A 144179-nucleotide genomic window follows, 5' to 3' on the forward strand; every position below is an offset into this window, starting at 1 on the left:
GTCTACCTCTCCACGAGTTTATAATTTGGATGGATTTCGTTCGGAGTGAGCCAAATCCGCAATGATAATTAAAAGAATCAATCATCAAACACGATGCATGGATACTGTTCCACGTACGTAAACTTAGGCTGGCTTAGCTGCCGGGGTTTTCTTGCCCAAACTTCCATTTCTGATCCTGTCTGTCTCCAGCAGCATCAGAGAATTGAATCATCACATAGAAAAGAAATTAGATAAAATCATGCTTTGAAATGGAACCACTTATTTATTTCTAAATTATCGTTTAACCACTAGTGGAGAAAGTGTTTTTCCTCCCAGTTGGTAACCCCCCTATACTCCCGGTTTTGCAACCGGGAGTAGCAATCCGGGACTAAAGATACTCATCTTTAGTCCCGGGTGAAATAACCGGGACTAAAAATCTATCTTTACTCCCGGTTGGTGATAACAACCGGGATTAAAGATAGTGATGCCAGCGCTAGTACCGGCCACTGTTTTTTTTATTATTTTCTTCCAAATCGAGTTGGAACTGCACAAATCTCTTCCAAATCAACCAAATCAAGTTGCTCCCTGTATCCCCAAATCAAAATCAAAGTATCATCACAAACATAGATTCACATCACAAATTCTCAAGAAACAATACATCAAGAAATACATCACAGATTATACATCACATATCCAATGAATCACAACTTCTAAAAATTCTCAGATCCATCACAAATTCTTAAGAAAAAAAAATTGAGTTGCCGCCGGCCGGCTGCCGCGCGCCACGCCGCTGCCCTCCCATCCGCGCGGCCCGCCGGCTCCAGCCGCCCTCCCATTCGCCGCCGCCCATCCTCCCTCCGCGCGGCCCGGCGCGCCAGCCGCCGCCGCCGCCCGGACTCAGCCACCGGCTGCCCGCCAGCGCGGCTACGCCGCCGCCCTCCCATCCACGCAGCCCGCCAGCTCCAGCCGCCCTCCCATCCGCCGCCGCCTGCCCGCCCTCCGCGCGGCCCGGCGCGCCAGCCGCCGCCGCCGCTCGGACTTGGCCGCCGCCCGCCCGCCCTCCGCGCGGCCCGGCGCGCCAACCGCCGCCGCCGCTCGGACTCGGCCGCCGCCCGCCCGCCCGCCCTCCGCGCGGCCGGCCCCGCCAGCCGCCGCCGCTCGGACTTGGTCACCTAGAGAGGATGAGGCGGGGAGGGGGAGGAGAGGTGAAGGGGGAGGAAGAAGGGGATAGGAGAGGGGAGACTTCTGAGACGATGGAGATATCTAGGCTGGCTGTTAATTTAATGCAAAGAGGGGGAGAGGAAGGGGCAGGGGGATAAGATTGATGACGACGACTGTGGACTGACAGGCGCGCGGCTTGGGGTAAAGTTTAGTCCCGGTTGGTATAAACAACCGGGACTAAAAATCTATTTTTAGTCCCGGTTGTTTATACCAACCGGGACTAAAGATAATTGGGGCCCTGACTCGTCCGGACAATTTTTTGAACCGGGACTAAAAATGATCTTTAGTCCTGGTTGGTGTTACCAACCGGGACTACAGATCAAAAAGTTTTTAACCGGGACTAAAAATGATCTTTAGTCCCGGTTTAAATAGGAACCGGGACTATTGTGGATTTTAGACGACCGACCAAAGATGGTTTCTCTAGTAGTGAACGTACAGGTGTAGCCGTCACTGGTGGAGAAACCATCTTTCGTCGGTCGGCCGAATTCCACAATAGTCCCGGATGCAATAAAAACCGGGGCTAAAGATGATCTTTAGTCCCGGTTAAAAAGGGTAACGGGCATATTTGATCTTTAGTCCCGGTTGGTAACAACAACCGGGACTAAAGTCTTTAGTCCCGGTTCAAATGCTGTCAGGGCCTGTCAGGCCCCCCGGGATCTTTAGTCCCGGTTGGTACCCCTATATATATGTCTTCTTCCTCCTCCAGCTGCCCGAGCAAGCTTCAAAATTTCTTCAAAAAAGAGGGGAGGTCATGCTAAAATTTGTAGTGAATTTATTTTGGTGATTACATACAAATCGGAGGTGCCTAAAAGGTTTGCAACTTCATCCTCCAATGTTTTTTTGTCATATTACATTTGCAGCTATGTTTTGCACACTTTTTTGTCTCCAAAATTTAGTTGTAAGTTGATGAGGGAGAAAACTTGTGTGGGGAAGAAAGAATATATAGAAATTTAGTTGATTTGCTAAAGAAGGTTTTATAAAATAGTTGAGAAGGAAAATTACAGTGAGAGTTAATCTTGAATACTAGAAAACAAACTAAAATGAAAATTAAAAGAAGTAAAACACATTAAAATTAGTTTAAAACTTTAGAAATAGTAAATAAGAATTATTTGGTGTAGTATTTTATGATTTTTGTATGAATAAAGATATGTCATTATTGTATGACTGTTGAAACAGTTTGTAATTATCTTATAATTATTGTATGACTGTCATTATTGTAAGAATAATTATTTTTGTACGATTTTTTCTCGACTCATGTAGATGGATCGGCAATGGATGTACGCTGACCGGTGGTCCAAAGAGTTTATTGACGGCGTGCACTATTTTTTGAGAGTGGCCGAAGCTAACAGACAAAGGGGTTTTATTTGTTGTCCATGCAATAAGTGTAAGAATCAGAAGGAGTATTCTGCATCCAGGACTATTCATTTCTACTTGTTTGAGTCGGGGTTCATGCCAAGCTATATTTGTTGGACATCCCACGGAAAGCAAGGTGTTGAAATGGAAGAAGATGAAGTGGAAGACGACAATATTCCGGATTTTGCTCAGTACGTTGGATTTGAAGGAAATCAAACGGGCGAGGAGGAAAGGGATGCTGATGGTAACGACGTTGCGGATGATCTTGGTCAAATGTTGCAGGACGCCAAGGAGGACTGCGAAAGTGAAAAGGGAGCCCATAAATAGGACAAGATGTTAGAGGACCACAGAACTTCGTTGTACCCAGGTTACAAGCAGGGACACAAAAAGTTGGATACCACTCTGGAGTTCTTGCAATGGAAGGCAAAAAATGGGGTTAGTGACAAGGCATTTGGCGATTTATTGAAACTCGTCAAGAACATTCTTCCGGAGGGAAACAAATTGCCCGAGACAACGTACAAGGCTAAGAAGATAGTCTGCCCGCTAGGACTGGAAGTTCAGAAGATTCACGCATGTCTGAATGATTGTATCCTATATCGCGGTGAGGAGTATGAGAACCTAGAAGCATGCCCTGTTTGCAAAGTACTACGATACAAGATTAGACGAGACGATCCAAGAGAAGTTGACGGGCAGCTAACAAAGAAGAGAATTCCTGCTAAGATGATGTGGTATTTCCCTATAATACCACGGATAAGGCGTCTGTTCAGGAACAAGGGGAATGCTAGGATGATGCAATGGCACGCTGAAGAGCGTCAACAGGACGGGATGCTGAGACACCCCGCCGATGGTTCGCAGTGGCGAAACATAGACAGAAAATTTAAAGAATTTGGAAAGGACGCACGAAACATACGGTTTGGTTTGAGTACGAATGGCATGAATTCTTTTGGAGAGATGAGCAGCGGCCATAGCACTTGGCCCGTTACGATGTGTATCTACAACCTCCCCCCCTAGCTATGCATGAAGAGGAAGTACATAATGATGCCGATTATTATTCAAGGCCCCAAGCAACCTGGTAACGACATCGATGTGTACCTAAGACCACTGGTCAAAGATCTTAAGCTGTTGTGGAAGAAGGAAGGTGTCCCCGTATGGGACGAGGACAAACAGGAGGAGTTTAACATACGAGCGCTGCTGTTCGTAACCATCAACGATTGGCCTGCACTTAGCAACCTATCCGGACAGTCCAACAAGGGGTACAAGGCTTGCACTCACTGTATGGATGAAACAGAAAGTACGTATCTTATGCACTGTAGGAAGGTTGTATACATGGGTCATCGTCGATTCCTTGCAGCAAACCACCCGGTACGGAAGAAAGGCAAGCACTTCGAACATAAGGCTGACCACCGTACGAAGTCTAAACATCGCAACGGGAAAACAGTGTTTGCTATGGTTAAAGATCTAAAAGTAGTGTTCGGAAAGGGGCCTGGAAGCCAGCCTATAGAGAGCGAAGATGGTCACGCGGCGATGTGGAAAAAGAACTCTATATTTTGGGAGTTACCCTATTGGGAATTCTTGGACGTACGCCACGCAATCGACGTGATGCACCTCACTAAGAACCTTTGCGTAAACCTTCTTGGCTTCCTAGGTGTATACGGAAAGTCGAAAGATACACTGTAAGCATGTAATGATCTGAAGCATATGGAACAACGCGGCGACCTTCACCCGGAACCAAAGGAGAAAGGAAGCCATTACTTGAGTCCAGCCAGCTACACTCTTAGCAAGGCAGAGAAGGAAAGTATGTTTGAATGCTTGGAGAGCATAAAGGTACCGTCTGGATACTCCACGAATATCAAGCGAATAATAAGCACGAAGGAGAAGAAGTTCACAAACCTAAAGTCTCATGACTGTCACGTGTTGATGACACAACTGCTACCAGTTGTAATAAGGGGTATCCTTCCAGACAATGTCCGGGCAACAATAACAAAGCTATGTGCATTCATGAACGCAATTTCGCAGAAGGTCATCGATCCGGATAGATTAGAAGCCCTTCAGAATGATGTGGTGCAATGTCTCGTCAGTTTTGAGTTGATATTTCCACCTTCATTTTTCAATATAATGACGCATCTGCTTTGTCACCTTGTGAAAGAGATCAGTATTCTCGGGCCTGTGTACCTACACAACATGTTTCCTTTCGAGAGGTACATAGGCGTTCTGAAGAAGTATGTTCGTAACCGTGCTCGTCCAGAGGCAAGCATCGCCAAGGGTTATGGAACAGAGGAGGTCATCGAATTTTGCGTAGAATTTATTGAAGACCTTCGCCCAATCGGGGTACCTGAATCATGCCATGAAGGGAGACTACGGGGAAAGGGAACTCTCGGAAGGAAAGCAATAATGACGGTAGACAACAATTTATTCCATAAAGCCCATTTCACGGTTCTGCAACAATCTTCATTGGTAGCTCCTTACATCGAGGAGCACTTGGCTCTAGTTCGCGCCAGGAACATCGGTAAGTCCGATGCATGGATTACACGGCATCACATTGATACTTTCCCCGCGTGGCTACGACAACATCTCATGGGTAACGAGTCGATCAACCAACAACTTGCCTTCCTGGCGAGGGGACCGTCTGGGTCGATCGCGACATTCCAGGGATATGAGATCAATGGGTACACATTCTACACGAGAGCCCAAGACATGAAGAGCACGAACCAAAACAACGTTGTTTGTGTCGATGCCATGGGACACGATGGAACAACTGGCACGTATTACGGTGCCATCGAGGCCATATGGGAACTTGACTGTGGTCCTCTCAAGGTCCCTCTGTTCCGGTGCCAATGGGTTAGGTTGACTGGTGGAGGCGTAATGATTGATGACAGTGGGATGACAACGGTTGACCTTAACAAGGTTGGATACTCGGACGAACCTTTTGTCCTTGCCAATGATGTAACGCAAGTCTTTTACGTGAAGGACATGTCTAGCAAAGGAAAGAAGGGCAGAGGGCCAGACGAGCCTAAGCGTCACGTGGTTCTCCCAAGCAAAAGAAAAATCGTCGGAGTTGAGGACAAGACTGACGAGGATTACGATCAGTTGGATGGGCAACCCCCTTTCACGGTGACGATTGACCCTAGCATCCTCCTATCAAATAAAGACACCCCTTACTCACGTAGCGATCACAAGGAGGGAACAATAGTGAGGAGAAAGTACGTGCGGTCAACCATCCCCGCTGATGTATTGCCGTAATTATTGTGTACACGATGTAAACTATTTTGGATGTATTGATTATCCATATAAATCAATTGATGTATGGCATATGTTAATTACGCACGATTATTTGAGGTTTTAACAAGTTTAAATCATGTATATGCTAGTTATATGCGATAATTACAATTTTTAAAATTTTTAAATCATGCATGTGGCATTTACATATGTTAATTAGAGTTTTTAACAATTAGTTCAATATCATTCATATGCTAATTATATATGACTATTCGAATTTTTAAAATTTTCAAATCATGCATGTGGCATTCACATATGTTAATTAGAGTTCTTAACAATTAATTTAATATCCTAATTATATATGATTATTAAATTTTTTATTAATTTTAAATCATGTCGTATGTATATACATATGTTAATTAGAGTTTTTAACAATTTAATATCATTCATATGCTAAGTATATATGATTATTAGAATTTTTATTAATTTTAAAACGTAATATTTGCTTATTACGTTTTATCCACTTAATTTATTACAGACAGTACTAATTTTCCGTAGTAATTGTCATTAATTTTTGTACTTTAAATAAATTTAATGCATTATTTTCTATTTTAGAAACACATATGTAATGGAAAATAATACTCAGTGCACTTATCAGTAGCCCCGGTTCTTGACCCTAACCGGGTTTTAAAAAATTTTGGAAATAGCGGGAAAAGATCTTTATTCCCGGTTGATGAGAACAACCGGGAGTAAAGATAACTTTCCTCCCGATTGGTGAGAAAAACCGGGAGTAAATTTACTCCCGGTTGTTCTCATCAATCGGGAATAAAGATCTAGGGGTATATATATTCCCGATGCGCGCCCTCGTCTTCTCCACCAACACTTAGAAGTTTTTGCCCGATCGATCTCTCTCGGCTTCTCCTTCGCCGCCACTGCCTAGGGCATCCCCGCGCCAACGCCGCCGCCGTATCTCGCCGTCGTCTCGCGCTCGTCGTCGTCGCTGCCGCCTCCGCCTCCTCCTCCGCCGCCGCATCTCTGGGGTGAGAGCCGACGCCGCCTCCCTCTCATCAGCTCTCTCTCTCTCCGATCTCGATCTCTCTCTCTCTCCCTCTCGGTTGCCGCCGGCCGCCTCGACGCCGACGCCAACGTCGTCACGACATGACGCGGCGGCACGACACGACGAGACGCCACGACGCCGCCGCGGCACGGCACTGGCGCCGCGCCGCGCCAAGCCGCCACGCCGCCGCTGCGCAACGCCGGCGCCGTGCCGCGCGTTCGCCGCCGCCGCCGCGCAACGTCGCCACCGGGCCGCGCGCCACACCGCCGTCCAGCTGCCGCCACGGCATCGAACGAATTAACGTGAACTAACGTGAACGAGCGAACGAATGTGAACGAGAACGAGCGAACGAACGTGAACGAAGGAGTGTGAATGAACGTCAACGAACATGAACGTGAACTAACGAATGTGAACGTGAATGAACGTGAACGTGAAATGCAATATAGGCAGGTGAATGAACGTGAACGAATGAACGTACGTGAATGAAACGTGACCTTAACGAGAACGCGAACGTGAACGATCGTGAACGAAACGTGAACATCAAATTCAATATATGTTACTTCGCGTTTATCCTAATACATCTTTTTGTATCTTGCAAAAAAGACGTTGTCGGAGTCGTCCCTCAAGCCAGAGTGGTAGCTATCCCTCGAAGGAATTCGTGCAGGCTAGTGACGTAATTATATATATGATTGTTATATTTGTAATGCAATTAAGACTATTAGATTTAATATACGACACTTAGACTTAGTTTTAATATAAGATTATTATAGTTTGTAATTAGACTTTAGTATATAATTTATTGACTAGCTAGGGTCCTATAATATACGTCACCTAAACTTAGCATATATCACTATTTGAGTTTTAGTATAAGATTATTAGATTTGTAATTAGACTTAGCATATAAGATTGTGTAGGGTTCTAATATACGACAGTTACACTTAGCATACATGACTATTTGAGTTTTAGTATAAGATTATTTACGTTTTAATATAAGATTATTATAGTTTGTAATTAGACTTTAGTATATAATTTATTGACTAGCTAGGGTCCTATAATATACGTCACCTAGACTTAGCATATATCACTATGTGAGTTTTAGTATAAGATTATTAGATTTGTAAATAGACTTAGCATATAAGGTTGTGTAGGGTTCTAATATACGACAGTTACACTTAGCATATATGACTATTTGAGTTTTAGTATAAGATTATTTGAGTTTTAATATAAGATTATTATATTTGTAATTAGACTTAATATATAACTATTGACTAGCTAGGGTCCTATAATATACGTCACCTAGACTTAACATTTATCACTATTTGAGTTTTAGTATAAGATTATTTAAGTTTTAATATAAGATTATTAGATTTGTAATTAGACTTACTATATAATTTATTGACTAGCTAGGGTCCTGTAATATACGTCACCTAGACTTAGCATTTATCACTATTTGAGTTTTAGTATAAGATTATTTAAGTTTTAATATAAGATTATTAGATTTGTAATTAGACTTACTATATAATTTATTGACTAGCTAGGGTCCTGTAATATACGTCACCTAGACTTAGCATATGATTGTTAGCATATAAGATTGTTAAAACATAAATGTCTCATGACTTAGCAGCTATTTCATGTATGAACAGATGGCTGATCGCGATGAGGAACAGATATTGTACGATACAATCGCGGAGGGAAGTAGCCAGTACTGGAACGAAGAAGAGGGGAACGAGGATCCAAACCAATATTTGAACGAGGAAGGGAACGTGCAGAGGGATGCGGAGGGGAACCAGGAGGGGCACGTTGAAAGGGATGTGGAGGGGAACCAGGAGGAGGGGGATAGTGCAAGTCAACCCTCCGCTGGACAGAAGAGGGCACGCGGGCAACGAGGTGCCGCGAAGAAGCTTGAGGGTCGGCACATCATAACGGAAGTGGACGAAGACAGCCGACCTAGTGCCCCGGCAGAAGCCGCCAAGAACTATGTATGTCATAGCGGTTGGGTTGTGCGGGATAACGTGCCTGTCAGTACGGTGTACTGGCGCAGAACAAGGGCACGCGGAGATCATGAGAGCTTTGTCCCAGATTCGGAGAAAGAGATGCTGTGGACCACAATGCTCGAGACATTCACCCTTCCCGCGGGTACAGAGGACAAAGTGAAAAGGTGGACTCTGAAGAAAATGGCAGAACAGTTTCAGAGCTTCAAGGGAGAGTTGTACAAGAAATATATCCTGAAGGGGCAGACACCGAACTTCGACACATTCCCAAAGCTAAGGGATCACGGGGACGAGTTCGTTGCATATAAGACAGGTGAACAAGGGCAGGCGATGATGGAAAGAACAAAGAAAATGCCGCCAAGAAGAAGTACCATCACCACTTGGGGTCAGGCGGCTATAGCGTCGCGATGCTGAAGTGGGAGGAGATGGAGGCTAGGTTGCTTGAGAGGGGTATCGAACCGGCCACCGCTAATTGGCCGGAACGATCGAAGTTCTGGTACTATGCTCACGGTGGAACGCTCAACCCAGCTGATGGCTCACTGGTCTTCGGCGATCAGATACGAGAGGCTGCGCGTCGACTAACAGACGCAGTGGAAGCCTCTTCTCAGGGCACGTTCCGACCGGATAGAGAGAGGGACGAGCTGTCACTCGCCCTGCAGACTCCAGAGCATCCAGGACGAACACGAGGGAAAGGGGTGATTCCTTGGAAGATTGGGTTCAAGGAGGACATCCACACGTATGGGAGTCGGATGAGGAGCAAGAGAGATACCGAGGCGAAGATTGCAGATCTTGAGTTCAGGGTATCGAGCTACGAGCTCAGCATGCAAGAGGAGGTGGCAAGGAAGGTTGATGAACGCATAGCCGCACATCGGTCCAATGATCCCCAGCCGACCATTCCTCCTGCAATGGTGAGCCCGTCAGAAAACTGTAGCAGCTGCGCCTCAACAGGGCAGGTAGGATCACAGAGCATGGACGCCATGCAAACCCAAGACGAATCCACCTGCCCCGTTGATGACATCACTCAGCGGACACCATGTGAGCTGCATATTCCTTTCAAGAACTTATTAATAAAGGTAAGCTCGTAGTTTATATATTTTAGATTTGCCCATTCCGCTAGTTGCTGCTTATATATGTTGATTACTAATAAATCACCTCTCACCACATGAAGGTGGCGTCGGGCATGGCCATCCCAATGGACCCTTCAGGTACTTACCACTGCAGGCCGATTCCAGCAGGATACTCCAAGGTCGAAGTTGAGTTGGTCGAAGGTGCGTACGAGGACCTCGAGCTGGATTACCCTGGAGGAGACGGTGAGACGCATCTACGAGACACAAGCCATGCAATTATTCTATGGCGCAGGCGGTACATCATCCTCCCTAGGCGACAAGCGGCGTCTCGTGCACCATCTCCTCCGGCTCCACCATCTCCTCCTCAGGATCCTGCACCGTTTCCTCCTCATGCTCCAGCACCGTCTCCACCTCAGGCTCCTGCATCGACTCCTCCTCAGGCTCCTGCATCGACTCCTCCTCGGTCTCCTACACCGACTCCTCCGCAAGCTCCTCTTCCGGCACCTTCAAAGTCAAGGGCCCCCCAAGCTCCACCGCATGCCCACAGAAGGGCAACGAAGAAGGCGAAAATTGACGCCGCCAAGAACAAGGACCCGGGGTACGATTGCACGCAAGAGGAGCTTGACGCTTACGTGGCATCAGAAGTCAAGAGACAATTCAAGCCTCGAAGTCCAGAAAAGAAGATTCCTATAGACCCGAGTGTCATGAACTTCTTCAGGGGTATGTCTGCACCTGCCAAGGAGGCCATTAAGCTATCGGACTATGAGCGAACGCTAAAGAAAGCATCTTCTGGAAAGTCCAAACTAGTCCCTCAGCTTGGAGAGCAACCAAACCAGGAGATCGAGCCGTTGGTGACCGGTAAAGAAATGACGATAGAAGAATTTATTACTGACACCGGTCTAACTACGGATCAATTGCTAGGAGTCGCACCAATCGAAAAGGCGGAAGTGAAATACATGTACGAACTCGGTAAACCGCTTGTCAAGCCTGAGCTGCTGCAGTCCCTACCCACACAAATGTACAAGTTCCATCAGCTGTACATGGAGATGAGCGCCACCGGTAGAGAGATGATCGGAGCGAGGATCAGAGACACGGACTTCTTGCAAGGAGATGACATTCTCTGGATCAATTTCAATGGAATCTACGAACTATACCAGCTGGACGCCCTCGACGTCTCTATTATGAGTTGCTGGATTTTGTAAGTATATCGTTCAGTTAGATTTCTTACTACGTCTCCTTTAATTAATTAGGTCCTTGTATATAAGTAGACTATAGAAAATAATATACTCCCTTTTATCGTTGTAGAATGGAGATTCAAAGGGCCCGACGGCGGGGGGTTTTCGATACTGGATTCATCGACCCTCGGAAAGTAAACGTCGCAATGCTCGACCAATATCCGCAAGCCACACAGGACAATCTCGTCCATCTCCTGAAGGCGCAGCATTACAAGACGTTCATACTGTTGCCGTACAACACATAGTTAGTTTAATTTTACTGTCTTCCTATATCAAATTTCATTCCCGTACGAACTTGCTAAGTGTTTTATATGTAATGCATCCCATGCACATTGCAGATTCCACTGGGTGCTTTTACTCTTCGACCTGTCGGCCTGCACCGTCAACGTATATGACTCAATGGATAAAAAAGAGTCTACGTTTGGCAAGGTTTTCGAACTTATAGATAGGTACCGTCATAAGTTCCTCTGTTAATTAAGAAAATCTTGTTATGTTAATTGCTACTACGAATCATAGCTTTAAACTCCATGTAGGGCTTGGTATCGGTTCCGTCATTTGGTCCGCGGCAAATGGAGAGAAAGACTTAGGCGGAAGTTCAAATTTCTTGTGAGTACACATGCTCTACATTTATATTTCTCTGATTCAAATACATACAAGTGTATATTAATTAGATTTCTCGTTGTTTGTCATTTATTTGTAGTGCGCAAAGCAAAAGAAGGGAACTAACTTGTGCGGCTATTACGTGTGCGAGTATTGCCACTGCCTTGCAGACCAAATCATCACCACAAGAGAGCTCAATGTACGTACAAATAAATTCAAAATTTCATTCGTATCGATTTCTTGTTTAATTACTAATCAATTTCATACATTCATATAGTTTATTCGCATGAGGGATAACCTGACCACGCACAAGGAATTTATCGCGGCGGTTTAAGAACAACTCATGGGATTCATCAACGAACAAATCCTTGATCCCAAGGGTGAATTCTACTACGACGGAAACACAATTCATAGGTCCTTAGCTTCTGAGCTAGTGACTACTATTACGTCGAAATCGTAGCTAGCTAGGACATATAATATATTGTAATTAATACATGACTACATATGTTTCTATATGCATGTGTACACATTTTCTATAATGTAAATATATTTTGGTCATATATATATATATATATATATATATATATATATATATATATATATATATATATATATATATATATATATATATATATATATATATATATATATATATATATATATATATATATATATATATATATGCATATGCATTTGCATAACATATATATATGTATAAATACATATATATTATGCACATGTACATATGTATTGAAACATATATAAATATAATATAATATATATATATATATATATGCATATATTATATATGCATATATGTACTGAAACATGGTTTATATATATATAAACCATGCAGCAACAGGGCCATGCAAAAAAAAAAGGTCAGCTCGATCTTTAGTCCCGGTTGGTAACACCAACCGGGACGGATGAGCCATCTTTAGTCCCGGTTGGGATTACCAACCGGGACTAAAGATCGATCTTTAGTCCCGGTTATTTCACCCGGGACTAAAGATAGCGATCTTTAGTCTCGGATTGGTCCAAACCGGGACTAAAGGGGGGTTACGAACCGGGACTACAAAGGATTTCTCCACCAGTGCGTACTTTGTGCCACGGATACCTGTGAGCATGATGAGACGCATTGAATTGAATCCATAGTAGGTGAAAGGGGCACCAGATTTGCTGCTACTGTTTCAGCCAATAAGATAATAAGACTGCATGGGTTTAGATATACTATATCGATCAGAGCTTGCTAAATCAGCTAATGAATAATAACAATAATAATTAATAATAATAATTTGCATGCATGGATTATTCGATCCATGAGGTATATTAGCTAGCTAGTAGGAGTACTAGTTTGCTGGGATATGGAAAATTAAAGGACACATGTTTGTTGGAGGAAGAGTGGAGGAGATACGCTAGCTAGCTTGCTTCAATCCCCATGAAATGAAATATGAATTTGTATATCAATAGCAAGCTAGCTATATACGTGTGCATCAATCCGGTGACTAGAAGATAGCTAGGTGTGTGTGCCCATCAAATGGGACAATATACACACGAGCTATATATCAGCGCTCGATGTTCTCAAAAAAAAAAAAGAAGAAAGAGCTATATATCAGCAAGAGCAGTGTATTACTACCAATCACTACCTCTGACCTCAGCATTGTGTATTTGTGTGAGTAATTAGACTATTGTTGCAATCCTTTAATATCATTAGTTAATGAAAGTTTAGCTCTAATTTATTGATTCAGCTAATTATATCAAGATGATACATGCATCTTAATACAAAGAATAACTATGTGTGAGTCTTTTGTACATTCTCAAAAGATATATAGGATGATACAACTGTACTGAACAATTTTCAGCTTAGCTAAAATTATACTGCAAGGCAAGCTTACACCCACAAGAAAAGAAAATGAAAAGAGTACAGATAACAGCAGTGCCGGGCCAGTGTAACCGATGAAATACACATTACATCATACTGTTTAATTTGTTGACTTGTTGTACATGCGCGTGTTCCATGAGCTATATATATACACTTAACAGAGTTTGTTCGTAAGCATGGCGAGGTAATAATTAATTAATTAATTAGTGAGCAGCTAGCTAGCTAGCTATAGCAATGAGAGACGCGTGGAGGAGTGCCAGCATACCAGCTGCCATTAAGCATGTGTGTGGTGGCACTACCTGAGGCTATAGGCTACATGCATCAGTCCTCCTGTGCCCATGCATCCATTCCATCACAGTAGATGACATGATGACAAAGGAAAAAAAATTCCATCTTGATTAAACATGTGGATCATCATATTGTCATCATGGAAAGAATCCATTTGGCCTCCCTCAACAATGCAGGTCTGAAGATAAATTCAGTAGAGAGAAGTGGATTAGACTAAGGGTATATATGGTTGAGACAGGTGGTCTATTGATTACAATGACATGAGTATTTAAATCTCCGTATGAGCAAATTTCAGATTAATCAAGAATTCAAATCTCCATGTGAGCGAATTTCAGATTTGGTTGTTTAAGGGGCTTAAGTTCCCAATTTTAAAAGATTGTATATATCCGGCCTAGTAAAAAAATACTATTCTAAAAAAAAGTAACGAGGGGCAGGTGAATGGACTTTTTGCTGATGACAATATGATGATCCGCATGCTAATGCACTGTACTACTGTACTTTAATGGGCTATATGTGCTGTGCAGTGAAAGGCCATGATGGCCAGTACAACTGGGGCCTGTGTGTTTGACGAACTGGGCCTGAAGCCATCTTTACGGGCTTCCGGTGAAAAAACGCGGCCTATCACGAAGCCCAAAGAAAACGGTCAAGAGCGGCCCATTTGAAAGCCCGAATAAACGTCAACTTTGGCCCAATTAAACCATCAACTGAGGCCATTCTAAAGCCCAAAGAGAACGTCATGTCGGCCCAAAGAAACCATAAATTGCGGCCCATTTGAAAGCCCAAAGGAAACTTCAATGTCGGCCCAAAGAAACCATCAATAGCGGCCCACCAATTTGCCTTGAATAACAGAAGGCGTGCCCAAAAATGGAACAGATGGACAAGCTTCAATTTGGGATTTCGAATGGCTTCCAAAGGCGATACGTCGCGTATTTTGGAGCGGTGAAAACCCTTATTTTTTAAAAAAAAAACTTCTATCTAGGGGTGAAAATATATTCTTTGAAACAAAGAGCAAGATACAAAATGTTGCCATCAAACTTTAATTCCTCCTTACTCTTACTACTATTACTTTTTAAGTCTTTGACCGGCGATACGTATCGATTAGGATTCGACAAATGCTACGAGCGCCATTCTGAACGAGATTCCTCCTGGCGACGTCGAAACGATAAGGATCATCAAATCGCCAAAACATAAAATTTCGAAATTTCTCCCTAGTAGTCACCACGAGAAGATGAAAACTCATAAAACCAGTGAAATTTACAGGTTTTTGAAAGGGAGAAAAAGAAAAGGGCAGCAACACCTTGAGTCCTTGACTGACTGGGGAAAATAAATAAATAAAGAAAGAAAGAATTGTAGAAAGAAGAGGACATAAAGGAAACAGATTACGAACAAAATAAATAATAATTCTAAATTTTTTTAGTAAGATGAATAATCAAATATTACCAAAAAAAATCGAAACGGGACGGAGGTAGTATGAATTTGAATTCTGATTTTAGGAAGTTACTTTACGTCCGGGTCCAACGAAAAGGAGAATATATTCAGAGCTGTTTGGAATTCATATCTGCGTCAAATTTTTTTTGAAAATTCTCGCTGATCGCTCTGTATCGAGCCGGACGGTGATGGTCGACGACGGAGACCGGACGCGAGGGGAGCACTGTAAAATCTTCGACAAGACGCCAAAGGTGATAAGGCCGCTGATACATACAGCCACAATAATATTCGCTCTTTGCCATGCCGTGCTAGCTAGTAGCTAGTAGCTTGTCGACTGATGAGAGATGGAAGATGATATTGATCGATATATGGATGCAAAAATTATTGTGGCAGTTTGCGACGGGGGTGTTTCGACCAAACACAGGCTCTGGTAGTTCCTTGTAAGCTGAAGCAACTCGCAGATGCTCTCTCCATTTCGTGTTAGGTCACTTTAAGTTTCTTTTTTTAATCATTTTTTTTGAAAGTTTAATCAAGTTTATAAAAAAAAATATAACAACACTTATAGCCTTAAATTAGTTTCATTACGTCTTACATTGAACATATTTTGATATTTTCTGTTAAAAATATCGTCTATAAATTAATTTAGTCAAACCTCAAAACGACTTTATAATATGAAATAGACATAGTAAATAGGAAAACGTGAGTTGCTGAAAAAATATGTAATGGAAAATGATAAAAAGTTGATGTTAGAGAAAATGTTTTACTTATGTTGACATGAATAAATCCTAAGATGTCTATTTTTTTTCCACAATAGTTGGTTTTCGCTGCATATGTGATTTAACTGTGTATTCTTCCTGAGTTGCTAGCTGCTACTTTTTTTTTAAACTCTAAAAACATCTTGGCTACGACTAGCTAAGTAGCTAGTATAAAAAAAAACCCAGTAAACTATAGTATCCTCTTATATTTAACTGTGAGGCTTTTCTCCGTTTCTCGTGAAAACGAGCTACTCCCTCTATCTCCCATAAAGAATGCATTTTTCAGTTCTTATATAACGTTTGACTCTCCAACTTATTTAAAAAATAATTATAATTAATATTTTTACTGTTATTAGATGATAAAATATGAATAATAATTATATGCGACTATTTTTAAATTTATTTTATAAATTTTTTAAGTAATGGCTTGTTTGGTAGAGTTTCAACTCCTAAATTTAGCTTCAGGAAGTTAGATCTGGAGTGGAGTTGTGAAGCTGTTTAAACTCAGGTCCACCTCTCTAGCTTATTTTATGAGAGAGTTCTACACAACTCTGCTCGTATTTTTAGCCGAGCTTTAGCTTAAGAAGAGGTGGAGCCGATATTCTCCGTGAAGTTTACCCCCAACAAATATTCGGAAAGTTGACGCATTCCAGACGGGACCTAAAGCTTGGCATTATCCGGTGTGGGGGAGCTAGAGATTCGTTTCGTGAGGCGGATGGCGCCTTTGGAGCGCGTGCCTCTCGATCGAGGCGTGTGTCCTCCTCCATCCAGCTGCTACGTCTCCAGAAGATGATATGATTCTTCTTCTTCCTTTGGTTAATTGTCGTCTTCTTCTCTCTCTCTGCATCCAGCCGATATATATACCACCAGCCGAAGCAGCCATTGCTCCTCACCACCAGAGCACAAGAAAGCATAAGCAACACAAGGGATTAACTCATCACTCACTTAGCTAATTAAATCTTCGACCATGTCGGACAAGTGCGGCAACTGCGACTGTGCTGACAAGAGCCAGTGCGTGTAAGTACTTAATTACTAGCTGCCTCCTCGATCTAGATCAGTCAATAATTATTTTGTTTCGATCTTAACATGTTGATTTCTTTGAATTTTGCGAAACACTGATCGGTTTGATTCGATTGACGTGGTGATTAATTTGCAGGAAGAAAGGTACCAGCTATGGCGTCGTCATAGTTGAAGCCGAGAAGAGGTAACTAACTAACTCAATATCGATCAACCAAAGCATATTTCTCGTCTGAATTTTACAGTTTTAATTTCTTCGTCTTTGCTCTCAAACACACACACGATACTATCGATCCTGACGTTCGCATACGAGACACGTACGGCCTAATGTATTCGTTCATGCTTATATTTATCAGACAAAATTTAAATTTTCAATCTTAAATTTAAAACTGATTTTAAGTTTTTTATTAAAATTTATTTTTCACCCTCTACTTTTAGTTGCTAAAAATATATATATGAATTTTATTTATAAATTATTTTCGTTTGCAATTATATCGTTTGACTTATTCCACGAATAAGCTAAATGATGGGGTCTGTAGCATATACTACAACCACCATAAAAAAACTTCATCAAAAATATTTTAAAATTAACAGAAAAATAGTAAGAACTTTACATACGAGATTAGATAGTTCTCAACAATTTTTACCTGACGCCTTAATTATTTGCTTGCTTTGTGCGTGCGTGCAGCCACTTCGAGGAGGTCGCCGCCGGCGAGGAGAACGGCGGCTGCAAGTGCGGCACCAGCTGCTCCTGCACCGACTGCAAGTGCGGCAAGTGAAGTCACGAAGCAACCGAACACTCGCCGCCGGCGAGTCACCTACCTTAATTAGTCCACAATAAAAACCACCCATATGAGTGTGGTTTGTGTGTGTGCTGATTATTGCTGAATTAAACCCGTGTGTTATCGATTAATTAAGCAGCTGGTCGCTTCGGCGACTATGCGTGTATCAACGTATGAATTTGTGTGATGTGATGTACCCGTGCTATTCTCAGTGAAATTAATCAATCGTGTATTCGTGTGGTTTGCCTAGTAAAAAGGTCTATCATACTCAATCGAACTTCAACAATTTCTTGGTCTATTTTACGTCTTTAATGGTTCATCTTACTCCCTAACGATATTTTACAATAAAATTTGGTGGGATTGATATATGCATTATAACATATCTCTCAATATTTTTTAAAACTTTTTAATCGTTGTTTATATAGCACTGAGACTAATTCAAACATATATGTCTTAAATTTCAAGCAAATAGTCATGACAATTTTTAAAACTTTAATAATGGTGTCATCTATATCTCTATAAAATTTATGCTTAAAATACGACTTGTATAAAGGAAAAATAAAGAGAAATATAATTAACCAGTAAAGTGAACCACTTTGGTTATGGTCTGATGGAATAGTTTGCTTGGTTAAATTAGACTTTCGTCCTGCGGAAAAACAGGACGGTTTTGCCAGCGAAAGGTGGAGCCCTATATGTTGTTGGGCCTGAAACTGAGTCGCCACCAACATGCGGCCCATGTAGGTTGGGCCAGAATATAAGATGAGAAGTCCATCAACTCCTCGACCAATCTCCAATTTGAGCAAATGATTAAAGAAGAGGAAATTTGTAATTTAGGGTCTGTTTACTTTGATGCCAACAAAAAAAAGTTGGTCATAGCAGGAATAGCAAAGCTGAATTTATTTCATCATGTTAATTTAAATATGTGATTTCGAAGCTCAATGTTTCTGAGGTACATTTATTACTGGGTTCCAATGATCCAACAATCGATATTGACATGTTTTCAAAACATCCGTATATTTTTTATTTTTTGTTTCGATTTTGTTTCTATTTCTGAATATATCGTTTTCCATTCCGTTTCATCAAAAAAATAGTATGAAAATGAGTTTGGCATTTTTCTGACCGTTTACATCCATATTGGTACTGTTGCTAGAGGTCCGAAATAATGCAGGTAGGCCCCTGAACTAGACGGCTTCGATTGCTAGTGGTCCGAAATTATGCAAAAGGGCCTTGTTTTGGATCTCTACTAAATTACCAATGGTAGGCGATACTATTAATGTATTTTTCATCCTAGGTAATAATATTTGCAACTTAGCCTTACTTCCTCTATCGCATAAAAAACCAACCTAGTACCGGATGTGACACATCGTAGCACTACGAATCTAAACATATGTAGTACTAGTATATGTCACATCCGGTCGTAGATTCGTTTTTATGGAACGGATGGAGTACGTGAGAGGATTGAATTGCCATTTAATTTGGCACCACAACACCAGTGTCCTTGCTTGCTTTATAGATGGCCAAAAGGCCTGCCCGGCACGGCTCGGCCCAGGCACGGCCCACCAGCCATCGGGCCGGCATGGCCCGATCGGCACTTTGGCCCATGGGCTGCGCCTCCCGCTCAGGCACGGCCCACCAGCTGTCGGGTCGTGCCGGGCCGGCCCGAAGGCACGGGTGGCCCATCGTGCCTTTTTTAAATAAGTCTACTTTTCATCCCTCCTCTTTGCGCTGTGACATATTATAGCGAAAATAAGTCTATTTTCCATCCCTCCACTTTGGGCTGTGACATATATATAGTGAAAATAAGTCTATTTTTCGTCCCTCCTCTTTGGGCTGACATATATATAGGTAAATAAGTCTATTTTACGTCCCTATTCTTTTAACCGTGACATATAATATGTTTATTTTTACTCCCTATTGTTTATGTGTCGGGCCTGGCATGCGGCCCATCGTGCCGTGCTGGCCCAACGTGCCGGCGGAGAGGCCCAGGCACGGCCCGATGGTCGGGCCGGGCCGGCACGGGCCCGACCCTTGACGGGTCGTGCCGTGCTTGGGCCGGGCCAAAACACCGTGCCGTGGGCCGGGCCATCGGGCCTCTGGCCTTTTGGCCATCTATAGCTTGCTTGCTGGCTGGCTATTGCAGGCTTGCAGCTGCGTGCTCAGGATCAAAGAAGAGCAGGCTGGGAAACGATGATCCTCAGCACGTACTCACTTCGTCCTAAAACATAAAAAGTTTTAAAGTTGGACACGGTTTTAAAAAAGTAGGTAGAAGTGAGTGGTGTATGGTTGTGATTAGATGAGTAGTGGAGGTAGATAGGAAAAGTGAATGGTGGAGGGTTGTGATTGGTTGGTAAGAGAATGTTGGTGGAGAAGTTGTTATATTTTAGGATAAATCCTAAGGGCTAAAAGTTATTATATTTTGGAACGGAGAGAGTACGATGTAGTGTCAGAGTAAGAAACGACTCCGGAATAGTGGAAAACCTGGACACATCTGCTATTTGTGCTTCAGAGAGCTTGTATGGTAGCACCTTCCTGGCGCGTTGCCCCTGCAAATTGTTTCTTGGAGGGAGCGGGCAGGAGCTCTGCCATTTCATATTAGGAGAAGAGACTAAAAAAAGTCTTTTTTACATGAACAACAAACACAATAAAGAAGGCAAAAAAAATGGAGAGGTAACTTTGGGCTATGAAAATTGTGGTATGACAGACGACAAAAGATATGAAAAAAAATGTGGACAACCTATTGAGAATCGTACACGGTGGGATTTGGGGGTTAATTACCACAACTTATCACTACATTGTTAAATGCATCTCTCGACGAAAAAGGTATGGAAATTAACAACGAGTTGGGAGGATGGAAATGATATTGGCTAACTGAAACAAAAACGGAGTCACACAAGATCAATCAACTTATCAACCGGCAAATCATAGTGTCCGGTTCAATTTAGTCATGGAATTTGAATTATTTGGCTGATAAGGTGATAGAGTATAAGAAAATGATAGTCGGCTCCTGATCGAGGAGTCCATCGGGGCCAGAATTAAAAATGGTCCCCGCTGGGCCTGCCCTCCTGCCACCAACAACGAGGCCCATTTGGTTGGGCCGTAGTACAGAGAGAGAAAGAGAGCAAAGCTTACTCTTCTACTACCTGTGTCTAGTACTACTGACTATTTCACATATAATAAGTCGTTTGAATTTTTTTAAGTCAAACTACTTTATATTTAACTAAATTTATAAAAAAAATAGTACATCCACAGCACCAAATTAGTTTTATTATATTTAACACCGAACATATTTTGATACAATGTTTACTTTGTATGAAAATTGTTACTATACTATACTATAAAATTATTTAAATTTAAATAAAGAAAAAAGCAGTATGTAGTATTGCCGTGGCCTGTGTGAGAGAGGAACACGAGAAACTAGAGGGTCCAGCTTTTGCAGTCGCGGGCGGCTGCAAATGCAGAATGCAGGTACACGATCGAAGTGCCATGTGACCACCTGCTCTGCGAGCTACTCTCTCCGTCCTATAATATTATAATCTTAGACTGAATGGAATGTTTCATAGTACAACATATATAAAAGATGTTCATGTCCAATGTCCAAATTCATTGTACTATGAAACATCCCATCCAGTCCTAGGTTTTAATACTCTCTCTGTTTCGAAATGTTTGACACCGTTGACTTTTTAGCACATGTTTGATCGTTCGTTTTATTCAAAAACTTTTGTGAAATATGTAAAATTATATGCCTACATAAAAATATATTTAACAATGAATCAAATGATAGAAAAAGAATTAATAATTACTTAAATTTTTTTAATAAGACGAACAATTAAATATATGCTAAAAAATTAACGGCGTTAAATATTTTGAAACGCAGGGAGTACTATGGGAAGGAGGGAGTATAACTCCATCTCTTGCCTCCGAGATGCTCCTACGCATGGCGCCATTGCCGTCTCTCTCTCTCTCGTCTCGTCGTCTCTGCACCAGCATGCGTCGAGACAAGAGAAGAGGCGCATGCTGTGCAGTGCACTGGCCGAGCTACGAGTAGTAGGAGTGTAGCTTAGCTCGTCTCCCAAATCAACCCGTACCACCACTGCACTGCGTCTCTCTTCTCTTTCTCGATCGATCGATGTCCCGGTCAAGCAGCAGCAGCATCCGTACTCTCTTTTCTTCCTCTGTTCAATTCATGCAGGGACTGTACTGTGATCGATCGATCGATGCTCCGATTCCATATATACATACCCACATCACGTACGGCGTCTCCATTAGTAACAGATCATGAGCTATATATATGTAGCTAAAACGTTTGCAATAATTCTTCAGAGTCATTGTTGCCTGCTATACCTCGGAAATGTATTAATGATCGTAACAAGAAGATAATCTCTAGTGTTTGTATATACAGGTAGCAGCTACTCCTCTATTTTAACAAAAATTAAATTCCAAGGATAAATTTAAACATATGCTATATTCAGATTCGTCTTTGTAATTGGGTTTTTTTATGTGACTGAGGGAGTAGCTAGCAGCATGCATTAATGATCGGGAAGGGCCACTTCCTCGCGGTGGTTGGGGTTGGCTTAGCTTTTTCGATCTACCGGCCAGATCCATATATCGTCGAATGGATGCATGCATGTGGTCTGCCTCTGCTTGAGCAAGCAAAGCAAAGCAACCAGGCGTCGTCTATTGCCCTACCATATATACTTTGTCCCTACATGCCACGCAACAAACCAAGAATACACGCTCGCTCGATCTATCGAGCTCCATATATACAGGGGGTGACTAAATCAAATGAAAATATATATGGAACATCACCTATAGATTTTTTTAGTTACTCGGTAATGCCCTACTCGATCAGTATAAGAACGGATGTACTATAATAGTATTGGAATATATAGTACTACCTTCGTCAAAAAAAAGGTTGCAGTTTTATATTTTTTTTTATGTCTAATGTTTGACCGTTCGTCCTGTTTGAAAGAAAAATATGATTAGTAGTTTTGTTGTTATTAGATGATAAAATATAAATACTAATTTTTTTAAAAGGATTTCATAAAGTTTTCAAATAAGACGGACAGTCAAACGTTGGACACGAAAATCTATAACTACACTTAAATTGGAACGAATGTAGTATTAATTACATCAAATTGCATATGCCTATATTAGCCTCGATCTGTAATGCTGAGTTCATCGTCATCAAGTGCTACTGCTATTCTCGGTAGTTTGGCTATTTTAGTTTATTTGCGCGCGCACTTCGCGGTAATGATAAATTGCGGATCTAACTATACATGATTTGGAACCATATCGAGGACAATAATAATCTCTCTATGTAATCTATAGCAGTCCGCCTGTTCAGTTTGTTTCATGTGACAGCGTCCCTCCACTTGTTACTATAAGAGCAAGTTTAATAGTATAGCTAACTACTAGCTCCAAATCATTTATAGCCAATATCTATAACTAATATAAATATTCGGATTTTTCCGGTCGTTACCTCATCCATACGGTAATTTTTCGTCCCTCCCCCCCTCAAAAAACCCAGTCGGAATTCCATCATCACACAAATAGAATCCCACATTGAGCACACCTTCTCTCCAATCTCAAATCATCACAATCCAAATCCAAATCAAACACAAAATCCAAGTCCAAATCTAAATCGGAATCATTAGAAAACATCATATTAACACGAGATGACTAGGAGAGGAAGGGGCGAGCCGAACCGGAGGCTGCAGCGCGCTGCTCCTCGCCACCTCGCCGTCGGCCACGAACCCACCCGCCGACGCCGCCGACACCTGTAGGATCAAGGAGGCCGACTAGAGGGGGGGTGAATAGGCGGTTTTTCAAACTTTTAGCTAAAACCGAGTTTTATATGCGGAAGCGTAAATCAAAATGGTTTTGCACAATTCAAAACCTAAATCAACTAGTCTCAAGTAAGTGCACAAAGAAGCTAGCCTATGTTGAGGTTTGCAAGCCTAGGGTGATAATAGCACAAATAAACTCTAGTATGTAAACTTGCTCAAAGTAAATTTGCATAAAATAAAGGAGACAAGAGACAAGAAATTTTCACCGAGGTTCAGAAACTCGCCGGTTTCCTAATCTCCGTTGAGGCGAGCCCAACTCCACCGCTCAACCACGAAGCCACCGCACGCCCCCTTCGTCAAGGGGTGGGTAAGGCGGGAGCTGGCCCACGGAGAGGACTACCAAAGCCTCGATCACTAGGGTAGTTCTTCCTTCACTCCGAAGGTGGTGAACTCCAAACCACTCACAACCGGTGCCTGGCCTCCTCCACAATCTCCTCAGAGAGGTCACCGGGCAACACCTCCACAAGCCGTCTAGGAGGCGGCAACCTCCAAGAGTAACAAGTCTAGGATGCTTGCCGAGGATGATCAAGTGCCACACTAGCTATAACAATGAAGCAATGCACTTGGATTGGCTTAACTCACTCTCTAACACCTCACTAGATAAACTAAGTGTCCAAGGGTGTGAGAGCTCTTGCAAGGGTTCAATATAATGCAATGGAGTGCCAAAACCTTACCCTTGTTGCTGGGGAGTGGGTATATATACCCCCAACCACCAAAACTAGCCGTTGGGGTCGAAATCCCCAACTCTGTGCTCTGCCGGTCCGACCGCCATAGAGTGGCCGGTCAGACCGGACTACTTTGTAACGGCTAGAAAACTAGCCGTTACAGGGCAATCATTGAGCCCACTCAACCTGGCCGGTCTGACCGCAGTGTAGTGGCCGGTCAGACCTTCCACGGCTCGGTCAGACTGCCTTTGGCTCGGTCCGACCGGTTGTGGCTTTGGCGGCTCTGTCTCGCCACCAAAAACCAGACAAGTGCAACAGACCACTGGGGCCGGTCAGATCGGCCTTACCACGCCGGTTAGACCGGCTAACAGGCCCGGTCAGACCGCAGATCACTTTTCAGCTCAACCGACCGTTAGTAAAACAACAATATCTCTTGACTCGGGTCTCGGAATTTGGCGTTCTTGGACTTTATGGAAAGCTTATTCAAAGGGCTATCCAACCCATGAACAATCCATCCAAGAAACACAAATTTTCTCAGGGAGAAAGGGCTCACACTCCAAAGGATACTCCACCGGACATAACCACATGAGGCTACCCAAACCTATAGGATTTGCCCACATCTCTCTTTGTTTAGGACTTGAGAAAACTCACCACACTTGGCTAGACAAGCCCACCAAATACACCTACATGCATATGAACTAATATGGCACAAGATCATCCACAAGCTCGCTTCATAGACCCCTCTTGATAGTACAGCGCCTATCTAGCAAATCCGGTCTACACCAAACACTAAGACCAGGAAAAGACTAAGAAAACATTCTTAGCTACATTATACCTTTGCCTTGCGCCATCCATCTTAGGGTCAAGCTTGAGTTGAGATCAACACTTGTGACCATTTGATTCAACCATGTTTATACCAAGGTATTTACCATCATTTGTCAAGACTTTCTTCTCATCACAAGCTTGATTTCATTCTTGCCAACATGGCGATGTCCTTAGCTTGGTGACTATTAACCCATGGTGTCATCCATTAGCCTCATCATAGTGGGATCTATTCCTTTTCACATATCAAAGGAGAACATTAGTCTCAACAAATCAGTTGTCATCCTTCACTTGATGACCAACCGGTTACATATGAAAGATATGGATATGTTTGTTGAGTATTCATTAACATCACAAGTGTCATATACTCGTATGCAACCTTAAGTGCAAAGATCCGATATAAATAATAGGTGAACAACATGGATCTAGAACATGCACAATAAATGTATAGGATTTACTCCCCCTAAATATATGCATACAAATAAATACAAGAGATGCAAGTGTATGCATAATTAGAGAATGACCAATTGGGGTTTATCCTATACACATAGAGAGAAGGCATATGTAGTAATGATATAGACCAACATAAAACATATACCTTCATGATCTCCATGTTCTCAATGTAAACGAGACTAAATAAGATAAGATTCAAGTAAACATTAGTCTCACACTTATATATCAATAACATGGAAATCATATATATGAACCTATCAAAAAGTAAGAGATAAGAAGTGGTACATATCATTTTATCTCCATGCATTTCATCCTTGTCATGATTAAGGTCCATCACAAAAGAATGCATGTCTTCCACATCTCATTATCGGGAAATGACCTAGTAGATAACTTATGCAAAAGAGAGGTTAATCCCATAAACATCGGTTTATCATCTATCACCAACGTAACAATTACACAAATTGTTTAATCCAAGATCTTTCAATCTTTTCTCTCTTTGGTGATGGATAATAACCCGATATAAACAATATAGAGAGATGAGATGAAAGATGTTTTCAAATCAAGATAGAAATCTTATAATAAACAAAATATAGAATAAGCTCCCCCTCAAGTGTACATACATATGGATATAAAGGAACACATATGTGCATAATCAATCAAGATCAATGAGGGAGCTCACACTATATTTTGGATCCACAAGAGAGACCAAGTTAGAATATGCGAAGTTTAATACATACCTCCCATCATTTTTACTTTCATATCCAAATAAGACTAGTCAAAGAAAGGCTCATAAAAACGTTAATCTCATATAATTAGATTTGTCATTAATCACCGAAACCAAATTAAGGCACTTGAACTTACAACACCGCCATCACCGCCGGATCAGGGGCAGGAGGGAGGCGAGAGGGGAGGAGGGAGCCGCATCCGGTCCACGACCGCCGCCACCTTCGGATCCACCGGCGGCTACCGCCGCCGCCACCACCTCCGGATCTGCCGAGAGAGTGGTGCGGCGGCCACCGCCCGCCGCGAGGGAGTGTGCCGTCACCGCCGCCGCCGCTCGCGGGAGGGCAGGGCGCCGCTACCGCCGTCGTCGCCGCTGCTCGGTGGGGAAGGCCGCCGGCGGTGGGGAGGGGGGCAAGAGGCGTCGCCGGTTGGGAAGGAGCGTGGAGAGGTGCGCCGGTGGGGGTGCGGCGCGGCCGCCGGCAGGGAGAGAGGCGGCCTGCGTGGAGGGGAGGAAGGGGAAGAATGAAATTAGGGTTAGGTTTTATTTGGGTTGGGGGTTTTGATAGATTAGGAGCCGATCTGAGCCGTCCATTAAAATGAACGGCTCAGATCGCTCCCGCGTCGGGCTGGCCTCCATCATCGGGCCGCATCAGTGATGGGCCACACGCGCTTCATGGGCCACACGTAGGTCGGTCGGCCCAACAAAAACTTAAATTAGATTTCCAATTAAATAATTGTTAAATGAAGTTTGTATTATTAAAATTAGCAATTAAGCTCTGAAAATTCTATAAAATTTCAAAGAGCGAAACTAATCATGGAGAATTTAATAAAATTAAATTTAACCATATCATTTTATTTCTCACACATACTTTACTTGTAAATTTTTATTTAATTATATACATACCTACTTAAAAATACCAAATATTTCAGTGAATTTATATTTTAATTAATTCCATATTCTGCTGATCTATACGCTTCCCGTTGCAACGCACAGGCACTTTTGCTAAACCAAACAACACTTTTGGTCAATATACACACTCAGTAATCACCTGGTGCAACGCACGGGCACTTTTGCTAGTAATAGCTAATTCATACAGTAGTTACTTGCTATACTATTAATACCTGGTCCTACCTGTCGTACACACAGTACGTCTTAGAGTCTGTGCTGCAGCTGGCTACAGATCTGTAGCCCGCTGCTCTTCTCTCCTTTCCTTTATCTCTTTAAAATATGTTTATAGCTGGTTTATAGCCTGCTATTGTACCTGCTCTAATTCGGTCGTCCAGTTGTCCACGCTTGTCTAGTTATTTTTCTCTCTCTCTCCCTCTCTATCTCATTAATTTTGTGTACATTGGGATGGCTAGCTGACTTAATTTTGGGTCATCGCTTGGATGGATTAAAAATGAACCAATACTTACCATGATGATGCAAGTTGAGTTGTGTAATTAATGTATGGATTGGGTGTCTGTACTTTTGCATGGTTTCAACTTTCAAGGCACACACACTTGCAATCTTAATTTGCATTGTCTCTTGACTGCTCATGGTAGCAAGCTGTTAGCTGTCTGCTTGTTTATATTCTACTCTTAATTTTATCATGGACAATACAGTATATCTGCAGACCTGCAGAGACGACATTTCAAGTAAGATGTCAGTGCGAGGAAACAGACATCCTCATACTGCCAAAAACACACACATAGGATGTTTGTAAAAACTCAGACGCATGGTTTTTTTTAAAAAAAAACCTAAGGCGAAACTTTGCTCCACTTTTATATTTAGAAGAAGAGAATTGACCCAGCTTATAAGGAAAATCGGACCCGAAAACCATACAATTGCACGGTTAATTACAGGAAAACCGGCTGAAAACCACCCTACATAACTAACAACTACGGCGGAGCCCAAACGCAGGATGTCGCCGCCAAGCTGAACACAAAAGCGACTAAACAGCTCCCATATCACATAAGAGGTGTTATCGTTGTCGAGCTAGCCGCCCAAGCGACCCAGCAGCGCCGACTTCACAACCACAGCGACACTGAATCCACGAAAATCACCAAAGCGAAAAGCAGCTCCGGCATCCAACAATGGACATCAGCCTAGCCATCGAGGAGCCACTTCCTTCACACGGCTAGCACCAGAACTCCTTGGAAGAGACTGCAACATGTCATCGTTGCCAAGCTTCGCCGCACCCCATCAGCGAGCAGCTTCGACTTCATCAACAGAAACAACCAAAGAGCGTGACACTCACCACAAGAAACGAAGTAGACCCAAGAAGGCGAAAGCCTCGCCGAACACAATGTATGAAAGCTTTCGAAGCGAAAAAGACCATCAACAGTCGTCAATGCGTTGAAACTTCTCTGAAGCGACGCCCCCAAGGAGGACACGACGCGTAACACCGTCGCCGCTCGTCCGAAAGCCGGAACAAGGTTTTCACCTGAAGATTTGTGGGGGATATGAAAGAACGCCATGACAACGCCTCCAAGAAGGGAAACGACGACCACGAGCGCCGTCGTCGTCGAACCGGCCAAAGGCACGGCAAGACTTTCGCTAGCATCTTCACTTTACCCACACAAGCACCCCACATCGACGGCCATAGAATAGTCTATGACGTCTCACAAGCATTCATACCTTGATCGTAACAAACGGCAAAGACGGGCCCTTGGCCACCCTCAAAACGCTATCAATCCGCCGCAAACTCCTACGGCAAACCGAAGCCTCCGCCCTCCCCCTAGCGTTCCCCACGACCAGAAAAGGGTCCGGCCAAAGAAGGGGGGAAACCGAAGGAAGGGAAAAACACTCGGCCAGCAACGAGGAAGTCCGCCGCGGACATCAAGCCCCATTCCTGCTTCACGCCAGCACAAGCCGTCGTCCCGCCAACTCCACATCCATGCATTGCCGCCCTTGAGCCACCAAACCTCCACTGGCCAAAGAAGCCCCCTGCTCGGCAGGAGGCTCGTCGCCAATGAGATGCCAGCGAACAACCCCGCTGGAGCCCACCTAGGCGAAATCCGGTCGTGGATGGCCGGATCCAGCCAGGGCGGCACAAGCCGGCTCAACGTCCGCGCCGCTGCAGCTCCGTCGTCGTCATGACCACCACGCCGCCACAGCCTCTGCCTGCGCGCGGACGGATCGAGCCACCGCTGCCCGCCCACGGCGACGTCGCCCCTGCCTGCCGCCGTCTCCGCGCCGTCTCCTGCCCTGGCGCCAACCTCCCGTCGACGCCGCGACCTCGGCACGAGTCGCTGCTGCCCACCGCGAAGCCGCCCCAGCCTGCCGCCGGTCTCCGCATCATCTCCAACATCGTCGCCGACCCCTCCACCAGCCGCCGTCAACCCCCGTCTCCTGGCGTGCCGCGTCTCCCGTTGCCCGGTTGCGCCGCGTCGCCCGTCGCCCGGTCGCGCCGCCATCAGATCCGGCGGCGGCGGCGCCGGATCCGCAGCCACAAGCCGCGCCGCCGCGCGGCCTCCCGGCACGCTGCATCGCCTCCTCACGCCGAAGACGGGCCACCGCCGGGTTTTGGCCCCGCCGCCGCCATCCCGGCGGGCCGCGCGGTTTCCGGCGGCGCGCTCCGGTGGCGGCGGCCGGTCGCCCGCGCGTGGACGACAGGGAGCGTCCTTTTTTTTTTTGCAATGAAAAGAAAAATAGAAACACCATGACAGTATATATAAATGCCAAAAGTCCTGTATAAATCAGCTTTAGCATGTGAATTAGTGGCCAGTAGTAAAGCTCTCGTTGTGTACTAACAAACGAGCTTGGATTTAATTAGTAAGAAAAAAAATCCTCTAGGACACGTAGTACCATGCATTTCTCGTGACAAAAACATATATTTTGCCCACGAGGATTATTGAGTTAAAAAAAAACTCGATCTCGATCCCATCGTGAAGAAGCTTTACCACAACCACCTGCCAAATCAGCACAATACACAAACAGTAGCAGTTCAGCTGGTGGGCCCACCATGTCATACACACACCTCTATGCCCAGATCCTGTGTACGTGGCACCGTGTGGGCGTAGCAACGAGCCAAATTGGCAGCTAGCTAGCTTAGCCCAGTGACAACAGTTTAACGGCCGGCGCCGTTCTCGAAGACCCGCACCAGAAATCATACCCCTCGCGTCGCCACGTGTCGCTGACGGGTGGGCCCGGATATGTGGGACTCACGTGTCAGTGAGATCCTGGAGGGTAGGAAAAGTTGGCGAGCCGGTGCAGAGACACCACAGGGAAGAACAGCTTCTGTATTTTTGTTTATTTATTTATAATTTTTAAAGAAGTGTGGGGGCAAGAAAAAGGGATCTGCATATATGCCCCCCAAAAGCTTGATTATTCAGCTTTTAAGTTGTCTCACAAGCTTCCTGTCTTTGCCGCTCATGAACTGTGTTGCTATGGTTCTTGACTCTTTGAGCCCCTCAAGTATGGGAGTATTTCTTCTTTTGGGCTTAGGAGCCACGTGGTTAAATAGACATACTTGTGATTAGTCAAGTTTGATCAAGTTATACATTTGTTGTGTTTTCGTAGTATCGAGTGTCGCAATGCAGTTTTGATCCCATACATGCACCAGTGTTCATTGAAAGCATGGCGTGGGTTTTATATGCAACTAAAGCGTGACTGATTTTTATTGTTAAAGGTTGGCAAATCTAGACATTCTTATCATATTAACCAATCAATCATACAGTGTGAGCTTATTGTGGATAATTTTGCTATTCTCTACCGTTCTCTCCAAGATGATAGTCGCTAATATCAGCAAGAAAATTATTATATATAGCCCTCATCTAGAAATTTGGCGAACAATATGCCAATGACACAAATCCCTTCTTGCATGTTATCTAGGGGTCCTACTTTTACAAACTTTAAATTCGACATTTCTTTATCTATAATCGAAGCCTATTTACGGAAAACCTTAACTTTATTTGCTTAACTTGTTATTAGAGGAGAGAAATGTGACCAAGAGGAATCAAGGTATTGACATTTACCTCCATTTCAAAAATATCCATCCTTCAAGGTCCTCAAATGCAAAAGGACATAGAGAGAAGCCATTAATCAGAAACAACCCTGCAAAAAGTTACAAACAAAACCACGAAATTAGAAACAGGTCCCTCCCCTCAAAGACCTAGAGAGAAGCCATTAAGCAGAAACACCCCTGAAAAAAATTACAAACAAAACCGAGAAATTACAAACAGGTCCCTCCCCTTCCCCTCTCGCTGTCTTCTTCTCCTGGCCGTTGCTAGTGTGCTACTACTCCCTTGCTGGTTTTTGCTACTCCCCTCCACTTCCTCCTCCTCCTCCTCCTCCTCCACTCCAATCCAAACCCTAGCCGCGCGCGCCCCAATTCGGCGCGGCGGCGCGGCGACCTACCCCGGGAAGATCCCGGCCTCCGCATGCCGCGCCCGTGGCGGCGGCGCCGGCGCGGGAGGTGGGCGGAGTGAGTGTAGGCAGCGGGCATGGGGTGCGTGTGCGGGAGGGCGGCTGCGGTGGATGATGGGAGGTGCGGGGCGGCGGCGGAGGCAGCGGTGGCGGCGGGGAAGGGTGTGGGGATGGGGGTGGGGATGGTGAGGAGGGAGGGGGAGGCGAGGAAGGTGCAGGCGAGGGTGGGGGGGAGGGAGGAGGCGGCGGAGAGGAGGAGGGCGGCGGCGGCGGCGATGGCGATGGCGGCGTGCAGGGTGAGGAGCCCCGTGCCGAGGGCGGTGGAGGGGGAGCAGGTGGCGGCGGGGTGGCCGCCGTGGCTCGTCTCCGTCGCCGCGGAGGCCGTGCGCGGGTGGGTGCCTCGCCGCGCCGAGTCGTTCGAGAAGCTCGACAAGGTCACACACTCTCTTCTCCTCTCTCTCTCTCTCTCTACATCTCCATTTTGGCTCTGTTCATTTTCTGCTCTCATCTTTGATCTCTAATTTGGAACATTGGAACGGCGAGAATTTGGAGCAATGCGGGCTGCGAATTCCCCCTTTTGGATTTCTGTTTCTCGTTGAGAATATAAATTGATGCATTAACAATGTGCTCCCCACCTTCATACTTTCTCTAATGGAAGGAAAAAAGGTAAAATTGGGCTGTAAAATGTGGGGAGTTTACCCCTCTTACAGGGATATTTACTGACGATTGATGAGGGTGGGTACTATCGCGATGTTTTTATTTGGGTTGTCTATTAAGTGGATTCTTGGTAGCTAGGACGACTGGAAACAGTACAAATCTGTTATTAGTGGGAGGCACCTTTTACGTTGGATGCGAAAATGCGGTGGCATTTTCTTTATTTTGGATTTCTTGATAATTTTGGTGGACCTTGGAACCTGGGAACAGTGGGCATTACTAGCAACTCATGCCCTGCTATTAATGGGGTGGGGTGAACAATGCTATTCTAGTAGTAGTACTACATTGCTATGGGATCTGAGAGTATGGTGGCAACTTTTTTTTTTCACCTGCAAACTTGGTTTAAAATTTAAATAGTAATAGTAATAATGTAATATATTCTGCTAACAGTTGATCCAGTTTCAGTTTAGCTGAATCACTGGTGTTTAGCTGTTATAATACCGCGGTTTCCTGTTTTGTTTGCTACGGGATACTTTATTTCTCTGAACTTCAAAATTTTAGGAACTGCTATTTGGTTGACAATTATGTCCCTTTTTCTTTGTAACTAGATTGTGCACTGTTAAACTTTACTTTGCACCTGGACTGATTGCGCCCTTTATACCATGGTGTGTTCAGTTGTTGTTATTTTGTTTATACAGATTGGTCAGGGAACATACAGTAATGTTTACAGAGCTCGCGATCTTGAAAAGGAGAAGATTGTTGCCCTAAAGAAAGTGCGGTTTGATAATTTGGAACCTGAGAGTGTGAAGTTCATGGCCAGGGAAATCCTTATTTTGCGACGGCTTGATCATCCAAATATTATTAAGCTGGAGGGTCTAGTAACTTCAAGAATGTCTTGTAGCTTATATCTTGTTTTTGAGTACATGGAACATGACCTAGCTGGACTAGCTTCTTTTCCTGGAGTGAAATTTACTGAGTCTCAGGTATATTGATATTACCTCTTCTGGAATCTGTACTCGTTATTAAATCTTATTAGCTGTAAAGAAAGACTAAAGGAATATATTGCATCCTATAGTAGTCCTAAAAAAGCCTCAAGTAGCTGTTTACTTAAAATACGAGTAAAGCAAGCGGGCAATGATCATTCTGTTGTTGCAGGTTAAATGTTACATGCAGCAGCTACTCTGTGGCCTTGAGCATTGTCATAGTCGTCACATTCTGCACCGTGACATTAAGGGTTCCAATCTTTTGATTGACAACCGAGGCATTTTGAAGATAGCTGATTTTGGCCTAGCAAGTTTCTTTGATCCTGAACAACGTCACCCTTTGACTAGTCGTGTGGTCACACTTTGGTATAGACCACCAGAACTTTTGCTTGGTGCCACAAATTATGGTGTTGCTGTAGATCTTTGGAGTTCTGGCTGCATTCTTGCTGAGTTATATGCTGGCAAGCCTATCATGCCTGGTAGAACTGAGGTATGCTGTCGACCACTATTTTACTTGGAAGTACTCCCTCCATTCATGTTTATAAGGTGCATTTTAATTGCAGAATGTTTTTAAGACTAAACTTTGACCACTAATTTCTCATTAAATATAATCCCAATAGCTGTAAAACCAATATTATGTGAAATTACTTTGAAGTATGAATCTAATGCTATAAGTTTGACACACTAAATGTGCTTGTATGGTACTCCCTCTGTCCAAAATACAACAACTTCTAGCTATGTATCTGGACAGGGGTATGTCTAGATACATAGCTAAAAATTGTTATATTTTGGGACAGAGGTAGTAACTAATCATTGGTCAAAATCTTTCAAATTTGAATTTCTGTAATCAAAACACGTTTTATATTAGTGGGCAGAGGGAGTAAACGCTATTAGTGAATGCTTTGAATTTGTCTTGAAATAGTGTTCATATTGTTTTTTTTCTTTTTGTAGGTTGAGCAGTTACATAAAATATTTAAACTCTGTGGTTCACCATCAGAGGACTATTGGAGGAAGTCTAAACTTCCTCATGCCACAATTTTTAAGCCACAGCATCCATATGCTAGGCGTGTATCAGAAACATTTAAAGATTTTCCTCCGCCTGCTGTGGCGTTAGTGGATGTTCTTCTTTCAGTTGATCCAGCAGATCGAGGAACAGCATCTTCTGCATTGCAAAGTGAGGTATTCAAATTCCTTGGACTTTTCTCCAGCTGCTGGAGACATTCCTGTTTATTTCCATATAGAGATTCTTTTTTATTTCGAGAGAGAATCCATATAGAGATTCTATTTGATTATACGTTACTCCATTTCAATTCTCAATTGTCCCCTCTGTTTACAAATGTATGTCAACATGGCATGTGTGCCGTGAACTCTCAGACAATAAATGCTAACCCACATAACACTATCAAGATTAATCAGATGAAAGCCTTACCATTACATTTGCTGTAAAATAATACTCTCACTCTCTCAGAATATAAATTAAAAGTAACAGTCAAAGGCACATGTTGGAGAGCGTACAATTCCAGAAACACCAGAGATTTGTAACAGAGGGAGTAATGTGCTGCATTCAAATATTCTGCTGTTTGAAGTTTTAAAATAGCAAAGTATCACTGTTAAAACGTTATTTTCCTTTTTTTTAGAAACTTCAGATCAGCTATATTTGTTTGGAAGTAAATACTTTCTGCAAAATAATTCCCCCTGAACCATCTCTAATGTCTATGAAAGTCATCATGTCCTAGTTGGATCAAGGTTTTGGATTTAGAAGTATAAAAGCTCTGTTGCTATTCATTTCTGTGTACCATGATCCACTAGATGTTATGTTAGAGGAGGTTGTTAATCTTTCACAATACATCTCAAAAGTTTTTTTTTTTTACTTTTAATCATCATAGTACCCAATCTTTGGGATATTAACAATGTGCTTGTTATTGTCTTCTTCAGTTTTTTGCAACAAAACCATATGCTTGCAATCCTTCAAGTCTGCCGAGATATCCCCCAAGCAAAGAGTTTGATGCAAAACGGCGAGAGGAGGAAGCTCGGAGGTACTTACGACAAACATTATGTTTACAATATTACATCTTATCTCTGAATCATAAAACTTCCTTAGAGAACTTGGATCAATGTTCTGCTGACCTATGCATACCTTCATGGCTTCATAATAATAAGGAAAACACACTCTTGCAAATTAGAGTGTTAAAGTCAATCAACAGGTGTATCATGAATCTGACCTTATCACCGATTTTATACCTGGCTGGTCGTGTGCATATGGTATCAGCTGACCAGATATATAATATGATTGGACCCATTCCTGTTCTGGTATTCTGCATTCCACTCTGGAACCTCTCTCCCCCCTCCCACCTCCCCTATTTCTACGTATTTCCCTGTGTTATAAACATCTTTTACACATGAATTCACTTTTATTGTCTATAGTTCTTGTCTGTGTTTATTTGTCTCTATACTTTTAGTGCTTAAATGGAAAAGAAACAATCTTATCATGAATCTGCAATGCCTGCATTTTCTTTCAAAATTGACATTTGCACATTTCTGTAGGCAAGGTATTGCTGGAGGAAAGCAACACAAGTATGATCCTGAAAGACGGACTAGAGAGTCGAGAGCAGTTCCTGCACCTGACGCAAATGCAGAATTAGTGTCATCTTTGCAGGTAATACCTTGTTGACTGTTATTGAATATATTGTACTATTCATATTTAGGTTGATGAGGTATATCCGTATATGCTTATTTGTAAGTTACATTCACATACATAGTAATCACTGGCTCTATATTGTGATCTTCATATGTGTCTAAGCTGTGCGCTTTGTCTCCTTTTTTTCCACAAGTACATGAAGCCTTTAATAGCCAGCACACATTCCAAGTGTATTTTTCCTCTACAATCTTGCTATCCAAGTTGTTCTATTTTTTTAGATGAATATATTTATTTTTGTGTACAATTTCAGAAAAGACAAAACCAAGTCAATGCCAAGAGCAGGAGTGAGATGTTCAATCCCAGCAAGGAAGACTCTGCATCTGGCTTTCCGATTGAGCCACCCAGGCCAACTCATCCTGCTGAATCGTCTCAAGACTCTCAACGTGTCTACACAAGAACATTCCATTCTGGGCCTCTAGTTAATCAAAATAAACCTTCAAAGGCTGGACGGAGTGAAAATGGCGATATTCATCTTTCTGGTGTTGCAAACGCATCGGACTTCCGTGTGGTTGTATCAACAAGATCAAATATTCGTTCAGATAATGGCAATGGAACAGTGGTTACTCAAGCCGAAGCCTTTCCGCATGAACGGAGGCTGTCTGAATCTATAAATGAGCGTTTCAGTAGTAGTGGAAAGTATGATCAAGTATTTCAGCAGAAAGATGACAGGAGTAGCAGGGTGGATGGAGCTATTGTAAGTATCTCCAGACCTAAGTAGCAAAAGTATGAAAACAGTTTGTTATGCCATTTAATTCATAGTTGGCAGTTTTTTTGCAAATCTCAGTTGTCAAATTGAAAAGTTTCTTTCAGCAAATCCAAGGTCCTCATATATTATGTATTCAGTTCCAGCAGGTTATTATGAGGTTTACCTAGCATTATTTGTAGTTCACGATTAACACATTTGGAAAAACCGAAAAATATTATAGCACTAGCTTTGATGTCAGATAACTTTACTTTGTTCCCCTGTCTAGATTTCTAATTGACTATTTCTTGTCTGAACAGGGCTATGGATCAAAGGGTAACAAGATCCACCATTCTGGGCCTCTAATTTGCCCTTCAGGCAATGTCGATCAGATGCTGAAGGAAAATGACCGCCAAATTCAAGAAGTCTTCCGCCGAACCCGGGTTGAGAAGTCAAGAGCAAGGAGAGGCCATGGGCACTCCGGGGATGGGCATCATCAGTTTGGCCTAAGACCCAGTGACTTTGGCGCTGCCCCGGTCTTCCCTTCAAGCCGCTCCAGCTATCGAGCTATGCAGCAGTAAGGCCAATGCTTAGCAAGTAATTTCGTATCGACGTGATTTTGCAAGAGAAGTTTTATTGGCTTCCTTTCCCCCATATTTCCGGGGGATATATATCACGTTATGTACAGGAAAGTCTAGCTGTGAAATGCCTTTTAATTGGGAAAAAAAACTTTGAAGGAGAGGGAAGAAGGCCATTTGTTAATTTAGCGGCAATTTGGGTGTTCTACAGATGTCATTATCATGAGGCTGGCAATTCTCCATGTTCTGGTTTCAGTTTGCTGAAATGCTAGCTCAATTGTATATTTCAGATTGCTAGGTATGCTGTGTGAATTAGATCTACGAAGTTTTGGGCATGCTTGGTTCCTTGTTTTTGTATAGTGTACCCCACGCTAGTGGGTCGTACGCCCTACATGTGGCCAAGTTATTGAGAAATCTTGCTTACTCCTTGCTAAGACATGCTGTGCAATGGGACCAAACATGACCAAAACCTGTTAACTAGGTTCCGAGTTGCACGTGGGGTTTCATTTTAGTGAAATTTGCAAAACTTCAGTGGTTGCAGTGAATGTACGTCCTGCATGTGGCCAAGTTGATGAGAAATCTTGCCTAGTACTTGCTAGGAAAGGCTGTGGAATGGAACCAAACATGATCAGAACTTGTCAAGTTCCAATTGCACTCAGGGTATTCATTTTCGGTCAAATTTGCAAAATTCAGTGGTTATTGTGAGTCCTATGATTCTGAAATTGTGTGCCCGAGTAATGTAAATGTTGAGTCAGACTAAATCGTAGTCTTATGTGTACTTCATAAATGTATATTATGTATATTAAATATCTGTTAAAATTTACCATTTTTGGTAGCCTTTTTTTCTGAGGTATAAGCTTCACCATACTTCAAATTATAATAGAGTGAATGAAATTTGGTATGAAATTACCAATGTTATATATATAAAATATGTGCTAAAATCTACCATTTTTGGTAGTCTTCTTCTAAGAAGTATAAGCTTCACCATACTTCAAATTATAATAGAGTGAATGGAATTTGGTCTGATATTACCAATCGAAATTGCTAAATTCAGTAGTTGCTGTTTGCGCAAGGTTTTTCTTCGATTGACTAAAGTCAACATTTACCAAGTCTTGGTTTTAAGCAGCCGTTTAACTTGTACTAGACTAAAGTTAAAAGTAGAGTCTGATTCCTTTCAGAAGGCGGCTTATGTGTCAAGCTTGCATATGGATAATTGCCTTGATAAATGACAAAATTCAGGCGAGAATACTAAATCATAGCTCACGTGGTCAAAGATGACTGAAATCGTTCTCTTAAGAGTTAAGACATTGAAGATAAGCAGGACATATAATTAAACAAATTCATCCACCATTTTTCTTGGATAGCAAGTGATTCAACGAAGATAAGTAGATAACTGTTATATATACAACTTTTAATAATCTTCAGTTTTTATTTTCTTTCAAGACATCATCGAAGGTTGATGACGCACATACTCCCCCATCAAAAGTACGTGCGCCCGGAACAAAATCACACAGACATTAGGGGTGGAGCTACAAGAGAAGAGGTCGGGTGCCTAGAAACCTGATCTAAATTTTTCTAACTGTAGTTTGTTTATTTTCACCATATTTGAATCCTCTCAGCTTAATCTTGACAACCACATCAACCTAAATTTGATTTAAAGAAGAATAAATTAAGCGGGTAGCCCTTCCTCCATTTCATTAATTCTAGCTTCTCTGCTAGACATCATCAGGGATTGTACATTTGTGATAGGATTGACTTATGAAATCCCTATTTTGGGTGAGCTTGCATCGATTCTTCCTACAAGAGGTCGTACAGAAAAGCTATGGAAAACCGATGTGTCTATAGCTTATGCTCTGTTCGTTTGAGCCTTTTTCCAACCCCCCTCTCTCTCTCTCTCTTCTTTTTTCGCTCATGCTTTTCAAACTGCTAAACGGTGTGTTTTTTTTAAAAAAATCTATACAAAAGTTACTTAAAAACCAAATAATCAAATTAATCCTTTTTTTTAAAAAAGCTAATATTTAATTAATCATGCGCTAATAGACTGCTCCGTTTTTTTTACGGAGGAGATGGGTTCCCAACCTCATATCGAATACAACCATGCCATGAGGGACTTGGTCTTCTACAGTAATACGCGTGGCAGAGAAGCTAGAAAGTTTCAATACATACATAACAATAACTTGATACTATAAAAACGGTGTAGTAACAATGGTTGCCTATATTGAAAAAAATAAGAAAAATGTTATAGCATCTTCCAAATTATAAACCGATGATTTGCGAATCAGAGGTTGGAGAGAGAGAGAGAACACACTAGTTACTTGGTATAGTAGGCAGATGATCCAGGTCTAATGGCAAGCTACTTAGAGACCATGTCAAACTCGTAATGAGTCGATTGTTAATACTCTGTCAAAGTTGGAACGAAACGAAGGCATAATAATATCTTTGGAGAGGATTTGAATTTTGGAAAAGATTTCACGGAAACAATATCTATGAATCTTCCTACTGCTCTCATCTCAAACTCCATAGAGTAAATGCAAGTGGAGGAGCAGTTGGAGCTTGAAAGAAATTAAAACGGACTACTTCCATATTTTAATGTATGACGCCGTTGACTTTTTGTCCAACGTTTGACCATTCGTCGTATTCAAAAAAATCTATGTAATTATCATTTATTTTAATGTGACTTGATTCATTATCAAATGTCCTTTAAGCATGACATAAATATTTTTATATTTGCACAAACATTTTAAATAAAATGAATGATTAAACATTGGTCGAAAAGTACCACAACACGATTCACCGTAGCTGCAACAGTGCTTTGCTCGTACAAATTCGACACGGATGATCACACGGCAACGTTTGACTGCAGCAGCGTAACCTGATCCGCAGATCCCAGATCGGACGGTCCTCACGCGGCCTAACTCAACCCCCAACGATCCGTAGACTTTCCATTTTCGGAATAAAAACATCCCCATCTAAAATTTGTACATACCAGATGCTGACGAAGCTAGAGTACGTTGGCACGTACGTACTGGATGATCTCACGACCTACATGAGGTGGCCGGGCCTGCGACGGCGATGGAGCCTGTAGGTGTGGAAATTGAACGATGGAAGAACGTACTCCCTCCGTCCCATAACGTAGCCAGTTAGGATGAGATTAGATCTATCTTAAGACTACGAATCTAGACACGAGCATATTTCAGATTAGACCCATTAGCATATCCTAGGTTGCTACGTTCTGGGACGGAGCTAGTAACGTGGTGGGTTAAAAACCTATACATAGGTGAAAAAAATTATATTTTACAACAAATTATGAATGCAAGAAGCTGCTACTCTCTCCATTCCAAAATATAAGGCTCAACCACCCTTAATCTAAAGACCAAAAAGTAATTATTATCACCTCATAATTCGTGTATATATATATATATAATGCATTCACTTAATAGAATTAAAAATATTAAGGATATAGGACTCAAAAAATAATAATTTAGTGAGAAAGAAGTGGTAGTTAATTGCATGCATTCATACATGCCTATATATTATATTATGAAACATTTTTTTTAAAATAATTAGTTATGTCTTATATTATGGAATGGAGGGAGTATATTTTAAAATGCAAGAAGTGATGCAAGCATTTTATCTAAGTATAAGCTGTGTACTCCGTAATACTGGTTAACGAAACAAATAATTTATAGTCCAAAAATCTTATTTTTATATATATATATATATATATATATATATATATATATATATATATATGTTCATAGCAATTTAAAAAACTAACGCTAAAAAATAAACTATGATAAAAAAAAATCAAAATCAACTTATAATATAAAAAAACAAAAACAAAATTCAAAATTTTAACTGCGGTTTAGCTGAAGAGCGCAAACGATCGATAGAGCTGAAACGTGTCCCTCTCGACACACGTCGTCGTCCTCAGCTCCGGCCAACATCTGCCGTTCGATCCAAGCAATTCCGGTGGTCAGACGGCCACACGCCGTGCCCGCGACGGCGCCATTGACGTATACGTATACGTACGCGGTACGCCTCCGCCTCCGTACACACGTATAAATACGTACCAGAGCTGCGCTTGCGACGCCACGTACAAGCCGATCGATACGCCGTCGCATTTCTCCTCCCATTAATTCGACACAGCAGCTTAATTTTTTTTTCAATTCTACGATATCACACTATGGTTGTCTTTAGTTCCACGTTAAAATTAAAAGTTTGAAGAAATTGAAATGATACGATGAAAAAGTTGAAAGTTTATGTGTGTAGGAAAGTTCGACGTGTCGAAAAAATTAAAAGTTTGAAGAAAAAAATTGGAATATAAACAGTGCGTGCATTTTGTACAGCTAGTTAATAATAGTCCTTCGTCTTGTACTACAAGGACCTGCACGACAAAGCTGATGCTTTTTTTTTTCTGTTCATCACTCTTTGAGAAAATTAAGCTTTTTCGATTCAGACGTTTACCAGACCAGTGTACTATGCTAAGCACCAAACATATACTTCCTCTCATCGTCATCCATGGTAAAATTTGATTCTTAACGAAGAATAACCTAGCTAAAAAAAAGGTGGAGATGAACGCTATTGTTTCTGCTATACACAATAGACAATATAACATTTTTTCTCTGAGTGCCACGTTATTTGGTTTGTTGGAGATGCATTTTTTTTATTTTAATATCCCTTCACTCCATAATGTCAAAAGGTAGTTTTGGTAATTTACTTAGAGGAGGAGTAATTAGGTTCATCAAAAAAATAATTCTAATTAAAGCTAGTGCTTTATATTGGTTAATTTGATGTTGTCGTAATAATAAAGTTTTTTTAAAACAATTGTAAGTTATTTTCGTATATTTTTATTGGCTCCAAATTTGATTGGTGCTATCGAGGATGAGCATCATACTATACGGCTGTGTTCTTTCCCCAACTTTCCTAACTCACATTTCAGTGTTTCGCGCGCACGCTTTTTAAATTGCTAAACGGTGCATTTTTTTTTGCAAAAAATTTCTATACAAAAGTTGTTTTAAAAACCATATCAGCCCATTTTTCATTAAAAAATTAACAAATACTTAATTAATCATAAGAAAATACATCACTCCGTTTTACATGCGCGGGAGGTGAGTTCCCAACCTCACATCTCGAACATAGCCGTAATGATGCTACACTCTTAGAATCGGTAGTTAAATTTAAGCCTCTTATTTTATAATGGGTGACGCATAGTTACATTAGAATTGCTGGCTAAAAAATCTATTTGATAATGCCAATCAACAATATGCATGGGGGAAGTTGGGTTTGTCACATCACTTACAATTTAACAAACTCATGGTTGTGTCTCATGGTAGAAACAGATGTAAAATTCTTTCATTATCTTAAAAACTATAAAATTGATCGAACTTTATTTATTATGATATCACTCTTCAAGACAAATACATACGTATCATTTTTTTTGTTTTTAAATTAAGGACTTAAGAAACTATTGTTCTATAAACATCAAAAAAATATATTTATAATCAATAGAAAGAAAGTACTCGCCAAACTCATTGTAAACATATGCATATACGTGCACCGCTACACATTGGATTCAGGATGGGCCCACACAGGGTTAGGACCAAATTAGGTTTTAAACGATACATATCGTGTTATCAACGCAGCTAGCCATCTTAATTACATGTAGGAAATATTTGCAACAACGTTAATTAGGAGCCAAGACCCGTACAGACCACACAGAGCCTCTACGGAGTAGAGAATCAACAATTGTTTTTTAACGATTATTACATCGAAACACTGTTAGAATATGATACAAGATTGATGAAGACATGATGGAAAGGATACGTATATGCATGTAACTTGAAATCAAATCATCAGCTACAATAAACAATAATGCCTAGGTGAATCTGAACCCATGTGTTTAGTTGTAGTACTGTGTGACCGAACAAAATTCAAAATTGGGTCCCACAAGTGTCAAGATATGCTAGTTGGGGCATGAAAAAGTCTGCCTAAACACATGCGCAGGGGAGGAAATTCGAGTAGGGAAATTCTTTTAAACAGCCCCCATCAAAAGAAAATTTTGAAACTTTGTTTCTTAATAGATGATGTTGTTAACTTTTTAACATAATATTTGACTATCTATCTTATTAAAAGAATTAGTATAAATATAAAAAAATATAAACCATTCTTAAAGTTTCTTTAATGATAAAATAAGTCATAGCAAAATAAAATATATTTATATAATTTTTTGATAAGATAAATAGTCGAAAGTTAACGATGTTATCTATTAAAAACTGGAGTATATATGAAGAAGGTTGTGTCATGCACTTTTTCTTAAACCAATGTGTATCATATCAGATATGTCCTCGTTTAGATTTGCTTGATTATCATATATCTTCAGGTGGTATACCTATGCGACTTCATTGGCAAATGTTGGTGTTAACAACTCGAGTGTGCTCATTTCATCAGTACTACTAAGAGGGGATCGCAGAGAGTTAACCTTTGTACCTGTACCTAAACACTAGAATTACTCCCTCCAATGACTCAATGAGTACCGTTGTGAGTGAAAAAATCTAAGATCAGACCCCGGCCATTTGTCATCTTGAGAAGGGAGATGAACATTGGCACATTGCATGGTCTGGGATTTTGTTACTCCCTTCGATAAAAAATAAGTGATATTTTAGAGGACGTGTAGTCAGCACGTTTAAACTTTGACTATCAATTTTTCTTCAAATATTTTGATTCAAAATTTGAAAATAATATGGTTAAATTTTTCAAAAAAAAGGTTTCAAAATATTATGACTGTGCTTTATTTATTGGTGGTAGTAATTAATAATCAATTTTTTGGTTACCATGCCACTGTCCAACACGTCACTAAATCACTAATTTCGTGACCGAATGGAGTACTTCTTTCATTATAAAATAATAAATCAACTTTTGTATGTGAAGCCGGATCCTATCTTTTTCTTTAGCTAAATCTCTAGACAAAAAAAATGTAGACTTCTTGTGTCAGTCTAATGTGACATTAATTTCCTAGCTTCGGTGGTGGTCATACTACATATTGAATTATTGATCATGCTCTAAGACGATTTCTTACTCTCGTTTTTCCTTTAATATATTAATGCTCTATCAATGTTTGATAGGAGTAGCTTTAATTTCCGTTTCTTAAACACGTAGTAGTGTGATTGCTTTTGTTCAGTGTTTTCTTGTTGTTTGCCCTTCAGTACAGGTGCTTAAAGCCTTAAATTAACCCTAGTCAACTTAATTTATCGCTTAAAAAATGACATATTTGTGCCAGGGTTTGGTGACAAGGGACATGCTTACCAGAGATGTCCCCCTGCCAGCTTAATTATCTCTCTCTATCAATTCTTAATCAAGTCAAACCGGATCAAAAATCAGATTTAATTAATTAATTAGCTTGGATAAAACACAGTTGCTGTGATTGTTAGGCTGTGTTCACAACTCACAACTTCACAAGTCCATGTTCCCAACTTCCCAACTTTACTCGGTCGTTTACTGCGCACATTTTTTAAACTGCTAATCGGTATGTGTTTTGTAAAAATTTCTATAAAAAAGTTGCTTTAAAAAATCATATTAATTTATTTTTTTTTTAATTTTTTAAGCTAATAATAATTAATCACACATTAATTCATTGTTCCGTTTTCCATTATACAACTCCAGTACATATTTTAAGTTGGTGCAAATACGAATTTATACTTCCATATCGTAAAAATAAACTAAGATAATACACAGAGATGATGATTAAAATACCGGAAACTGCAGAAATCAAGCAGATCATCTGGGCCATGGACTCTAAACTTCTCCTCAATCTCCGTCGCTGTCACATGATAATTAACTTTCTCGAGTGTACCAATCCGTGACGACGCTTGCATGCACACACGCACATCGCCATTTGCGTACGGCGACGAGAGAAGAAGAAGAAGAAGCACTCATCTGCTTACTATACTAATTAATTAAGTATACACATTATTAGGGATAGGTTATGGCCCGTGTTAGCCGGGGGAAGTGTCTCGCAAATCTTGCCACCTGTCGTGTTGGTGATGTACATGCCGTGTTCTATATATATCCCTCCACAAACTCGCAACCGTTTCCCGCGTTATCTGCTCGATCGATCTCCTCACCTCTCTCTCTTGATCGATCGATTAATTACACACCCCACTTATATTCTTCTCATCGATCTCGGCTCTCTTCTTCTCGATCGATCGAGCATTATTAATTGCGACACATGCATGGAGTTGCAGCTGCCTCTATATCTGATCTGATTATCATCTGTCCCTGTCAGATTCCGGTTGTTTGGTTGGTCGATTTCGTGTTTTGAAGAGGTCGTCGTGTTCTTTTTGATTTTTTTTTTCTTCTTGTTTTTTGTTTTGATTGATTGATCTCCCGGGCTACTGGGTCAAGGAGGAGCAGTGCGTGTTCAGATCTCTTTGGCGATAAGGTCTTCGCCGTTGCATCAGCATCGCGTTTAATTCCACTCGGTTTCTTGGTTAAGGTCGTGATCGATATTTTGATCATATTCTGATTTTTATTTTGTTTTTGATTTTTGATTTTTCGTCTTTGAAATCGGTCACATCGGGTCTCCCTATTCCTCGCAAGTTCTTTGAGAGAGATTGGTTCTTGGCTGCTTATAATTCCATATAAATTACAAGAGTTTTGGTGAGAGCGAACCATGAAAATTCTGTAGCGTGGTGCGGCGGCGGTGGGTGTCATGCCGGCGAGCACCATGGGCGGCGGCGGCGGAGGAGGTCGAGGAGGAGGTGATCATCACTCGCCGACGTCGGGGAAGACGCCGCGGGGGGACTACTCCGCGCTGGCGACGTCGACGCCGACGAAGCAGTCGCCGCGCTGGCCGTCGCCGTCGGCGGCGGCGTCGTCCGTCCTGCCGAGCGGCGCGGCGGCGCTGCTGGAGAGCCGGTGGGCGCTGCCGGCGGCGTTCGGCGTGTTCCTCTTCCTCGCCGTCACGCTGGCGGTCGCCACCTCGTCGCTCTCCGTCGCGGCGTCGCTCCCCGCCTTCTTCCCCGCCGCCAAGCAGCCGCTGCCGCTGCCGCCGCCGTCGCCGCCGCCAGGCGCCGGCGTGGCGAGGCTGGCCTACCTGGTGTCCGGCTCCAAGGGCGACCTCGACCGGCTATGGCGGACGCTCCACGCGCTCTACCACCCGCGAAACCTCTACGTCGTCCACCTCGACCGGGAGGCCGCCGTGTCGGAGCGGCTCGAGCTGGCGGCGCGCGTGGCGAACAGCTCCATGTTCCGGCGAGTCGGCAACGTGGAGGTGATCCGCCGCTCCAACATGGTGACCTACCGCGGCCCCACCATGGTCGCCAACACCCTCCACGCCTGCGCCGTCCTCCTCCGACGCAGCCGCGACTGGGACTGGTTCATCAACCTCTCCGCCTCCGACTACCCTCTCATGACCCAAGACGGTACGACGACCGTCCCCCTAACTTTGAGTCACTGACATGTGAGCTTCACGACTTCGTGTGCTAAAACCATTCATCCATCAGATATCCTCCACGTGTTGTCCTCGATCCCGAGGAACACCAACTTCATCGAGCACACCGGCTATCTAGGATGGAAGGAGTAAGTACTTACTACACCTTTTGAGGTTTGGTAAACTAGTTAGTTTATTATATTACAGCTTCGTTCTGACGAACGAGGCTGGATGGCAATGTAGGGGGCAGAGGGCGAGGCCGGTGATCGTGGACCCGGGGCTGTACATGGCGCGGAAGCAGGACATCTTCTACGTGGAGCAGCGGCGGGAGCTGCCGACGGCGTTCAAGCTGTTCACGGGGTCGGCGTGGGTGGCGCTGAGCAGGGATTTCGCCGAATACGTGGTGTGGGGGTGGGACAACCTGCCGCGGACGCTGCTCATGTACTACGCCAACTTCGTCTCCTCGCCGGAGGGCTACTTCCAGACCGTGCTCTGCAACGCGCCGCGGTTCGTGCCCACGGCGGCGAACCACGACCTCCACCACATCCAGTGGGACACGCCGCCGCGCCAGCACCCGCACCCGCTCGCCCTCGCCGACCGCCCCGCCATGGAGCGCAGCGGCGCCCCCTTCGCCCGCAAGTTCCCCCGCGACGACCCCGTGCTCGACGCCATCGACGCCGACCTGCTCGGCGGCCGCGGCCGCGCCAATGGCAATGGCACGGCGGGCGCCGAAGGCGACATGTTCGTCCGGGGCGGGTGGTGCGTCGGCGCCGGCGGCGGGTGCGACGAGGTCGGCGACGACTGGGTGCTCCGGCCGGGCCCCGGCGCCGCGCGGCTGGACAAGCTCATGGACAGGATCGTCAGGTCGGAGGCCTTCGTCAACAGCCAGTGCAAGTAGCTAAGCTAGCTTAGCTTAGCTGCGAGAGTGATCGAGTGAGATAAATCACTCACTGGTTAATCTTAATCTGCATCGTGTAATTCGCTTCTTTTTTCTTCTTTTTTTTTACCCTACTGATTTACTTGCAGGTTTGTACAAATTCATCAAGTTAAAACTTAAAAGCATATATATGTATAGAGATAGAGAGAGAAAGAGAGAGATAAGTATATAGTACTTGCTAGTACTAATTAACTGTAATCCATTTTCATTATCCCATCTCGAAAGGACAAGGTGTTTTCTGTGGTTCTTGCTTACAGTTCACACCAACACACAAACTCTTGACGTTCGCAAGCTGGAAAAATGTTGCATTTCGTAGTACTAAGCACCGTCCATTCTGTCATTCTGACGTCGACAAGATGGGGGAAAAATGTTGCTTTGTCTGCTAATTAAACATGTTGTTGCATCAGTTACATGCTTACAGCTACGCGAGATCGAAACGGTTCAATGTGGCCCCCCTATGTGCTGCTATCTCAGTTGTCTGCTCTTTTTCTGATGGTGATGCTGCTGCCTGAAGAACTGCTGAAATTAGTGCTGAACTGCTACAGTTTTTCGATGGTGACAGTGCGCAGTTTTTGCTCCGCCGAAAATGCTCTATACTCAATTTCAGAGTTTTTGAACCTGTAATTAGTGTGCTAAACTACGCGGCATTTTGTTCACTCATTTCATTGCAGTCGTGCTGCTTTGCCAAGAACAATAGAAAGATTCGTCAAGAAGAAAAATTCGGAGTAAAGCTTTACAGTGATCTGAATGTTTCAGAACTTCAGACTTTCAGGGTAGAGCTTACAAGATACGCATACATTCAGCAAACTACTGATGGAGATCTGAAGAGAAAAGGCTTCATATACACTCAAAATTCAACCCAACTTTTCAAAAGAAAAAAAAAACCAACTTCTCCCACATATGGCGAATTTTGGAGAGCCCATACTTTAACCAAGTTTTCAGCTAAAGATGCTGCTACGGAACAAAAAAACTCCCAGAAACTGACATCCATCTTTCAAGAAAAAAACAGCACAAGGATAAAGCAGACTTCAAGCAAGCAGAGATGTTGCTTTCTCAAAGTCGCATCATAATTACGATGACTCCATAATATAAGATACAATAATTGTATTAACGAATGCCATTTTCCTGTTCTGACGGCCTGGAGTCAACCCTGCATAGGTTTGCCTTAAAATCTTAATATAAATGAGTGATTACGATATATCTAGGCCAATAATGCTACCTTTTTTATAATTAGAGACACCTGCATGTGAATGATCTGCTACTAAATTTCACAAAAACAGAGAAGAGAGCAGAAGGGTAGCACAATATACAGGTACTGTAAACCTACTTGCAATTCACCTGATAAACATGTCCAAGCATCCTAGAACACAGGTTCACCTTTTCTGAACAAAAATGAAAATCTTATGCTAAGCTACTGAGCATACAGAACCGGATAAAAACATCTGGCAGAAAGGATGCTAGAGACTACAGGAACTCAGGTGCTATGTGAGGGTTTCAGCTTTTGAATCCAATGCAGAAGTCGCTTTTTCTGATCCTGGCTGTTGCTGCTCTTCAGTGAGTCGAGGCAGCCACCTTGGGAGAGAACAGAATGAAATTCCTCCAGGATTTTAACAATCTGCCAGAAATCAGGCCTCTTTTCGGGCTGCAATGAGCAACACTGTTCGATCAACGGTCTCAGAGCCATTGGACATTCTGGAGGAATTACTGGTCGCGCATGCTGAAAAATTAAACACGGAGAGAAAAAGGAGGCATAAGTTTTTGGACATCTGCGGAGCAACAAAATTACTCTTAGGAGGTATACTCAAATTGAGAAAGAAACCATTACCCTAGTTGCAACAGCATAAGCCGCCTGGAGAGGGGTTAAGTCATCGAAAGGAATTCTTCCAGAGATCATTTCCCATAGGAGTAGTCCAAAGCTATAGACGTCGACCTTCCGGTTGTATGCCTTACGCTTGATCATCTCGGGGGCCATCCACCGGTAAGTGCCTTCGTCTTCCACCAGCACATCACACATTGACTCCTCACAGGCAATCCCAAAATCAGCAATCTTTACACAGAAGTTCTCATCAAAGAGAATGTTCTCTGGCTTAATGTCACGGTGCACGACCCCTTGAGAGTGAATGTACTCCAACCCACAGGCAACATCGAGAGCAATGGATATGATCTTCTCCAGAGGGATGGGGTGATGCTCTGTGCTATTTAGATATGACCTCAGGGAACCTCCAGGGAGGAACTCAGTAATTATGTAAAAAACTGGTGGGCATTTATAGGCTGCTACTAGCTGCATTACATAAATAAGATCAGAGAAGGTTTGCCATTAGCAAAATCATAAAAATTGAGTATTTCAGAGATTATTCAGTGATCAGCTAATGTCAATCAATCAAGCCAACCATATAAAGTGAATGAATATCCTGGGAATTTTATAGAACAGTGTTAATCAAATAAGATCAAATACCTTAAGAGAAGAGAACATAAGCTGAAATGTCTGACAGAGTTTGTGGATTATCCTAAGTGTTCTTTTTTATGAAATAAAGGCTACAGTATTAATTTAATCTGATCACAATACCAGACTTCATGGTCATTAGAAGTAACTCAAGTAAAATCTAAGAACACACTTCCATAGATTTATATGGTGATTATGGCAGAATAATGCAAGATGCAAGATGAAAAGCGGTTATTTGTTACCTTGATCACATTCTTGTGATAGAGGTGAGATAGAGCATTGACCTCACTGTTATACTGTTTTTCAAGTTTTGCAGCCATCTTCCCATTGTCGTCATCATCAGGTTGCCGAATAAATTTAATGGCAACTGGTTTATCATCATAGAGTCCTTTGTAGAGCCGGCTATATGCCCCAGATGCAAACTTATGCCCCACGAGCAGCTTAGATGGATCAAGTGTCCAATCAACTGTAGTTTGAACTGCCTGAGCCATACTAACCCCGCGGTTCCTCCGAACTTCAGTAGCGTCCACTGCACTAACCCTCCTCCTTCCACCATTATCAAAATATCTCCTAGTCCATGAGCTATCCTTTAGAGACTTGTGCTTATCAGAGGACACTGGGGTTGAACACAAATCAGGGCTTTGGCTCATATCAGACAGTTGTCTATCAAACGATTTGCCGTAAATGCTTCTTTCAGATCCCCTTCGCTTTGGGGGAGGGCTTGTAAACCTCCTGCTACTTGCACGTGCTTCTCTGAACACATCAGAAGGCGCTACATTCGGAAGAGGGGACTTTGATCTCAGCTTGTGCTGAGGTCTGTCAGTCTTCTTGAGGTTTGAATCTCGATTCGGGTGTGCCTTGTTCAAGTAGCTGAGAAGCATCGCTGAGCTTGGGCTCTTGACCAGGCTCCTTGCCTTCAGGCCCTTCGAATTAACAGAGTTCACCGGAGGGCTTGAAGGGATATCAAAATCTGCCTTCTGCTTGTTGGCCTTTTCCTTATCAATCTGAAGCGAGGAGCGGGCTGTTGGCAAGCTCACAGAGTGCTTGAACGCAGCCACTGCATCCTCGTCCCGGTTAACAGGCATCGACACAGACTTCCCCATACTAATAAATCTCTGCAGTTTCTGCTCCACATCCCTGCCAAGGGGAGCAATAGGCGCCCGTTGGTGATCCAACCTTGTGTACACGGTGTGGGAGAACTTGGTTCTCCTCAGCCATGAATTCTCTCTCTCCATTCTGGCAAACCACGAAAGCGAAGAGAAGCTACCTCACAAGTGATCAAATTCCAACTTTGGATGCCTGGATCAGTAGAAACCACATGTTGAAGTAGAATTTCGCAAAGGAGAAAAGGAATTTGTCGCAGGAAACGCCTCCAAGAGACCCAAGGCCAGGAATAGCCGCAACTCCTTGGCCCATCTGAAGTCAAATTCTCACAACAGCTTGTTTATAAGATGGCTAAACTATAATTGATCTATGGTTAGCTAATATCTACAAACGGAACCAAAAAACTTGCGAAGGTTGATGAAGAACCAGCAATTGCATAGGCTTCTCAAGATTCCTGAAAGATAAACTGAACTGGGTTAGCAACAGGCAGTATTGTATTGTCAATTATTGGTCATAGAATATGTTTTGGTTCAATGGACAGAGACAAATCGAGTAGTATTTATTATTATTAGACTGAAATGGTAGACAAACATATCTGCAATATAATACTAAAGAATTGACTTTTTTTTAGCTGCGTTGGAGAACAACTGCCATGGTGGAACAGTGCTAAAACACGCTGGTTTTGACAATTGAAGCATCACAGAAACTGAAAGTGCAAGGTTATGACCAGATCAAGAACAAGACATGAACAGCATCTGGATTAGTCTTGACTGATTGACATACTGCACAGATCTCATCTCTCCTTGTCAATCAAAATACGGCGCAAAATTTTTGAACGAAACCTAAACTCTGGAGAGAAAGACATCTCTTCCTTTTGCTATAATTAGCACTAGAGACCTACCTAGATTACGACTTCTCTTAACACGACCAAACAAAAAAAATCTCCTGTTCATATATTGAAAAATCAACATCCAACTCCTAAAATTTCATAATCGCAGAGAGAGAGAAAAAAAAATACTAAACCAATTCAAAGCATGAACCCAGATAAGAACCTGGAACAGATATTAGCACACACTGATTGATGGCTTCAACACCCGAAGCATATACATACATGAACACAAAACCAATCTAGAACACAAAGATCGATGCTTAAGCACTAATCAACAAGAAAAAAAACATCTAGAACAAACAACAAATCACCCTCGAAAGAACTTGCCTTCCTCAACAGAAAACCGATCTGATATCTGAAAGAGCAGCCCAAGAAGAAGAAAAGGAGGAAGGGAGATGCCAATCTCTGAAGCAAAGCAAAGAAAGAAACCAACCTCCCAGAGATCGCGGCTCGTCGAAGCGGATAGATAGAGAAGGATATCAGAATGGCAACTACTTCATCCCCTCAAAAATCTCGCCTTTCCGTTGCGCGAACCCGAGCAAGCCGAACCGGATCGAGAGAGGACTCAGAGGGAGAGATAATGAGATAGTACTACTATGGTGGTGAAGATTGGCATTCAAAGCTCCCACCGGAAAGATGGCCCGTGCTTACACCCTAGAAACGCAAACGCAGCAGCAACAACAAGCGGTCGCCTCTGCTGCTCTCCTAGTCCTCCCTGAGCCCAGCTTAACTCTCTCTCTCTTCCTCTGTGTTGTGTTCACTGCTGCATTTGAGGGTTCGGGTTCAGAATACGGATATGTATAGGGGCTGGACAAAAGTTCAGGTAAGTAAAAAAGAGGAGGCTTTTTTGGGGGAAACTGTGGATTTTCATTCACTTCTCAGGGCTACAAATCTGGTACTACCATGCGTGTAATCCTCGCCGTGTTTAGTTCTAAAATAATTCTTCAAACTTTCAACTTTTTCATCATATTAAAATTTTCCTACACACATAAACTTCCAACTTTTCCGTCACATCGTTTCAATTTCAACCAAACTTTCCAATTTTGATGTGAACTAAACGCAGCCCCTATGTGAGAAGGTGATAAACAAATGTGAACAGTGAACATGTGCATGAACATGAATGGAAACATAGTAATTAATATTATTACTATTTCTTGCTGTTTCAAAATATAGTAGTTTCTCGTTATCTAAATTTACCCTGAAATATAGGAGTAGTATTTAAACACCTACTCCTTCATCTCATTTAATCATAGTCTTTCCTTGTTTAATTTTTGTCAAACGAATCATGGCCGTTCTCCATTTAATTCAATATATTTTCTTAATTACCTGCAAAACTCTAGAAATTCATATATTTTTTTTAGAATGGTATCTAGAAGATAGTAGTAGAAGATGAGGGTGTGTATGGAAATACAAATAAATTCAAGGAACAGAAGTGATGAGTGAGTTTGAGGAGGAGGAGAAGTCAAAATGCAGAATGCAGGCAAAGGAAAGGGGAAGAGAGGTTGTGGTGGAGTGTGGGGCTGGTAGCATGCAGGCAGAGGTGGAGAGAGGGACAGCAGAATTGAAAATGTCAGCTTTGCACAAAAAGTGGTTAGGGAGTTTTTAAGTCTACATTGGCCCTCTCCTTTTTCTTCTTTTCCTACGTTCTTTTCTTCCATTATTGGTGCTTGGGATCCTCCATGGCTAGGTTCATGCATTGGTTTTTGTTTGTTTTACTATTTGCATGCATATTGCATCCCTCCATCACTGGCTATTCCTTTTTTTTTGCAGGAAAATATTTATTTCTTAGTTAGCTATATGTGATGGTGAAAAATATTCCTCCCCTTTTCCCCATCTTATTTGCATGATTTGATTAATGTAACACAAAAGTAATAATGTTATCAAGGCGGATAACCATAAAAGTCGTCAAACTATATTTTTACAAGACACGATACAATTGACACAAGCATTATATTAGCAAATTATTGTGGGTTAGATATGTGGCAAATACATGATATTTTTTACATACACCCTCCAAACTTTGCTTAAATATTTGATGACTAGTGTGACGGTCACACGAGACAAAGATGATAGAAGGTATAAGGATGTCGACAAAAAAAAAAGCTTAAGGTCAACATGTGGGGGGATACCAAGAAGTAGGACAAGGAAACAACAAATCATCAACCATAAATGGTGACATAAAAAGAGAGACATAGTAAGGATACTAGTTGTATCTTTTATAGCTCTATGCTTAGAAACAACAAACTAGTCGGCCCGTTTGGAATGGAGAAAACGTAAAGGATTCTTCGACATACTATTCTTTCACTATATCAACATTTGGGATGTAGGATTGATGAATATTTTTCATATGAAAAATCATCAATCTTTGTGCGTATAGAAAACATATGTGATGCCATTCGAAATTTCCCTGCCCGCACCCTACACTCTCATGTGCTTTTGCAATATATTATTTGCACCTATATTTTGTTCATATTCCTAAGTTTGTTCTATTCATGTGGCATTTTTTTCCTGTGGTCCAAAAAGGAAAATGGACATGCAAACAATGTTTTCTACTAGGGTATCTAGGTAGGATAAAATGGTTTGTAGGAGCATCAAACATTAGTTTATCCATGGAGGGAGTAGTGATTTTCTTGGTTAGTTGACTTTGATGGCGATTCATTATATCCCGCAAATTCATCTTTCTATCCCAAATAAACTTATGTAACACAAATGTAATGCTACCAAAGGGAGACAACAACAAAACCATTGAACTTTCAAAGGTTTCAATAAAATAAAACAACATCAAACTAGAAAACTGTTAGAAATCATACACACAAAATACCTAAGTTTGAAGAGAAATTAGTCATTGATGCTAACTAATTCTTGCTTGAAATAGGTTCTCTAGCCCACTTGTGTCTATGGTAATGCTACTTCCCTCCACTCGGCCTTGATCTTCGACGACAAACGTTATGTCATCATATAGCAAAAGACAAGGCTGATAACAAATAAGTCTTCAGTCAATGTTGGCGACGATATCAAGAGATATGTAGGATAAGGATGCAACAAATATCTAGGTAGAAGCTAGTGGTGACGTAGAGGATGGAAAAAATAGCTATGGGTAGGTATAGCCTCCGAGCATGATAAGATCAATTGAAGAGGCGACAACAAGTGTCTCCCAACCACAACAAAGGGGATCACAAGAAATGGTATCAAGGTGTTTGATGGTCAAGCCCATCCGTTAACATTACATGATGGAGGGACGGAACCACCCATGGGTAGGGTAGGTCGATAGGCCCAGCTATGGCCTGCGTCCCCCCCCTCCCCCCAAACTCCTATATCCTCCCTTGGGCTTCTTGATACCAGATTCTATCCATAAGCATCCTACAAGTGACCAGCCCATCAAGTATTCACGCTGTAGGTGGAAGGCCACAAGCGACGAAAGAAAATAGAAATGCTGACGTCTCGTCTCTCCTCGATCAGTCCCATCGATCATTAAGTCTTGGATTGAACGGTTCGTCTTTTATTCATGCCACCAAGGCGTCGGCACCGCTAGGGCCAAAGCCATCCCGATTCCCACGTGGACATCGACACTGCCATGTGCACATGATCTTGGTAGTTTGTCCTTGAAGATGGTTGAAATGCAAAAGGACATTGATTTCCATTGGTCTATCACCCTATTAACTTAGCATTGCTTCTACTTGTTATAACAACATATGTTGAAAGAGCCTTCTCGGCTATTAATATAATCAGAACCAATTTGCATAATAGGAGGTTCGATGAATTGATCGATGACTTGATATGGTGTATGATGAATTATGGTGCAAAGAATATTACTTTATTTAAAATTAAAGGTATACTTTCTTGTTTGCATTAATTTATTGATTGAACTATATTTTTTATAAATTACAACATAAATATGGTATGTGTTGCTTGGTTGTTCTTATCGAGTGAGCATCTCCGCTCCATCTTTGTTTCCAAGCTGCGTCCACCTTATGATGGGTCCAATGTAGGGTTGGAAAAAAAAGCTCGAAGCTCGCGACTCAGATCGGCTCGTTTCAGGCTCGGCTCCGATCGACTCGAGCTCGGAGTCTTAACGAGCTGAGCCAAGCCAGCAGTTTTGCTCGTTAAGCTAACGAGCTGATCCTGAGCTAGCTCGCGAGTCACTTGGTAGGCTCGTTAAACTCGCATAGCCCAAGAATCCCACATCCACAGGCCCACAGGCCACAGCCGGCCCAAGACCAACCCAGTAAAAACTCTCTCCCCAACTGGCCAACTCCTGTCTTCCCTAATTACGGCTAAACCCTATCTTTTCAGCCGCTTCACTGAATCCCAGGCGGCACCGTGGCAGGTCGCAAGCTCGCAGGCGGCAAGTCGCAGCCACCATCAACACCAACGACGCCGACGACACAGGGCCACGCAGCCGCAGGGCCACGCCGACCACGCCGGCCGCTCCTTCTGCCGCCGCAGGGCCACGCCGACGATGCCGGCCGCTTCTCCCGCAGGTCGCAGCCGCAGGCCCGCAGGGCCACGCCGACGACGCCGCTCCTCCCGCAGCCGCAGCGCCATGCCGACGACACCGACCATGCCGCTCCTCCCGCACCCTGCTGGTCTGCTTCACGGATAGGGAGCGCCGGCTGGTCAGTTAACAAGCTAAACAAGCTCAACGAGCCAGCTCGCCGAGTCGAGCCGAGTTAGCATTTCAGCTCGTTAGCACTAACGAGCCAAGCCGAGCTGGCTCGTTAAGGTAGCGAGCCGAGCCGAGCCGAGTCGAGCTGGCTCGATATCCACCCCTAGCCCAATGAATCCAAGCGGCATAAGCCCATTAATGCGGATGTGTGCTCGTGAAGAATTGCATAGAAACATCATCAACACTAGCTTCCTAGCCTAAGACCAACGGCCACCTCTCGACTTTCTTCTCATCTCTAGTTCTCCTATAAGCAATGAAGTCATAGGGGAATGATAGGCCCAATGAATCCAAGAGGCACAAGTCCATTAATGTGGATGGGTGCTCGTAAAAAAAATGGATAGAAACATCATTGAGACTAGTTTCCTAGCCTAAAAATTGCATAGAAACATCATCAATGGCCACCTCTCCACTTCCTTCTCATCCTTGATTATCCCATGAGCAAGGAAGTCATAGGGGATAGTTAACTATATAGGAATAAAATAGGTATGTTGAGAATCACTAAAGAAGTTTTGTATTGCTCGGCATTGACTAAGGACCACGAAGGTTCAGAAAAATAGCACGAAAAAATATCAGTTAACACATGGTATCTCGTTTACGAAAAGGTAAGGAGATATTACCCAAGACACATTTATTTCCAACCATAACTGTACTCATACATCCATTTGTAAACTCCCATATTATAGTTATAGCTACAAATAAAGACCCCCTACTCCCCTCAAAAAAAAAAAAAAGACCCCCTACTTCAATATATTATAGTTATAGTTGTAACTCCCATTTGGTAACAGTGGTGGAGGCTTGGAGCCAAATTAATGGGAGGGGTCTTTAAGGTAGATTAAAATCAATCTATTTGTGTCTCTACTATTATAAATGAATCTAGCCTAGTGAGGTTGCGATCCCAGTACCATGCATTTTACCAACGTACCATGGAATCTTTTGTACATATACATATATTTATTATTTGAATAACCTTTTTTTTCAGCTCATGTCAATTAGCAAAACTATATTGGCTGAAATAGATTTTCAATGGCGGTTACTAACTCGGAACCTCATGTTGTATTTTCGCTGACAGTTTTCGCGTATGGTCGCCAGAGAAAATAATAAGGTGATGTCAAGAAAAATCGATTTTGTGGTAGTGCTATATGCAATTTTTCAAGTACAGAATTTATGATACACTGCTAATTTCATATCATGGCACACTGGTCAGTTAGCAAGGCACGGATAATTGTCTAGTTGCATTGAAAAATTTACAAGTGCAGCTCAAAATAGCACGTTGGTCAGTAGATGGAACAGATTAAACTACTTGATCATCCACATGAGCGGTGGAATATATAACTAATAGCCTCTGTACTTACACTGTTTTTTAATCCATCTAACACCAAATAAATATGGAGTAGATATTGCATGTTGACTTGATGCCAACAAATCAAAAAAAAATTAAACCATTCTGCCTGATTTGCAGGAGCCTGATCATGCCACCTACAAGCAAGCCATTTCACACCTCAAGGGTCCATGCCATGGAAGATCACAAACAGCTCATCCATTTGACCTAATTTTGTTCCCAAATCTAACCAAGCATTTTCCTATGCCCCTGCACAGGCTTGTCTCACCTCTAATTGCATCATCAGGAGAAAGGAAGAAGAGGAAACAAACAAATCTTCTGCAAGAAACAAAACTCAGCACACCCCCCTGCTTTGTCATTTGTTCATCTGTCCCAGTGGACACTATCCAATGCCAAAAGCTGATAGATCTTCAGGCTGAAATGGACATCTTCAGAAATGGACAGGCATAAATGCAGACAAAGAGCAGAAAATGAGGCAGAGAAGTGAAATGGCATTTGGAGTGCAGATATGATGCCTACGGAAGAAGGAAACTTTGGCTGGATGGCTGCACGTCGACATGGGAATCTCCCGTATTTTTGTCTGAACTTTGCTCGGCGACAAGTCACGGCTGCCTGAAAACCGCCTGCCATCACATGTTCTCTCTGAGTTCTTCGCAGCGACAATAATTCGCCAAATTTCAGTCCTTTTTTCTTGTTTTTTCTTTCAAGGCATTGGATGATGGTTTATTTGAAAAAAAAAGAAAAATCTTGGAACATACATCTGATACTGCATAACAAAATCACAAGGAGAATTGGAGGACCATATTTCAGTTCGAGACGAAACCCAAATCCTCTCGGCATATTAGTATATTACCAATAATCTAAGAGGGATTATCAGATGCCTCACGGCACTAAGATTCACTCAATTTTTTTTTCTAAATAACAACAAAAATTAAGTTATCATCGAGACATCGGCCCCCTTTCTCCAATCTCCATCAACCCAAGACCGACCAAACGTGGGACAAATATATTATCAGTCCATGATTTGTTTGATCCTGACTTTTATATCAAACAAACAAACAGCTACGTTAAAATAAACGAACAATTATTAGAAGAATTAAGAAACCACTCGACTGTCACTGTCAAGCTGTCATGGTAGAATGAAACCGGCTGTAGAAAGTTGAAACACATCGTCCATAGAACCATGTAGTGATAATGATTTTTATTAAAAATAAATTCTGCTTTGCTAGTGCTTTCTGAGGTATGCAGCAATTGCAATCTCAATTTCAAGAGGAAGGCAAAAATTACTAAAAAATCAGAGGAAAATGAAACAAATTGCTTGCTAAGCAAAGCACGAAGAGAGATAGAGAGGAAGTGAAGAAGATGCAGATAACTGAAAGGCCTAGTTTCCTGTCAAATTTATGTGCTTCAGTAACAGTTCATTTCAGGACGGAATAAGTCTGTTCTGACCATTTTTTTATCCCTAGTCTCTTACCCTTGACCAAATCGCATCCTCTTAGCTGCAAAACCGGGTATAACACCTTCTCCAACTTCAAAAAAAGATGCAAATGTACTCCTTCAGTGGTTTGGAAAGCAGTTTGTATAAACGAAAAAAAAAGTTTGTATTGGCGTGGCAGGTTGACTGTCAGCACAAACCATTTCCTAAACCACCGAAAGAGTCAATTTGCACTGATTTTCAAAGATAGGGGAGACATTACACCCGAAGTTGCGGTTAAGGGAGACGATTCAATAAGAAGCAAGACAGGGATACGAAATAGACTTATTCCTTTCACGACCCATAACATCCTCAGATCGCTTATGGGCCATAAATCAGGATGTACACTATGGCCCAATTTTCGTAGTAACAAGAGTTCACTTTGATTTGCAGGATTCTCACATAAAACCATTTCAATTCTCACCTGAATGAATTCTCCGTGACTAAAAAGGGAAAACAAAAATTCTACCGTACCAATTACCAAACAGTGACTAAATTTGGCTAATTCCTCCAAGACAAACTGGCCGATGCTAACAATTTGCCATCCGTTCTTCGTCACATCATGATATGGCAAAACAACAGCGGCTGTGTTTAGTTCACACTGAAGTTTGGAAGTTTGGTTGAAATTGGAACGATGTGACTGAAAAGTTGTGTGTGCATGAAATATTTGATGTGATAGAAAATTGGAAGTTTGGAAAAAAAAACTTTGGAATTAAACAGGGCCGCAGTGTTAATTCGGCCAAGCAGGAGAAGGATTTGACAGAGCCGGCAGGGCTAGCTGCTGCTGATGTTAACAATTGTCACACGGCAATATGGCACTTGCATTGGCTCCTGCGCTGCGTGGCAGCGTCGGTTCAGCTTGGAGCCCCACTTTCGTGCCGGCTGACTTGGATCTGACCCTCACTTTGCCTCAAAAAATAGTAAATATTGGAATTGACATTTTGAAAGGATAACAAATAGTAAATCTTTTTCTTGCCATGGTTTTAAATGTTTGTTGCTAATTATGGGATCGTTCCTTAGTGGTTTCCTCGGTTTATGTGAAAAACAGTTGAAAAGCCAGTGAAATTCGGACACGTTTACCATATATTTGAAATTAAGTTTGTTTTTTTTAATAAAAAACAGCCAAAGGGTTTATCAAGTGGCTTGTGAATTCGCTCAAAATATCTCTAAATTTTACAAGAACCCAACAGTTGTGTTGGGTGTTGTAAACTCTGCCGCTGACTTGTCTGCTGCTTAACTTCCAATAGGACAGAGATCATTGTTGTATTGAGTTTCACTATACTGATTATATGCCTTGATATCCTATTTATGTTGTTTTTTTTAGAAATTCAGTACAAAAGTAGGCGCTCACAATACACCCACACTCATCCTTATAAATACACATGCGTACTCCTACCGTTACAAGCATCTTCGGAAGATTGGGTTAGCATATCCTGATATTGCATTGATGAAACCATCACGAACGTCTCGCTATCGACAGGTACATCACCTACTACTAAAAGAATAATTAGCTGTAAAAACAAGTACACGTGCCAAATCTACAGCTTGAACTCGGATTGATTCAATCACAAGAAAGCTAGCCAGTTGAGTTACATTTGTTTCGATCTATGCAAGTTGCTAATTGTTCATCTTTCACAAAGAAAAAAGAAGTGATGTATCGCGATGCTCAATGTGTTGTCTTGTATTACTTTTGTCCTAAAAGTATTATATATATTCAGATATATAACCTGAAATGCAATGTTTTTAGACGTTGGTGCTATTGATTACAGTACTAAATTTAGGACGGATTTATTCACATTCCGTACGGGAATCAACACACGGCTGGTCTTCTCCATCTCCTTTCCGACCTGTAATTAAAGTTAACCATGCACATACACAATGAAACGTGCCGGATAATTTCAGCCACCGACAGATTTCTGTACACTGTAGTAGTGCTCGCACCATCAGACTCCGAGGTCCCAAAATCCTTTGGACCTGTTTAGAGAGCTAATTCTAAGCAGCTGAAGTTTCTACCAATTCTTCATCTTTCTAAACAACTTAAATTTTACTCAGATTTTATAAACCTATAGTTGTAGAATTCGAAAAATAAACTAGAAACCACAATTAAAAAACCCAGATTTTTAAATCTTAAAAAAACTGAATTATCAATCAGCTGTTTCTCGAAATCATTCGCATCATCTACCGTTGAGAAATCGAGAAATATCTCATCCTTTTCGAGTCACAGAGTACCTGAAGAAAAGGTCGTCGTAGACGTTGCAAAGATCGACTCGGTTAAATTTTTTGCTGTACGTAGGTACGCTTAAGTGCGTTGCAGGCAATGTACCAGACGTCCTTGGAAAGCCGCTGCTCCCCGGAATTTATCGTACTAGAAGCCAGCATTCATAGCGTACGTTTGATCCAGTCTACAGGCCGTTGCCAGTTTCCTTCTGATATCTCGTATGGTACTGGAATCCAATCTTCAAATTTTTTTTCTAAGGCCTTGTTTAGTTGGGGAAAAAATTTAGGTTTAGTTGCCACATCGGATATACGGACATATATTTGAAGTATTAAACGCAATCTAATAGTAACAAAACAAATTACAGATTCCGCCAGGAAACTGCGAGACGAATTTATTAAGGCTAATTAATCTGTCATTAACAAATGTGAACTGTAGTACCATATTGTCAAATCATGACGCAATTAGGCTTAAAAGATTCGCCTCGCAATTTACACGCAAACTGTGTAATTAGTTTTTTTTTCCATATTTAATACTCCATGCATGTGTTCAAATATTCGATATGATAGATGAAAAGTTTTTGTTTTGGGAAAAACACTCTTCTTTTGTTTGGCATAGCTGAATTTCGATTTGCGTGGGGTTTGGTGGTTTTTTATTTTTCCGAATGGCTGAATGATTTATGATCACCGTTTGAGGATAAAAAATATATTTTAAATAGTTTTTTTAAAAGAAAATTGTATTACCGTTTAAAAGCTCCGGAAGCTTCGAATTAGCTAGCCAGATCTTCACTTCCTTAAAAAGAACTTAGGGCACTTTTGAATCATAGAAAAAACGGAGAATTAGAAAAAACACATTATTCTAACAGAAATGTAAGTACAAAATAAGGCATTGCAAAATAAAAAAAACACAACAATAACCATTTGACTGAACCGCGGGATAAAAATTGGAATCGGATGATAAAGATGAACCAAAGAAAATTTTCAAAAAGATTAGAGCTCTTGCTAAGTTTGCTTCAAAATCTCTATTGAATTGTCCATTCTATAAGAATTTCAAAATTTCAAAGGATAGAATATGATTCATTCCTTTGTTTCATGGCCTTCATAGGAAAATATCCTATAAAATTAAAATACTTTAAAATTTCTATGTTTTTTCTATGAATGTAAGAGACCCTATTAGTGAACTAGAGAAATTTTCAAACCTGGGTATGCCTTTTATTTCCTTCACTTGAATAGATATTAATAAACTACTACTCATTAAGTATCCCTTATGTTTATTTGCTTTTATACATGTTTTAAGTATAAAAATGATTTTATATCTTTTGCAGTTAATCTTTAGTAACACAACTACACAAGGCTCGTACTGATGGATAAGAAAATGATATTGTAGAGATAATATATAAAAAATATATTATGCGGTAGCTGTGGTGATAGAATTTTTGGGACCACGCCACAGAACTGCAAAAATTGATAAATAAACCCTTGACTTGACATCAATAATAAGGATGCCATTTACTCTCTATAAAACCGTGCGAGCCATTGCATCAGTAGTGGGGATTCATGCATCAACTAATTTAATCAAAAGTTAAACCGATGTGCAAATGTGGGCATATACCTCAGCACTGATGTTCCCAAGTCAAACATATTGATTATTAACTATTAGGCACACAACAAACACAAGATTAATTCTTACCCCATTGGTAACTCATTAATTCTCTGACTTACTGTTGGTATCTTAAAGGTGTAAAAGGTGCAATATGAGTTGTTACATGAATTGACCGTCGATAGAGATTATATACATATCTGGTATGTGTTAAAGGGTGTAATCTAGCAATCGAACAGTGATCAATTGGCAATCTAGTTATAGATATAAAATAGGAATTCGACCATCGGTGTAATTCAACCATCCGATCTCGATCCACGGTACAGATTGACGCGATCTAACCTAGATAGTGGCTTTGCTCCCCCCTAACAATAATCCCAAGGGGATCCGGATGTGGCATCTTTGCCTAACCTTTTGGTTGTTTTTTGAGTTTGCTTTGTATGGCAATCGTTTCTGTCGCTGTGGGTGCTTGCTGACATGAGATATTCCGAACACATCTTCTCCCGCTTTGAACAAATTTCGTTTGCATCATGTCGATCAGCACTGCTGTTCTCACTCACTCGCTCGTGTAGACGGCGTGTGGCAGCTTTATTTCTTCTTTTTTTAAATTTTTTCTTTCTTTTCTGCTGCCTCGTTTCGTTGTTATGGGAAACAAGGATCAGATGCCACACTGTTAATTAATTAATTAATTAAATCGTACAGCAATTAGAGAGCACCGAAGTCTCGCTTGACCTCCCACAAAGAAAAAGAACAGGAAAAAGTCACCTCTAGAAATCTTTTACTTTGCCAATGATTGATTTCGACCATCGCTCAGTAAACAACAATAACGACCGGTGATTAATCTGGACAGAAAGTATGTCCAGATTCGTAATACTGGAATATACATGTCATATATATTTATTTAAAATCCCTTATATACTAGGACAAATGAAGCATGCCCTTGGATAGTCGGCGGTAAGAAACACATGTGCACTGTAGGTTACTGAGCCGAGCAGTCGGTAACATCGGATCCCCGTAACGGGCAAAGGGGCAGGCAGACAGCAACAGCAACGGCTTTGCGGCTAGCTATAGCTCCGACCAATTTAATTGGCCAGTACAAACTCTAGTGCACACCACATTAGTACATAAACACACCAAATTAATACACGTCTTGTAGCTGCGAGACTAGCAATAGCAAGCGGTAAACAGCACTAGTACAGCTTATGGCATTCAAAATTCAAACTGTTACGACCAGCCGTAACCGCAGCAGTGTGCAATTGAACTGTGCAGTAGTGACGTTTGCATGATAAATTCGGTTGAAAATGGTAGGCATTTCTTCGGAAACAATTCTTAAATTGATTACGTTTACTAATGTAACTGTTTAGTGCTGGCAGCAGTATGATACTGAAAAACAAACTAAAAGAAAAGATAATTTTGTTTATGCCTAAAATCGAAAATATTCCCATTTATACGGAAGCAACGCTCGGTCGGTCGGCGGATTTCTGAAACTGAGCTGAAACATGCGTCGATTCATCGATTGGTTTGGTTGTGAAAACGTAAAGGTTTGCATTGCGGCTGTACTGTACGTGTGTGCACTGTCGGTGCCAGGGAGCAGTAACAGTGCAGGAGCAATAATAATCTGGCCGGAAATGAACCCAACTAATAATAACCGATCAGCTCTTCTCTGCGTACGGTTCTACTTCCTCTGCAGCTATCGATCGATCGAGTACTGCTGCAATCTTTTGTCTGTGCAATGCAATGACAGTCAGATTGATGAACATAGGATGTACTGTTTGTGCCTTCATATGATTCATCCTTGCAACATTTTTCCATAAAAGGGTAACATCGGTTTACTGCACCAAACATTTGGATTTTGGAAGCCATGAAACAAAAAAGAAAAAAGAAAACCTGTAAAATACATAAACCATGTGGCATTTGATTAAAACCGTTCATTTTACCTTCCTCAAACTAAGCGAGGTGGTTTGTGCAATTGCGCTTATATTTGTGGTTGCATAGGAGCTCTAGTTTGTGAATGATAACAAAAAAAGAAAGATTAGGTGTGATGCTAACTAGGGTGGATCCAGGAAAAAAAATAGTAGAGGTTGAATAAACTAAACAAAACTCGAACCTCTTTTTCATATATGTATAGTAGAAATTTTTAGAGAGCTCGGTGAGGCTCCTATAGTCTCTTGTCAATAGTGAGGGCTCGAACCCTCGCCGCCCTCATGGCAGATCCACCACTATGCTAAGGGAGGAAACAAATGATGGAAACCTTGACGAAGTTTTCATCATAGGCGATGAATATGATAATGAACGACAACATCAATCACCACATGGAAAAGTTATGTTCAATTCTCTTGGTAGTGGTAGCTTTGCTCCAACTAGTAAGAAAAATAGATGCGAACATGTCATTGCATGGTTTACATGCTAAACATAATATGGAAATACAGTATATCCCTAAAGCCGTTCTCTTTGTTAACATATCAAGGAGTCACCGATGAGTCCATCCATACATTTGGTATTGCACATTTTAAAATTTAGTTAGAACTGATTGAACTCTGGTTTAAATTTTACTAAAGTGTATCAATAGGTGGTAGTATAAATAAATACGGTTTATTGATGAAAAATAAAAGATTCTACTACCAATAAAAGCCACCTAGAAATATGTCTAAAAAAAAGCTTTAGGTTAGAAGCATGAAGAACCCTTAGCGATTGAGTGTTGAAGGAAAGAGTTATTATGTGTTATTCTGTCAAAAATGATTTAGGGCTAAAGGCATCTTGGTAGCATTTTACTGTGAACTCTGTTTAGGGAGTAGTTAGATATTCTTAAAAGCAGTCATGGGGTACCCTATTGAGAATTTTAAAAAAACTAATGGTTGCTTGTTTATTTCTATATCACTATTCCCTCCGGTCCAAAATATATTTTTAGCCTTCATAATTTGTCCTAAAATATAATAATTTTTTGACCAACATTCTTTTCTCAACTAATCACAACCCTCTACCATTCAATTTTCCATCTACCTTCACTTCTTATTAAATCGCAACCTACTCTCATTTAATTCTTTCTACTTTTCTTAATAACCGTGTTCAAATAAACCTAAAAAATATTATATTCTGATATGAATGTAGTAGTAAAATGTTATTTTTACCTAGAGTAGTAGTAAAATGTTCATGCTTTGCTATGAGTAAAATGTCCATATTTTGAATATATGTTATTCACTTGATTTAAATAAATATTAAATTATTACATAATATTAGATAATATCATGGACTAATTTATACAGTAGGGGTGGTAGGCCAATAACAGAATCACCACTATAGCTATAAAAAGTAACTTCCTAAATATAATGCTTAAAACATTTGCAAAATACAATACTCCATCAATCCCAAAATATAAAGATTTTGATTAGATAAAACATGTCTTACTAGTACGAATTTGGATATGAAGTACCCCTCCGTCCCAAAGAAACCTAATCCCAGCTACAAATCTAGACAAATACGTGTTCAGCTTCGTAGTTAGGATTTGATTTGATTTTTTTTACAGAGTAGTAATTAGGAATTTTCGCAACAGTGTGGATTAACACCGTACTGTTATCTCTCTCTGTAAGCACATGGTCCACACTGTAGACGTGAAAAGAAAAATATATAATCCCTCCGTTTCGAAATGTTTGACGCCGTTGACTTTTTAGTACATGTTTGACCGTTCGTCTTATTCAAAAAATTTTGACACTTAATAATTCTTTTCCTATCATTTGATTCATTGTTAAATATATTTTCATGTAGGCATATAATTTTACATATTTCATAAAAGTTTTTGAATAAGACGAACAGTCAAACATGTGCTAAAAAGTCAACGGTGTCAAATATTTCGAAACGGAGGGAGTAACATTCATTTTCATCTCCAAAGCGGCCTCTGAAATCTGAATACCCCAAATCTTTCTTCTTCCCGCCGCTGGCGATGGTGCAGAGCTGATGAACTCTTCAGTCCGGCTGCGACGCGAGCAGACAGATCTGAGATACTCTCTCTCGGCTCGATTTCTGACAGCCCACTGTTCCTGCTACAGCATGTATGCATTGCATTTGCATCGCAACGCATTTGAGAGAGAGAGAGATGATGATGGACTCACACAGATTCAGTTTGTGGGCGCAAGAACTGAGCTCACCTCGAGACACTGACAGATGTGGGCCTCCTCCTCCTCCTCTAAAAAAAAAAATTGAAAAAATCATGCAGAATTTCTTTTCCCCAATCCAAAAGCTGTCACCTTTCTCCCTAAATTCAGCTTCTTTTTTTTCACTAATGCCTCCTCCCCGATGCAAAATGGTGGAGCTCACTCGCCACCACCACCGGATTTATTATTGTTTTTTTTCTTCCTCTCCTCTTCTCCTTTTTGATCAGTCTCATATTCCCACTCCCACCACCACCATCTCCACTAGCAGCAGCAAAGATGGCTGATTTTATTATGAAAAAGGGGAGGCGAAAATGCAGCATTTGTTTTCACTTTGTGTTTGCATCTCCTCCTCCAGATGCCCGATTTCAACCAGATTCTGCCAAGATTTGAAGATGGAGAGCAATTATTGATGGTCTTCCTCAGAAAAAGAGCTCTGATTATGGTCTTGAGCTGCCACTTCCTTGAAACAACTCAGCAAACCTAGCTCAAATGTCAAGTGTCAGTGAGCTCCTCTGTTCAGATCAAAACTCTTACCTGATCTTGATGAGAGTAATCAATAATGCTGGCTGGCTTTAGAAACAAACAGAAAAAAAAAAGAGGGTGTAATCTTTATAGCATGTGGCATGACGAATTCGCCCTGAACCTAAGCATTTGATTTGTTTGAAATGAGACCAGTTCTAAGGAAAGTACTGCAAGAGTGAAGTGTCGTGTGTTTTTAATACGCGTATATTAGCTGCCATAAAAAAAATGTCAACTTGAGCATCCACTTGCCTCTCGCATATAACTCAATTTAGAAAACTTTAATGTACAAGATTTGGACTACCAAATTACTCTACCAAGTCAAATTGCCAAAGCAAGCTTCTGAAGCAAGAGAAGTGAAAGGAAAAAAAACAAGCTAAAACCTATGCAAATTCCATCAAGATGAGGAAGAAAAGAAAAACAAAAGAGGAAAGAACAGTTACTTTAAGCTCGGCGATCAATTAATCTCTCTTAAGCGCCCAAATTTACTGTTACAAACACTAGGATTACAACATGACTGACATACACGGATTCGATTCGATCCTCCCAGAGCTCACAGGAGAGACTGAAGATGAAGATGAAGATGAAGATTTGGACAATCCAGCGATGAAATCGCCCTCCATGAGCCATGTAATTAGAGCATCATTAACCAGACAAGCAGAGCATACCAAGGAGGAAGAAGAAGAAGAAGAAGATGGCGAGATGGTCACTGCCGACCAGGAGACTGGAGGGGGAAGAGGGGGAGGAGCCTGGGAGGCGGCTGGAGCTCGCCGGCGGCGCCGGCATTGCCGCGAGGGGAAGGGTGGAGGTAGAACCCCTTCTCGGCGATGGCGCGGTCCTCGGCCGCGGCGGCCTCGTCGGACCCGGGCAGCGGCGGGAGCGGCGTCACGGGGCTGCCCAGCGCCAGCGACGGGAAGTCCAGCATGCTCGGGGACAGCACCTCCATCCCGCCGCCGCGCGGCGAGAACCCCCGCGGCGAGGGCGAGAACCCCCCTCCTCCGCCCGCGGCGAAGGCGGCGGCGGCGGGGAGCAGCGGGCAGAGCATCTTGAGGCTCTTCATGCTGCTCCGCCGCTCGTACAGCTTGAACGCCGGCTTCTTCGGCCCCGGCGGCGCGGGCGCGGGCTTCGCCGCCGCCGGGGGCGGCGCGGCGGCGGCTGCGCCGCCCGCCGCGGCGGCGGCCGCGGTCTCCGGGGTGCCGGTGAGGATCTGGACCACCTGCTTGAACGACGTGGTGTCCGCCTGCACGAACGTGGTCGGGAACGGGTTGGAAGGGTCGCCGGCGGCCGCCGCCGGCAGCGGCAGCGGCGAGTGCGGCGGCGGCGCGTGGGTGGAGGTGGTGGCCATGATAAAAATGTCGCCTTTGGCAAGGGAGAGAGAGAGTGAGGGGAGGATAGAGGAGAGAAGAGTGAGGGGGGGTTTTATTGGGCTTTTTGGAAGGTGAAATAAAAAAAAATTGGGAGCTTTGGGATCTGGATTTTCTCCTCTCCGGAATATGTTGGCAAAATGCTTGTGAGTGACTTGGCTGGCTGAGTGTGGGGGCTAGATCTGAATTCTGACCTGACCTCTTGAAGAAATGTGGTCATACCAGTACTACTACTAGTAGTAGTGATGGTGGCATAACTTCAGGAACTCAGAAGATCAGTTCTTGTTGTGCTGGATGACCAAACAGGTCAGCTGGATGTGTGTTTGAATTCTTGGGTTTGGTTTGGATCTTGTTGTTCTTTGGCTGGGTGAATTTGCTGTGGTTTCTTAATGCAAGGAGAATTTTTATTGTGTTTGTAAGGGAGGGTTACGTTTGTAATTGCAATCAAAAGGCTATGGTTGTTTAAGTAAGGGTGAATATACATACTTCGCCAGTGGATTTCTCTCATTCTTTTCGTGCAAGTTTTTAATTGAAGGTTCCGTTTTTTTTCTTTTGAAAAGTTTTTTCGCAAAATCCCAAAAGATACAGTTGTCAGCCAAGCTGGGGCGATTTTCAAAGCATTGTGTTGTTTTAGAAAAGGTACGGTGTGTAGATGGTTTGCAAATTCCTCGTAACGGCTCGATGGTAGAACACGTCAAAATTCTGCTGGCATTGGGTCCACAAGAAGAGTGTTCAATCGTATGGCTTTATGTGAAGCGTGTTTCTTTTTATTCATGATATGCATATGATAATTTCTAGAATTATTAATATTGTTCTTTTGACTCTACTTTGAATATTGCATAGCATGGGTTGGTCTCCGGAGGAAAATATCAAGCTTTTTGGAAAGACAAAGGTGCATAGATGGTTAACATTGCCTAATATGAGTTTGATCTTCGGATGAAAAGATCAATGCCTACGGAAAGGCATGGGCACAAGAATTAGAAATTGAATTCATCAAATTCATGCAAGTTTTTGGTTAGATGTTATGTTCTATCTTTTGAATGGACTTTTACAACATTCCAGAGATGCATGCTAAGTCTATGGCGGTTTTCAAAGTGTTGTGTTGTTTTAGAAAATATGCAATGCATGAAGAGTTTGCAAACACCTCGTAACCGCTTGATAGTATGAAACACACCAAATTTTGCTATCATTGGGTCCATAAGAAGAGAGTAATTGTACGGGTTCACATAAAGTGTACTTCTTTTTCTTCACGGTATGTGTAAAAAAATAAAGATAGATTTACCTGCTAAGCCTTATTAATGGTTCTCAAAACATCATGTTGTTTTATAAAGGACACAATGTATGGACAATTTTCAAACTCATTGTAACACCATGATAATAGAACACATCAAATTATATTTTCAATTGGGTCCACAAGAAGAGCGTCCGTTTGTATGGGTTTAGGTGAAGCATGCTTCTTTTTGCTCACAATACGCGTTGAACAATTTATGTAATTATTTAATATTTTTTTGGCTCTATTTTGAACAATGCTTAGCATTAGTTTGATCTCCATAGGAAAATATCAAGCTTTTTGAAAAATACAAGGTTGCATGGATGGTTTGCACACTCCTTTTTACAGCTTGATAGTACCTAAAAGAAAACCCGCCAAATTCTGTCGTCATTGGGTCCACAAGAGTTGTCATTTGAATGGATTCATGTGAAACATGCTCATTTTTCTCCATGATATGTGTGCAATAATTTCAAGAATTATATGTTGTTAACACTAATTTTTATTCTATTTTCGTAACACGGTATAGCATGTTGATCCTCATGAGAAAAAATGATCAAGCTTTATTAAAAAGAATGGAAAGGTGGAGGAGGTATACACACTACTGGAATTCCACGGGGTCCCTAGGGTTTTCAAATGTTCCCTAGAGCCCTAATTAGAACCCAAGGGGATAATAAGTTCCCTAGAGCCGAAACTAAAACTCAAGGGAACTGAGATGATCCCTAGAGTTTTTGCTTGCTCCTAGGGAAACTAGTACAGTTGGCACTGATAGGAGAACCACGGTGGCAGGGTCCATTGACTTTTTCAGAAACCAACCACGTGGAAAGGTTGTAATAGTTTCTCCCGCCTTGTGAATCCAAAATTTGGACTGTGCACCATATTCTCTTTCCATTGGAAAGTAATAAAGTACCCCAAGCTGCTAAACTTTCCCCTTTGTTCTTCCTTCAACATGTTCTTTCATCTCTTCCTCCCCAAATCAACTCCCTCTCCAGTCTCCACCACCAAATCTACCCTCAAGTAGTAGAGATCGATAGGAGCTTCGACCTTCGAGGGTGGTTGCAGCAGCACTCCTGAAGGCCGTGGTGGGCGTGGGCTGATTGCATCTGTTTGCGGGTGAGAGGCGACGCCGGGACAGGGGTGAATCAAGGCCACGGCGACCTGTGCAGCGTGGTGTTGCCGAGCTGCTCTCTAGTTAGCATTTAGCAAAGGTACTCGAGCAGATATTTTTCTGTGCATATTTTGAAGTTTTGATTTTTGATGAATTATGTGCTTGATGCAGATCGGTAAGGCCGAGAAGTCAAGAACTTGAGCTATGCTTGCAAAACTTGATAAATGAATCATATTACTGCGGTTAGTAATCAAAGCTAGAAATCATGTGCTTATTATATTGAACAAATAGAGAATCCCACGTATGTAGCTACAGATTTCCATAAGTACTTATTTTCTTCAACCTTCCTACTCATTTTGCAGCTTGATGACTTCTGGAAGTGCTATTACGTACCATTTCAATTGGATACAACTACTGCAGAAGGCTATATTTGTGTTTTATTTTGACTTTTGAGAGAGCAAAGCCACAATCTATTAAGTGTTCGTCAATTTTCAACTCTGGATGTACTCTCCCTCTGCGTGTGTGTGTTTTTTTCTTTTGTTTTTCGATGGGCAACTCTGCATGTACTCCCAATTTTTACTGTTGAGATTAACTTTGTAATGCAGTATATATATTTTTTGTTCAAGACAGTTGACGAAAATATGATTGGAATGCTTACTGGTTGTTTGCAAAAGAAATAAAATAAACAAATAAAACTAATCAACGATTAATCAAGAGCTAAATTAATCTGCATTAATTTCTAAATGAACTACTCCAATAAAAATGTTCCCTAGGGTGCTGTACCACTTTCCACGTTGGATTTTTTCTGTTCAGGTGGCATTCAATCCCTACCTTTTGGAACACGTGGAAAGCTTCTTTCCCTAGATTCTACCAAGAAAACCCAAGGGAACCAATTTGTTCCCGTAGAATGCTTCTCTAGGGGGCCATTCCCTAGGGTTCACTCTAGAGAAACCCGATCCCTAGAGTATTTTGGCTGTTCCCTAGAGTTTTTGGCTCTAGGGATACTTGTGAATTCTAGTAGTGACATAGGCATGTTTAGTTTGCGAAAACAAAATTTTTGGGTATCACATCGGATGTTTGACCGGATGTTGGAAGGGGTTTTCGGACATGAATGGAAAAACTAATTTCATAACTTGCCTGGAAACCGCGAGACGAATCTTTTGAGCCTAATTAATCCGTCATTAGCATATGTGGGTTATTGTAGCACTTACGGTTAATCATGGACTAATTAGGCTTAAAAGATTCATCTCGCGATTTCTCCCTAACTGTGCAATTAGTTTCTTTTTTAATTTATATTTAATGCTCTATGCATATATTCAAAGATTTGATGTGATATTTTTGAAAATTTTTTTTGAGGAACTGAACTAGGCCATAGACGGTTTGCAAACTCCTCGTAACGGGTCGATAGTAGCAGAACACACACCAAATTATGTTTGGGCGTGTTTAGTTCATGAAAAAAGTTGGAAGTTTGAAGAAAGTTGGGAGTTTAGAAAAAAAAAGTTAGAAGTTTATATGTGTAAAAAAGTTTTTGATGTGATATGATATGATGGAAAGTTGGGAATAGGGGGGAAACTAAACATGGCCTTTGTCGTTGGGTCTACAAAGAGAGTGTTCACGTATATACGAGTTCATGTGTACGTAGTGTACGTGTGGTCCTTTTCCTTACGATGTGTGTGTGCATACAGACAAGATTTTGTAATCATCGATCATGATTAATCAAGATCAGCATTGTGTGCAGCTAGCAGTAAAACATACTACCATCTTTGATATCGACTGCCATGGTTCAGTTACTTGTAGATTTTGCCATTACAGGTTAATTACTCACAATAACATCGCTACAATTTCAGAATGAATTGCTGATCATCTCCACACACATGTCACTGTCACAGCAGTGCACTAAGTCGACCAAAAAATAATTAGGGAGCATGTCAAGCAGATTTAGAAAGATCGAGTGGCCAGTCAGTCAGTCAGTTGGATTGACCTCAAAGTCCTGCTAGATGTATTAGCACCCATGCATGATGGTTTCTAATTAGTTCCACCATATTTGTCTCGTAGTTTCAAAGGCTGCACCTTTACGGCTTTACCCAGTTTCCTACTAACCATAATTATTATAGAGATCTCAACAAACTACAATCCAAAAGGATCCCATCAACTCCTAATAAGGCCCATTTATTTTTCTCAACTTTAAACTTCAACTTTCTCGTTTATTGTTAGTGTGCTTTTTAAAGGTTAAATATGCGTTTTTGGCAAAAAAAAAAAAGTTCTATGTAGAAGCTGTTTTTTTAAATCAAATAAATCTATTTTTCAATTTTATAATAGTTAATACTTAATTGATCGTGTGTTAAATAAGTTTTCTCGTTTTATGTGTGCTGAAAATATCCTCTGGTCAAAGTAAACGAACGGGGCCTAAAACATACTACTAGTACTATATACACATGAGGTGCTTTTTTTTTTTCAGTGAAAGTCCATCGTACATTATTCACAAATTCCGTTGAGTCTCTCCGCACGAAATTCGGAGCTACCCTAAACCGCTTGGTTTGTGTTGAATTTTGAAAAAAATTAATTAAACTTCGTGAAACTCTTCATCACGTTGGAGGCTCACATCTTAAATAAACTAGGGTATACCGGTACATTAAAACGGGATGTGTCAATGGTTTTTACAGGAGGGCTAATGGTTGTCCGTAATGTTCTTTTTTTTTTCTACTGGTCCCATTTCCCCCCCTAAAGGGCGGTTGTTTGGTGTTTTTTTCTGAATTTTTGGAGGATGGATGATTGCGCTTTTTAAATAGTAGAGAAATGATATTGTAAATTAATCTGGAATGAATCGAAGAGCAGGAAGAGGTGAAAAGGAAAAGGAATAGCAAAATGTGGGATGAGTTGCCACATTTTCAGTCGGTTTAGGTTACCTCGGAGTAGTGGGCAGCATATGTTTTGCATGCATGGTGTGAAGGCATGGGGGGATTGGATTGGATTTGGGGGCGGCTTAAAACTGGATGGGCCCTTGACTTGGAGAAGACCTCCTCTGCTCCTCCTTGTCTGTGTGTGCGTGCCCTAATCAGATCCCAAGGAAAGGAATCGTCATGCTTTCTTCTCGGGGGTGCTCCCGCCTACGAGCATGATTTGCTGCGTGCGCACATATTGGAGTACACCAGTGGAGTACCTTCTTTCGTGGGAGTACTACGACTTCACTTTTCCGTATTGTAACGATAAGAGCGTATTCGGATTAAAGGGTTTATTACACGGGATTTTTTTTAGATTAATGATTCCTTTGATTTTTCTACCGTTGATGTGTTCGGATTGTAAGAATCACACAAAGGAATTTTAGAGGAATATTGTAGCATTCCCGTAAACACACACAGGAATTCTAAACATCCACTCCAACCTCTCTCTTTCTTTTTTATCATTGGCTATTATAGGATAAAATCATGTGTTCTAATGCTCTATTTTCTATTCCTGTGTTCTGAAAATTCGATCCTATATATTCCTCTGTTTTTCTTATCCTCCATTTCCACGTGCAACCATATCATATTCTTACGTTTTTTTTCTATTCCGGTTCCTTTTCTATAATTTGTTTCGTACAAGCCCTAAGTATAGTTTCCTAGATATCATCTACTCATTAATTAAGATATATAATATATAGTACAAAATTTATCTCTACCACGCTTGCCCCAATACAACATATATAATAATTTTATTTTGATCGTTTGATCTTAATCTGTTGATCATTTTCTTTCATCTCTCTTGAAATAAAGGTTTATCCTTTACATGAGGGGTTGGCTTTACTTCTCTCTTTTACCTCATCACATAATTGCAAGTGGTATTTTTTATAGGTAACACCTAATGCTTAAAGTAATTACTCTTATAGTGCTTGCTCTAAGTTGTTTGGTATGTACTAACTCAAAAATTTTAACTTCCACTTAGTTAATAGAAAAATATATTAACATATATGAAACCAGTGAAATATGCTATTAAAACACATTTTTGGTGGGTTTAATAAAACTATTTTGATGTTGCATGTTGCAAATGGCAGTGTATTTTTTAACGAACTTAATCAAAATTAGAGAAGCCTGACTTGTAACAAACCAAAACATCTTACAATATAAATAGTGTGAATAGAGAGTATAATATGGCTGATTTATGGTATAAATTCAATATGATAAGTGTAGAAAAATGGCTATATATTTTTCACCGAACAAATCTAGACTGATTTTATGCTTTATCAATTGAGGCTATATATGGAGATGCTCTATTAGATCTAGCTCAATTTTCAAGGTTCGAGGCTTGGCCATAGACAACACAATGAACTATTCTCAATGGAAAACGAGCATTACAATTGATCCATATGATACTAGCCTATATGCTCTCAAATGAGCATCACATGTAGCATGCCTATCAGACAGTCGTAAAAATGCAAGAGTATCTCATAACAAAATACAAAGATATTTGAGGCTACATCGGCATATCTTTTTTCTCCTTGCATGAGAAAAGAAAAAAAGACGGATACTAGCTAGGTAGAAGAAGTACTCATCTAGTCCTTCCACTGAAAATGATCGAGCATCGACAGATACGCTCCAACAACAGCATCCGGTACTCTTTTCAGTTTCGGCCGAGTTTAATTCTAAAATTTTTCTTCAAACTTTCAACTTTTCCATCACATCAAAATTTTCCTACACATACAAACTTCTAACTTTTTTGTCACATCATTTCAATTTTAACAAAATTTCTAATTTTAGCGTGAACTAAACACACCCTGCGTGTACACAAGCTGCGGTACGCATAGCAGAGGATCCGTAGGCAATGCTATCAGCGTGGAGATGGGACAATAAAAGCACGTACTTTTCAACGTGCGCCAGTGTGTGATTTGACTTTTGAAGTGTTGTGTTTCTCTCCCCCTCTCTCTCTATTTGTATCGTGGGCTCCCCCGCTGCTGCCCACACGCATCCAGACTTTTCTTTTCTTTTCTCTTTCTTTCGTTTGCTTTCTTTCTCTTCGTCAGAAATTCAGAGAATTCAGACATTATTGCATGAACACTCTCTGAAATCAGGCAGGCACGATATCCGAGGCGAGAAAAGAAATCCAGCTCAGCGTTTTCTACTGTACTCCTGTGCAATGTAGGAGGAGCTAGCTCGGAGAAAACAAAGGACGAGGCTACCTCTATTTCAAAATATACTTAAAATATGTACTCGCTAATTTTAATATAATAATTTATTTTAAAATAAAGTTATTTTTCCACCTATCTCACTTCTCTTACCCAATTAAAATCATTCTTTATTTAATTTTTTTATCTACTTTATTTTCTAATCAATCATAAACTTTCTTAAATTATTTTTATCTCAAGATTTTTTTCGTGCTATAAATGCTTATATTCTGGAAAAAAAAGTCAGTAGCGTTCAGACTTTAGGCTCGAGAAAAAGGAGGAGAGAATCTATCTGCACACTCTCTCGTCTCAACTCTGTCAGCGTGATGGACGGAGGCATGCAGGCAATGCAGCTTTTAAAACTGAAACAATTAGAGTCGCAAAACCATCATCCAATTTTCACCTATAATCACCTTTAGATATACATTAACACAGTGGTCACTGATTGCAGAGTTTTGCAGCTACAAGCACCGTAGAAAATCAACAAGGTGAGTTACTGTCGTTCTGTCAACTACTGGAGTAGCTTCTACTGCTGCCGATCGAGCTGAATAATCAAGTGGCCATCGAGACTAATTAAACATAACCAAGCTATGATATACTATCAATATGATAATCTCAACAAGGCTAGAAGGAGAGGCTGAGAGCAGAACAGATGCAGAAAACAACAAAACACAAGCTACACTTAATTAACACTATACAAACAGACATCATATGGACCTACTTAGCTTAGTTTTTTTTTGTGATTAAACACCTTTTTCTTGGGCCTACTTAGCTACTCCCTCTATCCTATAATATAAGGGATTTTAAGTTTTTGTTTCAATTGTTTGACCACTCGTTTTATTTAAAAAATTTGTGCAAATATAAAAAACGAAAAGTTGTATTTAAAGTACTTTGGATAATAAAGTAAGTCATAAAAAATAAATAATAATTCCAAATTTTTTTAATAAGACAAGTGGTCAAACAGTGCAAATAAAAACTTAAAATCCCTTATATTAGAGGACGGAGGGAGTAGTTTTTTAGTGATTAATTAATGAGGAGTCTTTTTTGTTCATGCATGCATGCGCTTGTTCTTGAGTGCACGCAGGAATGTACACGGGCGTCTGTCATGGGCGATTGGATGGACATGGGAGCAGAGAAAGCGTCCTGCATCTGCATGCAATGTCTGAATCTGAATTCATACTAGACGCTGACAAAGTGACAGCATGGCTTTTTCCATAGAAAAAAGGTGTGGCCTTTTTTTTTTTTGGTAAGGGAGATTAAAAAAAGTGACTTTGATGTTGCCATTGCAATGATCAGGAGGAGCATGTTCAGTACACGGTTGTCACTTGTGCGAGGTGACAGAATTCGATAAACAACTCTGATTAGGGGATTGGTATTTAGTGCACGTGTGTTTTCAGCCTATTTTAAGAAGTTTTATACGATAATTTATATGTAAAAATTTTCATATAAAAAAAGCATGCAATGGGATCCGGTGTACACCTGTCCTAGAATAAGTTAATTTAGTACTATAAATATGGACATAGTGTTAGGATATACTGTATCATATTTCGTATTCTCTCTATCCCAGAAAAAACTCAATTTTAGAGATGAATGTGGATACAAATGTATCCCGATTCATCTTTAAAATTAGAATTTTTTTTGGACGGAGGGAGTACGGATTAACTTATTGGATATTCTGGGACGATTCTGGGATGGAAGTAACAGTTTCGATCAGATTAAGCAAGGTTGATATACTACTTTCGTCCCAAATTAGTAGTCGCTTTGACTTTTTTTCTTATAGCGTTTGACCATTCGTTTTATTTAAAAAATTAGTGCAAATATAAAAATAGAGAAGTCATACTTAAAGTACTTTCGATAATAAAACAAATCACAAACAAAATAAATAATAATTCCATAATTTTTTAAATAAGACAAAAGATCAAAAATTAAAAAAAACTCAAAGCAACAAGTATTAGAGGCAGTAAAAAGAACAAGAAAAATGGTGCTTTCAGGTCAGCAACTAAAGGCCTGTAAATGTTCCCGTGTGGCCCGGCCCATCAACAAAGCCCATTATCCGGGCCTTCAAAAAAACTCCTGTAAAATTGGCCCGCTTAAATTCTCTCTTTTTTCAATAGTGCAACCGAGAAACATGCATGAACTGATCCTCAGTACATTCTCTTCAAAAAAAATATTTCCCCAACATTTGAAAACGCAATTAATTCGATGATGACAAATAATAGAATGCATGCTACCACTTGTATAGATATTTTAGCACTGAAGATTTTTTAGCAGCAGCAGCAGCAGTTGCTCATCACATACGCTTTGGATTGAGTCGATATGTACATACACTTATGACAGCAGCGTATTCGCCGCCACCGCCGCCGCCGCCGGCGGCGATGGCGACGACGGCGGCGACGGCGGAGGAAGAGGAGATGATCAGTTGGTATTGCGAGCGCATCGGGTGATGGCAGAGCAGCCGCGGCGGTAGGGGTTGGCGGCCTTCTGCGAGGCGCAGTTCTGGTAGTAGGACTGGCCGCGCTTGTTGCACGGCACCTTGTTGGCGTCCAGCGCCGCGTAGCTCACGTACCTGTTCGTCGGCCGCCGCGCCGCCAGCGACCGCCGCATCAGCGTCTCCCCGGAGGCGGCGCCCGCCGCCCCCATCAGCGCCATCTCCTCCACCTCCTCCTCGTCGTCCACGTCGCACTCCCCCACGGCGCCGTCGCACGTCGCCGCCGCCGCCGCCATCTTCCTCCGCCCCGACGCCGACGCCACCACGCCGCCCATGTCGTCGGCGGCCGCGGCCGGGAGCAAGGCCACCGCCGCCATGACGACGAGCGCGATCAGCACGGGCACGCCGCGGAGGAGAGGCGGCGCCATGCCTGTGATCACCTGAGCGTTCGGTGTGTTTCTTGGGCGCCGGCGACTGGGATTCTTCCGATCGATGGATACGAGTAGGACGAACGAACGATCGATCTCCCTCCGCGCGCGATGTACGCGAGCCTACCCTGATGAAATCTTGGTTGGCTTTGAAGGAGGAGGGAGACGAGGAGGCGGCGGAGAAGATGGAGGGGATAAGGAGGAGAGGCGGCGGGATGGAGGGGAGGGGAGACGAACCAGGGCGGCCGCACGCTGGGGTGGCCGGTGCCGCCGCGACGCGCGGCGGCGGTCTCTGCCATGCATGCCTCGACCTGGGAGAGAGCTACGGCGCGGACGTCCGATATTGCACCAAATATCGGATGGTTGCCCTGTTGCTTCGCGCATGTGCATTTGGATGCTTGCTGCGTTGCTTTGTCTTTATTTGTTACATGCAGGTCAGTGACGTGCTATCTCACTACTATGTCTCCAATTCCTTTTCATACTACACGTCCTTGCTTTTTATGTGTTTTAAACTACTTTTTCTCCTAAAATACATATGCAAGATATGATTCCATTACATATTTACATTCGTTATAATTAAATCTTTGTGACAAGATCTCACATAGTTATATTTCGACAAACACATATACACATACCACGTGTGTCAAAAAAAATTCATTGTTTCACTACTTATAAAAATGTTTCATCACCTATGTAAAAATGTTTCAGCGCACTTCATGAAACGTTTCAGTGAAATACAATATATAAAAAAATTATTGACTGCAACAATTATAAACAGTACACAAGACATTAACTATCAATGAAACATAAACAAAATCATACAAAGCATACAACATATATATTTGGCATATACTTAATTTTATTGAAATATTTTTAAATCAGTTGTCATTGTTGATAAAAAAATATAGTATTTGCTGAAACACCCAAAAGAATACCATGTGCAACATTTACAAATGAAATAGTGCAACATAATAATATATATGAAACATTTTTATATTATATATGAAACAATTTTATATTATAGTAACTGTTGAAACACCACAAAATGCCTACTAAAACATCACAAAGTACCTGGTATAACATCAAAATAATACCATGTGCAACACTTTAAAATGACCTAGTGAAACATTAGCTGAAACATCACGGAATACCTCCTGTGAATTAGTGTTCGAAGGCTAATTTTGGGACGGGCCCATTACACGATGGGCTTTATTTATCACTGGAGGAAATGGGCTTCACCATTTTGGGCCTTAATGGGCCTCAATCTTGTGTGTATTCGACCAGTTACATATTCATATTGGACCTCATTTTTTGTTGGGTCTAGCTATACAATCGGTGACAAATTTTCTCCTAAATATTTATGAAATATAAATATAGCGCATTGTAGTTATATTGTAACTTACATAACTACATTACAATTTGTATGTAATATATTATTTTTGCAAAGCGCAGGTCGGACAGATTCTCCTCATCTCTATGTGTGCTATACTTTTTTTTCTTCCCAACTTGTACAAATCTTGAAGTAAATCTAACGGTTTAAAATTATACTTAAGTTATATACAAGTTACATTGTAGTTAGATACAAGTTATAATATAATTACATTATAATCATACTGTATTTACATCTGACAGAAAATTTGTCCACAAATATATAACATAATCATTTTTTATGATCCAATACATTAATAAGCAAATATTTAGTAGTACTACGGTGAAACATGCAGTCACAAATTAAGTGAGTGCTATGGATTATGGATATTATGGAATTTAAGGGAATATGGGTTTTTAGTGTTCATGTCAATTAATTATCGAGGAAACTCCTACAGTACTATTTTGGAGGATAAACGGCAACTTTACGTTAAAATGGAAGAAAATTAAAGAGATGTTAAATCGGATTGAATGTATATGAATTAATTAAGATTTACTACCAGCTACTTGCCCTACTTGACGGATTTACAGATCAGGCAGACGTAAAGATTGATCGAGCAAAAACGCATAAACAACATTTCTTTAATGCAATTACCTATGAATCAAAACATTACACATATATCTCCACTTGCTACAGATGAGAGATTAATTTTGACGACTAAGCAAAGCAACAATCTGAATTATTTTGGCCCGATGATCAAATCCTACCGAATTCAAACGCAAACTGACACGAATTACCAACAAAAACAAAAACACAATGCATGCAAAAAAGGAAACATAATTTGCAACTAGCTAGGCTAGACCGTTCGACCAACAAATCAAACGAGAGCCATTGCTCCGGCTGTCGCGACGACGAGCAGCATCAGCAAGGCACCACCCCTCACTGATGGCGCCGACGACGGCCGCGGCGGCGGCGCCGCCGTCCCGTTCGTCCCCGGCGCCGGCGCCGTGAAGTTCATCCCTCCAGCCGGAGACGGCGCCGTGAAGTTTCCCCCAGCCGGAGGAGGTGGCGGCGGCGGCGGCGAGCCTGCAGGGGCCGGTGCTGGAACGGGTGGCGACGGCGCCCTCGCCGTGCCGTTCGTTCCCGCGGCCGGCGGCGGCGGAGACGGGCGTGGGGTGGGGGCCGCCGGAACGGTTGGCGGCGGCGGCGGCGAGGGGGTGGTAGGCGTGGCGGTTGCGTTGCCGCGGACGGCGAGGACGACGACGATGAGGCGCTCGCCGGCCTGGCAGCGGGCGGGGTCGCCGCTGATGAAGAAGAAGGGGCCGGAGCTGTCGAAGACGAAGGTGGAGTCGCCGCCGGCGTCGCGGAGGAGCGGGTCGGTGGCGTTGCAGCCGTCGTAGTGGCCCTGGCTCACCACCACCACCGAGTCCTCCTTGTTATACCTAAACACTGCAATAACCGTAAACGCGCCAAATTTAACAAAAAATTCCGACAGGGTCGATCGACACGAACACACAAACGAACACGCACGCCGCCGGCGAGATCGATCGCCGGAATATTCGGGCGAATCCGCGTACGTACCGAGGCGGTCGTTGACCTGGAAGCGGTTGCGCTCCGCCCACCGGTTGTACGGCTCGGCGGGGTTGGTCGTCCACCCGTCGCGCCCTCCCACGTAGAAGTCGCGCGCCTCGCAGCAGCTCGCCGCCGCAAGAACCACGACGGCGGCGGCGACGGCCGCCGCCGCCGCAGCCACGCCGGCGACACGCCGCGTCATTGCCTTTCCACTACGCGTACGCTTCTACTAGTAGCTAGCTAGCTAGTACACCACTACACACGCCGGACTAGAGAGAGAGAGAGAGATCTATGGTGGATTAGCTGCTTGATCCGTGTAGAGAAGACGAAGCGTCCGCGAGTGAGGTGAGGAGAGAGACACGATCGAACTAAGGAGTGCGTGATCGTGTTGTCGTGTATATATACACAAGAATGTTTGTAGGTTACCGTTGGATCAATGAATTCGTGGTGGAGCAATTAGCTGTGACAGCCGTTTCAAGCTACTGGGTAAAGCTGTCATGGAGGAGTTACACACACCATTCCTTGGTGAGGGGGGTTTTGCCTATGGAAGGCTGTAAATGTACCAGTAGCATCCTAGGAGTATATTCGATTTGTTCAATGGAATTGTTTTAACTTCATTTGACAAAAAATTGTGGCGGCGGTGGTGGCGGCGGAGGAGTGGCGGCGTGGGGGAGGGATCGAAGGTGGGGGTGGGAATTAGGGTTGCGAGAGTATCACGAATCTCAAAGCTGATCCAATGGTTTAAGTAAATATAAGATGTGGGGTGGGCTTTTTGTCACGTGTTATCTAGGGTTTGTTCGAGGCAGGCTGGCGGCCTCACTCCCCTTCGTTCGGTACAAAGGCTGGTGGAAAGGACGAAGCCAGAGCCATGAGCACCCATTTGGCGAATACCCATGAAGATGGTGATGGCTAAGCCCATTAAAATGGCCGAGACCATCTTGTAGCCGGCCTACCAGGCGATCTTCAGAGCAAGGCCCTATATAGAGTAGACCAAGGCCTGTTAAGACTTAACATAAGTCCAATAAAACCAATGAGACATGAGAGTACTATGACATTCTTATAACTGTCCCCATCAAAGAGTAAACATATAAAAGCATATGTAAAACCTAATCTTATGGCTATCAATAGACCTCTATGGGGACATTATAAGGGCTTTGAGAATCAATACGGACATTTTTCTTCTTTGTTTACACTTGAGAACTACTATTGGTTTATGTTACAACAGGGGTCCCTTTGTTCGAATAAATTACAAATTCTAACATATGGAATCTTGGTAAGTAATAGACCAAACATGTTTTTGCTATAGTTACTCCATCAAATTTTGGTAACTTTAGAAATTCACACTCTAATTAACTCCACCAAAATTTACTAGGACTTAGAACCAAATCGTATCATCGATATCTTTTACCTTACGAAATTTTGATATTACCATTGATTCATGCAACATATCAAACAACCTAGTAAGTACACCATATGCTAGGGCTTGAAAACTTGTAAAAGCTCCCTGGTGTCAAAGATTGGCTCGATTACCAAAACAAGCTAGGGCAGAAGCTTGGCTCGGCTATAGTTTATTGGCTTCAATTGGCTCGCGAGGGTTCGAAAGCCTCTGCCAAAAGAAGGCAAGGGAATGAACTAGAGCAGCCAATAACCGGGAGGAGGAGGAGCTAAAGGAACATGCGGTACCACATCCTCCTCGACTGTGTGTTTGCTCATCAGGTCTGACTCCATGTGCTGTCGCCGCCTAGCTGGGCTGCCCTCTCTCCCCCCGTGGCAGCTAGTTCTAGGACTGGTGGCCATCCTCCAGGGCCTGCTTACCTGAGCATCTCCGCGCTGGCCGGCTTCGACTCCCTGGTGTTCCTAGTCTCTTGGCAGCTGTGGAAGGAACGGAACTCTAGGGTTTTCGACTCTGCGCTCTCTTCGGTCTCAGTGGTTCTGGAGTCCATCCACTCAGAGGGCCATTTGTGGTCTTTAGCTGGCATTGCCACTTTTGGGGACTTGTTGGGAGTACAACATGGCTCGGCCCCTTTCCGCTGCTTGGAGTTTGTGTTTAGCCGTCATAGTTTTTTAAGCTTCAGCTTCTTGGAAAAAGTACAAATTACCCCCCTGAAGTATTGGGTGAGTATGAATTACCCCCTAAAACCCAAAAACCAGACATTTTTCACCCTCAACTATCGATACCAGATGAAAAACTCCCCCGAGCAACTTTGCAAGCGGTTTTGGTCTACGTGGCAGTCCAGTCAGCAATTTTTTTTATTAAAAAAACAATAGGGCCCACCTGTCAGATATTTCTTCTCTCTATCTCTTTCCCTCTCACCCCCCTCTCTCTCATCAGATGCTGGTGCCTACGGCTCGCGTGCCGGCGGCAGCGAGCGCCTCCTCCGTCGCCCAAGCTCCGCCGGCCGCCGCCCTTGGCTCGTTCCGCCGCCTTCTCCACCTCCTCGAGCGTCACTGGCTGCAGGCGTCCCCAACATTGCCTTGACGAGCCGCGCGCTGTCGGCTACAGGCACCCCCACCACCACCTCGAGCTCCATCCTCCGCCGTCCCCTCCACTGCCTCCTCCTCCCGCCGCTTCGAGCTCCGCCGTCCCCTTCACTACCCCTCCTCCCGCCGCTTCAAGCTCCTCCGCACCCTCCACTGCCTCCTCCTCCCACCGCCCGAGCTCCGCCCATCGCCGTCCTCTGCTTGCTCCGCTGCCCCCTCTACCTCCCTAAGCGTCACTGGCTGTGGGCGTCCCCTCCGTTGCCTCGACGAGCCGCTCGCCGCCAGCTGCGGGCGCCCACTCCGCCGCCCCCTCCTCCCGCCGCCCCCTCTGCTGCCCCCTCCTCCGCCGCCTCGAGCTCTGCTGCCCCTCGCCCCTAAGCTCCGCTCACCATCGTCCTGAGCACCAGTGGCTGCGGGTGGTCTCTTCGTCGCTGCCCACTCCGCCCTCACCGCCGTCCTATGCGCCGGTGGCTGCGTGCGCCGTCTTCACCGCCGCCCACTCCGCCCGCCATCGTCTGAGCTCCTCCCGCTGTCCCGAGCTCCACCGCTCCAAGCTCTGCTCGCCGCCGTCCTCAAGGTGAGGGAGGGAGAGAAGAGAGAGAGAGAGAGAGAGAGTGGTGAGGAGTAAAAGAGAGGGTGAGAGACTAACATGTGGGGCTCGCTGATTTAAAAAGAAAAGAATTGCTAACTGGGCAGCCACGTATACCAAAACCGCTTGCAAAGCTGTTCGGGGGGGGGGGGGGGGTTTCATCCGAGATCGATAGTTGAGGGTGAAAAATTACTGGTCTTCAGGTTTAGGGGGGTAATTCGTACTCACCCAATACTTCAGGGGGTAATTCGTACTTTTTCCTTTGTTTTTTCCCCTTCCCTTGGCGTAAGCCGGTCTGGCTAATTGCGTCGTGTAACTATAACTCTTTTCTTCTAATATATTGGCGTGCAATCCTTTTACGCGCTCGCGAAAAAAGAAACCTACGGTATCCAAGGAATGAGCTAGAGGAGATAGGGATAAACTAAAGGAGCCTAGGGGAGGAGCTCCATCGCAAGGCCCTCGCACCAAGCTTAACGAGCCCAGCACACAAAGTTTGGGCTCGGCTCGTTTGGTTTATGAGCTTAGTGGCACCGAGCTCAAGCCTGAGCTAGCAGGCCTGACCTTCTCCCAAGAACCAAGGCTGTTTCTTTCCCTACTAGTTTGGGCCAGGCCAATCCAAACTGAGATGTATGGTAAATTAACCCTATTTACATGGCCCATATGTTTGACAAAGAACCTATATATTGAGTTCAGAGAATTGGTAGTAGCCGGGCCCATCACCCTAGCTAATTACTACGGAGTACGTACGTACTTCCTCCGTTTACATCAATATTAATGTAGAAAATGCTAGAATGACTTACATTATGAAACGGAGAAAGTAACAAGTATGGCAGCTGACTTGGCTAATTGGTGACAGATGAGGCGCTCGCCGGTCGAAGAAGGCACCGGAGTAGGCGAGGACGAAGGTGGAGTCGCGGGTGGCGTCGGTGTCGACGTTGCTGCAGGCGTCGTTGATCGTAGTGGCTCTGGCGTCATTATTTTCCTTTCACTACGTGATTGCCTGCCTGCCTGATTAATTGTTGTGTTAATTTGGTGATTCCGGCCCCTTGCGTAGAAGCGCATAATGATAATGATCTCTGAAGGTTATATGTGTAGGGTTCTATATGTGTCGCCGAAAGGCAAAGAATTTCGAAATTTTCAGAATATTTCGGCCTCAATAAGTTTGCATTTTGGACCCCTTTTTCCCCAGATTTGAATTTCTTTTGGTAAAATTGGAAAATTTCAGGAGAAATTAAAGTTTCCCATCAAGCTCATGAGAACTGGAGACTGCAGGTCCGAGCTCTGTCCCCTCTTAATCATATTAGATACTTCTACGAGTCCCGATCACTTGGGTAAAAGAATCTATGTTTAAGTCGTAGCCTAACATATCGATAACTATGTGTTCTAGTTGCTCTGTTCCTCTTGTCCACATGAGAAGTGTTATTATGTCAAATCGAGATTGTGTGGGTGTTCAATCTACCGCTCATGTTCAGATTCTCGAAATCAGTCTCGTTGGAAAAACCAATGCCAACCCCCAAACAAGTCTCTCCAATATAAGGAGAGCGGAGCTTAAAATGATATATTACGTATGATGCGACTTAGTTCAATGAATATGACAAGGATAGTACAAATAATGTATGTGTTGAAGGTGGGGGCCAACGCTATGTGGGTTAAGTGCAAAGGTCTCAATGTCATTTAGTTTTTGGCAGCTGTAGCTTCTATCAAAATTAGAAGCTCACTAAAATAATCAGTGTTTCGTCTACAGTTTCAAAAGATATAGATGTACTATTCAGAAAATGAACTAGAAGGCATAAGCTGAAAAAATAGTCTTTTCATATTACCAAAGATGGCTACTAACAAGCTGTTTCTCGTAATCTTACTCTCCTAAATAGACATTTCTTAACTTCTCACATTTGACATATGGGTTTCAATAGTCAACCACTTATGATAAAATCACCATCGAAACTGTTTGGGACATAAATATGAATCAATATTGGTAATAACTAAGAAAACGTTGTGTAATATGGACTTTTTCCTCTAACCGGAGGGCATCTTTGCACGGGGAAAAATGGCCCAGAATTCACTCGTATCGTACGACACTTCGAGCGATACTTATCCGGCCCTATAATGGTTCACGTACGGTCAATTTCAATTCACCTCCACCGAACCAGTCCAAGACAATTTAATTTATGACTGCAGTTGAATAGTATAACACGAAAAAATAAATCCAGAAGAAATATTCACCAGCAGTAACCATGTAAGGATAAGCTCACTTCCTTCATTTGCCACCGATCGAATTTGAAACAGCAAAAAAAAAAAAACTTAAACACGAGAGTGATTACACATGATTTTACACGCATAAACACACCAACCACACGTACACAACCAGACCATCACCATCAAATCAACCACACAACTAATTTAACACACGTACTTTTTAATTTTCCCGCCTAATTAAACAATTAAGCCATGCATGCATGCACGGATGCGTACGTTGCGTACGTCGTCGTCGTCGTCTACGCGCGGCCGCCCTCGTTGGCCTTCTTGAACGCCGCCGCCTGCGCCGCGGCGGCGCCGTCGGAGCCTCCCCCCGCCGCCGCCGCGAACGCGTCCCTCACCTGCTCGGCCGTGTAGGGGAAGCCGGAGCGGGTCATCGAGTTGAGCAGCGCGGCGGCGCCCTCCCGCATCAGCTCGCCGGCGCCGTCGCCGCGGGTGTTGGCCAGCGCGTCCTGGATGCTCATCCCCGTTCCAGCGCCGCCGGAGCCGGAGCCGAAGAAGTGGCCCACCGAGCTCGGCCACCGCCCCAGCGCCGACCACATCTCCATCGGATGCGACCTCCAGTAGCTGCACGCATGGAGGGGCCCCACTCGTCAGCGACTAAATTAGCAACGAAATTTAATGGAGTATTTTTTTTGTGAGGTGCCACGTGGCTTACTCGCATGTCCCGGGGGTGGTGGGGATGAGGCCGTGGCCGTCGTGCGACGCCGGTGTCGCCGGAGCTCCGCCGCCGCCGTACGCGCCGCCACCGTGGGACGGCGTCGGGGAGGAGCCGCCGCCAGAAGGCGTGGAAGGGGAGCTCCCGTAGGCGCCGCCACCGTGGGACGGCGCCGGGGAGCCGCCGCCGTAGCCGCCGCCAGGGGAGGGCGTCACCGGCGGGGAAGCCCCGTACCCTCCTCCGTGGGACGGCGCCGCGCCGCCGTGGGACGGGGAAGGCAACGCGCCCCCGGAGGGGCCGCCGCCGTGCGACGGCGTGGTCCCGGATGAGCCGCCGCCGCCGTGGTGGCCCGGGATCGGCGTCGGAGTCGTGGTGCCGCCGTGGCCGGGGAACGAGCGCGGGTCGAACGCCGGCACGCAGTCCGGCTTCTTGACACCATCCTCTGTAATCGAACAACACACATTACCACTCAAACCAACCATGGAAGAATGCAAGCTCTCTACGCCATGAACGTGCGTACCTGCTTGGGTGGTGGTCGTCTTCTCCACGGGGGTGGTCCTGGACTCGGCCACGGGGACGAAGGCGGCGGCCATGGCGAACGCGGCGAGCAGGAAGGCGCAACCCATGGTGGTGTTCTTCATCCTTGCTGCCGCCATGGGGGGTGGTGGTGGTGGAGTGAAGCGTGGGAAGGACAGCGCGGCTATAAATAGCGGGGGAGGGGGAAACAACAGAGTGGCTAGCTAGCTGGCGCCATGGGAATTGATGGTGAGCTTAAATTGAGGTCGCAGATGACACAGCGGGTGGTTGGGGAGGGCATTCATTGCTGCCTCTCTCTTCTCTCTTTGCATCCAAGAGAAGCTAGCCATGGTCAAGCTAGCTAGCAATACCTAGCTGGACTCGTCTGTGCTCATCTTCTCCTATGGCTTTAACTTCTTTGCTTCTTGAGGCCAAGCTCTCATTTTGTTCAGCCTTTTCTCCTCTTCGTGTATGCGTCCATTTCCATGAGTTGTCAATTTTGAGCAAGACTGGTCTTCTACTGGTCACATTGACCAAATTAAGCACGCTTGAACACCATGCTAGCTCGGTCCCATGGAGTCTTGATCTAGTAAGGCACAACCGCGCACAACTAAGGCCTGGTTTAGTTCCTTAAATTTTTTCCTAAAAAACATCACATTAATTTTTGGACACATTCAAGGAGCACTAAATATAGATTAAAAAAACTAATTGCACATTTAGAGGGGAAATCGTGAGAAGAATCTTTTGAGTCTAATTAGTTTATGATTAGCTATAAGTGTTACAGTAACCCACATGTGCTAATGATGGATTAATTAGGCTCAAAAGATTCGTCTCGCGGTTTCCAGGCGAGTTATGAAATTAGTTTTTTCGTTCATGTCCGAAAACCCCTTCCGACATCCGGTCAAACATCCGATGTGACACAAAAAATTTTTCTTTTCATGAACTAAACAAAGCCCTCAATTAGAGCTGCAACCGTTCGTAACCCTTGTATATGTGACGGGTGGTGGGTATTTGATCATAGGAGAATGATCGCTTATGTGAAAAACTCACCTGTGTCATGTCCCTATCAGTCGATACTAATAGTTATCCGTGACGGGTGATAATAAACCAGTTTAGACGTGGAGATCGGATTTTAGTCCATTTTTCTAAATAAAAAACAGAGTTGCTTTAGTTTTCAGTTATATATGTATTTCACTACAGAATCTGTCAAATTACATCCAATTCTTCGGACTGAAATATCAATCCACCTATACATATGTTGACTGATGCTTACACAAAATACGTCCCTCCATTTCAAAATATAATATTTTTAGATTTCAAATTTGTATGGCACTATAAATACTTCAGAGGCATTGATTCTAATGCACGGAAATCAATACATTTTTCGCCAATTAGGTGCTTGGTAGGGAAATCTAAGAAATTTAAACATTCAAATTTGGATCACTCAAGTGATTGAAATGGAAATTTTTTTCCATTTCTCAACCCCTAGTGTTTGCTAAATAACCTAGAGACATTTAATTATAAGAGAAATTGTAGCTGTCAGAAGCTCTATAAATAGACCGTGTAGAAATGCTTATATTTTGTTATTGGGGGAGTATTAACTGCATTACACTACTGAAATGGCTGTCCTAAGTTAGCAAATTAAGTAGGAGTTTCATTGATCCTGCAGATCGACAGCAAGTTGACGTTCCTGTGTGCTGGTCGTGAGATCTTGATGACTTGGCGTCGCCATCGGTCTGTACTAGAAGAGCCACCATGAGCCATTGATGCAGATCAAGTTAATGAAGGTTAGCTGTAGTGCTGTTCGCTTGCTTGTTGCTTACTGCGTACGTGGTCGTCTGGTTCTGGGCTCCACATATATATGTGTGTTGTTTTGGGGCTTTTGTTTTCATTTGCAAAGCTCTGGGCCTGTGTTTGGAACAATTATGGCTATTTTAATTTGTAGCAGTACAGTAACATGCATGTTGTGAGATATGCAGTAATACGGTTCACAGCAAACATTATATTTTTTTACCGTAAATATCATGCGTGGTTGTTTTAAATTTCTGCATCCCATTATAGCTTGAATACAAAAAGGAAAGAAAGAAAGACAAATTATCAAGAACAAAGGTGATAAATTCCGTGACAAATCAAAATAACAACAGTGAATCAAGCATATATAGCAAGAATAGGAAAGATTTAGTGGACCTGGGGGAGGGGAGCACCAGTAGTGTGGTGGTGGAGTTATGGATGTGTATGACTAAACTTATCGGGGTTCAAATCCTGATGCTTATGAATATTACGCACGTGCAAATGGACCTTAAAGGAATTCAATTGGATCAGAAATGTGCCGATGGTTTACATCTCTATGAGCATATGTTAAAGGATACAGTCATTGCGTATGCGTCTGTCTGTCATATAATTGCAAAAGAAAAAAAAGAGAAAGAAACAGTGCAAAGGGATTGTCAATTTGTCACTCTCTAGAGCACAACATTCTCGGATATTTCGGACACTCCAAAAATGTCTAGATCCATCACCATTCGCCAACGGCATATGCAGGTACATGACATTTATTAGTAGGGTATGTCCTGATAATTAATTACCTTTTTCTTGCTTTGGTTATATCTCGTGTGTTGCTCGTTCATAAAGTGACCTACCACTGGTCATTCTCCAAATTAATTAACAATCATAGCAATAATCCAACAACGAAACATATTTTAGCATGAGTCCTAATTAGCTCTGGTGTTATATTTCAACAAGAATCAAGAAAGAAAGCCTTGCTCTTGATGGCATTTTCTCTGGTGACAAACACTGAAAAATCTCTGTTGATGAACTCCATCTACCCAAGGACAAGTCCCTGCTAATCAAAATCAAACGTAGCAGCATCTCACAAAAGTCCATCTATCCCATTGAATGCGCACATATGCGTGTGTGAAGAGAGGAGTAGAGTATTGAATTGGTTTGTGGGGGCATTTTACATTTACAGTGGCACGAGCCTCTCCATGTGGCCTTCACATGCGTCTATCTCTACAAAATCAGAAGAGTCCTTGGTGTGTAGTAGTGCAAGACTGAAAGTGCAATTAACCACACACCCCCATCGATCGATCGAATTTGCCAAGCAATTACCTCACACTGCATGTAATAGTGTAGTACACTGGTGTTTGAATGCTCTGAAGATGAAGATGAAAATTAAGTATTTCACGCAAAACGAGATTGTAATAACGTGTGATTAATTGAGTTTTAATTATTACAAACTTGAAAAATGGATTAATCTGATATTTAGAACAACTTTCATGTAGAAAGTTTTCGCACGAAACGCACCGTTTAGCAGTTTGAAAAGCGTGCCATGAGTATCCAGAATTTAATCTAAGTTTTGTTGGATAAAAGAACAGGGCCTCCATCGTTTGATTTATCTGTGAAATAAGTCAAACGGCATATTTACAAACGAAAAATAATTTGTGAATAAAACTTTTATATATGTGTTCTTAGCGATCTAAAAGTAAAGGCTGGAAAATAAACTTCAGTGAAAAACTCCAAAATCACCTTCAAATTAAAGGTGTTCAAATTTTAGTTGATAAGCACATAAGCCAAAAGATGAGTCCTTTCGATTATTCCTTCTCTCTCAATGCATTTTTTTTCTTTCTCAAGTTAATCAGCAATCTGTGTGTGTTAATTGGATTATGGATTATTATATGCACACTTTCTAATTAAGCTCATTCATCCCAAAACTTTCTTCGTCAACGTTTCTTAGAAAACTTTTAAAAATCAACTTTACTAACCTTCATAAAATTCAATTCATTTGTTTTTACTCTCGAATAATTGTCATAAACTCAGTTTTTATCATTAATATATTATCTATCAGCACCTTAGAATGCACCGACGCATGCATGGCTTTAGTATCTAGGCTATGATAGTTTGATCTACGGAGGTAGAAAAATGAACTAAATAACTAAAAATAATTTATAGATAAAATTTTATATATGTATTCTTACTTCTTAGCGGTTTAAAAAGTGAATGACACAAAAACTAACTACAATGAGAAAACATCAAAATTAAGTTCAAAATTAAAGTTTTAAAGTATAAAATTTGATCATGACTACAAACAGACGATGAGAGACATCCAAAATACTCTATCCGTTCACAATAAAAGGGACATGGTAGCTCATCATTTGTACACAAATATAAAAGATTAGTAGTACTAGTACATTAATCACCCGTAGTTTAATTTTCTTTCCATTCTACCTTCAACCCCTTCTTTTATAATAGTTTTCTTTTTGTTCTCATTCTTAATCGTTTTAAAAGTCTCTATAATTTCTTAAAAAACAGAGGGCCCGGGGCACTTGGTAGGACAGATCCCCGATCGATTTTCCGGCCGTGCAGATACACATCAGAAGAACATGCATGGTGATCTGTTCTTCTCGATCTCTCTTCCGATCGAACGGTTCGATCAGTACGCGCGTACATACACATGCGACAGTACGCAGTACACGCGATTGAATTACTGCATTGCATTTTTGCATCGGCAATAGGCGTTGGTAACTCGGTGATGAGCAGTAACAAGTGAGTCAGAAGACGATCGATCGATCGATGAATATCGGCTGTGTTTAGTTCACACAAAAATTAGAAGTTTGGTTAAAATTAGAACGATGTGACGGAAAAGTTAAAAATTTGTATGTGTAGAAAAATTTTGATGTGATGAAAAAGTTGGGAACTAAACAAGGGCATCGGTAGATAGGCCGAGTTTAGTTCCAAACTTTTTTTTTTCAAACTTCCAACTCCCATCTATCTATAGGGTGTGTTTAATTCCTGAAAAAATTGAAAGTTTGAAGAAAGTTAGGAGTTTAGAAAAAAAATTAAAAGTTTATGTGTATAAAAATTTTTATAATGTGATATGATGTGATGTAAAGTTAGAAATAGGGGAGAAACTAAACACGGCCTAAACACACCCTATAGATAGATGGAGGGGCCACGCGGTTGGCCATATTTTAATTTGCAGTTGCAAATTGCTCGCAAATGGCAGTAGCAATCTCTCCATCGTCGTTGCAGCTGCAGCTGCAGCAGTAGCAGCAGCCTTTGCTTGCACTGGCCGACCTGACAAATCTCGCCGTATGCCAGCTCGCCTGCCCGTCCGGCCGTCCGGCTGGCCGGCCGGCGCCATTAGAGTACGCACGTACGTACTACGACGTTGAAGACGACCACCACCAGTGGCTGGCCGGCTTGCTCTGCTTGTCTCTCCCTCTTCTCTCACCCAACATAATCTGAACTATCTGAAGAAACAAATTTGAGGTGGTATCTGAACATAATGGGATTACAAATTTCTCTCTGCTTACAAATTTAAGTCCCTATCACATCGGATGTTTGGACACTAATAATAAATATTAAACGTAGACTATTAATAAAACCCATCTATAATCTTGGACTAATTCGCGAGACGAATCTATTGAGCATAATTAATCCATGATTAGCCTATGTGATGTTCCAGTAAACATTTTCTAATTATGGATTAATTAGGCTTAAAAAATTTGTCTCACGAATTAGCTTTCATTTATATAATTAATTTTGTAAGTAGTCTATATTTAACACTCTAAATTAGTGTCTAAATAAAGGGACTAAAGTTAAAGTCCCTAGATTCAAACGCCACCTGGTCATCCATCGTTCGGTTGGTTTCCTTTTGATGTCACCGATGACCATGAGCTGAGGTAGAATTGACTATTTGAGCGCGGTAGTAGTAGTACGAGTGTTAGATCCAGCGGCCATGAATGCGCATTTAGTTCACTGCCTCTGAGGAGCAACAGTAGTTAAAGTTGTCATGGGGACGGAGCGAGACACGCTACAGTTGTAAATGCTACTACTACCACACCACTGCTCTACTACCACTCTCACCTCCATCTCAATCCAAGAGAAGTAAATTCAACGTCGTCTTCTACTAGTCTTCGTCTTACATTCTCTACGCTTTTCTTATACTAATACACGTACGATCGTACAACTCATACATGTCTCTAATTTTGATTGATCTATGGTTATATATAAAATTAGAGACATGTAACCATAGATCAATCAAAATAGAGCATGTTCATATATACTGCAGCCGTTTACAACCACCGATCAAATTCAATCGTACATAAGTTGAACAGTTGAGTCGTATGTATAGCAATTATTTTTCTTTTTTTTCCTACGATGAGTGCACTGTATCCTGATCAGTAGCAAGCATGTGTGAGTGACAGTGTGACTGAGTATTGTTGCTGTTGTTATTACTTGGCGGATAAAGATCCTGGCAGCCGAGAAATGTCAGGAGATGGGAACAAAAGAATTTTGTGCAGCTGCAAAGTGCAAAGCCTCTCATGCATGGCATGGAGGGGAACGGTGATCCACGCTTGTCTGCCTCAATTGCGGGGGATGCAAAAGTCACCATATATACAAGCATTAGTCCATTCCCAACCCAAGACACTTGACATGGTTTCCATAAACTCCACATCACCAAAAAAATTTAGTACTAGACACTACTCTTTCAATGCAAACATCAATATTTCATACTTAAATTTAATGTTACTTATCTCACATGATGTCTTGGGTGTTGTGTAGAAATCATGTCTCATGCAAGACATGGTTTCCTTCTCTTTCCTCATTTATTCACTTGCCACATCATTTTTTATTCTAGGTGGCAGCTTATTTAATAATATGGATACCATCCTAGTCATTGGGTTGGGAATGACTTTATATTGCGGGGGATTCTGCATGTTTTAATTGTGATTTCACATCGGTTTTTGTAGATTGTTAAACATGGGCCATGTAAATGGGGGGGACAATTGACCATATTACTCATGGGAGTACCTATACATCTTTCGAAAGATTTTTATAATCGTATCACACAGATTTTTAATCTTTAGATTAAAATCCGATAGATATAATAAAAAGCAAAAAGCAATTAAGAAACACCATAATGGACACTAAATTACCATATCCTCAATAAAAAGACCAAATCCAATACAAAATTTAAAATTTACATGCGAAGATTCAAAAATTACAGTGTAACTTACAAAAGTTACAGTGTAAGTTTCATAAATTACACTGTAACTTACAAGAAAATGCACTGTAAATTTGAGTAAGAAAATCGAGTGAGAGATAAGAAAAATCTTTCGAGTGAGATATAGCAAAATCGATTACTCATAGAGAGTACCTATACATCTTTCGAAATAGGGAGTACCTATACATCTTTCGAAAGATTTTTATGATCGTATCACACAGATTTTTAATCTTTGGATTAAAATCCGATAGATATAATAAAAAGCAAAAAGCAATTAAGAAACACCATAATGGACACTAAATTACCATATCCTCAAGAAAAAGACCAAATCCAATACAAAATTTAAAATTTACATGCAAAAATTCAAAAATTACAGTGTAACTTACAAAAGTTACAGTGTAAGTTTTATAAATTACACTGTAACTTACAAGAAAATGCACTGTAAATTTGAGTGAGAAAATCGAGTGAGAGATAAGAAAAAATCTTTCGAGTGAGATATAGCAAAATCGGGCCTGTCTCTTTAATTCTGATGGAAAGTAAACAAAAAAAAATCGTTGACCATTTATCCATGTTGAATTTTTCTGCAGACCTCACGAGAAGCAAGGACCACAGAATTTGATCCCGCTGCATTTTTTTTTTTTCTAATTGGAGTGTCACGTATACGTAAAATTAAAGTCACATTGGATTAAAACCGGTTGAACCGTGAACATACCATGTAGACCGAAACTGCTATCAATATTATCGAGGGATTAGATATTATTGGTTTTAGAAGTCGGGGGAAGCTATACACGGTACCTGGTTTTGGGTCGAGAGATGTGAATAAAACTTGACCTGTATGGAGGAATCTAAAGTAAACTTTCTTACTGGTTAAACGGTTACTGAAATATGGGCCACATGTCTAACGCCATCAACTTGGGCCACATGAGAGAAAGTAAACCAGGCCACGAGCCCACGAGATGGCCCACTGCTGGTACTGGGCCGTGCTGTCTTGTTGGGCCTGTACCTCAGCTGGGTTTGGGCTCTTCGTGGCCACCGGTACCGCTGTTAGAATTGACATGAAATTTGCAAAACCCACCGCCTAACGTTTTACCCACCACAATCATGATATTTTTACCTTTGGAGACGAATTGCAGTTATGAAAGCTACATTTTAGCCTTGTATTTGTGCTTAAAATTTTGAAACGCCAACTTGTCGAATAACATATATGTTTTAAAAGCAACACCGAATAACAAATTTTCGTGAGTGGGTACACATATATATATGAATATATAATTTTGGGACATATTCATCACAGTACCTCCTGTCTTGCATAGTTCCATGCATGATCTGAATGGTTGACACATGCACGCCAGGTTGATTTGCAAATATATAGTAATTTTCAACAGAACCAGTACGTGTAAAATCAAAATTCTAGCAAAGACCGTAGATATATAATACTCCCTCGTTTCATATTATAAGTTCGTTTGATTATTTTCTTAGTTAAACATCTTTAAATTTAATCAAATTTATAGAAAATATAACAATGTTTTCAACACAAAACAAACATATTATGAAAACATATTCAATGTTAGATTTAATGATATTAATTTCATATTTTAGATGTTAAATTTTTCTATAAACTTAATAAAGTTTGACTAGGAAAAGAGTCAAACGTTTTATAATATGAAACGGATGAAGACACAACATGAAGATCAACGACAATGCATCAATCCATGGTCCTCACATATATATCGGCAGTGGTAGAGTTTGATCTGCTGATCAGTTACACGAATCAGAGCACAAACGTGCTGTTTATATATATATATATATATATATATATATATATATATATATATATATATATATATATATATATATATATATATATATATATATATATATATATATATATATATATATATATATATATATCATACAACACACACAATATGGCACAATGGTGGCAAGGTCTGTTTAATTTGTGCACGTACGCAATTACGCATGCAGCTGATGAGCAGCCACAAACGCTAGCTTGCAATGCATGCTGACACATTTTTTTTTCACAACGCCTAATGACAATACTGGTTATGATGATCTGACGAACACATAGAATTACTGCATCGATTTCTTCAGGTTGATCACGCTGTTACGTAGCCGCGGGTATCGACGCCTTCAGATTTCATCTGCAACAGATACAACACACTTTCAGATTTCAACTACAAGAGATGTAAGAAACAGTTACTGAGTTAATTATTAAGATGAATGCCAGTAATACATATACTCCCTTCGTTTCTAAATAACTGACAACATTTACTTTCCATTTGAATATTGAACATTGTTTTCTCTCAAATTGTTAGACCAAAGTGAACAAAAGTCCGATGCTTGTATTTAAGATATAGCACACTTTAATAACATTTTATCATTTCCAAAGACGAGTTGCCAAAGTTCGAAAGTAAATAGTATCCGCTGGCAGTTATGTAAAAATAGCAGAGGGTAAATATCAACTTGCCTAACTGGATTATACTCTGCAAATATATACTTTTGTGTAGGTATAAATCTACAGTACTGAGTGTTTTATTTACCTAACGTACGTGTGTACGTACGGTGTCTACACCAAAACTAATTGAAGGCCGGCTGCTGCCTGCAGAATAGAAACAAAAGTTAAACAAGAACTGTATATTAACATATGTAGCTGGATTTGTAAGAAACACAAAAAGACTGAATAATATAATCTCGATCTCTGGAGCATGAAATTCTGTAAGCATATATATTCAGTTAATTGATCTCAATTTACCCGAGTTGAAGGGTAGTTGGCTGCAGCTGATGGGCGTAATGCTGAGGCTGCTGCATGATGTTCACTTGAAGAAAGTTCCTGGAATCATATGGGTTATTAACCATATGATCGTATTCACTTGTTGATGCTGCCCCCATCATGTTCAGTGGCTGCTGTCCCCTCTCATTCTCAACAACCTACATAATCAATTATTTATATAATCAGAGGCCACAGCTCTCAGAAAGAATTCAGTTGGTAATTAACTATATTGGAACTGCAATAACTTATCCTCATAGGAATGTATTTACCTTGCTCCTCAGGTACATGTTGTCATTCTGCAGCTCAACTTCCTGAAGAATAATATATATGTGACATGTAATTTGGTCTGAAAAATGGAACTAAGACATGCAAAAGAAAGGAAACTACGTACGGTTGGCATAAAACGAGTTCTCGTGCTATGATCTTACTTACCCTTTTCTGCATGTACTCAACTTCAGCATATAACAGCTCATTCTGCGATAAAGAAATGTCCACTGGGTTGATTAGGACGATCAAAATGAAATTGAGATATACAAAGGACATCGATAGCTCATGCATGGAATTAAAGAACATAGAATTTGCACTTAGTCAAAAGTCATGAAGAAATAGCTGATGTATACTATAAGTTATATAATGCTTTAAATTGAGTTGCACTATATACCTTTCTAGCCCTTATCTTAGCTATGCCTTTCTCCAGCCTGTTCTCTACCTGTTTAAGGTCCCTGAGGCTCATGGTGTTGATAGAATCCCCCACTATGGTCCTACTAGAGATATTTAGGCAAGCCGAGTTAGACTGCAATACAGAACATTTTGGTTTATATTGGTGCAAAAGTAAGTCATACGTATCTGGAATCTTTACCTGTTTGCGTTCTGTAAGCTACTGATTTGTTGGCGCAGTTTGGAGGACTCCTGCTGGTAGTGCTGCAGTTTGCAGCATATATGATAGCATTCATCAGTACATAAAGTTTATGTTGAAAACATATTCTAGCTGAAATGATGTTCAACCGAACATTCGCAGAGAAAAACTCCTGTTTGGGTTATAATTAGTCTATTTCAATTTTCACTTATGTATTAAACATGTCTTTGTTTAAAAGTTTTATGTTACGTACGTCATATTCTTCACAAAAAACTACATGATCTCTCAGATTTAGCTATAAGAAATTTTACAGGCCAAGTTTTTTTTTCAATAAAAATCTACTGTATGCAATACACCACTCTAGCAGAAAAACATCAGTGCAGTCTGAAGGTTCATACTATAGTAGCTTACTGTGCTGGGATAGAATCATCAAATTAAGTTATATAAGTTAAGAAATAGGATGGAGTTAGTGTATAAATTCAGATAGTCTGTTTTTACTACTACTAACTACTTACGTAGTACATTTGTTTATGGAGTAATATTTCATGTGGTGCCAGGAAATTAATTCTTATTAGAAATACTACTTCACACCCCTATAGTTTCCTTCAACCTATAATATACTGAGCACACCAAATAGTTCTGTTCAAGCCTTCAAGGGGATACATACTGCAGTTTTTGACTACTAGCTGGTTTATGATACTCATAAATTGCAAGATTAATTCATGGCTGGTGGACATGACTAAGCATAAACAATTGATGGTTTTAATTGTTCTCTACATTAATCCACAAATTTTCAATGTTTGTCTAAGATTTGTGAACCCCTAGGCATCTCTACCGCCATGAAATTACGATATTGGTCTAATGAACAATTGCATGTGATCCACTGGATCATACAGAGGATCCTGACTCCTCAGAGCATTGGTTGGCTGCAATAACCGCTGTGTAATGCCCATAACTTTCTGCTCAGGATTTCTTGTCTGAAGATTTTGCTCAGAGAGGTCATGCATGTTTGCGTTTGCACAACAGTAACTAGTAAGAATGTTGAAAGTTCTATAGCATTTAAAGATTGCTCTTACTGTTATTCTGATATCTATATATGTCCACATCTCGGAGTCAATTCGGAAAATTTAGTACTAGTTGAAGAATGTAGACTGAAAGAAATGACATGATGTTACCTGGGCATTGACTTCTGCAACTGTGCCAGAGTTGGAGGTGTCACTGTTTGCCTTCTTGTACCTCTCAACGGTGGATTTCACACTGCAATATGACCATGATTAGTCAAGGGTTATGTTTAATCACTCCTACACAAGAAATTACCAGTTTCAGAACAGTATAGCCAAGACGACTGCGAAAAAAAAAACTTACTCGCTAGGCAATTCCAAAAAAGTTTTTTTTTCTAGAACATATAATTTTCGGCAAGCTAGCTATGAGGGAGAAAAGTATGATAATTAATTGAATTTACTATCCCGAAATTATCGTATAAGTATTGGTTTTAAAAGTTTACACAAGAGGCAACTGAGCATAGCTTGTCAGCATCTTCATGTACTACTAAAAGGACGAAAATAACCAACATCAATTAGTAATACAGAGAATACAGTATAAATAAGTGCAGTAGAAAGTTGAAACTGACATTAATATCTAGTATTCCCTCCATTTCATATTATAAGTCATTTGATTTTCTTTTCTAGTCAAACTTTGTTAGTTTGATCAAGTTTATAAAAAAATTTAACATCTAAAATATCAAATTAGTTTCATTAAATTAAACATTAATTATTTTGATAATATTTTTGTTTTATGTTGAACATACTAATATATTTTTCTATAATTTAATAAACTTAAAGAAGTTTGATTAGAAAAAAAAATCAAACGATTTATCATATGAACAGGAGGGAATACTTCACATTTAGAATGTGGCGTTCAAGGGCAAATGACCATAGTTAAAACACAACATAGCACATTGGTCCGAATCGTGCGCTATCACAAGTCACTCGCTCATTCATGAACTACTGCAGAGTAGCACAGTGGAGTACTGTTTCTCTTTACCGAGGAGATAGAGAGCTTTTCCTGTCATCGATCTGGGGGTTTTGATGCACAAAATGAGACTAGACGACTCCATTGGTGTGATGTGTGTTTCTTATCCATGATTTTGTTTTTGGGTACGGCACAAGAAATCGTGATATACCGGTGTGTCGAAGGGACAAGTGAACACAAACGCTAGCTGACGCCACCAGACAAGGAAAAAAACAATTGTGCGACTCCAGTGTATTCAGACATCATCTTATTTGGCAATATTTCATGAGTTATATTTATCCCCATTAGTTAGCACTTGCCGATTATTACTAGTTTCACTTATTCTATTTTTCATATTATTTTTTGTGGGGTATTTTTCATATTATAAAATGACTGCAAATCAAAAGTCGCTGCTATGTGCTTCTTATATACTAGTAATACGTACTATTCAACGAAAATAACTCAAGGCTCCCTAAATCAAAGAAGAGAAAACAAAAAGTATGCAAACTGAGACTGTGAAGTTCGGAATTTTGAGAGACTACGTCAAGAGAGAATAATGGTAGCAAGCGTATAAAACTATTTTCATCCGAAAAAGAGCATATAAGACTACATATAATGAACTAAAGATCAGCATTAAGTTACAAAATTTTGAGACACTATGTCAAGAGAATAATGGCACCAAGCGTATAAAACTATTTTCATCCGAAAAAGAGCATACAAGACTACATATAATGGACTAAGGATCAGTGTATGTGCGCTTTATCACTCTTTGAAACCGATATAAAGACACTTCTGAAATTGCAGGTTCGAATTAACAGATAAAGCTATAGAATAGTGGCCCTAACATGCTACTCCGTTTTCAGTACAAGTTAACGAAATCACGGAATCATATTAATATACACCTTAACTAGATAACAAATAGTTAATTTTGTGCACATTGCTAAACAATTAGATGTACAAATATGTGATGACTTACAAAGTGCATTCATAAATTTAGTATAAAAAAATGAGTAGTACCAGAGCTAAGTTCTTAAGTGAACTCTAATAATACTATAAATAAAAGGTAAAAAAATCAAGGCTTAGATATACTATGGACTGGGGATACACTAGTATTTTCTCTTTTTTGAAAAATAAGAAAACTCAAAAATGATGGTATGGATGATAATATATATTTGGAGTTCAGTTGTATAGAACGTACGTTTGACAGCCCAAACAACACTTATCCCGTGTTCACCTCACGATCACATTATGTATTCTATTTTAGTTTTGGTGTGTTTGTTAATTATGATTTTCAACCTTAACATATGAAAAACCCAAGCATGTAGGAAGCAAACTTATTTTGACCTTATAAATCTTGTTTTTTCTTGCATAGTTATCAAGCAAAGCATCATATCTAGCTTGAATAGCTTGAAGAAAACAGGGCATGCGGCAATAGGAGCAGAGCTTACGATGAATAGTATATAACAAGAAAACAAAAAATATCCTATTACCTTAAGCAATCTATAAACTCTCCAACAGTACTTCTCATCGCAGAGATTTTATTCTCGTTTCTTAGGCAGATCAATGCATATGACATGCTAATGTTTTACAAGGTTGTACTTACTAATGTAACCACGTAACGTATACGTGGAACTACGTAGTTCCACAGTTTTTATTGTCACAAAGGAGATATTGTTATGTCCATATAATTAAGCATATTTAGACAGAAAATTGTGGAAGGCCACCTTCCAAAATGGTGTACTTGCTACCTAGTCAGCCAACTAGCAAATAAGTTCTTCAAAAAAAAAAAAAACTACCAAACAAGTCAATAACACAAACTGCTGACAATACTTGAGCAGAAACTGCTTATGATGATAAATCCATGAGAATAAATCATTTTAATTTCCAAGGACCGACAAATATGTGGAAATAGTATACGGAGTACTACCCTAAAAAAAACCTAGCTAGAGATCACTGTATACCAAAGATATCCCCAAAAGGTTCTCCAAAAATATTCTTCAAAGATCTTCTGTTCATGCATGCTACTGTGAAGTGACTGCTAGCTAGCTCATGTCTTTTCACTACAACCTTTGAAATTTTCCTTTGTCCAAACATAAAGCGTGCAATTGCTGCATAAAATAACTAACAAACAATCATATCAAGCAGCGAGCACTATCAATCCCCTCCAACCCAAATGAAGATTTTCAGGCAAGAAATTACTTAATCCCTCCATCCTAAATATAAAAACTTTTTTCACCTGCTCCTCAATATCAACCTACCACAATTATTTCCTATTTTATTTCACCTACTTTCTGTCATTCCTTAGAATTTCTTATATTTTGGGTAGCAAAAAAGATGTCCATTATCTAAAAAAATGCAAAAAAGATGTCACATTACAGTGGTAATGTACCAGTAAACATATTGTTCGAGGACCAAAGAAATTGGAGTAATGGTAGTACTGAAGTACAGACATCAATCCTACTATCTTCCTGGCAAGAAAGAAATGAAACCTTAGGATTCTCGAGAACGCTATTTGGCTGCCCAATGTGAAGCTGGGCACAGGATTTCACATGATTGGGCAGCAACAGTGAGACTGGTTTTAACCCAATGGACAAACGAGGGCAACAAGGCAGCAACGCACACACAGAGACTACACTACACAACTGTAGGCTTTTACCCATTCCCATTCTGACCAAAGCCACCAGCTTTTCTTCACTCCTCTTGTAGTCTCCCAATACAAATGCAGGCCCAGTAGTTGTACCATTGCTGCCACGCCATTGGACGCCATTTCTACTGCGACAGTGGCTGCATGGACACGTGTCATCCGTACAAGAGAGGCTTCTTTTTCTTTCTCTTTTTTTTTTTTTGGTGAGGATACATGAGAGGTTTCTGATCCCCATGTTTAAGCAGTGCAACAAAACGTATATATGTGCTTCTAATTTCGTTTTTCAAGGAGGATTGATTAGTCGCGAAGCAAAAAAGAAAAAGTCAATATGTTTTATTAATTGATTTCAAATACTTCATGCAGACCACAGTTTTTCAGTTTTTTCTTCAACATAACTAGACAACAGTGGCCATGTGTGTAATTTTTTTTATGCCTGCATGACATGTTTTCACATAACATTGAAACTGATATTTTGGTACACAAATTTTAGTTTTCTTTATTTGATGAAAAAACAAATAAGCTTATCCTGCCACTTTTTTATTTACATGCATACGACACATAACTAGAACTAATAGTCATAACAAAATCATTTGTAAAAAAAGACTAGCTAATATTTTTATATAATCACATTATTCAGTATGTATAGCTTATGAGGAAAGGGAGACATGCAAAAAATATGGAACAATCATCTTTGTGTAAATTCTTTCAGTAAATCAAACGCATGCATATGTACTCCCCTATATACTTTACTGTATTTTTTTCATCTTTACTGCTGTTTCTTTGTTGGATCCCTTCTTTGTGTTTGGTTCCTGTTCAAAAGTACAGTGGTGCTGTCAGGCATCACCTGCCCTCGTGAAGTTGCTCGGGACTAAAATTTGCACCACACAGCCACACACACTCATGAGAGAGAGAGAGAGAGATGCACATGGGGATGAAGCCCTAACCCTAGCAGCTCATTGGTTGGAAACAGGAGATGATGCAAAAGAAACTGGAACACAAGAGAGAGAGAGAGTGTTATATCATCAGCTGCTTGTTTATCCCTCTACCCTTATTACCTGATCAAACATACATACACTAACACTTGGCACATTCATGTACAAACTAACTACTAGTACATCAATGCCATGGCCAACCATACACACTCTCCTTGCTATCTAGAGATCTGCTTCTACACAAGCAAAGCTACACAAAAGGGAAAGATGATGAATGGAGCCCCAGGATGCTCTATATTTTTTGTGCAAATATGTGTGTGATCATACACATCATGAGGTGTGAGAGAGATCTTAAAGCTCACCTCTCTCTCTCTCTTCATCTATCTCTACAGCTAGCTCTGCCACACAGACATACAAGCACACAGCTTGCCACAGTGGAGAGAGAAAGGAAAAAACATAAATACAGCAAGAAAAGAGCAGGACCACCAAGCCAAAGAAGAACATCTCTCTCTCTCTCTCATCTCACACACACAAGAGAGAGAGAGAGAGAGAGAGAGAAAGAAAGGAAGCAGCAGCATACTACACACAGCAAGCACTGTCCTAGATCTATCTCAAACATCTAGCTCACCTCACCAGAAGCACAAAGGAAAGCAGCAAAAGAAGCTAGCTAGCACACACACACAAGCAAGCAAGAGAGAAACTGTTGCGATTTTCTTTCTTTCCCCCCAGAAACACCAAATAACACGAGACAGTTAATAACAGAAGTAACAAAAGATGCATCTCCCATTTGACCCTCCCCTCTCTTTGCCCCCATGAAAGCTATCTCCATACTTGCTCCAATTTGGACAACCATGAACTCAACCAACAAACATTTTCTTCTTTTTTTTTAAAAAAAAGAAACATATGTGTAGCTTCTATTGTGTATGCATATTTCCATAGCCTTTTTAGACCTCTTGGTTAATTTTATGGATTATATAAGCATAAGTAGGATGAGATGAGATAGTATTTTGTGAATCACCTGTTGTTGGCGTACTCGTAGAGGCGGCCGCGGCTGGAGAAGACGATGAGGGCAACCTCGGCGTCGCAGAGGACGGACAGCTCGTACGCCTTCTTCAGGAGGCCATTGCGGCGCTTGCAGAAGGTCACCTGCCGGTTCGTCGTGTTCTCGATCCGCTTTATCTCGATCTTCCCCCTCCCCATCTTCTCGCTGCTCCCCGCCGCCACCGCCGCCGACGATCCTGACCCAGCCGGCGCCGCTGCCGCGGTCAGCTCCGTCATCGACGATGGCCCGCAGCTCAGATCGGTCTGGACACAAACGCAACAACCCAAATCAAGAAATCAAGAAGTGAATCACTGCGTGCAGCTGCCATGTCTATCTCCGGCTTAATTTCTTGATGAGAAGAAAAATAATAATCAAGAACTGCTCTCCTGTTCTTATCTTTGCTTGTCATGGTGATGTTTAAAGACCCAGAGATCCTACTCCTATCTACATAAAGCATATATTCCTCTTTCTTGACTCTCTAGCTAAATCCTCACAACATGGCAACCAAGATTCCACACCACATATAACACAAGCTTGTGCTCAAGTTAAGAAAGGAAGCAAAATTTATCCAAAAGCAAGAAAGCCAGAATTTACCATCATGTTCATCATGGATGGGTATGCTAACTAGTGCTCTCTCTTCTGAAGATGGAAGAGATCCAGAGAAGGAAAGAAAGAAGATGTGAGAGAGGCAGAAGCAGCAACAGGAGGAGGAGAGGTATTAAAGAGAGAGGTGGGGGAGAAGAAGAGGAAGAAGAGGAGGAGGAGGGAAAGGGGAAGAAGAAATGTGAGGTGAATGTAGTTAGCAGTAGCTTTTGTGGCCAATTCCAATCTGATAGCTATCTATCTCTAGCTTGTTGTTTCTTCTGACTGCAATCCACAACCTTTCTGATTTACTACTAGCTAGCTCTCTTTCCATCAGTCTTTACTCTTTGATCTCTTGTCCTGGCAGGCAGTGCTGTGCTGTCAGATACATATGTCTCCATATCCATTTTACCTCAGAATATGTAATGCAAGTAACTCTGATGTAACTCTGCTTGCAAAGCTTTGCTTCTTGTTGCTGTAAGTCTGAAACTTGCTTTGTTTGGACTGGTAAACTGCATGTTAGACACAAAAAAACAGTTGTGGGAACAGCAAGACCGGTTATTGCTTTCCTCCTTTTTGTTTCACTTTTCACAGTTCAGGAACCTTGTAAGCTGATATATCTGAGACAATGTTACAGATGTTAATGCCAAGGGCTTTACATTGTTTTGCCAATGAAGTTCAGCAGATGCACTTTTTTTTTCAGAACTCACCTAACAAGTTTTACTGTAGTTTCCAATTCAGCAAATCAAATTACTTTCCTATTTAATTTGTGTGATATATAATAACTGATAACTAGTTGCTTTATTCTACCGATCAGATCATCAGAGAGTAAAAACAAAGCAAATCTATATATACAGCATAGAGATGATTTAATGTATGATGTATATACAACCATGTGACACTCCACATACACTGTCCAGTTTCTGTTTGTCACATAGGATGCAGAGATAATGGCTAAGTACTCACCAGCAGCAGCCTCCTATTAATTCAGCACAGTCCTTTCAGTTGCTCTCATGGGGCCCCTATCTCTTCCTCACATAATGTGATGCATCATGCTTGCTGCCAACCCTCTCTCCACTCACTCCACCGTCCATACATCCCCATCACCGGCTCTGGGCCACCGCCGCGGTGCGGTGCACGATGATGGCCGATCGTTGTACCGCCGTTGTTGTTTTCAACTGGCCGATCGATGAAGATCTACCCTTACCTGTCGAAATTGGGGGGGCGATTCGCGCATCGTGATTTTTCGCACGGTGAACTTGAGACTTACATGTGTCACATTGTGGAGCTAGCTACCATGCATTTCCATGAGAGGTTAGTTCCTGCATTGGCACTGTCTCAAGATAGGTTGGTGTAATGGATCTATCAGAGTTGGGACATGATCCTAGATGTGTTGTCACTATGCAGCATTCCTGTTGCTATACTAGCAAGTATATATGAATTATGTCCAAATTAAAGTTGCAGCGAAGGTTTGGACGTTTTGGTGAACATTTTGTAACTGCACTTGGCAAGGTAGTATTGAAATTCCATTCCTGGTGGAATGGTGTAAGAAATAAATTTTGTTTGGAAAGGTTGTGAATTTTTGCAAGCATATATAACTGCTTCTAGTGTTATTGTCTACCTGACTTTTGCAGAGCTACCTTTCCAGTATATGCATAAGGAGAAAAGCAATGAGGAACGGTTAGAAATGGCCAGAATTATTCAGCCAAATGGAGGCAGCTCTGATTTTGGTTTCTGCAAGAACACTTGCCAAAGTCTCATGCCACTAGATCCTTGTTGCTGTATATGACAATTTGCTAGTATGTACCAAAATTCAGTACCTAAAAAGAACAATAAACTAACTCTTAGCTAGGATTCACTGAAAAAATTATAGTAGCTAAATTAGGAGTTTATGACAGAGAAGAAAAGGCATGGAAAAACAAAGAAGAAAAATAATTCTATGTGGAATCAAATCAACTTACCTGTAGCTTGCAAGAATGGATCAAATCAGAGAAAAGGCTCTCCTTCTACATTTGGCACAGGCCAGAAGGACTGAAAAGTACTCCACACTGATTGAACCTTGGTGATATGAAACCTAAACGTCCAATCAAACAGTGGAGATTGAGGTGGTTGACTTGGGCAAACTTGCTATATTAATTGCAGGTACCTCTGGAACAATGGAAGATATTTTGGGTTCTTGTCTACAAATCTGAAGCCCATTAGACACGAATTAGAGTTTAATTTGCCTAGTTATGATGTAAATTGAACTATTAGGAGTAAAATGAAAGCTCATGCTATGATTTTTAACTTAGCTGAGGAAACCATACAGTATGGATAGATTTTACATACTGGAATCAACACCAGATCAGTTGTCAGTGTTTCTGAAACATGAACAAATATATCAGAATCTGTGAACTTTCAGACCGCATATTGCTGAACTTTTTGGCTACATTTCTAATATTGCACCAAATAGAACCTAGTCATATAGCTTCCTTTCAGAACACATCATATCCATGAATGATAAGCATTACGCGATTGAGATATTAGATTATTTAATTTGGTTAATATCTCTAGTACCTTAATTAAATATGGGTTTTGTGTGATCTGTATTCCAAATTAAGATGATACATATATAGTTTTTCATAGGCATATTGAATTTCTCTCTTTTCGAAATAATAGGCCTATTGAGTTTGAATTCCATGTGGCATAAGTAGATTTCTTTTGAAGTACCTGTATTTTGTACACTTGCTCGTTTTCCACCTGCTGTCACTGAAGTTGTTGAAGCTTTAACTGGGATGCTAATCCAACCGAAAGTTAACAAAAAGGTTGCAGTGTGCTCTGAATTGATTTAGCAAAAAAAAGTTGCAATGCATGCTCTGAATTTAACACACAGTAATTAGATCAGTATGTGTTTTCTATCAGTTTATGACAGCACATTAATTTCGGGAGGGCGAATTTACTACTACATTCTGATGAAATAAACCGTCATTCATGGTTGAGAAGAAGGGCAGGCTCCAGGTCTTTGAGCCCCAGCTGGGGCTCACCACAGCAGCTTTGAGCCAATTATTAGAGCACTGTGCTATCCTGTGGTGATCCAGGCACAACGTAGTGTTCTTCGGATGGTAACGCAGGGCTAGTTCCTGATTGGCAAGGCATGGGGTTTGCTGCAGCTTCAGAAATGATTGCTAGCTAGCTTGTCAGGTAAGTGGCCACATGAATGACACTGAACTTGCTTGTTAACTGGGAATTAATATTCTGGTATTAGTTTCATAAATTTGCAGTTATAAGTACCAGATTCTATAAAATCAGGGAAAAAAATCACAGTTTATAATCAGGCAGAAATATTGTCATCTAGGAGAAGAGTGTTGAGTTGTGATCCAAATTCATTTGCACTTAATAAAGGCCAGCTTCTGCCGTAGCGGAGCGGAGGCCCGTCGCCGGGAGGCTTGGGCCAGAGCATAGGGTTCCACCGTATATATACCTCTTGTAAGCCGTCGTGTGGCGATGTAACCTCACTCCAGATATAGTGAATATATTTTGCTGGCTGGCGCCCGTGGTTTTTTCTCTCCTGTTTTGGGAGGGTTTTCCACGTTAAATCTCGTGTCTTTTGTGATTGATCTATTGTTATTTATCGTTTGTTCGCTTATCGTTTTCTAACAAAGAGTAAGACATGAAAATGAAATTAGGATTCTGCTGTTTTACTTTGAGGCTTTGGATTATTCAGGTACGTGTTGGGATCCACAGACTGCAGAGTCACAAGAACAATTGATGGCAACAGGTTTTCTTTCAAGCATTTCATTGTTCTTTCTTCAGTGAAAAAGTAGCAAGTCGGTGTTCCAGTCTTCCTGTCAGAATTAGCACGGTCAGAGAAAATAATTAATGTGGATCAATAATTTGGTGAAGAGGAAGAGATGAATGCTATCTTCCACATATCAGAGGACAAACTTCACTTCTGGTATAGTTCTGAGGCCACAAATTCAGAGAACATTAAACATAACCATCAACTTTAAACAAAGCTTTATGGGTGGAAAGAAAGAGAGCAATATTGCATATACATGCATCAAGAACACACTAAATGGAAAGGAGATGATCAAATGGAGAAGCCATGGAGAAGATGCTATGGTGACAACATTGATTGTTTGCCTGAAATAAGGATGCTCCCACATGAAGAAAAAGATCTTTAGCTGGTCTGCAAGAGGTTTCATCCCTTAAGCAATAGTTGTTCTTGTTGAAAGAGACTGGCATAATGACACACACTACTACTCCAGTTGACATGTGACACTTTCCTAAACACATAACTGCCTCTCACACGTTGTCATGTTGATTCTGTGACCAAATGCTTGATTTGATTTTCACCAAAAAAATGTATAGCTAGCTATGGCTACACAAACCTGCAGAAAGTACTAAACTGTATAGATGACAGTAGTAATAAATTGCCCCCAATTTTGACAACAGTTCAGTGTTTCAGGCAAAAGAATTTGTACCATCTAGGAGAAATTTTCAGATGTATAGCTGAGAGAAGAGTGCTCACAAAAGCTACATAAAGATCTTATAACTGATTGGAAGGAATGGCAAGAGACCCTGAAACTTGTCCAGAAGGGCAACAAATGTCTGGTCAAGTTGAGAAAAGCTTAAGCAAGACGATCAGCAGGCCGTCCACTAACTAATATATAACCATGGGCGCATTTGGAATTAAAGAATCATCTGCAGTAGCTGTCACATTTGGAAAATCGATTAATTAGTTCCTGCACGGCTTAATCAGGTTACAACACAATAATCAGTATGATTCAGAGAGTAATAATAATTAATAGAAAACTAATGATCAAAATTTTAAATGTTTGACCTAATCAACCAAACTTTAATCTTAAACAACAAATATCCATGATCAGAGAGGGAGCATCGTTTAACCACGGATGTCTCATGTCTCGACCAATATAATCAGTCACCGTGGAAACCATGCATACCACGTCGCCTTTCTGTTAGGACCTCACCCACCGCCATCGCCGTCGCCGTCGACGGCGACGGGGACGAGGACGAGGACGACAGACACGGTGGCCAAAGGCGAGCGAGAGAGGGGCAATGGTGGTGCATGGATGATGATATTTGTGAAAGGGACACAAAGATATTGAGGTGAGAGATGGATGCAACGCATTCATGTGGTCCATTGCAATGTTTGTTTCCTTTCCCTTTCAGCTAGCTAAGCTAGCTTGAGTTGATGAACAGGCCAGCTGAACTGAACTGAAGCCTCTGCATCTGCATGGCAGCATTGGCATCCACTTCTCCATCCACACTTGCACTACTGTTGATTATGCACACCATGCATGGATAGATCACTTTAAAGTTAAACCAGTGGTCTGATTTCAGCAGCAAAGCACAACGCGCAGGGTTCAGGTTTGCCTTTGCAGTTTAATTTGCATATATCCTGTTGCATTGCAACAGTATGTGCTGTTCTTCAGGTGCAGACATGTACAGTAGTGCTAGTATGCTGTATGTAGCACAAGCATTCATTGTAGGGGTGAAAACGGAGCGGATATTATCCGATCCGATCCGCTCCGAATCCGTCCGAAGTGAGGATATGGTAAGGGTTTTTAGATATCCGGCCGGATGCGGATACGGATAGTTACATGCGGATGCGGATGCGGATATGGTATCGGTTATATCCGACAGATACGGATTATCCGCTATTTTAAGCGGATTATCCAATAAACGTTTTGGCGGATAATCTGAATTTCACAGCCCATATAACCACTCAATTTGGCCTATTTGACACGAGCATTTTCATCGTGTAAAGATTCAGCCCATCCACGTCCACCTTATCCATCAATCTATCCAGGAGTTCAGTCCGTGACTCTGTCGGCGTCGCGTCAACCAATTTTTTCATCGAGACTTCTCTTCTTCCAGTCCTCCCACGCCGCCGCCTGACTTCTCCACCCAGCGCCGCCGCCGCCACCTGCCTTCTCCACCCCGGCGCCGCGGCCTACCCTCTCCACCCCAAAGTCACCTGGTTGTCTCCGTCTCGGCGCCGGCGACGCCTCCTGCCATCTCCAGCACCAACTCTGTCGTATGTGTTATTATCAGAATTGAAGTCTACTTCTCTAGATCATCTCCTTCTGACCTTAGCTGCATATGTGTTATTATGTCATATGCAATATGCAACTTATTAGTAGTATTGTATGAGAATTGGACATCATTTGTGGACCTCCAATGTTCTATCACCTATGTCATGTGATATTGTTTTTTCTAATATTTGTGGAACTTCTATGTCTTACGTGTTATGTGAATGCGATATATCGTGATGTCAATACTATATGTGTCGATTACATGCTTTTGGACAGAAGACAAGTCAATCGTTAACAACTCGACATTATATTATGATGTGATCGGTGCTTTCATGAGTCATGTGAATTGTGATATTGGTACCTCATTGTTGCTCATTGTACAGATGATCAGATGTTGTATCGATTGTATATACATGCCACATCCGATTATTTTTATCCGTTTCCGAGCCGAGTCCGCACCGACTCCGCACCATTTCCGACATCCGAAATAATCCGCTCCGCATCCGCACATTATCCGCATCACCTCCGAATCCGATTAAAAAATATGGTATAGGATATGGTATGACTACTATCCGTCCGAATCCGATCCGTTTTCACCCCTAATTCATTGACCGTACGTAAAAGCCGATATCATAACTAAGATCCTCCTTTGGTTTTATAATGTTTTAATGTTATATGATGTTTTTGTATTTTTTTAAGTCAAATTTTCTTAGGTTTGATCATGCTTAGAAAAGAGTAGCAACATCTCTACAACACTAAATTAATTAGTTTTATTAAATCTAACATTAATTATATTTTAACACGATATTTATTTTGGATTTCAAGATGTTGTTATGTTTTTCTATAAATTAGATCAAAGCTAAAAAAAAGTATGACTTAGAAAACAACAAAAGGTCTTACAATATGAAACGAGGAAATATCAATTTCACATGTTAACTTCCATAAATAACCTCGCAAAAGAACTATAAATAATTATGGTTCCTCTCAGCTATTAGCCTTTGGTCTGATTCTATTTCATATTATATTACCTATGAAACCCTTTCTTAATTATTTCTTAAAGAAAAAGAAAGTTCTATTATATTTTAGGACGGAGGGAGTACTACTAGTGAGATGGAGCATGGATGGTGGTTGGATTCTTGATCCGGAATCGCAGCAAGGGGGGAACAGCAAAATCTGAAGAGATCCGGCGGTGACGTCCACCCTGCCTGCCTCAAGGAGCAACAACAGCAAATGACCGCAGCGACTGCAAGCAGGCATATGTATGAGCTGGTACGAGCCATCTCATCTCATCAGAAAATACTCGTGTGTCAAATGCATCATCTCTCTGTCACGACCGTTTCTACTATCTTAGCGTGCACGCATCTCGCCGACAGGTATATATATACGTGATGACATTTTTCTTTGTACTAGTAAGTATGAGTTATAATTATTTGGTGAACTGGCCACTCACCGCATCTCCCTTTCCCAAAAGAGTGGGACGTATACGTACTAAATTTTTCTTACTCTCCTTCACACCACCGTGTGAGGGGGGTAAAAACGAGTGCACGTCTGAGTTCCAAGTCTTCTTGCTAGAAAAACCGTAGTTTTAACAAACTGATTCAATAGGCCCATCAAAAAAAAGCTAAAACTGGTTCAATGGATTAAAAGAAAAATAGAACATTTGTTTTTTACGAGTCAGTTTACAATATACGGGTATTTAATTATTAATTTGGGAAAGGAATAAATGTACTAATTAACCGGCTTGCGGGAAATGTACTAATTAGTTGCGGTACACATCAGGTTTTTCTTATGCAGATGCTATGAATTATGCCAATTTTCTAGAATGTTTGTTGGGATGTAATTAAGGGCAATATATATATGTTAGTTAATTAGGAGTAATCATTTTGTTTGTGTTTCATTTTAATCTGTTCCCATTTACATGTTAATCTATATATCGTGTACTCTTGTGCAACCTCCCTCATAAAAATGTAATCAAAAGTGGCTATATATAACATGCTCTCCGCGAGAGCGCATAAATACATGTAGCATTTTATTTTCATTTCAACGAGAATTGCACAAGCGCAATTGGTGTGGACAACCATTGAGCGTCTCGTCCGCCCGCGCTCTACTCTAGATTGCGCTCACATATCTTTTTTTTTCCCATACAAATCAAAATTTATTAATTTGTTCTCTTAGCGTAGGGTGAATTATAAACATGCATAGTTGGCAGGGCAGCGGCCAAGCGTCTCGTCCATCCGTGCTCTGGTGCTCGACTTTAGAGTGCACTCATGTTTCCTTTTGACATCCCAAATTATTAATATTATTGATACCAAGCTCCTCCCTAGAATCCATGATCATTTCCCCTTTAGGATCAAGTTTTACTATAATATATGCTCTTAATGTAGGATGAATCGCAAATATACGCAGTTGGTGGGGCAGCTACCAAGCGCCCCTTCCATCCTCACTCGACTCGAGACTGCACTTATATTTGTTTTTAATATTATTGATACCAAGCTCTTCCTTCATATCCATGGTTTTTTTTTTAAAAAAGGATAAAGTTTATCAAAATTTTTAATGCAGGGTGAATCCATCATATGATTGTTTATATTTTGTGATGGAAAATTGGCAAGAAAAGTTGACCATTGTGTTGGCTTTTTCGTTAGAAAACTGGTTCGGAGTTTTGGTAGATGTCGATAAGAGGGAGTGTAACTAATGCAGGTAAGGTTGTGAAATATGTGCTCAGAAACGAATGTTTGGTCTATTGGTGTGTGTCTTTCCTCTGAACTTGTTTGCTTTTGGTTCTTTTTGAATGGTATTTCCATCTTATGATTATGAGGCAGCCTTGATTTATCTTCCAATTAAGCTGACCCCCGCAAGGCTGAATCCTAGCTGAGCAAGTTTTTGATCCTAGCTTGATCTAGCGTGGAAGCAAACTCAAATAGTCAAAGGTTTGCACTGCATTTGAATTCTCTCTTTGCATTGTGTTTGCGATAGGCATCTGCCAACCGTGAACGAGTAGTACACACTCTCAACCCGTACATGCCCATGATTTGTGAGATCGTCAATTGGTCTAGCTTCAGATAGCAAGGTTTGTTGGATGATTCACAGTTTCCTTTTTGGATCTACCTCTTATATAGCTAGGTTTGAAAAAGAAATTGAACAACGTCTTTCGGGAATATTTGGGGTATGTTGTAAAAAAGGCTATATTCAAATCACCCCCTCCCCCTATACAATAATTGTACTAACATAATCGCGAACGTGAAATTCGACCGCTCCTAACACATGAAGTACACACCTGAACATCAGCCATCCTAAACTTCATGTATGTCCTTATAGGAGGATGTTTAAGCACAAAGTTTTAAGATTTACCCTAGGGATTGAATTACTTTTGCCCCTCATGTGTTTGGTTGGGGGAGTCTTTAGGAGGGATTAGGAGTTTAGAGGGAAGAGAATACTAATTGCTTCATTTGGTTAAGAGACATCAGAGTTGAAGAATGAGAATTGAGGGATGAACTTCCTGAATTTTAATACCTGTGAGTAGGGGTAGGACCGTAGGAGTTGACGATTCCTCACGGCTATTTGGCAAGAGATGGGAATGGATTGGGAGTTTAAAGGAGGGAGTTGGAGGGATTGGTCATGGGATCGACTTACATTTTTACTGCCAATCCCTTGTTTGGTAATAGAGATGAGAATCATGGGGAGTATGAAGGGGAATTGAATTTTAAGTGATGATGTCCGGCTCAGATTTATCTCGTCATACTTAGAAAGAAATTCCCTCCCAATTACCTCTCCCTAACCAGGTATTAAAAATGTGGGAGTACGCTCTTAAATAAAACTCCCACATTCTTCAACCAACACAATAGACTTAACAGTCTCCACCCCCTCAAACTACTATTACCCTTAACCATTGCCCCCAACCAAATACGCCATCATTTACATTGCCTAAATAAATCTCAATCATCCATTTTCACCGCATTCTTCAAATCGAAAGAGAAACTACATATTTAACGTAGTTACGTAGTCCCCTTACCAATCTGAAGAGATTGTGTCTAATCCCATCCACTCACATAACCACATCCAAAAGTGACATTTGGTAAGGTGCGAAAAGGCACATAACCTTCCTTTAGGCATGATCTTGATGCCACACCCCATTGTACAGACACGACCAACTTTTTTGACAAGCCTTTACCCACTATAGCTAGATCAAACACTACCTCAATTCTCCAAGTATAAGATTTAACAAAAACAAACAAACAAACACATATCCTTTACATTCGAGCATGCATTTTTGTCATCTCTCTTAAGCAAAGAACGAAATTAAATGCTGCAAGATTTCTAAGCTAGGGACGGCTCTGAAAGTCTTGCATTCTGATCCACAAAGTCATCTCGATCGATCTGTTGCTTCTTGCTATCCGTGCATGCACGATCTATCGCTTCTCCACTATCTTCTCAACTCCTTCAAAACATAATGAGAAAACATGTTAGCTTTCATATAATATTTCTTTCTTAAGAACATAAAAAAACATTTGGTACTTGTTAAGGCATATAGTAAGAAAAAAAAACACTCGGTCAAAAGAAAAAAAAAAGAACACTATGGAAGCTAATAAGATGTGTTGGACATTTTTGACAATTTGGAGTTGCTAATTATCTTTCCTGGAATGATGAAGGGTGAACTATCAACTAGACTAGACTAGAAACAATTCAACCTTGTAGCTTGTGAATGTCAGAGATATGTTACTAGGCCAAAGATATTGGGCCATGCATCCCTAAAATCACTGGGCCTTACAATTTGTTTAATTCTTTGTCTGAGTCCCCCCCCCCCCCCCCTGAACCTTTATGTTTTGATTTTTAACGAATACCTACCGACAGAAGAAAAAGGAAATAAGGAATAGCCTACCCACAAAAGTAGAAGGAAAAGAGGGACATAACTTTGCATTATTAATTCATTGATTATTGACCATGTGTGGGTCACACCCAAGCCCTAGAAACACACACACAGACACACAAAATGTATAACCGAGTTAGTTTTGTGCCTGCTTGAAACCATCATAGGAATTTATTTACTAGTAACAAGTTGAAAGGAATATATATGCATTGAACTGAAAGACTTAAGAAAACATTATCTAACAGTTCGAAGGGGAAAAAAATAATCCCAAATGTGTGCTCAACGCTGAACACATACAGAGAGAAACTAACATACCTTCAACCTACAGCTTACTCCTCCGCAACAGCTCAGGAAGAACATGCCCAAGTTTAAGCATTATTTGGACTATAACTTGTACAGCTCGGCTCCCATGTTGCGAGTTGCTGAAGCATTTCCTCTCCTACTCCCGAAAGAAACACAGGAGTACACTGGCATGGAGGTGCCGTCCCCTGTGGTGTCACTCGGCATCAGGATATGCTTGGCCCCAGGAGTGAGCTTCATCAGACCAGTTCTTTGCGCTTGCATTTCAGGAATGGCAGCTCTTGCAGCAACATTTTCTGCATTTCTAGATGGACATGCTGCATCTCTTCTGCTGCCAGAAGCTTCTTCAACTATCATCCGTCTTGGATGAGTGAATGCAAAGCTTGGAGAGTTGTGGGGGTGAACCGATGATCCAGCTGAGACCACACCATATGACCGAGGCAAATTAGCATCACTTGTAAGAGATGGACTCCCCAGCAGAACATTTCCATGGTGCTGTGAGCCTGACAAGTAGCTGAATCGATCGTCGTATCGCAATCGATCTCCAGATAATGCATTGGTCGTGGGGAATGAGTGGCTCAAATTCTGAGGGGCAGTGTACCTGATATGTGATTGACTTGGGCTTGCAGAATTTGCTGAAACATTGGGCACACTTTGAGCTTGTAAAGAGAGATAAGGCCGTCCTTGTCGCGGCAATTCCAAGAACAACTTTGTGGGATGGTCTTCAGTATAGAAATGTGTCCCAGACACATACTCTCCTCTGGTTGTAGATACTGAGAGATCTTTGCCCATTAGACGCACAGTTTGTCCAGCAGCAGGCCTACACTCCTGCTGCACACCCATTTCAGAATGAGAACTTGAAGCCACTCCAGTTGATGCATTACAATCTTGGGGAGGAACTTCTCCTTCATTGGAGGGCTGGCTGCCTCCAAGATTCAGATTGAAGGCATAATCACCATGAGACTCAGCAAGTTCTCCTGTCAACTTCCGTGAAGAACCAACAAAAAATGTGTCAGACACTTCCATGAACTCACCGTGCAAAAATGTGCCTGGCGATATTGAACTTCTAGCTCTTTCTAACCCAGACTCAGGAACGGACTGACATTGAAGTCCATGTGAATCCAAAGACAGATCCTGCTGGTTTTGTCGTCCCTCGTCAATAACTTGCACATCAGAGTCTAAAGGCTCATGCTGTCTAGGCTCATGATTTGGATCCTCTGGATTTGACACATATGGGTAGTTCAAATCAGTAGATTCTGGCAGTGCCTCATTCAGATCAAACAAATTGGAGGACAACTGTGTGCTGGTGAGCTCAAGAGAATCCTCATGATCTGTACTCTTGCTTGCTTCTTTAGTTGCTGTCTCCGGCATATGAGAACTACAGCTTTCTGCAGCTATGTGCTTGTCCCCTTCACTGGACATGTCCGTGGATGATGACGACGATGACGCCAAAGCATCCGAGAACAGCTTGCAGATATTTTGCTTGTTAATACCAAGCACATCATCAACTTCTGAGAATTTTACACGCTTCACCGATTTGCGGCAGACTTCAATGACTTCTGTGCCTTTTGGGTCGCCATGTTTCTCCTTGACCATTTTGACAGATGTGTGCCTTGTGTATTTCTTCAGAATACTATGCAAAGGGAGCATTTTCTTCAGGTCATGCTGTTTCCCCACCTTGTTGGTAGCGCTTTTACTCTCGCTGTACCTTTTCTTATCAATCTTCTTGTTGTTGTTCTTATCTAAGTTAGTGATCTTTACCTTCTTCCTTCTCTTTGAGTCTGGAGACCTTTCCTCGTCTGTTCTTGCATGGTGTACACCATCAGGTCTCCTTGACGCTTGAGGAGTATCCAATCCACCAGGCAAATTTGTCTTGTCAAGTGCTTCCTGCATATTTGAGCAACATCAGTGGATAATGTGGAATATAAATAAAAGGTAAACACAATAATATAAAACAGTCAGATTACCAGAAATAGCCAGGTTGTGTAAATGACACAAAGGAAAAATTAGATTGTGTAAACTACAGAACGGAAATTAGATTGTGTAAATTATAGAACAGAAATGTGTCGGGTGCATATCCATAGAACTTCGAAAAGGCAATAGCTAATTTAAAACAAACAATATAAGTCAAACTCTTAATTAAGATCACACTTTTGTCAAAGTAAGATAACTATCTAACGAATGCAAAAAAAAAAAACACTTGTGGGGAACTTATGTTAGTTCTTAATTAATTACTAGTTGTTTAGGATTGTGGAAATCTAGAACTTGTGTGCACCACACAAAAATGATGCTGGTGCCAAGGCAGCTAATGTCCACACGTATTTCAACCTCAGAAAATCTTACGACTTAAAAAAAAATTTGCTGGTAACAGTTATTGAATCATTTTATCTCAGTCTCATGTGTCATCATGAAAGGAAAAACTAGTTTAGAATGCGACCGCAACAAGGCCTAGACAGACCAAAAATTTCTGACACCGTATAGAATAAGCAACTGTGATGATGTGTGCTAACACGGATTTTTAACGCTAGTTATGTGGAAGTTTGACATTAACATGGTTGTGTCACATTTCGAAAGTGTTAATGACACATTTCAATAAACTTGATGCAGACATCACAATTACAGGAAGTGTAAATGAAGCATATATGGATATATAAGAACGTTCTAGACGTAATAATGTGATAATACTCGACCAGTTCTAATTTTTTTTAAGACAGTTTAAAGAATGGCAAGATATAAATAACAAGTTCTATTGGTATTACTATATATGAATTTCAGAGTAAGATTCCATGAATTAGTTGTGGAATTAATCTTCAAGGGATTTAACACACGATGAGACTCTCTTGCATGTGTGTACTTGCAAGTAAAAAAACATAAAAAAGGAACAGGCGCCCGACTATATTTTGATCATTATATACTCTACTTAAAATAATACCCACATATGGAATAAACTTAAAATCCTACTACTACTACTATCCCTTTTGTCTGGTCAACTAGCTAATTATCGGAATTAATGCCATCATATCGAGCATATGGTGACAGGCTGACAGCGATAACCACCACCACAACCAAAGCATATGCTTTGACGGTGTGTACTATATGTGGACTAGACACATTTTACTGGCCAGCTATCTGCACACATACCACACACACTACATACACCCACAAATGGGCAAATTTTATTTTTCCTAGACCAAAATAAAAAATCAAATGAAACACCACACATGCAGGCCATGATGAATATCCAAAGAGAATAACGCAGAAAATCTCGATCTAGTATAATTGTCTACTCCACGTCCCTCTCTTGTATAATGTATCCGTCCTGCCGGACCCGAAAATATGTGCCCGGCCGGACACACGCAAAGTACGCAACTCACAATTCACACAGTAGCAAACTTAGCTACCTGCCGCAGGCAACTAGTGTTACTACCACCACCGGTTTGATCGATGCACGAAAAGGCAACGCGACAGATCAAAATGCAACATATAGTACCAGCAGCTAGCCTGCTTCCAGTACAGTTATTTACTGCCTACTAGTGGTAATTAATTAATTAATTAGCCGGCTGGCCATGCATTATTAACTGCTCAATATTCTATTTTTCACTCACTGCATAAATGCTTATCCCAGCAATTAATTAATTAATTAAACTATCCCGAGCGCAGACCAAATATAATCACCTATATATATGTTATTGAAGATTGAAGACCAGTTAGAAATGGTTGATAATATATGCAGTGACGAATGGACTTGGCACGGGACAGATGTGATGCAACAATCCTTACATAAAATATGCTGCACCAAGCGCATTGGGTCAACAAATAAAGCAACCAACTAATTAGTCCCATAATAAGCACGCGTAATTGATGGCGCGCCCGTCCAAAAATAACAGTAAATACAGCTGCTAAAACTAGTAACCGCCGAGAAGTAGCCGCTACACATAAGCATATTTTGATATAAAATAGAAATTAAAGTAATTTAGTAAGCATATGATGCATAGTAAGCACACGTAATTGATGGCGCGCCCGTCAAAAAAGGATAGTGAACACAGCAGCTGCTAAAACTAGTAACCGCCGAGACGTAGCCGCCACACATAAGCATCTTGCATCTTTTGATACAAAATAGAAATTAAAATAATATAGTAAGCATATGATGCATATTAAGCACACGTAATTGATGGTGCGCCCGTCCAAAAATGATAATGAATACAGCTGCTAAACACTAGTAACCGCTGAGATGTAGCTGCTACACATAAGTATCTTTTGATACAAAATAGAAATTAAAGTAATTTAGTACGCATATGATGCATAGTAAGCGCACGTAATTGATGGCGCACCCATCCAAAAATGACAGTGAATATAGCTACTAACACTAATAACCGCTGAGACGTAGCCACCACACACAAACATCTTTTGATACAAAATAGAAATTAAATTTAGTACGCATATGATGCATATTAAGCACGCGTAATTGATGGCGCGTCTGTCCAAAAATGACAGTGAATACAGCTGCTAAACACTAGTAACCGCGGAGACGTAGCAGCTAACCGCGTGACATAATCATATTTTTTATCTAATGGAACAAACAGAAATTAAAGTGATTTAGTAAGCATACAATGCATTATGTCGCGAAGCGAAATCTAAAGCAATCATGGCGTCCATCCCAATCTCAATCCGAGCAAATTCTATCTAAACAATCAATCAGCGGGGGAACATACTACTGGAACGAGACCACAAGTGACAGGCGATAATCATCATGGCATTGCCAGGAAAGGGAGGGTTGGGCTGGGCTGGGCTTGGGCTGGACCACACACCTTTATAGTGAAGTTTCCCTCGGAATCACACGTCTCTGCCGCTGCCGCCGCCGTCACCGAAGCAGAAGCAGCCCCCGCCTCCTCCTCCTCCTCCTCCTGCAGCCTCCGCTTCCGCTTCTTCTCCCTAGCTCGCCGCATGATCGCGCAGAGCGCCTCATCGTCGTCGTTGTCGTTCCCGCCGCCGCCCGAATCGGAGGAGGGAAGCGCGAGGGGAGGCGCCGCCGCGAACAGATCCGATATGGACCGCTTCTTCGGCGCCCTCGCCTTCCCCAGCGTCCTCCTTGACGGCTTCGTTGGCGGCGGCGGCGGGGACGGGGATGGGGACAGCGACCAGGGAGGAAGGGGCGGCGCCGTGGCCAGCTCGTCTGCCCACCACCGGAACCTCCTCGCCTCCATCGGCGGCAGATCCCCCGCACCGAGGCCGTATAGCCTCCTCCCTTCTGCCCCCGCCGCTCCCCTTATGCTTGCCGTGTACTCCCTTCACACAAAATCCCCCCACCAAATCAGAAAAAAAACACAAACCATCCGAGGGAAGCAGGCCGTCGCCTCCACCAACCTGATGGAGAAAGCGGCGACGACCGCCATGGATGTGCTCCGATCTGGCCACCGCAAATCTACCCAAGTCGTGATTGAGGGGGAGAGGAGAAGAGAGAGAGTAGAAGGGAGAGAAGCCTAGTGGTGGGTAGTATTTAAAGGGCACACCGATTTAGAAGGTAATTAAGGTATTTTTGTCACTGGGATAGAATTATCTTACCCACTTCCCGCTCTTCTAATCGCCTTAATTTTTTTTAACCAAACCCCGCTCGCCTCGCCTCAGTGTCGTGCCAGGGGGCGTGGGGCCCACCTCTACACCACCAATTTACTACTGCTGACAGCGACGTGTGAGTGACGGATAGCGGCCAAATTGGGGGGGGTGACTTTTTTTTTATTTTAGTCGAGGCGGGGACGGAGGGTGACGTGGCGAGATCCATGCCGTCGGTCAGAAAGGAGGTAGGGCGCACACGGCAGGTGTGTGAGTGTGCGTGTGTGTCGATCTTCACACGCACGAACGTACAGTATACTACCCTCCTCCCAAGTCCCAAGTCGGTTTCGCTACGTCCACACAACAACAGCGAGACGTCTCCTTCCTCTTAATACAACAAAAAGATGTTGGGGGATGATATCAGCGTGTACCTTTTCCTTTGGATGACGAGGAGACGAAATGCTTGCACGATTGCGTGAAGTAATCACATCTTTTTGTTGTTGTTGTCGCCGTCGTCGTCGTCTTGTTTGGCTCTTTTTCTCGACGAACCGGAGAAAAGAAATGATGGACCGCTGCAGAGAAACTTGGCGTTAAATAGCTTAAACTGAAGTGTAAACGCGTCCGGAGTCATAAGCGTGTCTGCTTGGCTGAAACCACACGTCCCTGTGACTGCTCCTACACTCACACATCTCGTGCTATTTGGCACATGTTTTAACAAGAAGAAGAATGCAAAATTCCATGTAAATTGGTAGCATCGACTTGGATATCGATTGGTTCACCTGATCTAGAGTAATGGAGTACATTTATGACTCCGCGTCGTAGATATATTTTTTCAGTAATTTTCTAATAATAGTTAGCGCTATTTCTTTGGTTAAAATTAGGTAACTTGTGTGATAAAGTTCTGCAGCACATGAATAATTATATATTGTTCCTTGATAAATGTTTGTATTTGCATGTATAAAAGAAATAGTGATACAACAACTTCATGTTATTTCCCATGAATCTATTAGTAGGATGGATTCACTAGTCACTACTACTGCTATTTAAGAGAGCAATTTGATATTTTACAATATATTAAAAAATGTAACACACACTATTTTATATATATTGAATTTTCGAGGAGATACATGCATGCTTAGAATTTCTGTGAGTAATATCAGGAGTTAATTAAGTATGTTTGTTTTTTTATTATTTTTACTTCCATAATGGGGGATGGAAAAAAGCTACCAAAAATGTGCCACACATTAAAGTATCATGAATCACTTTAAACACAAAAATACACCATAATAGACAAAAAAAATGCCATGCATATTGGACTAATTAAGTTTCATCAAATCTTTATATACGGGAGTACAATAAATAATTACTTGTTATAAATCTAGTATTCTAAAACCGGCGACTTTTCTTGCAAATCAAAAGAGTACTCCACATAGCACGAAATTAGTGAGACATGAATAACCTCTGCATAACACATAGGAGTCTGCAGAGCTAGCTAACCAGGTAGGCCCCTTTGTCCTTTTGTTGGGTCACTAACTCAGGTACTAGTCACCCCACCTAGGCTCGTGAGTCACTATTTGCTAGACGGCCGGTGGGAGAAGGGGACGCACTAGCCTAGACCTTTTTGGGGAACTTTTTTTTTTGGTAAAGACGAGACGGAGTGACGTGGCGTGATCGGCGCCATCAGTTGGGAAGATTCATGGTGGAATCACACGGCTGCATATGGTGTGGTTTGAACTGGTCGGCACACATCACATATGAATCTCTTATCCCTTCTCACGCACGAACTTACGCCTGCATCCGTGTCCCCCTACTCAGTCGGTTTCACTACGTCCACCCAACTACAGCGAGACGTCTCCTATAGTAATACAACAAAAAGATGAGTGGGTAATATCAGCATATCCCTTTTCTTTTCTTTTTTTTGGTTGAAACATACACCTTTTAGTTTCTTCGGGTGATAGAGAGACAATATACTTGTACGATTACATGAAGTAATCGCATCTTTGTTTGTATTTTGTTTTGTTGTTTGGTTCTTCTCTTTTGTCCAACTGAAAAAAAAAAGAGTTGGACCACAGGAGAGAAACTTGACGTTAAATAACTTATACTAAACTTTGGACATGTCCAGAGTCATACGTGTGTTGACTAGGCTGAAACCACACGCTCCTGCCACCACGCCAGCAAGCACATCTCGTGCTATTTGTTTCTTGTTTTAGCGAGAAGACGACTGTAAAGTTCCATGTAAATTGGTAGCACTTACTTGAGTATTGAATTTTTCACCTATTCTAGAGTAATGGAGTGCATTTATGAATCCATGTCACCGACCGGTTGATATTTTTTTAGTATTTTCTAATAATAGTGAGTACGATTTCTACTGCTAAAATTAGGTAACTTTATGGTAAATTCTGCAGCATATGAATACGTTATTCCTTGATGAATGTTTGTTGGCATGTATAGAACAATAGTGATACAACAGCTTTTGTGTTAGTTCCTATGAATCTGTTTAGAAGGATGGATTCATTACTATTGATATTTCACAATATTTTAAAAAAAATGTAACACACACTTTTTCCACATAATATATAGATCGAATTTGCAAGGACGTGCATGCTTAGAATTTATGGGGGTAATATCAAAATTTAATTAAGTACGTCAGTATTTTTTAGAATATGGCTTATTTTTACTTCCATAATGGGGGATGGAAATTAAAAGCTATCGGAAATGTGTCACACATTAACAATGATGGTATCATGAGGTACTTTTAACACTAAAATACACCATAATGGCAAAAAACATGCCATGCATATTGGACTAATTGACTTCACCATATCTTTATTAATGGATTACAATAATAGTTACTTGTTACAGATCCAATATTCTAAAGCTGACGAGTTTTCTTGCAAACTAAAAGAGTAATCCATGTGGGACAACATTACTGTGGCATGAGTACCCCCACATAACGCATACGAGCCAACAAAGTTGGTTGACCAGCTAGGCCCGCCTGTCCTTTTGCTGGGCTGCTGACTTAGGCACTAGTCATCCCACCCAATCTTGTGAGTCACCGTTTGCTAGACCGACTAGTGGGAAAGGAGAAGGCCCGTTACCACCTTTTGTGGGGAACCTTTTTTTTTAATATAGGTGGGACGGGGTGACATGGCGTGATGGGCGCCGTTGGTTAGGAGGATGCATGGTGGCATCACGCGAAGGTGTTGGGGATGGGTTCGAATTGGTGGATGCACATGGCAGGTGAGTGTCAATGCTACATCTTTTCTTCACATGCCCTTTCAGTGTTAAATGCTGGCGACACTTAGAAATTCAGTGGAATCATAATTTGGAGTTCTTTCAGATGATCACCCTAGCAAGACTCAAGTTTGCTTAGAGGGGCTTCCTGGAGGTTTTCTTTTTGGCAGCATGGCACATTTGGAAGCAACGAAATGGTTTAATTTTCCAGAATATTCGGCCCTCCTTCCAAGCTTTGAGATCACTTTTTGTGAAGGAAGTTCTTCTGCATATGTGCAGAATGAAGGATCCCTTAAAACAAATTGTTTCTGATTGGTTACAAACTTTATAGATTTTATCTGATTTTTTTTCTCTGTAACTTTGTAAATATTTTTTGAGTTCTATAAAATTACACTGCTGGGCAAAGCCCTGGCAGTATTTCCGATAAAAAAAATAACTTACAGCAAAGCGTGGGGTATCTATCTAGTATCCATAATCTATCCAATCATCAAGTTAGAAAAAGAAAAAAAATGTGTAGAGGAAGAACCAGTGGTATGTTGATGAAGTGACTCCACCACCAACCAGGTTTTAAGATTCTTATGCTCACAATTATGTTTTGCATTTTTTTTAGATAATGGAATAAAATCCTAGCCTTTGCACAAGGAGCTGCAGCCAATTATTACACAAATTTACACAAACTAGCACACAAAAACAAGTCTTAAAAAAACACACTAACAAAGCTAAAGGAAACGCAAGCTAATAAATGTCCACACAAAACAAAGACCCATTGATTATTGAATTCTATTAGGAATCTCCAACCAAAATTATTATGTTTTGCATGTGGGTGCGTTTTTAATACAATTCAATGATGATATGAATCTACCGTTGATTTATGTATCTTCGAGATCGTGTCAAATGATGTATTCTTATATATTCTATATATTCTTATATGTGCGGGTGTAGTATATGTATGTTTTGGGTTGTATATACTGCTTTAAGTGATGCTAGTGTGGTATTCGAGTCTGCCTTCAACACCACAAACTAGTCATAAGCCCCCACAACATACATGAATATGAGAATTGTTAATTCTAGAAATTGTAAGGGGTTACACACAAATCTGTAGGTGCCATTTGAATTAGAAGTGCTCAACGTTGTATTGTCTGACCATATACCATATATAACTTGTGGAAATAGATGAAGAGGATAAAAATAGATGATCTACCAGCATATTTTAGCATGGCTGCCTTTGAAGATGGCATTATATATCTAATCGACTAAGAGGGCAGCTACACAACGAGATCCCGTTGCTACGGGATATTTTAAGTGACTCATCCCTTTTCTTTTTTTCTGTATAGGTGAGATTCCACGTGTGCTCTCTCCTAGTACCTGGTAGCACGTTCAGAGGCGCGATACCTATTCGATTCCTCCTCAGTATCATGCATGCGATACCTCATCGCCGGCGTCGCTCCTCTATAACCGGAGCAGCACAGCACAGGCTGGTACCTGATACCCAATACCCGATACCCGGTACCTGGTACTAGTATGGTACCAGCTGCATGGTGTGTGGTACCTGGTACCTAGTACCTGTGGTACCTGTGGAATTGAAGGGATTCAAGAGGATGTGACAGGGGAATTGATACTATCCATACAAGCCGGAGAAAAAAATCAGCAAGAAAATCATCAAGCAAAAAAAAAAAAGAAAAAACACACATGAGGAAGGGATGCAAGCGACGATGAAGCATTGCCGGTGTGGGAGAGGAGGGGGGAGGAGGAATCAGCCAGAGTGGAATGGAGTGCGAGGGGTACCTACAGGGTATCGAAAAAATGGATGCGAGCAGCGACGCAGCACTGCCGGCGTGGAGAGGAGGATGGGCGGAGAGGAGTACAACACTGTCGCGTGAGGGCGGAGGGATGAAGGAGCTCACAGTCCTCGTTGGCGGGCGCAGCAGTGCGAGAGCTCGCACACCGCTTCGCCACCGCGCCACGCGTTCCGAAGGCAGTGGGAGCAACTCCGCGTGGTGCCGCCTTCCCTGGCGCTGGCAAAGGAGAGCGGGCCAAGCAACTTTCACACCCGATGCGCCACCCTGCACAGCTAGCCGTCGTCGTCGTCTCTGTGCTTATGATGGTGGTAGTCAAAGAGAGAGAGAGGGAGGGAGAGGGAAAGGGAAGAGACAGATAAGAAGAGGGCAAGATGGAAGAAAATGATAAGATGCTAGTGGTCGTAGTTATTCCGTGTGTACGGGATACTGTTGACTAGTTTTTCTGATCGACTAACTATACTGTATTTTTTTTTCTTTTATCTTTTCGTTGCAACTTATGGGTTTTTAGCTAGTTCGGTAAAAGGGGAAAAGAATCGTGTAACAGACGTACGTGCACGACGAGCCCACTAGAAGATCGCGCAGCCCACCTTGGGCGCGCCACATCTCTGACATCACGGCCCGGTACTTCATTCCGCCTCGGTCCAAATTTCCCCAAATCAACCGAAGGATGGGCCGGTCCGCCTGCCTGCCTGGGCCGTTAATTACACATTTACACTAGCAAACGTGCTTGAAAAAACATTAGCATCACGGTGATTGGATTGTTGCTGCAAATTCGAGAGACAGAACGGCTTCAATTCTGTCTATATCTATATCATTAACTCCTACGCGAGCTCCTCCTGAGGAAGGAGCCGGACTTGGCGATCACACGCAGCGTCTTGTCGGTGAAGCGGAGCAGGTTGTAGGCCCACGCGCCGCACACCGCCCCGCTCACCGGCGCCGCCACGTACACCCACACGCCGCCGTACCTCCCCGCCACCATCGCCGGACCAAGGCTCCGAGCCGGGTTCATCGACGCCCCCGTCACCGGCCTGCAAATTAAACCCCCAATGCAATACACACTGTAGCAGCAGCAGCAGCAACAACAACAACAACGAGGCGCCTCATCGTTTAGCTTATTCATGGAATAAATCAAACGACGTGTTTATAAACAAAAAGATAATTTGTGAATAAAACTTTTATATACAGGTTTTTAGCGCTTTAAAAGCAAAGGCTGAAAAATAAACTTCGATGAAAAAAATTCACAAAATTAATTTCAAATTTAATTTTAAAAATTCAAACTGTGGCTGATAAGTATAAGCATAAACGAAAAAGAATACCGAACAACTACTACTAATGCGGCATCAACAGCACGTAGTTAACTGTGAAATTTTATGATTTACTTCAACACATACCCTGCGAAGAGCACGTTCACCGCGACCGTCGCACCGACAGCGAGCCCAGCCAATTCACCGATCTGTGTTGTACACCACAAAATTATCATCGATCATCATGCATATATAGTAATTAATTTGTTAGTGTTGCTGTTCTTATACTGCTCTGTTGTCCGTGGCGACGCTGGAGACGACGAACATGAGGAAGAAAGAGATGACGAACTCCAGCGCCGCCGCCTGCGCCATCGACCCCGCCGGCGTCGTCCCCAAGAACAAGTGCTCCCCCCGCGCGCTGCCGCCGCCGCCGAACACCACGCGCAGCGTCAGGCTTGCCATGGTGGATCCCAGCACCTGGGCCACCACGTACGATGGCACCTGCACCCCCACACACACACATTGATCACCACAAATGAGTTATTGGCAGTAAATTTAACCGAAACATAATCCGATCCATCGTTTGCTCCACGGCTGATAAGCCCTGCAAAAATTGAACGAAGCAACCACAAATAATTGACGGGTAAAAAGAGATGCACTTAATAATGCAGTGGTAAAAGGTGTGTGTGGATTCAATTGACGAGATCACAATTCCTTCTTAAAAAAATAAAAGAAATATTATAATAACAGAAACCTTAAAATCAACTTTTATAACTTAAATCGGCTGATAAACCAATTAGCGAACCATGGAAACGAAAATCTGTTTTGTCGGACAGTCTACAGTGCCACTGATCACTCCCTTTGTGCTACAGAAAGCTGGGAAAATTTGGTCCTTGGTTGGGATGTCATTTTCAGATCCAAGAAAATGGTTTGTTACCTGCTTCCACGGGAAGCATCCTTACGTGGCGAAGGCGACGGTAACGGCGGGGTTGAGGTGGGTGCCGGAGATGTGGCCGACGGAGTAGACCAGCACCGTGACGACGAGCCCCCACACGACGCAGATCCCCGGGAACATCACCGCGCCGCCGGTGCTCAGGTTCACCACCACCGCGCCGCACCCGGCAAATATCATGAAATATGTCCCCAGAATTTCCGTAAGAATCTGCAGGTTTTATTCATGCAGCAATCACTGTTCATTGAAAATTCGATCCAGAAGGATTAATCAGAGTTACGGTTGGTTCAGGCGAGGAATCTCTAATAGTCTAATGCAATTTCTGAATTAGTAGTCTCCATGAAGAAATGAGCACCCATAATGTCACATATGATAGTAATCCCCAGTGGAATTAGTCACATATGGATGTCAAGTTCAGAGTTTCAGTTTGTGAAAATATTCAGAGTAACTGTATTTTTTGCATCTAATTTTTGTACCAGTGGATTGAAAATGAACTAGCATTCGGGCTCTTATACGAGATAGCGGACTGACCGCTTTCATCCCTACTAGTCAGTCAGTCAGTCACTAGGAATCTCTAATGCTGTTTCTGAATTAGTCTACATGAAGAAATCTACTCCACAGTCACAAAGTCACAGATGGTAGTAATCGCCAACGGAATTACTATAGACGTGTTACTGCTGCTGAAAAGGAATGGAGAAGAAAGTCAGAAACCATATGCTTTTGACACGGGTGTCAAGTTCAGAGTTTCAGTTTGCGAGTTTAGGTACGGCATTGGGGTAATCCCAGGAGACTGTGTATCGCAAGTTCTCAACGACCATCACCATACGTACCTTCTGCATGAATTGGACGGAGATCATGTCGTTGCCTTGGCATCTTCTGCTGGTGTTGCTTCCATCCTCTGAATTCTCACACTTCACCTCCTTGCTGTCTTGCCCTTCTTCCATGGCTCCTGCTGCTGCTCCATCCTCTCTCCCAGCCATCTCTCTCCCTGACTCAATTGCAAAGCTATCTGTTTGAGAATTGGGAGTACAAAGATAGTGAAAGACTAGTCCAGGCCAGCAGCATTATGTGCTGGTATTTTTATAGCACTATGCAGCAGCAGCAGCATCATCTTCTTGGATTGACCACCTACTCTACATGAGTGTTGATGCAGGCAGCCGTGCGCAAAGACGAAACCCATCTGGAGTTGGATTAACACGAATTTTAAAATCAGAATCTGGCAAATATACTATTGCTGGTACGTTTTTCCTACCTAATTGAATTCATCTCAACTCTCAAGTCAATTCTTTTTTTGCCCTAAAACAGATGAAATTCAGACTTTCAGGACATAACAAACCATCCATGTATAAAAATAAACGAACTTTTCATATGCATATACTGCAGTCCAGCCTACTCGGAGACAGCTCGGAGACTAGTGCTTTGGCTTATGGACTGAAGAAAACAGCACAACTAAAGTTTTATAATATGTTTTTAATTAATTGGCTTGTACCAAATGTTAAGAAATCAGGGGTGGTTTCTCGAACACCACAAGTCAAGATTAACAAATGTGTGCTGATTGCTGAACACATACAGAGAGAAACTAACATACCTTCAACCTACAGCTTACTCCTCCTCAACAGCTCAGGAAAAACATGTCCAAGTTTAAGCATTATTTGGACTATAACTTGTACAGCCCAGCTCCCATGTTGCGAGTTGCTGAAGCATTTCCACTCTTACTTCCGAAAGAAACACAAGAGTACACTGGCATGGAGGTGCCGTCCCCTGTGGTGTCACTCGGCATCAGGATATGCTTGGCCCCAGGAGTGAGCTTCATCGGACCAGTTCTTCGCGCATGCCGGCCACCAGAGGAAGAGCTAGGCATTTCAGGAATGGCAGCTCTTGCAGCAACATTTTCTGCATTTCTAGATGGACATGCTGCATCTCTTCTGCTGCCAGAAGCTTCTTCAACTATCCGTCTTGGACGAGTGAATGTAAAGCTTGGAGAGTTGTGGGGGTGAACCGACGATCCAGCTGAGACCACACCATATGACCGAGGCAAATTAGCATGATAAACTGAAGATGGTGTCACATGCTGTGCCGTCGTAGGCAAAATTGGTGCTGAGGGTGATGCAGTACTGGATGAAGAAGGATCAGAGTAACGGCTCCAAACATACGGCAAATTCTGACGGAGCGCTGCACTGCCATGACTTGTAAGTGATGGACTCCCCAGCAGAACATTTCCATGGTGCTGTGAGCCTGACAAGTAGCTGAACCGATCGTCGTATTGCAATCGATCTCCAGATAATGCATTGGCCATGGGGAATGAGTGGCTCAAATTCTGTGGGGCAGTGTACCTGATATGTGATTGACTTGGGCTTGCAGAATTTGCTGAAACATTGGGCACACTTTGAGCTTGTAAAGAGAGATAAGGCCGTCCTTGTCGCGGCAATTCCAAGAACAACTTTGTGGGATGGTCTTCAGTATAGGAATGTGTCCCAGACACATACTCTCCTCTGGTTGTAGATACTGCAAGATCTTTGCCCATTAGACGCACAGTTTGTCCTGGAGCAGGCCTACACCCCTGCTGCACACCCATTTCAGCATGAGAACTTGAAGCCGCTCCGGCAGATGCATTACAGTCTTGGGGAGGAACTTCCCCTTCATTGGAGGGCTGACTGCCTCCAAGATTCAGATTGAAGGCATAATACCTCTGGTGCTGCTGAAATGAGTCCTGAACTGTATGATTGGGCAATGCACAAGGTGACTTCCCCTTTGTCATAGCATCTTTAACCGAACCACTACTACAATCACCATGAGACTCAGCAAGTTCTGTCAACTTCCGTGAAGAACCAACAAAAAATGTGTCAGACACTTCCATGAACTCACCGTGCAAAAATGTGCCTGGCGATATTGAACTTCTAGCTCTTTCTAACCCAGACTCAGGAACGGACTGACATTGAAGTCCATGTGAATCCAAAGACAGATCCTGCTGGTTTTGTCCTCCTTCGTCAATAACTTGCACATCAGAGTCTAAAGGCTCATGCTGTCTAGGCTCATGATTTGGCTCCTCTGGATTTGACACATATGGGTAGTTCAAATCAGTAGATTCTGGCAGTGCCTCATTCAGATCAAACAAATTGGAGGACAACTGTGTGCTGGTGAGCTCAAGAGAATCCTCATGATCTGTACTCTTGCTTGCTTCTTTAGTTGCTGTCTCCGGCATATGAGAACTACAGCTTTCTGCAGCTATGTGCTTGTCCCCTTCACTGGACATGTCCGTGGATGATGACGACGATGACGCCAAAGCATCCGAGAACAGCTTGCAGATATTTTGCTTGTTAATACCAAGCACATCATTAACTTCTGAGAATTTTACACGCTTCACTGATTTGCGGCAGACTTCAATGACTTCTGTGCCTTTTGGGTCGCCATGTTTCTCCTTGACCATTTTGACGGATGTGTGCTTTGTGTATTTCTTCAGAATACTATGCAAAGGGAGCATTTTCTTCAGGTCATGCTGTTTCCCCACCTTATTGGTAGCCCTTTTACTCTCGCTGTACCTTTTCTTATCAATCTTCTTGTTGTTGTTCTTATCTAAGTTAGTGATCTTTACCTTCTTCCTTCTCTTTGAGTCTGGAGACCTTTCCTCGTCTGTTCTTGCATGGTGTACACCATCAGGTCTCCTTGACGCTTGAGGAGTATCCAATCCACCAGGCAAATTTGTCTTGTCATGTGCTTCCTGCATAATTGAGCAACATCAGTGGATAATGTGGAATACAAATAAAAGGTAAACACAATAATATAAAACAGTCAGATTACCACATGCATATAAATAGCCAGGTTGTGAAAATGACACAAAGGAAAAATTAGATTGTGTAAACTACAGAACGGAAATTAGATTGTGTAAATTATAGAACAGAAATGTGTCGGATGCATATCCATAGAACTTCGAAAAGGCAATAGCTAATTTAAAACAAACAATATAAGTCAAACTCTTAATTAAGATCACACTTTTGTCAAAGTAAGATAATTATCTGATGAATGCCAAAAAAAAACACTTGTGGGGATATATGAATTTCATAGTAAGATTCCATGAATTAGTTGTGGAATTAATCTTCAAGGGATTTAGCACACAATGAGACTCTCTTGCATGTCTTACATGTGTACTTGCAAGTAAAAAAACATAACAAATGGAACAGGTGCCCAACTATATTTTGATCATTATATACTCTACTTAAAATAATACCCACACAGGGAATAAACTTAAAATCCTTACACTACTACTATCCCTTTTGTCTGGTCAACTAGCTAATAATCGGAATTAATGCTCCCTGGCCCTCCCCAACACAGAGCACGTACGAACAGTGTAGACCATCATATCGAGCATACGGTGACAGGCTGACAGCGATAACTACCACCACAACCAAAGCATATCCTTTGACGGTGTGTACTACGTGGACTAGACACATTTTACTGACCAGCAATCTGCACACATACCACACACACTACGGCTGTGTTTAGTTCAAGGTGAAGTTGGAAGTTTGGTTGAAAATTGGAACGATGTGATTGAAAGTTTGTGTGTGTATGACAGGTTGATGTGATGGGAAAAGTTGGATGTTTGGATGCAAACTTTGGATCTAAACACAGCCTACATACACACACAATTGGGCAAAATTTATTTTTCCTAGACCAAAAGGAAAAAACTATCAAATGAAACACCACACATGCAGGCCATGATGAAGAACCAAAGAGAATAACGCAGAAAATCTCGATCTAGTATAATTGCCTGCTCCACGTCCTCTCTCTTGTAATGGGTCCGTCCGGCCGGACCCGGAAATATGTGCCCGGCTGGACACACACAAAGTATGCAACTCACAATTCACACAGTAGCAAACTTAGCTACCTGCCGCAGGCAACCAGTGTTACTACCACTACCGGTTTGATCGATGCGCGAAAAGGCAACGCGACAGATCAAAATGCAACATATAGTACCAGCAGCTAGTCTGCTTCCAGTACAGTTATTTACTGCCTACTAGTGGTAATTAATTAGTATATAATTAGCCGGCTGGCCATGCATTATTAACTGCTCAATATTCTATTTTTCACTCACTGCATAAATGCTTATCCCAGCAATTAATTAATTAAACTATCTCTCATCATCAGCGCCATGCATGCACGAATCCTACGGGAACAATACTAGGTCGATGTCCCGCACGCGCGCAGCACTAGGCACGACTCCGGAACAACCGGTCCATCCATTTACCGTCAAAAAATACAGCATGAAATAACAATACCGACGAATCCCAAACAGTCACTCACGCATATATATGCATGACTATTGACTAGCTAGCCAACCAGCCAGCAATGTAATTATGCGTACCAAGAAAGAAAAGCACAATGATCAAGCCAGCTTTAGTTTATCACTCTTGGCGCACAGATATAACCCGTACAGCTAGCTAGCCTCGACCAACAAATCATGGTGTTGTACCCGCAACCAAGCAAAGCAATCATCGTGTACCCGAGCGCAAGCCAAATATAATCACCTATATATATGTTATTGAAGATTGAAGACCAGTTAGAAATGGTTGATAATATATGTAGTGATGAATGGACTTGGCACGAGACAGATGTCATAAATAAAAGTTCTTGTAGGTACTAATTATAATTAGCACTAATCACTAATCGCGTCATCACTAGTGCTATTCATATGGTTAAAGCGACGGGGGCGCAGCGTACGCGTCGGCAGGTGCGCGCGACTTCCGCTCGCGGCGCGTACGCGCGCGTCAGGAACCTACTGGAATAATCAGCGGGGGAACATGCTACTGGAACGAGACCACAAGTGACAGGCGATAATCATCATGGCATTGCCAGGAAAGGGAGGGGTTGGGCTGGGCTGGGCTTGGGCTGGACCACGCACCTTTCTGGTGAAGTTTCCCTCGGAATCACGCGTCTCCGCCGCCGCCGCCGCCGCCGCCACCGGAGCAGAAGCAGCCCCCGCCGCCTCCTCCTGCAGCCTCCGCTTCCGCTTCTTCTCCCTAGCTCGCCGCATGATCGCGCAGAGCGCCTCGTCGTCGTCGTCATCGTCGTTCCCGCCGCCGCCCGAATCGGAGGAGGGAAGCGCGAGGGGAGGCGCCGCCGCGAACAGATCCGATATGGACCGCTTCTTCGGCGCCCTCGCCTTCCCCAGCGTCCTCCTCGACGGCTTCGTCGGCGGCGGCGGCGGCGGGGACGGGGACGGGGACGGCGACCGGGGAGGAAGGGGCGGCGCCGCGGCCAGCTCGTCCGCCCACCACCGGAACCTCCTCGCCTCCATCGGCGGCAGATCCCCAGCGCCGAGGCCGTACAGCCTCCTCCCCTCCGCCCCCGCCGCTCCCCTCATGCTCGCCGTGTACTCCCTTCACACAAAAAATCCCCCCACCAAATCAGAAAAACACAACAAAACCAAACCAGCCGAGGGAGCTAGGCAAGCAGTCGCCTCCACCAACCTGATGGAGAAACCGGCGACGACCGCCATGGATGCGCTCCGCTCCGCTCCGGCCGCCGCGAATCTACCCGCGCCGCGATTGAGGGGGAGGAGAGAGAGGGGGGGCAGAGAGAAGTAGAAGGGGAGAGAAGCCTAGTGGTGGGTAGTATTTAAAGGGCACACCGATTTAGAAGGTAATTAAGATATTCTTATCGCCAGGATAGAATTATCTTACCCACTTCCCGCTCTTCTAATCGCCTTTTATTTTTTTAACCGCCCCGCTCGCCTCGGTGTCGTGCCGGGGGGCATGGGCCCACCTCCACACCCCCATTTAGTCCTGCTGACAGCGACGTGTTAGTGACGGACAGCGGCTAAACTGAGGGGCGACTTTTTTCCTACGTCCGTCCACGTAGCTACTTTTTCTAAATGTTCTATAATATAATATATGAATGCATGTATACAATTAATTAGAACCTCTTCTCCATTATATTTTTATTTTTTAAATCCTACACACTCAAGATTTCTAATTTTATTGGATGCATGCATTATATTTATTAGGGTGATCCAAACAAGAAGATGATAATAATTGTTTCTTGGTCTATGTGTTAATGGTGGTTGTGGCTTATATTTTGGAACGGGAGGAGTATTTTTTAGTCGAGGCAGGGACGGAGGGTGACATGGCGAGATCCACGCTGTCGGTCAAGGGAGGAGGTGGGCACACACGGCAGGTGTGTACGAGTGTGTGCGTGTGTCGATCTTCACACGCATGAACATACAGTGTACTACCCTCCTCCCTAAGTCCCAAGTCGGTTTCGCTACGTCCACACAACGACAAGCGAGACGTCTCCTTCCTCCTATGATAACACAACAAAAAGAGATATTAGGGATGATATCAGCGTGTACCTTTTTCCTTTGGACGACGAGGAGACGAAATGCCTGCACGATTGCGTGAAGTAATCACGTCTTTTTGTTGTTTTTTGTTGTTGTTGTTGTGGTGTTTGGTTCTTTTTCTCGGCGGACCGGAGAAAAGAAAAGATGGACCACTGCAGAGAAACTTGGCATTAAATAGCTTAAACTAAAGTGTAAACGCGTCTGGAGTAATAAGCGTGTATGCTTGGCTGAAACCATGCGTTGTGACTGCTCCTACATGCACACCTAAGCCTGCCAGTGGATTGGGTGGGAATGGGTTTATTGGATTGGATTTCCTCTTGGATTGTGTTTGGATGGTTTGTAATGGGCTGAAGATATAAATGGGCTGGGGCGGTTTGGGTGGAAGAAAATGTGGGTTGGTGTGGTTTGGATTTGGTCACCGTTTTTCTAGACTGGAAATGGGTTCAATCCATGGATTTCTATTGGATGGCAGAATGGGCACAACCCAAAATGGTTGCCGTGCATCGTCAATCCCCAATTCCTCTTCTTCTCGACAGCCAAGTCAACACCACATCCACAAATCGCTCGATGCACCGCCGCTGTGCTTGCCGATGCTTTCCTCGCTGCCGTGGCTCGCCGGCGAGACGTTCCCGTCCATCGCCCGTGCCGTGCTTGCCGATGCTTTCCTCGCTGCCGTGGCTCACCGGCAAGACGCGCAATCTAGGGCAAGCACATGTGATGGCGAGGTGAGGGCGATGGCGTGTGCACGGGGGGGCGTGGAAGGAGGCGGAGCTCCTGTACGAGCGGCGCGACCAGCGGTCACTGCCGCACCGACGGCCCAGCCACCGCAGCTGCCTTCTGCTCCGCCTCTTCTGCGTCGGCAGGTTGCTGTTGCCGTCGGTGACGATGGCGCCATGGAGTTCTGCTTGGAGGTAATTGTGGCGCCATGGATTAGCCTACGCCGCGCGAGGAAGACGATTGGTTCGTCGAGGTCAGCATCCTTGTTGGTGGTCAATGGATTGAAATGGGTTTGAGTGGTTTGGAAAGGTGGATTGAATCCATATGAGGGGAATGGATTGGTTTGGTTTGGACTGAGGTAGAAAATGGGTTGGATTGGTTTGGGTTCTAAAAGTTGATTTGTGGACTGGATTGGTTTAGGCTACTTTAACTGGTTGTCATGGTTTGGACTGGGAATGGTGCGGGTTTTGATCCATTGGCAGGCTTATGCACACATCTCGTGCTATTTGCCACATGTTTTAACAAGAAGAAGAATGTAAAGTTCCATGTAAATCGGTAGCACTGTCTTGGATACCGACTGTTTCACATGTTCTAGAATAATAGAGTACATTTATGACTCCGCGTTATAGATATGTTTTTTTTGGTAATTTTATAATAATGGTTAGCGCTATTTCTTTAGCTAAAATTAGGTAACTTATGTGATAAAGTTCTGCAGCACATGAATATATTGTTCCTTGATAAATGTTTGTATTGGCGTGTATAAAAGAAATAGTGATACAACAACTTCATGTTATTTCCTATGAATATAAGTTGGATGGATTCACTAGTCACTACTATTGTTATTTAAGAGAGCAATTCGATATTTTACAATATATTAAAAAATGTAACACACTTTTATATATATATTGAATTTTCGAGGAGATACAAGCATGCTTTTTCTGTGAGTGATATCAGGAGTTAATAAAGTATGTTGGTTTTTTTTTTATTATTTTTACTTCCATAACGGGGGATGGAAAAAAGCTACCGAAAATGTGCCACACATTAACAATGATGGTATCATGAATCACTTTAAACACAAAAATACACCATAATAGACAAAAACATGCCATGCATATTGGACTAATTAAGTTTCACCAAATCTTTAAAAACAGGAGTACAATAATAGTTACTTGTTATAAATCTAGTATTCTAAAGCCAGTGAGTATTCTTGCAAATCAAAAGAGTACTTGACGCGTGGCACGAAATTAGTGAGACATGAATAACCCCTACATAATGCGTAGGAGTCTGCAGAGCTAGCTAACTAGGCAGGCCCCTTTGTCCTTTTGTTGTTGTTGGGCCACTAACTCAGGTACTGTAAGATCAAGGGGGCCGACTAGAGGAGGGTAAATAGGCGGTTTTAAAACTTAATGGCACTTAAACAAAACTAACCTAAGTTGCTAGGCAAGGTAAGGTGCAAGGTTAACTAAGCAACTAAGTTAAGTTTTGCAAACCTAGGTGATATGGGCTCAAATATGTCTCTATGAATGTAAATAGCACAAATGTAAATGCAACAAATAAATGAGACAAGAGACAAGAGACAAGGAATTTTTCACCGAGGTTCGGAAACTCGCCGATTTCCTAATCCCCGTTGAGGCGAGCCCAACTCCACCGCTCAACCACGAAGCCACCGCACGCCCCCTTCGTCAAGGGGTGGGCAAGGCGGGAGCCGGCCCACGGAGAGGACTACCCAAGCCTCGATCACTTGGGGTAGTTCTTCCTTCACTCTGAAGGTGGTGAACTCTAAACCACTCACAAACGGCGCCGGGCCTCCTCCACAATCTCCTCGGAGAGGTCACCAGGCAACACCTACACAAGCCGTCTAGGAGGCGGCAACCTCCAAGAGTAACAAGTCTAGGATGCTTGCCGAGGATGATCAAGTGCCACACTAGCTATAACAATGAAGCAATGCACTTGGATTGGCTTAACTCACTCTCTAACACCTCACTAGATAAACTAAGTGCACAAGGGTATGAGAGCTCTTGCAAGGGTTCAAGATAATGCAATGGAGTGCCAAAACCTTACCCTTGCTGCTGGGGAGTGGGTATATATACCCCCAACCACCAAAACTAGCCGTTCGAACCGAAATCCCTAACTCTGTGCTTTGCCGGTCAGACCGCCGTTGTGAGGCCGGTCAGACCGGACTACTTTGTAACGGCTAGAAAACTAGCCGTTACAGGGCAATCATTGAGCCCACTCAACCTGGTCGGTCTGACCGCAGTGTAGTGGCCGGTCAGACCGTCCACGGCTCGGTCTGACCGGTTGCGGCTCTGGCGGCTCTGTATCGCCACCAAAAACCAGACCAGTGCAACAGACCAGTGGGGCCGGTCAGACCGGCCTTACCACGCTGGTCAGACTGGCTAACAGGCCCGGTCAGACTGGCCTAAGGCCCACGATCAGACCGCAAGTCACTTTTCAGCTCAACCGACCGTTAGTAAAACGGCGATATCTCTTGACTCGGGTCTCGGAATTTGGCGTTCTTAGACTCTATGGAAAGCTTATTCAAAGGGCTATCCAACCCATGAACAATCTATCCAAGAAACACAACTTTTCTCTGGGAGAAAGGGCTCACACTCCAAAGAATACTCCACCGGACATAACCACATGAGGCTACCCAAACCTATAGGATTTGCCCACATCTCTCTTTGTTTAGGACTTGAGAAAACTCACCACACTTGGCTAGACAAGCCCACAAAATACACCTACATGCATATGAACTAATATGGCGCAAGATCATCCACAAGCTCGCTTCATAGACCCCTCTTGATAGTACGACGCCTATCTAGCTAATCCGGTCTACACCAAACATCAAGACCGGGAAAAGACTAAGAAAACATTCTTAGCTCCATTATACCTTTGCCTTGCGCATCCAACTTGGGGTCAAGCTTGAGTCGAGATCAACACTTGTGACAATTTGATTCAACCATGTTTATACCAAGGTATTTACCATCATTTGTCAAGACTTTCTTCTCATCACAAGCTTGATTTCATTCTTGCCAACATGGCGATGTCCTTGGCTTGGTGACCATTAACCCATGGTGTCATCCATTAGCCTCATCATAGTGGGACCTATTCCTTTTCACATCTCAAAGGAGAACAATAGTCTCAACAAATCGGTTGTCATCCTTCACTTGATGACCAACCGGTTGCATATGAAAGATATGGATATGTTTGTTGAGTTTTCATTAACATCACAAGTGTCATATACTCGTATGCAAACTCAAGTGCAAAGATCCGATATAAATAATAGGTGAACAACATGGATCTGGAACATGCACAATAAATGTATAGGATTTGCTCCCCCTAAATATATGCATACAAATAAATATACAAGAGATGTAAGTGTATGCATAATTAGAGAATGACCAATGGGGGTTTATCCTATACACATAGAGAAGGCATATGTAGTAATGATGTAGACCAATATAAAACATATACCTTCATGATCTCCATGTTCTCAATGTAAATGAGACTAAATAAGATAAGACTCAAGTAAACATTAGTCTCACACTTATATATCAATAACATGGAAATCATATATATAAACCTATCAAAAAGTAGGAGATAAGAAGTGGTACATATCATTTTATCTCCATGCATTTCATCCTTGTCATGATTAAGGTCCATCACAAAAGAATGCAAGTCTTCCACATCTCATTATCGGGAAAAAACCTAGTAGACAACTTATGCAAAAGAGAGGTTAATCCCATAAACATCGGTTTACCATCTATCACCAAAGTAACAATTACACAAATTGTTTAATCCAAGATCTTTCAATCTTTTCTCTCTTTGGTGATGGATAATAACCCGATATAAACAATATAGAGAGATGAGATGAAAGATGATTTCAAATCAAGATAGAAATCTTATAATAAACAAAATATAGAATAAGCTCCCCCTCAAGTGTACATACATATGGATATAAAGGAACACATATGCACATAATCAATCAAGATCAATGAGGGAGCTCACACTATATTTTGGATCCACAAGAGAGACCAAGTTAGAATATGTGAAATTTAATACATACCTCTCATCATTTTTATTTTCATATCCAAATGAGACTAGTCAAAGAAAGGCTCATAAAAACGTTAGTCTCATATAATTAGATTTGTCATTAATCACCAAAACCAAATTAAGGCACTTGAACTTACAGGTACTAGTCACCCCACCCAGGCTCGTGAGTCACTATTTGCTGGACAGCCGGTGGGAGAAGGTTACGCACTAGCCTAGACCTTTTTGGGGAATTTTTTTTATAAAGACAAGACAGAGTGACGTGGCGTGATCGGCGCCATCAGTTGGGAGGATTCATGGTGGCATCCCATGGCTGCATATGTGGTGTGGTTTGAACTGGTCAGCACACATAACAGATGAATCTCTTATCCCTTCTCACGCACGAACTTACGCTTGCATCCGCATCCCCCTACTCAGTCGGTTTCACTACGTCCACTCAACAACAGCGATACGTCACCTATAGTAATACAACAAAAAGATGAGTGAGTGATATCGGTATATCCCTTTTCTTTTTTTTTTTATGAAACATACACTTTTTAATTTCTTCGGGTGATAGAGAGACAATATACTTGTACAATTACGTGAAGTAATCACATCTTTTTGTTTGTATTTTGGTGTGTGTTGTTTGGTTCGTCTCTTTCGTCGAACCCCAAAAAAAGTTGGACCACAGGAGAGAAACTTGACGTTAAATAGATTATACTAAACTGTGGACATGTCTGGAGTTGTACGTGTGTTGACTAGGCTGAAACCACACGCTCCTGCCACCACGCCAGCAAGCACATCTCATGCTATTCATTTCTTGTTTTAGCGAGAAGACAACCGTAAAGTTACATGTAAATTGATAGCACTTACTTGAGTATTGACAGTTTCACCTATTGTAGAGTAATGGAGTATATTTATGACTCCATGTCACCGATCTGTTGATATTTTTGAGTATTTTCTAATAATAGTTAGTACTATTTCTACCGCTAAAATTA

General features: G+C 41.9%; 10 protein-coding genes, 1 long non-coding RNA gene and 1 pseudogene across 18 annotated transcripts; 3 read left to right on the forward strand and 9 right to left on the reverse strand.

The window, feature by feature from the left end:
- Positions 1-31603: 31603 nt before the first annotated feature.
- Positions 31604-37967, forward strand: LOC4327066 (probable serine/threonine-protein kinase At1g54610). Of its 2 annotated transcripts, none has more exons than XM_015766405.3 (8): positions 31604-32164; positions 33083-33367; positions 33540-33857; positions 34319-34546; positions 35303-35403; positions 35912-36023; positions 36316-36759; positions 37068-37967. In XM_015766405.3, exons 1-8 carry the CDS (start codon positions 31808-31810, stop codon positions 37326-37328), a joined length of 2106 nt encoding a protein of 701 aa, XP_015621891.1. In that variant the 5' UTR covers positions 31604-31807; the 3' UTR covers positions 37329-37967. The 2 variants fall into 2 exon arrangements, with proteins under 2 accessions (XP_015621891.1, XP_015621892.1); XM_015766406.3 differs by having other exon boundaries at positions 31782-32396.
- A 7459-nt stretch (positions 37968-45426) lies between these two features.
- Positions 45427-47967, forward strand: LOC4327067 (beta-glucuronosyltransferase GlcAT14B). 2 transcript variants are annotated; one of them, XM_066303434.1, is made up of 3 exons: positions 45427-46747; positions 46829-46904; positions 46963-47967. In XM_066303434.1, the coding sequence occupies exons 1-3, from the start codon at positions 46036-46038 to the stop codon at positions 47651-47653; spliced, it is 1479 nt and encodes a 492-aa protein (XP_066159531.1). In that variant the 5' UTR covers positions 45427-46035; the 3' UTR covers positions 47654-47967. The 2 variants fall into 2 exon arrangements, with proteins under 2 accessions (XP_066159531.1, XP_015625845.1); XM_015770359.3 differs by having other exon boundaries at positions 46999-47967.
- A 972-nt stretch (positions 47968-48939) lies between these two features.
- LOC4327068 (serine/threonine/tyrosine-protein kinase HT1) lies at positions 48940-52899 on the reverse strand. Its single transcript, XM_015765766.3, has 4 exons — positions 52562-52899; positions 50378-51693; positions 49518-49973; positions 48940-49409 (listed from the first exon to the last, which is right to left on the reverse strand). Exons 2-4 carry the CDS (start codon positions 51368-51370, stop codon positions 49167-49169), a joined length of 1692 nt encoding a protein of 563 aa, XP_015621252.1. The 5' UTR covers positions 51371-51693; positions 52562-52899; the 3' UTR covers positions 48940-49166.
- Positions 52900-68324: 15425 nt separating this feature from the next.
- Positions 68325-69481, reverse strand: LOC107278619 (VQ motif-containing protein 4). The gene has a single exon (XM_015777731.3). The coding sequence runs from the start codon at positions 69431-69433 to the stop codon at positions 68795-68797; it is 639 nt and encodes a 212-aa protein (XP_015633217.1). The 5' UTR covers positions 69434-69481; the 3' UTR covers positions 68325-68794.
- Positions 69482-71381: 1900 nt separating this feature from the next.
- On the forward strand, positions 71382-72452 carry LOC136351384 (uncharacterized). The gene is made up of 2 exons (XR_010734453.1): positions 71382-72069; positions 72190-72452. It is a non-coding gene; the product is annotated as an uncharacterized lncRNA (long non-coding RNA).
- A 6718-nt stretch (positions 72453-79170) lies between these two features.
- Positions 79171-80090, reverse strand: LOC4327069 (protein RALF-like 33). The gene has a single exon (XM_015790286.3). It carries the CDS (start codon positions 79818-79820, stop codon positions 79380-79382), a length of 441 nt encoding a protein of 146 aa, XP_015645772.1. The 5' UTR covers positions 79821-80090; the 3' UTR covers positions 79171-79379.
- Positions 80091-81816: 1726 nt separating this feature from the next.
- Positions 81817-83117, reverse strand: LOC107278329 (early nodulin-like protein 18). The gene is made up of 2 exons (XM_015790447.3): positions 82771-83117; positions 81817-82638 (listed from the first exon to the last, which is right to left on the reverse strand). Exons 1-2 carry the CDS (start codon positions 82961-82963, stop codon positions 82067-82069), a joined length of 765 nt encoding a protein of 254 aa, XP_015645933.1. The 5' UTR covers positions 82964-83117; the 3' UTR covers positions 81817-82066.
- Positions 83118-88060: 4943 nt separating this feature from the next.
- On the reverse strand, positions 88061-89422 carry LOC4327070 (protodermal factor 1). The gene is made up of 3 exons (XM_015788412.3): positions 89266-89422; positions 88746-89187; positions 88061-88654 (listed from the first exon to the last, which is right to left on the reverse strand). The coding sequence occupies exons 1-3, from the start codon at positions 89399-89401 to the stop codon at positions 88327-88329; spliced, it is 906 nt and encodes a 301-aa protein (XP_015643898.1). The 5' UTR covers positions 89402-89422; the 3' UTR covers positions 88061-88326.
- An 8514-nt stretch (positions 89423-97936) lies between these two features.
- Positions 97937-107373, reverse strand: LOC9271572 (MADS-box transcription factor 3-like). 3 transcript variants are annotated; one of them, XM_015777012.3, is made up of 10 exons: positions 107134-107373; positions 106516-106802; positions 101087-101168; positions 99915-99976; positions 99717-99816; positions 99488-99529; positions 99325-99366; positions 99038-99213; positions 98826-98884; positions 97937-98426 (listed from the first exon to the last, which is right to left on the reverse strand). In XM_015777012.3, the coding sequence occupies exons 1-9, from the start codon at positions 107146-107148 to the stop codon at positions 98863-98865; spliced, it is 828 nt and encodes a 275-aa protein (XP_015632498.1). In that variant the 5' UTR covers positions 107149-107373; the 3' UTR covers positions 97937-98426; positions 98826-98862. The 3 variants fall into 3 exon arrangements, with proteins under 3 accessions (XP_015632498.1, NP_001411501.1, XP_066163391.1); NM_001424572.1 differs by having other exon boundaries at positions 98188-98426; positions 99717-99819; XM_066307294.1 differs by lacking the exons at positions 97937-98426; positions 98826-98884 and having other exon boundaries at positions 99034-99213.
- A 9854-nt stretch (positions 107374-117227) lies between these two features.
- Positions 117228-123826, reverse strand: LOC107276816 (uncharacterized). Its single transcript, XM_015775384.3, has 4 exons — positions 123688-123826; positions 123132-123609; positions 118339-120210; positions 117228-117594 (listed from the first exon to the last, which is right to left on the reverse strand). The coding sequence occupies exons 1-3, from the start codon at positions 123714-123716 to the stop codon at positions 118408-118410; spliced, it is 2310 nt and encodes a 769-aa protein (XP_015630870.1). The 5' UTR covers positions 123717-123826; the 3' UTR covers positions 117228-117594; positions 118339-118407.
- A 5804-nt stretch (positions 123827-129630) lies between these two features.
- LOC107279851 (aquaporin NIP1-2-like) lies at positions 129631-132082 on the reverse strand (annotated as a pseudogene). Its single transcript, XR_001542425.3, has 5 exons — positions 131933-132082; positions 131088-131312; positions 130439-130651; positions 130298-130359; positions 129631-129934 (listed from the first exon to the last, which is right to left on the reverse strand). The product of XR_001542425.3 is annotated as an aquaporin NIP1-2-like (transcript).
- On the reverse strand, positions 131937-137681 carry LOC4327072 (uncharacterized). Of its 3 annotated transcripts, XM_066311714.1 has the most exons (5): positions 137567-137681; positions 136999-137476; positions 132691-134820; positions 132355-132398; positions 132078-132282 (listed from the first exon to the last, which is right to left on the reverse strand). In XM_066311714.1, exons 1-3 carry the CDS (start codon positions 137593-137595, stop codon positions 132760-132762), a joined length of 2568 nt encoding a protein of 855 aa, XP_066167811.1. In that variant the 5' UTR covers positions 137596-137681; the 3' UTR covers positions 132078-132282; positions 132355-132398; positions 132691-132759. The 3 variants fall into 3 exon arrangements, with proteins under 3 accessions (XP_066167813.1, XP_015621217.1, XP_066167811.1); XM_066311716.1 differs by lacking the exon at positions 132355-132398 and having other exon boundaries at positions 131937-132090; XM_015765731.3 differs by lacking the exon at positions 132355-132398 and having other exon boundaries at positions 131937-132282.
- Positions 137682-144179: the final 6498 nt, after the last annotated feature.

The sequence above is a fragment of the Oryza sativa genome, chromosome 1 (genome assembly GCF_034140825.1).
Source record: "Oryza sativa Japonica Group chromosome 1, ASM3414082v1".
Classification (NCBI taxonomy): Eukaryota; Viridiplantae; Streptophyta; class Magnoliopsida; order Poales; family Poaceae; genus Oryza; species Oryza sativa.

Coding starts and splice junctions, on each gene's coding strand:
- LOC107278329 (XM_015790447.3), bottom strand. CDS start 82,963: ATGACGCGGCGTGTCGCCGGCGTGGCTGCGGCGGCGGCGGCCGTCGCC. Junction 82,639..82,770: donor CCAGGTCAACGACCGCCTCG/GTACGTACGCGG, acceptor CGGTTATTGCAG/TGTTTAGGTATAACAAGGAG.
- LOC4327069 (XM_015790286.3), bottom strand. CDS start 79,820: ATGGCGCCGCCTCTCCTCCGCGGCGTGCCCGTGCTGATCGCGCTCGTC.
- LOC4327068 (XM_015765766.3), bottom strand. CDS start 51,370: ATGGAGAGAGAGAATTCATGGCTGAGGAGAACCAAGTTCTCCCACACC. Junction 49,974..50,377: donor ATCACAAGAATGTGATCAAG/GTAACAAATAAC, acceptor TATGTAATGCAG/CTAGTAGCAGCCTATAAATG. Junction 49,410..49,517: donor CTTATGCTGTTGCAACTAGG/GTAATGGTTTCT, acceptor TTAATTTTTCAG/CATGCGCGACCAGTAATTCC.
- LOC9271572 (NM_001424572.1), bottom strand. Junction 99,977..101,086: donor TTGCAGAAGTCAATGCCCAG/GTAACATCATGT, acceptor TGCAAACTGCAG/CACTACCAGCAGGAGTCCTC. Junction 99,820..99,914: donor AGCTTACAGAACGCAAACAG/GTAAAGATTCCA, acceptor AAATATCTCTAG/TAGGACCATAGTGGGGGATT.
- LOC107276816 (XM_015775384.3), bottom strand. CDS start 123,716: ATGGCGGTCGTCGCCGCTTTCTCCATCAG. Junction 123,610..123,687: donor GTCGCCGCTTTCTCCATCAG/GTTGGTGGAGGC, acceptor TTTTGTGTGAAG/GGAGTACACGGCAAGCATAA. Junction 120,211..123,131: donor AGGGAAACTTCACTATAAAG/GTGTGTGGTCCA, acceptor TCAAATATGCAG/GAAGCACTTGACAAGACAAA.
- LOC107278619 (XM_015777731.3), bottom strand. CDS start 69,433: ATGGCCACCACCTCCACCCACGCGCCGCCGCCGCACTCGCCGCTGCCG.
- LOC4327072 (XM_066311716.1), bottom strand. CDS start 137,595: ATGGCGGTCGTCGCCGGTTTCTCCATCAG. Junction 137,477..137,566: donor GTCGCCGGTTTCTCCATCAG/GTTGGTGGAGGC, acceptor TTTTGTGTGAAG/GGAGTACACGGCGAGCATGA. Junction 134,821..136,998: donor AGGGAAACTTCACCAGAAAG/GTGCGTGGTCCA, acceptor TCAATTATGCAG/GAAGCACATGACAAGACAAA.
- LOC4327066 (XM_015766405.3), top strand. CDS start 31,808: ATGGGGTGCGTGTGCGGGAGGGCGGCTGCGGTGGATGATGGGAGGTGC. Junction 33,368..33,539: donor TGAAATTTACTGAGTCTCAG/GTATATTGATAT, acceptor CTGTTGTTGCAG/GTTAAATGTTACATGCAGCA. Junction 36,024..36,315: donor AATTAGTGTCATCTTTGCAG/GTAATACCTTGT, acceptor GTACAATTTCAG/AAAAGACAAAACCAAGTCAA.
- LOC4327070 (XM_015788412.3), bottom strand. CDS start 89,401: ATGGCGGCAGCAAGGATGAAGAACACCACCATGGGTTGCGCCTTCCTG. Junction 89,188..89,265: donor GACGACCACCACCCAAGCAG/GTACGCACGTTC, acceptor GTTCGATTACAG/AGGATGGTGTCAAGAAGCCG. Junction 88,655..88,745: donor ACCACCCCCGGGACATGCGA/GTAAGCCACGTG, acceptor CCATGCGTGCAG/CTACTGGAGGTCGCATCCGA.
- LOC4327067 (XM_066303434.1), top strand. CDS start 46,036: ATGCCGGCGAGCACCATGGGCGGCGGCGGCGGAGGAGGTCGAGGAGGA. Junction 46,748..46,828: donor CCCTCTCATGACCCAAGACG/GTACGACGACCG, acceptor TTCATCCATCAG/ATATCCTCCACGTGTTGTCC. Junction 46,905..46,962: donor GGCTATCTAGGATGGAAGGA/GTAAGTACTTAC, acceptor ATTATATTACAG/CTTCGTTCTGACGAACGAGG.